Below are 144,179 nucleotides of genomic sequence, written 5' to 3' on the forward strand. Positions count from 1 at the left end.
ACACTCTACCACTAGGCCAAACTCCTGATCTCATGGCCTCATATCTAAAATATATCAACAGCTCAAGAAAGTGAATCACTCCAAAACTAATCTCCAAAGTAACAACCATCCCATTAAAAATGGGCCAAAGATTTAAAGAGAGTCTTCTCTGAAGAAGAAACAAAAATGGCCTATAGACACATGAAGAAATGCTCAACATCTCAGGTCAGAAAAGTCATGCAAATTAAAACAACACTAAGATTCCACCTCACTCCAGTTAGAATGGCCAGGATCAGGAAAACTAATAACAACAGATGCTGGAAGGGGATGTGGCCAGGAGGGATTCCTACTACACTGTTGGTGGGAGTGCAAACTCATTCAACCACTATGGAAAGCAGTACGGCAGTGCCTCAAAAGGCTAAACATAGAGCTTCTTATGACTCAGCAATTCCACTACTTGGCATTTACCCAACCATCCAGAAACTAGGGCATACTAAATCCACCTATTTCACTTAAAAAAAAATGTGTTCTTTCAATAATACTCTGGAACCAAGAGATGACACACAATTTCTATAGCACGAGCAAAGGTAAAAGGCCCAGAGGACAGTGAGGTTTTGCATTTCTTTCTATTGGTCTTATACAGGAACTCCCAACTGCAAATACATTCTGAAGTCAGTTTGACAGGAAAAGCACTGTGAGTTTGACATTTTAAGTACAAAGCTTTTCTATTCTACCTTTATTTAGTGTCCATAGTCTCTCATTAATTTTTTTCTAATGTACTAGAAATACTACAAATAGTCAAATGAACATACTGGGTTATATATATAATCATTTTTTTTTCTTGTCCTATTGTGTAGCAGTAGCTTAACTTTTCCTTGATAGGAGAACTATCATTTCAATTATTCTAGCTTTGCTTTTTTTGTTGTTTTTCTTTAGATTGTTGGACAACAGTCTGGTGGAGTCTAAATATCATCCTTGATCTTCAATTAAGTGTAGACCTGAAACCTTGAAAAGAACTTTCTTCTTTGATAATTAAGAACTAAGAGGGAGCAGATTATAAAGATGAGAATTCTGAAGGCCTCGGTATAAAGCCAGTGCTACTTCTGATACTTGTTTGTGATGACTGGGAAAAACTGTACCTTGTATTAGATGATGAGTAAAAACAAGTATCACATCCAATAGGATGTAGGTCAAATTTCACAGAATACTGTTTTTTCTAACTGGAATTGCAATGTAGGATCAATAAATCCCATAGTCTTAAGATATTTGCTACATATACTTAGTGAAAGCAATACTTAGGTAGTGCACTATCATAGAAAATTCATTCCATAAGTCTATGAATGGTGACACTGGCAAAGATAAGAAAGAGGCAAAAGGCAAATTCATATCCAGAATAGATGTCATTCCTAGAAGGACATGTTCCTTTTCCCCAGGAAAAGAAATTTCTGAAGTTAGTTAATATCTGGTGAGCTCCCTTAGGAAACAATGTCTTTCAAGGTGAGGGTATTGACCTCCGCTTTGGGCAAAGTTGCACACCCAACAGCCGTAGAATACAAATCAGTGATGTTATGGAGTACACATTGCTGCACCCCTCCTTGTAGCTCTTCTAGAGCAGTGCAATTCTATATATGGCCCATTGAATAAACACCTGGATGACCACCTGGAGAAGGAGTCCAACTGACATTTATAGGATGTCTTCTTATTGAGTGTCTACTCAGCAGTGAGTAGTGTTTATTGAGTAAATGTCCATGAATAGGCATTACTAAAGTTTGACCATCTCTATTTGCAAGTAAAAAGACCATTTAGATTTATGGCTCAAAATCTACTTATCCATGTGTTTCTTTCCACTCTTCTTTCTCAATTATCCTTGAAATGAGGTATTGGCATATCTGTTAAGTTATAGGGAAAGGACATTTGTAAACAAAACAAAATTTCCTTGATTAGTCCGAGAAAAAGCTCATTAAAAAATCAACATGGGTTGAAGAGTAGAAGGACTATTATAGGAAAACACATTACAGGAGTCTAAGCCACCTTTTATGCTGATTACTCATACTTTTTAGAATGACCATTCATATGAGCTATTACCTTTCTACTTTTTTGGACTGTGGCTACACAAGAATAGATTTGTAGATCAATGAATCAAATAATTCCCAGTTCAATTTGACCAAAACAGTTTTTGTCACTCTTGGAGGTCTATGGACAAGTACTAGGTCTTTATGAGGATTCAGTATCAATCTAGAAGCTATTTTTTCAGAAGGACATCTGATACCAACAAACCAGGGTACAATTTTGTTTTAAAAGAGTGGTGTACTGTGAGTTTAAAGGCTCTGGACTTGTATAAAATGTCCTTCTTCAGAAAATATTGGAACAGCAGAAGTGACTATGAGAAATCCTGGCTCAAAGTTCAGAGAGAATTACAAAAGTATTGAGGTGAGTTTTGGATATTCCAAGCGTATGATTTTATAAGCTCTATAGCAAGCAAGCTGCCATGGCTTGAGCCTATAACCTTAACTATTTTGGAGGCAGAGATTGAGACTCTATATTAGGGAAAAGCTGAGTACAGTGGCATGCATCTGTGTTCCGAATGATATAGGTAGGTGCAAGTAGGAAGAAGCCTAGGCCAATGTATTGATGCTGAAAGCACAGTTCAAATAGTCATGTGCCTGGTTAGAAAGTCCAAAGCTCAGAGTTCAATCCCAGTAACACAGAACATCTACAACAATAACAACAACACAAAATGAACTCCAGACCACCAGCATTTTAGAAACTTACCTTGTGACAAAGTTCTACATCATTTTGAGGTTAACACCTATGATTTGATTTACATATATTTCACTAAAGCAATCTGTATGTTTGCTATTTCCAGCCGAAAAGGTCTAGTCAATAAGTGTGTAAATGTGAAATCATTGATTTTTCTTTGAAGGAATCAAATGATCTATTCTCTGAAAACTGTATTATGACAGAAGATAGGAGTTTACTTATCTCTGAAATCAGATTGTGAATTGGATGCTTGTCCTCTGGTGAAAGCAAACTGCTTCAGTTTCTCTCTTAATGAATGGTTTAAAAATGTCAATATCTATATACATCGGTCTCTCCTTACAGGTGGCTGATACATACCAATACTTCAGTGGGTGCCAGAAACCACAGATAGTACTAAATCTTACACAAATTGTTTTCTCCCATGCACACATATTTGCAATTGTGTTTAACTTATTAATTAGGCCCTGTAAGGGATTGCTAGCAATAATAAGAAGATAAGAGAACTTTTTAAATACTGTTTGAAAGCTACCTAACACTTAATAATTGATTATTTCTGAAAATTTCCATCTAGTATTGATGGCCCCAAACTGACACCAGGCAATCGAAATTGCAGGGAGTGGATGAGATGGGCTAGTGTACCCTGTTAATTGAGGAACCCATGAAACTTAACTGTGTAACAATCCTCCATCTCCAACAATGATTATCTATTAACTCATATGACAGTAGCTTGTTGTGCTCAATCTGAATATTAATTCTGCTTGTAGAAATCAAGCAGAGTGGTCTATCTTTCTTTCCTCATAAGCTCTAAAGATTGAATATAATTTTCTTATTAGTTATTTTGATAAATTAGAGATCCCCTCCAAATACTGCATTTGATATTTCTTTTAATGTGCAGAATGGTGTCAGTGTTGGATTCAGAAACATTATTTCCAATGGGGTGGAGAGGAGACTTTTCTATAACAACAAAAGAACCCCTTACTCCTGTGTGTTCAGGAAATCATGGATTTATTTTCTTTTATTTCATTATCCATTTTCACTCAGGGTAAAATTACAAAGGTCAGCAAGGAATGGTTAATGTCCAGAAAAGCTGCAAACTAAGGGAATCTAGAAAGTGTGAAAATGTACATTTTTATCTTTTGGTTCTGGGAAATTCATATCCTATTAGGTATTATATTTTAAAACTATCAAAGTTGTGTAAAAAGCTCAATTTCCCCAAAATGTGAAATATGAAATATAAAGTTGACTTTTACCCAGCACCTTTTAGAGGTATATTAAAAAAACAAACAAACATGTAATTCACAGGAATCAGCTGACCCTATAGGGCTGGATGATAGAGAGTTTTGAATATAAAAAGTTCAATTTCCTCAAGTGAAATTTCAACAAACTTCCCTTGGGGATAGTTTCTGTCATAGAGCATTTATTACCTTGAATAATGTGAAAGGGAAAATGGTACAAAGGAAATAATTTCTGCTAAATGAAAGTAATCATCAACTCTCACATGATAAACTATCCATATTTTAAAAAGAATACAGTGTAGTAGAAAATCCTGGTGCTTTCATGACAGTTTGGAGAAGGAGGTTTTATTTGCAGGGCAACGCAAGTACACATACTCAGTTTTACAGCTCTTATATCCACAGATAGACGTCTGAAAATTGTCAAAATCTACAAAATGGTTTACTTTGTGCTCTGTCCAAACAAGCAGGAAGGCCAAGCTCCCTAAGCACAGGTTCTCAGCACAAGGCAGCAACAGTAAATAAGAGAGAGGCTCTTAGAGAAACCAAGTCAGAGATGAAAGTTCAGTGTGGCCCAGGGGACCAGTGGAAGCTGTCACGACTCACTGAGCTTTGCTGGAAGAGGAAATATAAATCACTACCATGGAGCTTCCAGGAAAATTGGCTAATGACCTGTTTCTTGGAAGGAGACATTGCTTTTACCCTAAGCAGCAAATCTCTAAGTAGCTGAAGATTGCAATTCCATAAGGAAAAAGTACATAATAAAGAAGAACTATACTGATTAAAAAGTTAAAAGATGAAAGAAAAATGTCTTGTTGAAATGTCTTCTTTTTCTAAGGCTCAGTCAGTTTTTCTCTTTATGAAAACTTGAAGTGTTTTCTCTGGTCTGAAATAAATTTACTAGATTTGTTTCTTAAGGATATTTGTTTGATTTAGAGGGAAGGTAAAGAGCCAATGTAGGTACAAAATAAAATTAAAAGAAGTGCTTTTTTTTTGTTTGATTGAAACTTCAAAACCACCTTCTCATGTCCCCCTCTACTTTTTTTTAGTGCCCTGAAGTCACTTTAAAGGTATTAAAATATTTTCTACTAGGAGGCAAACTTTTTATTGTTAAATTATAAAATATTTTCTATGGGGAAGCAAACTTTTTTATTAAGTTATATTATTCTTTGGAAAAAAAACCTGTGGTTTATTTTTACTATCAAGTTTTTCAAGTATACCAGGCAGCAAGAGAACTATGGCTTTGTGATGCAGAATCTTTGGCTGATTTTCAAGATATACAGCCTTGATTGTAAAATCTGTCTTAAACAGGCTGACTTTCTGCTATGCACCTGTCGTTCCTTTTATGACTTCTTAGTGTGTTATATTGCTTGTAGGAATGGATTGTTCAGAGACAAGGGGAGATAATGTATTAGAAGCCATGTAAATCAGCATTTATGAATCAATTTCCAGTGCAATTTCAGCACTGCTGCAGAATCCTACACAATATCTCATAATAGAGACCTATGGAAGTCAACACCCAAATAATAAATAATTCAAGAATGCTAAACATTACTATGCACTTAGACAAATAACCAGTAAAATTCCTGACATTAGAGAAAGCAACAATAATCAATGTTGCTTTTGACATCATCTCCCTCATGGAAATGTTCACTATCCCTTTCTTCATTGAATAAACTCTTGGGGTTTTTGGCTTCATTAACATATGTTGTCATAAGATTCCTTATCTCTACCTAAATTGGAAAAATGAAAATGTTCATATTAAACTCATATTTAACATATGAAACTTCCAGAAAACATTCCCTTGACAGTGAATATAATTGAAATATATTATATCTACTTACAGAAAATAGAGCTTCCTGTTATTTGGCCCAGGCAATAGGAAATGAATCATTTTATTTTGGCCTAGCAAGCAATTAAAATTTAAACTTCTATTTTCTTGGTTTCTTAAGTAAAATGAAATTTTATTTATCAGTCAAGAGACTCAAGAATTGTATCTTCCCCAAAAGCTTTATTTTATTGAGAAAAATTTATTAGATAGAGGCCAAAGAAAACTCCATGATGTAGTACATATTTTTCTGTTCTTTCAGTATTCCTACCTATTTTGAGATACACAATCATACTGTAGCTCTGTGAGTTTCAAGCCTCATCTGAGTTAGGTAAGTCATGGGAAACTAGTTATACATTGGCTAGAATCATACGATTAAGCTCAAATCATCTTCTTATTTTGATTCCAGACATTAAAGAAACTATTTGGGGGAAAATATGAAGGGAAATTCTTATTCATCTAGAGTTATCAGAATTTTCTTAGCTCAATCAGTGAACATTCTATCATCTTCAGATTCCTATGAAATTACAATTAGACAAAGAAGCTATGAGCAAAAATCACAAATGTTGAGTGGCTAGGATAATGTCTCTATAAAAGTCTTCTTTCTACTTATACTTTATATTACTTTTATTTACAGATCACAGAAAATTCTTTTTTAAAATTTTATTGTTGGGGTAATCTATAGAGTGTTTACAGTTACATTCATCAAGTAGTGGGTGCATTACTTCTTGCACACTGATACTCCTTCTCATGATTTGTCCCCATTTCCCTCCCCCAAACCCTTCCCAATCATCTTGTTTCCCCCTTCCCTTAACTAGTTCAAATAAACAAACAAATATATATACAATATACCAGGTAAGAAAATCAGATACAGTAATTACATGAGATTAACCATAAGGGGAATAAAGAGAAAAGAAATAACAGTACATTAAGAACAATAATCACAAAGATAAACCTCTTGGTTCCATATCCTGGAGGTCATTTCATTTAGTCTCATCCTATGTGCACAGCTTTTGAGCTATTGTGATCCTTTGCTAGGAGAGTCCTAGATTTGTACTAATTATGTCAAATGAGGGAAACCGTTGAGCCTTTGTTCCTTTAGGTCTGGCTTACTTGACTTAGTATGATTTTTTCCAAGTCTTTCCATTTCCTTACCAGTGGAGCGATGCCATTCTTTCTGATGGGAGCATAGAATTCCATTTGTGTATAAGTATCACATTTTGATCCAATCATCTACTTAGGGGCATCTGGGTTGGTTCCATATCTTTGCTATGGTAAATAGAGCTGCAATGAAAATCATTGTAGTAGTAAGTTTAATGTGCCCTTGTTTCTGGACATTTGGGTAAATACCAACGGATGGAATTGCTGGGTCATAGGGGAACTCTATGTTTAGTCTTTTGAGGAACTGCCATACTGCTTTTCAGAGTGGTTGAACAAGTTTATACTCCTATCAACAGTGTAGTAGTGATCCCTCCTGGCCACATCCCCACCAGCATCTGTTGTCATTAGATCATCTTGATCATGGCCATTCTTACTAGAGTGAGGTGGAATCTCAAAGTTGTTTTGATTCACATTTCTTTTATGGCCAGAGATAGGGAGTATTTCTTCATGTGTCTGTAGGCCATTCTTATTTCCTCTTCAGAGAAGTCTCTCTTTAAGTCTTTAGCCCACCTTTTAATAGGCTGGTTGTTTTACTGAGGATTTGTTTTTGAGAGGTTCATTTTTATTAGCTGGAGGTATATTTTATATATGAGGCCCTTATCAGTTGTTTGGTTAGTGAAGACCTTCTCCCACTCCGTGGGCTTTCTATTTAACTTGCTAGCTATGTCCTTTGTCATATAGAAGCTCTGCAATTTAATGCAATCCCATTTATCCAGACTTTCTCTGATTTGTTGTGTTTCTTGGTCCTTATTAAGAAAGTTTCGACCTGTGCCAAAGAGACCTACTGTATCTCCTACTCCTTCTTGTAAAGTTTTCAGTGTATCTGCTTTTACCTCGAAGCCTTTGGTCCATTTGGAATTAATCCTGGTGCAAGGTGACATAGAAGGATCCAACCTTAGTTTTCTACATGTGCTTAACCAGTTCTACCAGCACCATTTGTGCTCCGGCAAGTGACGCCCAAACAGGGACTTGAATCCTGGACCCTCAGATGTTGGGGACTGACTGTGGGGTCAGTGACCATGATTGTGGGGTCAGTGACCTTGGACCCATACAATTGTGTATGCAAGGTAGTAGCTCTTATCATGATTTTGGGCTGTGTCAATCACTTCTCATTTAACCTGTTGGGGACTTGATAGATTCTCATTTAACCTATCTGGGACTTGATTGCTTCTCATTTAACCTATTTGAGACTTGATACTGTTTGTACAAATGTAGCTCCTGGCAGTTCCCTAGTTTAAAGAAGTGTATTTAAGGTCAGAACTTGAAATAAACTGGGCTACAGTCTTGGGCTACAGGCTTGGGCTACAGGCTTCTTTAGCTGTGGCTGCTGATTCAGGCTGTAGCCCTCCTGAACCCCATCTGTTTGTCTCTCTTCTATTTTTTTCCTAGTCCCTGCTCCCTATTTCAGGAATCCCAATTTGCTGCCGGCTGGCTCAGGAACTACATGTGCTTAACCAGTTCTACCAGCACCATTTGTTGAAGAGGCTGTCTTTCTTCCATACTATATTTTGGCTCCCTAATTGAAGATTAGGTGTCCATAGATTGTGGGTTGATTTCCGGATCTTCAGGCCTGCTCTTGTGCCAGTACCAGAAAATTCTTAATAGTATCATGATGCTGTCAAGTTAGTAGCCATTTTCATCAGTCCCATTTTTGTGAAAAAGTTTCAGTGAGATGAATTAATTTCTTTGTATCAGCTATTCTAACTGAATGCTGTTTGTTTATTTATTTATGGCAGTATTTCAGTTTGAACTCAGAATCCTGCTATTTGCTCAGCAGTTGAATTATCCTGTTGGACCCCCCCCCACACCCATACCCAATTATTTTATGCTTGTTATATTTTTCAATATGATCTCACTTTTTATCCACAAGGCTGGCCCTGACTACAGTACTCTTAGTTATGCTTTTTACATAGTTGAAATGACATGTCATAGAGAAGTTTTGTTGTTGTTGTTTACTTTTGCTTACCAGTCCTGGCACTTGAACTCAGGGCCTGAGCTCTGCCCTTGGGCTTTCTCAAGGCTACAGCTCTACCACTTGAACTGCAATACCATTTCTGGCTTTTTCTATGTGTGTGACACTGAGGAATTGAACCCAGGTCTTTGTGTATGCTAGGGGAAATGGGGACAAAAACATGACAAGGGGTATCAATGTGTGAGAAGTAAAGCACATACTATCTAGTGAATGAAACTGTAACCCCTCTAATCATTACCCAGACAATAAATAAATTAAAAAAGAAAGAAATGAGATGTCACAGAAATACATGCCACCTTACCCAAATTTATCTTACGGGATCTTGTGAACTTCCCAATCTCTGCCTGTTCAACAGTTATGTATTGCACTTGTGAGCCACCACTACATCTTGTTTCAATTTCTCTATGTGCAGACAATGAGGAGCAGTTGCCAAGAAAATAACTTTGATCTTTAGTTTGTTAAATAATGATATCAGTCATAGTTGTTAGGACAGGAAAAGATCACCAATGGAAGCCAAATCATCAACAACTATCTAAACCAGCTAAGGACAATAGTAATGCTCTGGTCTTTACCGCCCTATCTTGACCTTTGTAAATGAGCAGAGAGTATGCCCTCACAAAGATTAATCCTTAAAAATATACATGAACATAAACCCCAAATAATAAAGTCAGTAATTGTTTTGTTTTAGGGAAGCTATTAGTAAGTATTAAATATTTAACAGCTCCATCTTCTTCAGACTCTCCCTTAATGTTTCTATAGTGGCAGTGGTGACATCACAAGCACTTTGGTGATGAAGCCACTCAGGGATCCATTAGATAAGAATGGGGTGTCGATGGAGGTGGTTAGGGAGAAACATTAGCTTTTTTCTTTTACAAGGAGAAGACCAGGGGAGGAAGATGTTAGCTTATTTTTTAGGGGAAATGTTGCAGCAATTTTAAAAGGAAATAGCTCTTGAAGAATGTAAGTATGTTAAGTAAACACATTTTGTATGTTTTTCTGAAATCAATGGCCTTTATAAGATAAAATACCTCTAGCCAAATACATCAGTTGTGATCATATAAAACTCCAATTATATATTCAACTATGTGTCATTTAGCCATCGTGATAACAGAGTGAGAAAACATGGAAAATGTCTTCTCGATGAAGCTCATTTCTGTAAAAATAAACACAAATGTTTTCCTAAAATAATGGCCATGACAACTAAGTATACAGTGATTTTTAATGTTTTTAAAGCATTTGGGTAAAAATACAGAGGTAATTATGAAGCCATCACAGTATAGAGTCACACAAAATACAGGATGTCTGCTATCTACTGACTTTTTTTCTGATAGTAGAATCAATATATGCAGGGTCTGAGAAAAATGTTATGTTAGTTTTCTTTGCTATTCAAGGAGAAAAGGAAATGTATCATTTTTCTGCCAAATGATGAAATTGGGAATGTTACTTTTATTCTCTAAGAAAAATATTTTTATGTTTTGTGTGCTTTCTTTAGAGATACATCAAAATATTAGCATAACACAATTTTAAAGCTTTTTCTGAATACACTACAGTGGCAGTTTTAATTCAGATTCATGGCTTCCTTAGAGTACTGTGATGACATAAGGTTAAAGACATTCAGTTTGTGTGGGTTATTTCACTAATGTACACTTTCCTTGGGAAAGATCTAGGCAAGATGCCTAATTCATATATATTCATTTGCATAATGTTGTCTTTTTGAATCCTAAGATGTGTAATTGATCATCAAAAGCAAGCTCAGTCAAAATTGCAGCAGATGGAAACTTTATTAATTCAAACCATAGTAGTAGGTTGGTGACCTTAACAAGCTTTAACCCCTCTTACAGTCCCTTGAGACAAAAAGTAATTGTTTGTGGAATTTGAGATGCTATTGATTGAAAGCTCAATGGCATCTCCTAGGTCCACTAAGACAGAAAAGGCAAATAGAGAATGAGCTAAGGCTATATCTATTTGCTTTGCAAAGTGGCTTAGAAAGCTTATGGTGGAGAAAATATTGTGTTCCCAGGATAGTAAATATTTTTCATCTTCAGAATTTTACTTTTAGACTACTTCTGAATGAGGATTAAAATATTTCAAACTCTAAAAAAGAAAAAAATGAGGTTATTTTATTATGATATTTAATCAGAAGCAAGTACTTTAACTCAACTGGTAGTTCAAGGACATATACTATTATGAATTTTCTTTGATTAAAAAATCTTGCTCACCCCCAAGCAAGGGGCTAGACTAATCAGACTAATCATTAGATTGAGCTCTTTGATGTTGCAAGAATGTTATTTCAAATGAAGGTAGAAAAAATTCTGAGGATAGCCATAGTCTTAAATATAAAATGTAGACACATATAGAGACTTTATATCCTTCCTCATAAGTTTTATGACAAAGTCAAGTTATGCTTTTAACAATAAATTTTTATAAGTGAAACAATTTATTTTAATTAATTTATATTACAAATCCACATATACAATTTTAACATGATTAGTGAGCATGGAAAAACAGTTCAGAAAAAGGAAATTTGTAAAGTAGTAAGAAGGCAGGCCTTCATTTTCATATTTGGGGGTAATATGGTCTTGAACTCAGGATTTGCTAGACAGGTGCTTGTCACTTGAGCCAAGACCTCAGTCCCTGGGTAGGTACATAGCTATAAAGATATACTTCATGTTCCTTAAAATATAATTTTCATGCTGCTTTAGGAACTAAACAGAGGGCTTTGAATATGCTGGACAACTCATACTGAGCAAGTACTTTGCCATTTGACTGAAGCACCCAGATTTTCAGGTTTTAGCTTTTGTTAGTTCTATTTTTGTAAGAGAAGATCTCATTTTTTTTGTCCCAGGCTCATATGTCACTTTGTAGACAAAGCTGTCTGAGTTTTATTGTCATACCAAGTCAGCCTAATTGAAATAGGGAAGGGAAAAGGGAAAACAAGATGACCGGGAGGTGGAGGGAGGAGGGAAAGTGGGAGAAAAAACATGAGAAGGGGTATCAATGTGCAAGAAGTAATGACCTACTACCTGAAGAATGTAACTCTAACTCCTTGATTCATTGCACCAAAAATAAAATTTTAAAAAGTAAAAAAGTAATGAAACCACTACCTGAGGAATGTAACCCGTCTGTACATCAGTCTGACAATAAATTACAATTTTTAAAAAAGGTCAGCTCCAATGTTTTCTTTCTTTTTATTTTTAATTAATAAAGGGGTTACAGTTATATTTGCCAGATCGTAGGTATATTACTTCACATACATGGATACCCATTCTCATGTTTTTGCCTCATTTCTCTCCTCCACCCCCTATTTCAAATAAACATATATACAATATACCAAATAACAAGGTAAGATACTATAACAATATGAGAATAATTAACGGTCAACAAAAGAGATGAGAAATAACAGTACATTAAGAACAACAATGACACATTATATGGCTCTTATTTCCATATCCTGGAGGTCCTTTCATTTAGCCGCATCCTATATGGTCTTTTGTATCTTGGTTTTGGCTATTGTAATCCTCTGCTAGGAGAGTCCAAGGTTTGTACTAATTATTACACATGTGGGAAACCATTGAGCCTATGTTCCTTTGAGTCTGGCTTATTTCACTTAATATGACTTGTACCAACTCTTTCCATTTCCTTACAAATGGGGTAATGGCAGCATAGAATTTCATTGTGTGTAAATATCACATCTTGTTGATCCAATCACCTACTGAGGGGCATCTGGGTTGGTTCCATATCTTTGCTATGGTAAATAGTGCTGCAACGAACATCGTGTTGTGCTAGTGGGTTTAGTATGTCCTTGTTTCTGGATGATTGGGTAAATGCCATGTAGTGAAATTGCTTCCTCCAATGTTTTCTTAATAAGATTTTTATCTGTTACTTCCTCAGTACCTGGGATTTCAGGTATGTACCACCACATCCAATTAAAAAGAACAGAATATTCTAGGCATCAGCTTAGACATGTAGTCAAACTATTTTAAGTTTGCTTTTCCTTAGGAATATTTAAAAATCTGTAAGAAATATGAGTAGATAGCAAACTCTTTGACATGTAAAATTAGCACGTGGATAAACTTTGCTGATAAAAAGATGCTTTCTAACAAAAGTAAGCCTTATAAAATCTACTGACCAATTTTATATCTACAGATAGGCCTCCCTGAATAAGATGCACATGAGATGTTTGCATCAATGAAGTACAATTTAATACTCTCAAAATGTGAATGAGAATTTCAAAGTATTTAAATGGAAGATCTTTGTTAACTTGTCGAAGTGTAACTAAGGAAGTAGAAGCAGCAATCCCATTTGTATGTTTAAGAATCAAAGTGATTGATTCCTTTATTTTATTTTATTTTATTTTATTTTTGCCAGCCTAGGGCTTGAGTTCAGGGCCTGAGCTTTCTCAAGGCTAGGCCGTACCACTTGAGCCACAGCACCACTTCCAGCTTTTTCTATGTATGTGATACTGAAGAATAAAACCTGGGTCTTCATGCATGCTAGACAAGTATTCTACCAGGCCAAACTCCCAGCAAAAGCGACTTATTTTTTCACACAGGATGAAAACACTGTTGTTTCCTTAGCCTCTGTGAATCTCCAAAGCAACAGAATCAGAACCTGTGGATCTCCAATCTCAATATATAATTTAGAAGTCTTGATATGGCTGCTTTGATAAAGTGCTGGGAAGGTAATAAGTGTAAATGAAGGCTGCTCCATTTCCCAGCTTCCCAGCAAGTTTATCTTGGGTGTGTGCTCACAAATCAATGATTTTCTCATCGAAATGTAATGCTTTTTGGTAATGCTGGAAAAGTTGGAAGCTGCAGGTGGTAAAGAAAAGCTATAGCAGTTGTGAGAACAACAATTATTCCTAGGCAAACTTGGTTTGATAGAAGGAGTAACTGGCTTGCTGAGTTTGAATTACTTTTCTATTTGATAATTACAAGAAAGTATGGAGAGAAACCATAGTTGGAAAAGGGGTTCTCTGGGATCAACTTTCCTTGACAATAAATCATCCAAGACAAAAATCACCAGGAAATATTTGATATGTGCATATGTGGCTATTTGAAATCAGATAGGGAAGGGAGGGAAATGACCAAGACATGAGAAAGGGTATCAATGTATGTGAAGTAACACACCCTCTATCTGGTGAATATAATGTAACCCTTCTATTAATTACAATAAAATATATGGAAAAGAAAAAAAGAATCATCAGGAAGTTTTGTCTATCACGTGCCAAGTAAGCAATTTCAAGGCTATATAAAGCCAGAATATATTCAATGGATATTTAATATAAGCCTAGTTTTAATCATAAGCCAGTTTGAGAAATAATAATTTAGTTAAAAATTATGTATTTTAGGAACCATAAAAAGTCTTCATGAAGTTATTCTGTTTTCTGTTAATACCTGCAAATTTCCCCTTCCCTTACTTAAATCTGGCTATATCGGTTCTTTTGATTCAGTATAAATGAAAGCAGTGAAAAGGTAGAGCTGGCATTCTTACATCTTTCAATGCAGCCTGGTCTTCCCGACCCACTTGTACTAACAGAATTTAGGACAATGAATGTGTGTGTTATCCATGGTCAAAAAGCAAAATGCATTGATAGCTTTTTCTTCAGCTTATTCTTGAATCATCTCCTGTGAGTGCCAGGTTACAAAAATGTGCAAGCATCTCTACAGAGGCATATTTATGCCAAGGAACTGAGTCTCAATAAAAAAAAAAACATTCGCACGGAATTGATGCATTGTGTAATTGGCCATAGAGTAAAATATATTGGAAGTGATCTTGTCTCAGTCAGTATTTCAGAAAACTGCAGCTCTTGAGTAAGACTCTATGAAAGACACCAAGCCATAAGCTTGCATCCTGACTAAACTTTTCTTGGGTTTTATACCTGTCATTCTTGTGATATATAAAGGTTTAATTTTTAACTGTAAATTATATGTTGACAGTCCTAGGGCTTGAACTCAGGGCCTAGGCATGTTCTTGAGCTTTCTCAAGGCTAGAGTTTAACCACTTCAGCCACACACCACTTGCGGCTTTTTCTGTGTATGTGGTACTGAGGAGTTGAACCCCAGTCTTTTTGAGTGTTAGGCAAGCACTGTACCACTAGGCCAAACTCCCAGCCCATTAACTGGTAAATTTGAGGGTAATTTAAAAAAAAAAACTACCAGAGGAGCTATAAAACTACAGTTTCTGGAATTTTACATTTCATACTGATCTTTCAGAGTAGCAGATTCTCTCGGTAAAAAGGTTGTTGGGTTTCGTTTCTTACTACTTCCCGTCTATAGACACATGGAAGGAGGTATTTATCCTACTGTACTCTTGTCCTGTTGGTTTGAGCTTCAATTGTTCCAGTCCTGCTTTGCATGAAACAGAGGCACTGAACAGGTCCTGGAAAATTTCCATTGCAAGGGGTAAATTTTGATAAGTGAAGCTACAAAATCTAGGTACAGTCTAGAAAGGGATATGTTTGTGCATCTTTGTACAAAATTGTTTCAAATCTAAGCAAAGTTAATCTCTTCATCAGCATCTGGTTTGGGGAAATTCAGCCAGAAGCCTGGCTAGAGTTCCCAGAAACAAGGGGCTTCACTATGGTACACAGGAATTATTTGATATGAAATCCTTAATGGATCCCTATGAAGATACCAATTACCCTTAGTATAAAGTCCTGGCCTTTTTCTCTCTAAGCTCCTCTTTCTTGTCTACTGTAACTTAATGGTGCTTCTACATCATGCTATATTATACAGCATGCACTTGTGATTCCTCAGATAACCATACTGGTTTTATTCATTTGTACCTTTGAAAATGCCCTTCCAATTTGCAGGAATACTCTTTACTTCTCTTAGTTAGCTTCCATCACTAATCACCGCTGAAGCTTCAGTGATCCATTCATATCTCTTTCCTAGTATGCAGAAGCTTTCTTTCAGCATACATTGCATTTCTAGACTACTATCACACAAGAGTATAACCACACAATACACAAAAATAGCATAAAGGGGAGAGTCTGTGTCTGTTTTTTATTCTTCTTCATATCCTGAGAAAATGTGTAGTCTGTGAAATAATTATACAGAAGAATTTAGATTGTTAGAAGTCAGGAGGAATGCTTGCATTTTGTGTGTGTGGGGAGAGAAATGATAGGTTATTAAAAGTAAAAATGCAACAAAAACAGTCATCGCACTGGCAATGTAAAATACAACCAAAGCAGTCATGGCACTGGTCTTATTAGTATACTATGGTGTTTTTAAAATGAACATCATTTAGGTATACTAGAGATACTATAAACTGTGATGTGGCAATTACTCTCTGGACTACAATATATGGTATAAATCATTGGTGGCATTAAATCTTGTCTATATGACCATAACATAAACTAAAGCTCCCTGTGCAGCACATATTTTTTTTAGTTGATTTCACTATCCTTGACTTGTAGTTTGTGAGTAGTCATGTAAGGACAGGAAAATTAAGGGTTATTTTATTTCAGTATTGAAAAAAATAAGTTCTCTAGGAAGGCTTATAGTTTAGAATTAAACACCCAGTAACTTATACATATATTTGCAATGTAAAGGAAGATCTCCTGGGATAATAATCCAGAAGAACAGAACTATCTGGCACTTTTGCTTGGGATGGACTCATACCTAGATCCTTCTGCCTGTATAGTACAGAGACTGTCCTCACCTTGTTTTGTGATAGGTCTGTCTAAACTTTCACAAGTTGTAATCATTGTATCTCAACTTCCAAAGCTGATTGGATGACAAGTGTTAACCACTATTGCTGACTCTGTTATAGTGGGTTCTGTCATTTTACCAATCTATTCCCTATTCCCCAGTGATGTTTCCAGTGGACCATTTAGTGTGCTTATTTTGCAGGAGAAAAAGAGGTGGTACATGTGCTGGTTGCACTCAAGGTCCTTCCGTGACAAAACTGCACTGGAGGCTAGAAAACATGCTTTGATAGTTTCGGAACTATTGAAAAGTAGATTTAAATACACATTTCTCAAATATATCAGTCTTATATAAGCAGTCTCCTTTTTCAATCAACATTGTCTGAATTCAAAGTAGTTAGATTTGCTTAGGTCACCAATAACTTCTGTTGATAAATATACACTTACTAAATGCTTTATGTATATATAGTATATAGTCTTCACTTGACCTTTCAGTTTTGTTGTTTTTCTACACTTCCATTTGCCTTATAAAAAGAATCAAGGAAGGGAAGGGGAATAACAAAATGATGAGACAAAGGATCAAGTGCAAATGAATGCAACAGTGGTACTCACAGACATGTTGTTGGAAACAAACTTTAAAATATGTGGAGGGAGGGAGAAAAAGAGGAATTGAATAACACTGTTAACAAGAAATTTATGCATTACATTATTTATGTCACTGTAACCCTCTGTACATCACCTTTACAGTAAATCAAAATATTAATTAATTAGGAGGCTGAGATCTGAGGATTATGGTTCTAAGCACTAGAAAGTCCATGAGTCTCTTATCTCCAATTAACCACCAGAAAACCAGAAGTAGTATTGTGCCTCAAAGGGAAGGGCAGTAGCCTTGAGCTGAAGAGTTCAGGAAAAGCACCCAGGCCAAGAGTTCAAGTTCCATGACCACCACCACCAACAGAAACAACAAAAAGAATTGTTAACTGTTAAGCCATTTGAATTTATTTAGATATACTATACTAGTCTTTTTTAAATTTTTTTTATTTTTTTTATTGTAATTAGTAAAAGGGTTACATGATATTTGCCAGATAGAAGGTGCATTAATTCACATACATTGATACCCTTTCACATGTCTTGGTACCCATTTCCCCCCCCCCCAAATCCCCCACCCGTCTTGGTTTTCCCCCCTTCCCTATCAAATTTCAAATATCCAAATACAAATAAATTCAATATATCAGATAACAAAGTGAGATACTATACCAATATGAGATAACCAAGGGACAGCAAAGGAGATGAGAGACAACATAGTACATTAAGGACAACAATCACTCATTATATGGCTTTTGTTTCACTATCCTGGAGGTCCTTTCAATTAGCTTCACATTATATGGCCTTATGTATCAAGATTTTGCTCTATTGCAATTCTCTGCTAGTAGAGCCCAAGGTTTCTACTGATTATGACGAATGAGGGAAACCATTGAGCCTAAGTTCCTTTGAGTCTGGCTTACTTCACTTAATATGATTTTTTCTAAGTCTTTCCATTTCCTAACAAATGGGGCTATGTCATTCTTTCTGACAGCAGCATAGAATTCCATTGTGTACAAATGCCACAACTTGTTGATTCACTCATCAACTGAGGGACATCTAGGTTGGTTCCATATCTTTGCTATGGTGAATAGTGCTGCAATGAACATGGTTGTGCTAGTGGGTTTAGTATGTCCTTGTTTCTGGGTGGTTGGGTAAATGCCAAGTAGTGGAATTGCTGGGTCATAGGGGAGTTCTATGTTTAGCCTTTTGAGGCACTGCCACACTGCTTTCCATAGTGGTTGAACGAGTTTGCACTCCCACCAACAGTGTAGTAGTGATCCCTTCTGGCCACATCCCCTCCAGCATCTGTTGTCATTCGTTTTCCTGATCCTGGCCACTCTAACTGGAGTGAGGTGGAATCTTAGAGTTGTTTTGATTTGCATTTCTTTTATGACCAGAGATGTTGAGCATTTCTTCATGTGTCTATAGGCTATTTTTGTTTCTTCTTCAAAGAAGACTCTCTTTAAGTCTTTGGCCCATTTTTCAATGGGATGGTTGTTACTTTGGAGGTCAGTTTTGGAATGATTCACTTTTTTGAGTTGTTGATATATTTTAGATATGAGGCCTTTGTCCGTTGTTTGGTTGGTGAAGATCTTCTCCCACTCTGTAGGCTTCCTGATTAGTTTACTAGCTATGTCCTTTGCCATACAAAAGCTCTGCAGTTTAATGCAGTCCCACTTATCCAGCCTTTCTCTGATTTGTTGTGATTCTTGGTCCTTATTAAGAAAGTTTCTACCTGTGCCAAGGAGGCCTAGTGTATCTCCTATTCCTTCCTGTAAAGTTTTCAGTGTGTCAGCTTTTACCTCCAGGTCTTTGATCCATTTGGAGTTAATTCTAGTGCAAGGTGACAAAGAAGGATCCAGCTTTAGTTTTCTGCAGGTGCTTAACCAGTTCTGCCAGCACAACTTGTTGAAGAGGCTGTCTTTCTTCCATTCTATTTTTTTGGCTCCCTTGTCAAAGATTAGGTGGCCATAAGTCTGTGGTTTAATATCTGGGTCCTCAGTTCTATTCCATTGGTCTTCAGGCCTGTTCCTGTGCCAGTACCAAGCTGTTTTGAGAATTATAACTCTGTAATAGAGTCTAAAGTTTGGAATTGAGATTCCTCCAGCGCTGTTCTTTCTGCTAAGAAGTGTTTTTGCTATACGGGGTCTTTTATTATTCCATATGAAATTTTGGATTGCCTCTTCTATTTCTTTAAAGAATGACATTGGGATGTTGATGGGTATTGCATTGACTTTGTAGATAGCTCTTGGCAAGATTCTCATTTTCACAATGTTGATTCTTCCAATCCAGGAGCATGGGAGATTTCCATTTCCTCATTTCTGCTTTAATTTCCTTTTTCAGGGTTTTAAAGTTTTCATCAAAAAGGTCCTTTACATTCTTAGTTAAGCTAATTCCTAGGTACTTTATTTTCTTTGAGGCTATTGTGAAAGGAGTTTCTTTCCTGATTATACTAGTCTTTTTTATTTTTCAGTATTGGGGCTTGAACTTAGGGTCTGGGCATTTACCTTGGACACTTTTTCCTCAGGGTTATCACTCTGCCTCTTGAGCCACAGAGCCACTTCTTTCTTTTTCTGTGTATGTGATACCAAGGAGTCGAACCCAGGGTTTGGTGTATGCTAGGTGAGTACTCTACCACTAGGCCAAATTCTTGGTCCTAGATATACTATTCTTGTTAGTATTAATTGACAATTTTTTCCAGTACCATATTTTATTATTATAGGATCTTCTCCCCTAAACATATTGTATTTAAAATATAGTTTAAATTTTATTTTTTTTAATTTAGCTTTCTTGTCAAAGTGATGCACGGAACGTTTACAGCTACATATGTAAGATAATGAGTACCTTCTCTTGTTTTTTTCTCCCACTTTTCAACCCAATCCCCATCTCCAACCTGTAAAGTTCATTTCCAATATATTGTCTTGTCAGTATCGCTGTTGCATCGGTTCACCTTTCACCTTTGTCTCACCATTTTGTTATTCCTTTTCCCTTCCCCAGTTCAGAAAAAATATACACAGGTTACCAAAATGGAGTCCAAAATATGGAAGCAAGAGTTTTTTCTTTGTTGTTGTTTTTAATGTACTGTGTGATGTTATTTCTTGTTTTTGCCTCTGGCTTATCCCCGGTTGTCACTGTAACTTAAATTTTATTAAGCCATTTCAAAGGAAATTCAATGGACAATGACTTTCACTTATTTGAATACCAGAATAATGAGGATTTCCAATTTCACTAAAACATTCATGCCACAGAATTCCAGTTGTGGCCGAAAGAAAAGTTCATACTCTCACTAAACACCTGGGAGTCGGGGGGTAGGTGGAATAGTGCAATACAGTGATGTGACTGATTTAGTTCCTGTGGCTTCCATATGCTCATATCTTTTTTTTTGCCAGTCCTGGGCTTGTGCTCAAGGTCTGAGCACTGTACTTGGATTTTTCTCAAGGCTAGGGCTCTACCACTTGAGCCACAACACCACTTCTGGCTTTTTGCTACATATGTGGTACTGAGGAATTGAACCCGGGTCTTCGTGCATGCTAGGCAAGCACTCTACCACTAGGCCAAACTCCCGGCCCCATATGCTCATATCTTATATGAATGTTTTAAATCCATCTCCTTAATATAATATGAAGAATTCTGAAATAATGCTTTAATGATTCTTGCATCCTAAAAAGAGAAGAAAATTTCTTAAGACAGAACAAACAGTCTTGGTGTTATTGTTCTTTGTGGTAGAATAAATCACACTCTTGATGCTCTCAGCATTCCACCAATAAATAATCAATGTAAGTCACACTCTCCCTGGGATATAACTAAAAGCCTGCTTCCAGCAGACAAGGTCATTATAGGTAGACATATAGGAATATATATTCTCCAAGGAATACGTGGTATTCTTTCCTTGTCTAAGAGAGTCCTGATCTATTTTAAGTGCACTGTTATATTTGCTGTGAGAAGTGACATTTTAATGCATAATAAACTGAAGGGTTTTCTGATTTTGGATTGAACAGTTGCCATTAAACTATGATCATTTCAATTATTTTGCCCCTAATGCATGCATTTAGCTGCAATATCAGTGTAATGCAGAGGAGGAAAATCGCAGTTTCTTGAAATCTCCATTGTGTTCAGGTGACTGGTATGGGTTCATTAGGAAAATTAGAAAAACCAGATGACCTATTTCCTAGACCATATTTTACCTCTTTTGAGGTAAGTTGAGTGCCCTTCTTTTTTCCTGCCATTTCACTGAACTAGTGAAGATAATTTTACATGATGTAGCAGAGTTTCCTTTCAAGATGACAGGGTGGGAAATGGCTAGGGAGACCTGAACAGCTAAAGCCCTCAAGACTTCTTCTGCATGTTCAATAAAAGCACAGATCAGTGATCCATGAGGTAATACACAGCAGTCTCCAGGATAAACAAACTGGTGTGGATTTCATGGTAGAGTTTTCAGAGGACAGTACTGCAATAAGCAATCCAAACATTTTTTGGCCTGTATCTCAGATCATACTCAAAAAGAAAATTGGAAAATATTTAGTAGTTATCTATAGAATGTCTAGTCAGGCTTTGATTTAATTGCCTTTTGGAAATCATTGAATTTTCTTAACCTTTTTTTTCTTCCTATGAAATAATGCTAAGATAAAAATTTAAAATGGAGGAATAGCCATCAATAGATGCTGGATTCCTTCCCAGGAAGAGAAATTGTTCCTTCTTTTTTTCATATATTTTATTGTAATTAATAGAAGGATTACATTATATTTGCCAGATAGGTGCATTAATTCACGTACATTGATACCCTTTCTCATGTCTTGGTCCCCATTTCCCTCCCCCCACCATTTGGTTATTTGAAATTGAATAGGGAAGGGGGAAAACAAAAATTGTTCCTTCTTACCTGTCTTTTCCTCTCCTCAACTTCCTATCTTTAAGTTACATAGGGAACATGAGTTTGATAATTTGGGGTGGGGGGAAGTTGAACTTGGTCTTCAAATGTTGCAATAACTGGTTCACTTCACTTTTGCCACAAGTAGTAACAATGCTCAAGAAGTAATATACTTACTACCTTATGAATGTAACTCTACTCTATACATCTCCCTGAAAATAAAATTTAAAAAGATACCAAGATCTTTTTATTACAAAAGGTATTTATTATTCATTTACTTCCAACTCCCTGGGGAAACTGAGACCCCAAGAGAAAGGACATTTCCAGTTCACATACCTGGCAGAATCCCTATCTGTACTACACAAAGTTGTCTCTTCATCTTAGCTTAGCTCAGCTTCATATTTTTAAAATGATTGTTGATCTAACTGTTGACTACTTAAAATAATGTGCAGGGAATGGCAAGAAATGATTCATGTAATGACATTGCCCCAGGGTAAACAGAACTGCCTAAGAAAGCAGGGGTAAAACAATACTCCCAGCGAGATCTGTTGCTTCTTCATGAAGAAGGACTCTCATAGGGAATCCCTGACAGCTGAATAGGTATTTTGAGTAAGTGAAGTTTTAGAGGAAAATGAAGAAAAATGGGATTGTTTCTCATAGGAAAACATGTGTTACTTAGGATTAAAGTGACATTATTAAACATATCTCAATTAAGGAAGGAAATTCTGGCCATCACTTAGTTTGAAATACCCATGATACTAATAAGGTCATACTCTCCCTGCAGGCAACAGACCAAAAATAAAATGCCAATGACTGTAATCCAGTGGTTTTCCGCTAGTTATGGAGTCATGGTTAAGTCAGATAAATGATCCAAATATCTGCTCTTTCGGTTTCATTTCCATGAAATGCAAATGATAGCACCTCTTTAGTACTTACTGTGTGTATGTGGTGTTGGGTTGAGTAGTTCATGAAGATTATCTCAGGGAGTATTTATGAGTAGCATAGGCAGAGAACATGATTTCTTTGAACTTGCTTGGTAGAAGGGGAAGCAAGGCTTAGGAAGGTTGTTTGCCTCTGGATCTCTCATCCTACCTTCCCTTCCTCTTCCAGATCCTACCTTACTTCCAGTTGCTCTGCATATCTCTAGTCCTCTGAGCACCACAGCACACTCCCACTTCCATGGCTTTGCCCCTATTTGAGTTTTGCAGTGAATGACTTTCTCCTGGATATTCTGTTCTTCATTGTAGTTCTAACTACAAAATCAGTATTCCATTCAAAGTTCATTCATTCATTCCTCAACTTTTGAGGGAATCCCTACCCAACATTTCTATATATCAAAGGTACTTATTTTTTAATACGTGTATTTACATCCAACAAAAGATATAATTGACTTACATGTCATTTTGTTATTGGTCTCTCTGGGAGGAGAATAAACTCCAGGAGGGTTTTTAATATGTTTCATATAATACTCCATGTCCAGTAGGCACTGTGAGTGCTCCATGCATATTTATTAAGTGAATGAATGAAACCACTGCCCAAAGGAATGGCTAGAGTGGGAAAAGTATGCAGTCCATTAAATGTCATCTGCCCTCTTTAAGCACTGGAGAGGACTGGAATCACTGGCTTTGCTACCATGACCCTCCTTAGGCTATGAACCTTGCATTAATGACTCATTTACCAACTAATTAGCACATTTTTTTTCTTTATCACTTCAGTTTTCTCATATATACTGAGGATCAACCATTAAAGGCATTGCTCTGCGGAAAGTTCATTCATGAGAAGTTAATTTGATAAAGGCAAGTGACACTAAAAGGGAAATAATTTAGAAGAAATTTGCATATGAAATTCCAAAAAATGGGATTTTAAAATTAAGTTTATTTCATTGCACATTTAACAAAACATCTCAGTTGCTGCTCTGTTCTGAATTTTTAAAGAATTAAAAGAATGAATCAAGCTGTGTTTTTGGTAAAAATAAATATATTGGGGCCAGGAGTTTGTCCTAGTAGTACAGTGCTCACCTATCATACACAAAGCCCTGGGTTTGATTCCTCAGTATCACATAACAGAAAAATCTGCAAGTGGTGCTGAAGCTCAAGTGGCAGAGGGCTAGCCTTGAGCAAAAATTGTTCAGGGACAGTACCCAGGCCCTGACTGCAAGTCCCAAGACTGGCAAAACAAATTATATATGTATATATATGGCAAGTAGCAAGTATATATAGAGGGCATCTAAGCTGAGAATAAGAAGAATTTAATTATGAGGGCTGTGAGTTTGGACTAGTGGTAAGTAAGAGTGCTTGCCTACTATGCATGAAAACCTTGGTTTGATTCCTCAGTACCACATACACAGAAAAAAAAAATCTGGAAGTGGTGCTGTGGCTCAAGTGGTAAAGTTCTAGCCTTGAGAAAGTCCAAGGACACTGCGACAGTGCTCAGGCCCTGAGCTCAAGCCCGGGACTGGCAAAAAAAAAGAAAAAAAATTTCATTGTGAGGGTTTGAAGCTCAGAAGGACAGTGCATGTAAAACTGGTGTGGCAAGCACCTCTAAATCTTTATGTGATAAGTTTAGGAAAAAAAATACATCTTAACCTGCAAATGAAAATCTTCTTGATAGTAAAGTTTTCTAGCACCATCACTGGGAAAAAAAGATTGCCCGATTATTTGGCAATCTGAAGAATATTAAAAACTAGAAATAATAACTTGAATTGTTTACACAGTTTTCCTCAAGAAGCAACAGATAATTGCAAACCTTATGTGCCTTAAAAACTAAGAGTATTTACTATATTACCTAAAAAGATGTAAGAAGGTAGGCAGAAGATACCAAGGCTCTTTTCCCAGTATCTCACATTGTTTCTGCCTCCTCTCTCCCAGGTCCCATGCTGGGACTTGTAAGAGATTTTTAGGTTCCCCAGTATTCATACTTGGTCAAAAACCTCAGGCAGGCATGTACTGGCCTCAGAGACTTCGCTCTTACTATCATTCATAGCACTATCTTTCCTCCACAATGAATTAACTCATTCATTGGATTAGTATTTGTTCTCCTTTATAATCTTGCCTAAATTCAGTTAAATATTTAAACTAGATTTACAAATTTAGCAATTTTTAGTTTACTTCCAAGAAATGTTTGCTTAGCTTAACTAACAAACATTTCTTAAAGTGGTTATAGTTCGTATTTTAAGGTTTATATATTAAGTAAGTTAGAGAGTTAGTTAATTACTCTGGTGGGCCAAATGTTCCTGCAATAATTGTAAAATCAAATGCATAAATTTCTTATATAAATTATTAATCACAATGATTTTATTTTATGGCTCTAAATAGTGCTAAGATAAATTGTAAAGCTACTAAAATCTTAAATCTGACTTTGCATTAAGGAATCAGTTATAGCTGGCTGCAAAGTATTCAGGAATACCCTTTTAAGTATTTTTTGGTGTTGTTCAGTTTGGACACTTGAAATGATTAAAATTTAATAAAGCCTGCTCTTATCTATACTTCATGGGATAAAAGAAATTGTGGTCACAAGGAGATTCCATGAGTTTTGAGCTGTAGTGATGCTATTAGTTTTTAAAATGAAATTATTATATATATTCCTTACAAATGTTAATATCAGTATCACCTTATTAGTTTTATTTTTCTTTGCCACTGAGATATGCATATGTTTTTGCTGTGAATGCAACACCATTTTTATATATGCTTTTCTCAGGGTCACATAATAATCCCAGTTGTTTTACTCTCCTACTATATTCGCATTTTTTTCCTCTGACTTTTTTTTTGTCAGTTGTGGGGCTTGAACTCTGGGCCTGAGCACTGTCCCTGAGCTGTTCATCTCAAGGCTACCCCCCTATCTCTGGAGCCACAGTGCCACTTATAGTTTTCTAGTGGTTAATTGGAGTTAAGAGTCTCATGGACTTCACTGCCCGGGCTGACTTTGAACCCCGATCCTCAGATCTCAGCCTCCTGAGTAGCCCAGCTTTCCTCTGACTTTTAGACCACAATTTCACTTGACATGAAGTGCTTTAGTGAACAGATTTATCAAATAGAGTACCCTTCTCCCCATATTATCACTTTAGCTGGCTTTATTTTTCCTCACTGTACTTTTCATTCTCTAATGGGTTATTTACCAATTTATTTATGTTTATTTGTTTTATTCTCTCTCAAATATAACTTGCAGTGATTTTTATTGTCTCCTGAAACACCGAAGACTTCAAGAGTACATGGTATGTAGCAGACATTTCAACATGTTTGAAAAAAATAAATGAACAGATAAGAGAATGTGACCAATGCAAATGACACATTTATTCATAAAGTTAGATATTGGTAGAGGGAATAACATTGCCTTGACTTGGACTACTGAGAGATCCTGTGAATGGTGGAGATAATTCTACTTCCTCAGTTATGGATACGGATGGATGGATGACCAAATACAATCATGGTTGCAGAGATTTAAACACACACACAAACACACACACAAACACATACACACTTAACCATATGACTACTTAAACTATTTTAATGGCCACATTAAGGAGAAACCAAAACTCTGCAGAGAATGTTGTTTTGATAAAAACAAAAAATTCAGGTTGGTGAAAATGACCTTACTCCTGCTAAAGATTTTGCCATATCCCTTTTGGTCTCATCATTATTTGATTTTACCACATCCTCTGCAGGCAGGAATGTGGTGAAATGCCTCTTAGCCTAACCTTACAATCACATTAAGAAGATTCAAAAAAGAAAATTGAAATATTAATTTTTTCAAAAAATTGAGATATATATGAAAACCATTTTTATTTCTTGTACTGGTCTTTCATGAGGATTTTTTCTTTTTTTAATATATTTTTTATTGTAATTAATAAAAGGGTTACATGATATTTGCCAGATAGAAGGTGCATTAATTCACTTACATTGATACCCTTTCACATGTCTTGGTACCCATTACCCTCCCCCACCCCCCATCCCCCCCACCCCCATCTTGGTTTTCCCCCCTTCCCTATCAAATTTCAAATAACCAAATACAAATAAATCCAATGTATCAGATAACAAAGTGAGATACTGTAACAATATGAGATACTCAAGGGACAGCAAAAGAGATGAGAGCTAACATAATATAGATTAAGGACAACAATCCTTCATTATGTGGCTTTTGTTTCAATATCCTGGAGGTCCTTTCAATTAGCTTCATACTATATGGCCTTATGTATCAAGATTTTGCTCTATTGCAGATCTCTTCTAGGAGAGCCCAAGGTTTCTACTGATTATGACAAATGAGGGAAACCATTGAGCCTAAGTTCCTTTGAGTCTGGCTTACTTCACCTAATAGGATTTTTTCTAAGTCTTTCCATTTCCTAACAAATGGGTCAATGTCATTTTTTCTGACAGAAGCATAGAATTCCATTGTGTACAAATACCACAACTTGTTGATCCACTCATCAACTGAGGGACATCTAGGTTGGTTCCATATCTTTGCTATGGTGAATAATGCTGCAATGAACATTGCTGTGCTAGTGGATTTAGTATGCCCTAGATTCTGGATGTTTGGGTAAATGCCAAGTAGTGGGATTGCTGGATCATAGAGGGGTTCTATGTTTAGTCTTTTGAGGCACTGCCATATTGCTTTCCATAGTGGTTGAATGAGTTTGCACTCCCACCAACAGTGTAGTAGTGATCCCTCCTGGCCACATCCCCTCCAGCATCTGTTATTATTTGTTTTCCTGATCCTTGCCATTCTAACTGGAGTGAGGTTCTAACTGGAGTGAGGTGGAATCTTAGAGTTGTTTTGATTTGCATTGCTTTTATGACCAGAGATGTTGAGCATTTCTTCATGTGTCTGTAGGCCATTTTTCTTTCTTCTTCAGAGAAGACTCTCTTTAAGTCTTTGGCCCATCTTTTAATGGGATGGTTGTTATTTTGGAGATTAGTTTTGGAGTGATTCAATTTTTTGAGTTGTTGATATATTTTAGATATGAGGCCTTTGTCCGTTGTTTAGTTGGTGAAGATCTTCTCCCACTCTGAAGGCTTCCTAATTAATTTACTAGCTATGTCCTTTGCCATACAAAAGCTCCGCAGTTTAGTGCAGTCCCACTTATCCAGCCTTTCTCATGCGGATTTTTTCTTAGCTAAACAATAAGGTATGGAATTTTCTATTGGTAACTTCTGTTTAATAGACATTTTACTATCTTAAATGCAATCATATGTAAAGTAGTCCCTCTCAATTGAGAAGATGGTGGTAATTCTATACTGAATAAAATGTTGTAATCTGCTGGCTAATAGAGAACTCTAATGGCATAAAAATTCTCCGCTAAATTTAGAAGCTATATCAAAACACAATATCCATGTCACAGTGTTCCAGAGTGAGATCTTCACCATAGAACAGAACCTGGCTTGAGTGGCTTTACCTTTCCTGATGAACTGGCATCATGGAAATGTCTAAAGCCCAGCAGGTATAATGCTATTCACTCACATAGACATTAATTCTCAGGAATCACAACTTTAATACAATTACCTTTAATCATGCAGTCAGGAATATGCTGAAAAGTCTTGATTAGAAATTAGCAGAAAATGATCATTACAGAAAAGGGTTTTGTACAAAACTCAATTAAATGAATGCACTTGTCTGAAAATGGTCTTTAGAAAACATTTTATATAGCTAGGAACAGGGGGCTCATATGGCTAATCCTAACTACTGTGGAATCTGTAGTTTGAAGCCAGTCTGTGCAGAAAAGTCCTTGAGCCTCTTATCTCCAATTAACCACCAAAAGACTGAAAGTGGAGCTGTGGATTAAATGGCAGAGTTCCAGCCTTTTGTGAAAATGCTAAGGGATACACCCTGGCTCTGGCTTCATGCCCTGGTATTGGCATTAATAAAATGAGTTGTATATAAAAATAGACTTAAGCTTATGATAAGAAATGAAAAAATAAAACATTTTTGGATATAAAATGGAAGCTTACAGAATTAAATAATCGCTTTTATTTTTTTACTTTGATTTTATTGTCAGGGTGATGTACAGAGTAGTTACAGTTATATACATTAAGTAGTAAGCACATTTCTTGTTGGGGATTGTTACCCCCTCCCATGTTTTCCTCTATTTTCCCTCCTCCCAATCTCCCCCCAAGGTGTAGAGTTACTTCCCAACATATTGTCTTATGTGTATCACTATCATTTTTATCCTGTTGATAATTCATAAAATTAATGAATTAATTTAAGAGACTTTTATATAATGGTATGATTAAGGGCTTCAACTGGAAAAATTGTACCTCACAGTCTGGTGCTCTTTCCTTCCTGATAACACTTGGAAGAAATACATTGCAAAATTAAAATTGTACTTAAAATAGGCATATAGATGCATATCTAGTCCAGGGAAGAAAACTTCATTCAATTTGTGTAAGTATAAATTATATTAATTTATTAAATATTAATACTTGCCATGTCTTGAGCTTTGCATTACCCTAAGCCACAGAAAATAAACTAGTGAATGGGAAGGTAAGTGTATCTCTCTCTGATTTTCTTACATGAACATTTTTGTCTCTCTTCTCTCCCAACACATACACCTATACAGTTAATCCTTTTTACAAAGTAGAATGCACTGAAATGTGGTAACCATGAGAAAGGTATGTAGTAAAAAAAAATTCTATTATTAAGGAAACTATTACCAAGCCACAATTAGATGCTTGTGATTTACATGACTATAGAACAGATTTTAAAGAAATTTTTATTATTTTTTAACAAGTGATGAGCCTCTTGGATTAGGTAGCCATTTCACATATATAAACACAGGCAATTAAAGACAAGATTAATTTTATGACCTTTTCAGAGTGAAAGAACTATAGTGAGTAAGAGATCTCATTTATTCAGCTTCACTGAGAAGTGGGAGTTTTGTAGATGTGAATTTCCTAGATAACAGAGCCATTCATTCATTAATTTGACAAATATTTGTGGAGCTCTTTCTATTTGTCAAGTCTTATTCTTTAGACAGAGATAAAGAGAATACAAGACGGTCTTGCTCTGTTTGTATGCAATTAACAGGTGAACAAATACATAGTTGTGATCAGACAAGTGCCAGAAAGAATATGAAGGGAAATTGTGTTTCAAAGAGATTTAGAAAGAAGTAATTTTGATTAATTTGTTCACACAATGATTGTTCTCAGCACCAAGATTATTACTGTGAATGTTTTACAAATATAAGAAATTAGAAAAGGTTTTTATAAGGGTTGGGGCAATAGGAATGGTTAAAAACCCCAGGTACCATTAATAGTATTTAGTAAACAGAAAATAGAAAAATTAATGCCATCACGTAAATTGTTATATGGCTAAAATAAGATTCATTAGTTGGAAACAAAAATTTTCATCAGAAGAGAAATATCCCTAACTCACCCCTAACTCAAGAACATACTGCTAAAATCTTAGCAATATTTCCTAGTATACCTGAATTTTAACATACATAAGTCAAAATACATTCCCTGGTTGAGTCCTTGACTCAAGTCCCATTTTACATCCTTTCCCCCTGTTCGCTTACTACATATGTTCACTATTTGGCATACATGATACAGATTGTTCACTTATGAGAGAAACGAATTATGCAGTGTATATGCTGCCATAAAAATGATAGAAATAAATGTAAGATTACTGTGAGAGGTCTTAATGAGAGAAATTGATCAGGCTAGGAAAGGCATGAGCAGGTAAACAGATATAGAATATAAACCCAGGAAGAAAGGGAAGGTCATATATTCATAAATATAAATATTTATAAATATATGTATAAATATATATGCACACACATACACACACGGGAGAGAGAGACAGACAGACAGAGACGGAGACAAGGACAGCGAGAGAGAGACAGGGAGGTGGTCTAGGTAAAGGAGGATAGGACATCTGTTGTAAAGGCCAACAGAGAAGACTGTTCAAGTACAGATAATAGAAAACTGGAGGGTTGTACGTGCAAGAATATTCATGTTTCGCCTATGCAGAAAACAGGCTGATTTTGCTTAGTTATCATAATGCTAGTGATTGGTGTGATGGTGGGACTTGTGAAGTTTAGGATCTGAAACACTCCCTAGGTCTTGATAAAGACTTAAGAAAGTATATAGTCACAGTGCTGTGGGGGAACCATGGAACTGTTTCAAGCAGAGCAATGTGATGATTGGATTCAAATTTTAACAAGATTTCCCTGGCTGCTGCCTAGAGAATGGCTTTCCAGGGATGAGGGTAGACTGCCAAGGATCCCGCTGGCAGGGTATTGTAAGAGTCCAGCTGAGAGACAGTGTAGACTTGAGACAGCACACAGTGGCAAATCGACAGAATTTGTGTCAGCACAAAAGCTTGTGACCCGTTCTCCAAGTCCCTTTCATCTGAGCCCCCAAACAGATATTGATTGAAAAGGGGAACTACAAAGGGAAAGTCCTTCTTTTCATCTATGACAGTTACACTGCCATACATTTTTGCCTATTTGCACCTGTGTGTCGTGTCAAAAAGGAAATCTATGTTTTAAACATCTCTAACAAGGAATCAGTAATTCCAGTCCACAAGAGCACATGCATATAAGCATGCACAAATATCCAGAGGTACTTTTGTTCATAGTAACATTCTGAATAGTTTGAATAGACTATGGACTGTTTTGTGGAGTAGGTATTGGGAACTAGCAACTGATGTTTTCTCATTATCCAAAGTGGAATGACTTTAGATTTATATGGAAAAAAGAAAATGGTAAACCCTGCAGTGCGTTGCTTGAATCTCTTTTTGGAGTGTGATAGTCTTCTGTGAGGCTTCAGGAAGTGTTACCTACCAGATACTCCAGCAGGGAAAAAAGAATTACCTTAGATCAACTTATGCACCCATGGCCAAAGTTTGCTAGCCTTTTAGGATCATGAGAAAATACATAATTAGAAAATAATTATTGGTAAAGAATTTGTAATAATATTTTGGATATCATTACCGATTTCTTGTTTGTTTGGAAATTATTCAAATATACTGTACCACTCCCAGTCCCATTAAAATTTTCTGTAATGTGGGCCTGGCTTTGGTTAATAAAATCAGTGATGGCAATTTATCACAGGAAAAAAAAAGCTTCCATCTAAAGAGCTCTTTGGGGGTCACACACTCAATACTTTCTCCTTAGTTTAGAGTTTCATTCATCACTGATCTTCATATTTCATTGGTTTGTAACACTAACATGAAAAACAAAACATTCAAATTACTTCCCAAAGGTCACAAAAGAAAACTAATAGTCTTCACAAGGTAAACTTTAATAAGACTTTTCAAAAAATAATTCTTGCTTTACAGCCAAGAATTTATGGTGTAGGATTTTAGAACAATAAAGTTTCATCCTTAAGCTGAGCATTTTCTTCTTTCCCTGTGCATTGTAGATGTGTGTGGCTCAGAAGAGAGTAAAGGTACAGAGACTGAATGCTATCATTGCAAATCATATCTAGAACAGCTGAAAATAGAATCTGGGGAATAATATTTGCGGTGGTGGGGGAAGACAGGGCAAGTCAAGGTAATTTAATTTACCTAACTGAAATCAAAATTTCAATACTCATTCATGAAAGAAGTGGACATATATCTCTTTCTCATTCTTGGTTTTCAAGCTGGCTCAAGTGCTCGTCTCCTACCCAAGGCAATACTAAATGCCAGCATATAGTCTGAAAATTGTTAAATGATTTAATAGATGCCATATGGACTCCCCATACATTTTTGAAATATTACACAATATTTTTAATATATTATAGGAAAATCCTTAGGAAATCAATTGTATAATCTAGCATGCAAGATTAGGTTGTGTTACCTTGCATTGTTTGAGATGTACCACTACAACTTCACATGTTTCTATATTTGGAACGAATAATAAGCTTCATTTCTCAAAGGCAATGCACTAGAAAATGCACGTTAAATCTTATCTGCCGATTAACCTAAAAAGATAATAAAAGAATATGAGTATCATAAAATTTTTAAAAGTGTAAATGAGTAGGTAATATAAGAAGTAGGATTTACAAATCTAAAAGGAGAGAGAAAGCTTTTTGTAATCCACCTTTTAAGGCATTGCATCACACATAAAACACAGTATTCCTTAAACCGAAACAATGAAATTGTCTGCATTCATCTTTGTGTACTTTTGGTTTCTTTTTAATCTCAAGAGGCAAAAATATAAAAATAGCTTAATGTCTGGAGAAATATTAGGAACTCTTACTTATTTTGAATTTAAAGGTAATTTTTACTAATGCTATTGAGCATTAGGTGTAATTAGAATGATGTTAGCAAGGCTGGTCTTTGAATAATTAAAGAAATCAGATTAATTTGAAGAGAACCATTGTTATTTAAAACAAAATGTTAAACTACTTCGGAAAGACAAGGACAGGGATGGAAAAGGGTCAGAGCTTCATCTCCGAGGTAATTAGCTTTATTTATATCGCAAATTGTCTGGAATGAATACAAAGTCCACTCGAGCTGCGGATAGACTTCAAAGTTCCATCATCTCTCAACAATGTTTCCATGTAGAAAATAATATTCGAATAATGTCTTTAATTCTCATATATTTTAGTTCACAGTTTTTCAAATGATTGTCTTTTAAGGCATTTCTGAATAAAAAGCACGGCGGCGAGGGGTGGGGGAGGAAGGGAAAGAAGCCACCACGAGTGGAGCCTGTGCTCAAGTGGTACAGTGCCTGGGACAGACAGCACCTAATCACAGAGTTCAAGTCCCAGGACTGGTGCGGGGGGCGGGGGGGGGGGGGGTGAGATGCTGAAATGAACATTTGTATTCCTTTGAACACAATAGTGAAATGATTCCTGCAACTTTCACTTCCGGTAAAACCAAAGAAAACAAAACAAAAATAAATGATTGCACACAAATGACTGCAACCATCTAGACAGCTCTTACCAATTTGTACTTCCCACAATCAACATGTGTGGGAGCTGATTTTGTGAAACACAGGTCAAATCAGTGTTTTACAATGCTTTAGTTTAGCTAATATGCAAAGGAAAACAATGGAATATAGACAGCTCAGTCTGCACCCATGTCTTTTGTGTGGCTGAGATAGTTTTGTATTCATTTATGTTTAAACAACAGAACACTATCTCTCTTCCAAAAGCTGTGTGTTCACATCTGAAACTGACTGTAAAAATCCTAAACCAAAAAACACTTTAGATTTTTGCATCTTCAAAATTGGGTGAATTATTTACAAGCATCAATTTTCTCACCAGGTCTGCAACTGTATTGCTTCCCCTATGTTGGGCAAATGGCAATGTCATCTTCTGAAGCAAAAAGAATAAAGTCAGTTTGACTTTAGAAAGATGAATTATAAAAAAACACAAATAAGTTTGGATATTATTTTGTTCCAAAGTTGGAGAGAAAGATATTTCAATAGCAATTAAGTAATTGTTTAACACAATACAACATAGAACTATCCTTCTAAATGACAAAGAATTTTTGTACTTCTGAAATAGAATGCCATAAATACAATATTGCATTTGAATTTCTGAAAACGCTGCTTTCTATAAATACCTGAATTTGATCATCATCAGTGTAGCTATTGTGTGTCTTTGTTTAGAACTCATGGAGGCTATTAAATGTAATTACGTTCCCCTGAGGCTTTCATGGTAAAGGTGCACACAAAGGTGGGGCTTCTAAATTAGAACAGATTCTCATGAATACGGATGCCATTTATTTATTACAATTTGGAAAGAGCAGCAGGACTGAGGGCTGCCTACTTCAGTTTCTGGACAAGAATAATGGTATGGGAGAAAAAGCGTATCTAATTTTGAATAATATGCCTGAGGAAATTTTCAGCAGAATCTATTCACCATTTCTTTGATATATTTCCTGAGCTTTATTTTGGACAAATTTTCCAAAGAAAGAAGGGCTGAGGGTTTAAATCTCAAAATACATCTGTGGCTTTTCTCTATTTACTATGTTAGGCTCAGCATTTCCAAATTAATTTTGTACACTTGTACACATTGAAAAGAAGGCAATACGCCATGTCCTGTGATAGTCATTTTTATTGTCATATTAGAATATCTCTATTAAAATTCTTTTTGTATTTCTCATTTATATTTTACAAAGCACATGACTAATTGTTAGAAGTTTTGGAGGTTTTTTTTTGCCAGTCCTGGGGATTGAACTCAGGGCCTGGGCACTGTCCTTGGACACTTTTGCTCAAGGCTAGTCCTCTGCCACTTGAGCATAAGTGCTACTTGCAGGTTTTTTTCTGAGTATGTGATACCAGGGAATCAAACTTAGGGTTTCATGCACGCTAGGCGAGCACTCTACCATTAGGCTATGCTGCGGGACCCTAAAAATATTCTTGTTACAGTTATTTAATTTCTAACAAAGCCTTAAATATTACTAAGCCATATTTCTTCCCTTGAAGAATATGTCCCAAAACATAATTTGTTAAAAAGTTTGATGATTTGGTGCATTAGAGAAATCTACATGTAATATTTTGTTTATTCTAGGTAGAAGTCAACTATGACCACAGAAATGTAAAACAAATCTGGTTGGATTATCTGTTCATATACATAGTCTCTCAAATATGTAATGAAGATTTGTGTGAGAGAGAAAAGTGAACTATTACACAAGAACTTAACCCTTGCACATGAGAGCAACTGTTGCAAAGATCTATAACATTGGGTAATGAAGCCTCTTTGGTTATTTTGGAATTGTTAGCAATTTTTAAATGAAAGATTATAAAAAATAATTCTGCAATATACTTTTATTTTCAAAGGCTTATAATGAGATTAAAGTAGATATTTAAACATTCAGTAAGTAAATTAACACAAAAGATACACAGATCTTGTCTTCATGTCTCAATGGCCAAACCATCAACTAGATGGTTTGCCAGATAGACAAATAGAAGATCCCATGGTAAGACTGTCTCATGCAGGAGGAGAACCTCTTATCATATCACACAGCTATCATATTGCATATAAAACTGATGCTAATAAAAATAAATTAATGAAAAGACTGACAGTAGAATAAGGACTAACGAATTGAAGCAAAGGAAAGAACCTGTATCAGAGTTGAGCCACATCTTCCTTTTGGACAGATGTAGGCCTATCTCAAGGCTGGAGCTCTACCACTTGAGCCACAGCACCATTTCTGACTTTTTCTATGTACGTGGTACCGAGGAATCAAACCCAAGTTTTTGTGCGTACTTGGCAATCATTTTACCCCTAGGCTAAACTCCTGGTGCCACATCTTCCTTTTACATTTGCTGGTTCATTGGTGATAAGATTTACCCAGGATGTGTTTGAACTTTGCTCCTCAGGTATCATTTTTCTGAGTAGCAATTACTATGGTCATGAATACAGGGATTGGCCTGTGTATTACTTTTTATATTAAGCTCTAAGAATTAGAGGTTAATAGGAGGAAGATTTAGTAGAAATAAAGAAGATATTTAAAGTAACCACAACATTCTGATATATTTTATATTTTAAAAATTGATTTTTATACTTCATTTGGGCCAACTTTCCCCAAAAAGTGTCAGAAAAGTAGTTGGGTTTTAACATGAACTATGGTCCTATTATCACAATGCAGGTAATGCATTCCATGAAAGCAACCATGTTTTGTGCACAAAGAATGTTTGTTACTATTTTCTAGTAAAGCTATCTATAAATGCAGGTTGTGACTTGTATTTGGCCTAAAGGCTGTAACACGCTATCCTGTCCCAACACTACTTTCCTATTATGAAATGATAATGAGGGCAATGAAAGAACAGGACTTGATAGAATGGAGTTGAATTCAAATGTTTGTAGAGAGCATATAAATGTGCATAAGGGTCTGCTATTTGCTATGGGAAGGAAATTTATGTCTATGGAGTATTCTCCATGTGGCAAGCAATCTGTTAGGTACTTTATAGATATAATTGCTTTTAATTTTTATAGGTTGGCATTTTGTAGATAAGAATCTAGAGACACAGGTTAAATGAAGAATCCAAGTAATCTCAGATATAGGAGGAGAAACCGGTCATATCTGAATTCACCTTCCAGACACTTTTCATGTTTTTGTAACTGGTAAGTAAAATAAGCAAGACTGAAAAGTATGAATGTAATGACATTTTGCTCCACATAATTGCTTCTAGGAACCTAATCTGTAGAGTCATTATTTCCCTCTCATGTAATAAAATTTGGGCAGATAGCCCAGGTAGATTTTATGTGTTCATTCCAAGATAATAACATATTTTTAAAATACTCTGTCCATTTTAGTCCCTCAAATAGTCTCTGTTCAGTAATTAATACGATCATTCCAGTGTAAGAAGAGCTTCATTCAAAGGGAAATATTTGTCTCAATTTTAGTTCAGTGCTGATCCAGGTAAGGAATGTTCACCTGCAAAATAGAGAAGCAGTGTGTAGACAGTTCCATTTCTTTCTCTTATAGCTATCATTTTCCTTATTATTTCTGATTCCTATCTATATCTTCTGACCTGTCCTGTTTCGAGCTGGAGATGGGAAGAAGAGAGCAATGAGACAACCAGTCTTACATACTTGACTCTGAAAATTGATCCCAGGTAAAATTATTGCTTCAAATGTTATAAGCCACTGGGTGGGGTGAAGGGAAGATGGGTGTAGTTCTGTCCTCTGAGGTTTCCTTTTTCAATAGTAAATGAGCCATCCTTTTATGCCCTTTTCTTTTTCAAGTTTCTCTTGCCCAAGTCTGATCTCTTTCCAGGGTTCTTCTTGGGCAGGATCTAAAATAACAGAATGTATTTCTCTGAAACATTATTTATGTAGTGTACTAGGCCATTCTAACTTCTAGGCATCTTTTTTTTTCTGCCAGTCCTGGGCCTTGAGATAAAGCCTTGAGCACTGTTCTTGGACTTTCTCTAGGCTAGGGCTCTACCACTTGTGCCACAGCACCACTTCCAGCTTTTATTCTACGTAAGTGGTGCCGATGAACCAAACCCTGGTCTTCATGCATGCTAGGCAAGCACTCTACCACAAGGTCAAACCCCTGGCCTAGGCATCTCTTTAGATTACTTCTTTGAGGTAGTAGTGTCCTACTCTGCATAACTTTCTCTAGTCTCCAATTCTTAGCTGTTTCAATTTCTGAAGTTTTTGAAAGCTACGTTCAACTGCTGCAACAGGGATCTCTATTTAGGTGGTCAAATAACTCCCAATGAAATGTAGGAAGTTAGGGTCAGTTACCCTATATCATTTGTGGAAACTTTTAATCAGCATTATATAACACATAAAATACTCCATTTCCTTTAGACACTTTTGCTTGCTTGTGAACACAAAAGTAATACTCTAGAAATGTTTACAAGGTTCTTATAGATCAAGGACTTAGAGATCAATAAATTAATTCCCTAACTGAATTGGTGATATTTACTCTTTGCCCAGGGTTTGTAAAATGCTGGGCTCATGCTTAAAGTAAATGCAAATAAACTTCAGTCTCTAATATCACTGGTTTGGAAGTATTTACTGCTTTTTAAAAGTCTTTTTGTCATTTTTTCCCCTAAGTCGTTTTAGACTAATTTATGACAAATGAGGGAAACCATTGAGCCTAAGTTCCTTTGAGTTTGGCTTACTTCACTTAATATGATTTTTTCTAAGTCTTTCCATTTCCTAACAAATGGGTCGATGTTGTTTTTTCTGACAGCAGCATAGAATTCCATTGTGTACAAATACCACATCTGTTGATCCACTCATCAACTGTAATAGTAGTTACTTCTGGCTTCTGGAAGGATAAAGAGTAACTGCATGTCAACCCCTAAAGAAGTACCTGTCTCACATAAGTGTTCTGAACTATCATCTGGTCATTCATAGGTATCTTGGCAACAGCAGTTGTTATAACAAACCAAAACTAATTGTTAGAGGCTAACTATTAAAATAGTTATAATGTAATCATTCCACAATTCAATTTCTGTAACATGCCTTTCTTTGTATGTGTATATGTATTTGACTCTTTTAAGAATTTTAAGTATGGCAAATAGAAAAATATGCAAAAAAATAAACTAATTTGTTTGACTTGTAAACCAGGATAAATATTGAAAGAATGGAGCAGAATTAGAGAAATCCAGTCTTGAAAAGGAAACTCACATTCTCTTTCATCATTTCTTTCTTAGGCATTCCATCATTAGCTCTCTAATAGTTCTCCTTAAGACACATGCAGGTGCATAATGGTATTCTAATAGCATGTAATGACAGATGGTAGGGCTCAGTTATAGGAACTACTCGACTACTGTGGATGAGCAGATCCACTCTGCATTTTTGGGGCTTAGGCAGACAATGCACCATCTCAGCTGCTGACCTGGTTTTGTTTCATATGACCTGTTCCATCCAGTTCCTTATTGTAAGCTCCTCTGGCTTTAATCAACATGGCCTCTATCAGTATGAAGCATACTAAATGGGCTGGTCTTCTTTGAATAAATACATATCAGTATTTTAGAAAATGAGAGACATCGACAAGACAGGATATTAGAAAGTAGAACATAATATAGTGAACTAAACTGGTGATCATCTATCATGAAAATATTCCCTACTAAAGTAGTGTTGGAGAAATACAAATATAAACAAGTGGCTTTGCCCAAAGCAAAACCTGAGGAAAAAAACCAACACATTAACTCTAGCAATAGCAAATTCAGTTGGTAATGTGTAGGAACACACACTCTCTACTTCTAATGGGAGCTTCAATCGGCAAGGCCAGTTTAGAGAACAATTTGACAATATCTAGTGAAAGCAAAAATGGACTGACCCTGGAGTTCTTCAATTTTTCTCTAGAATGTATACCGTAAAGTCTTGTTCAGATGTGCATACAAAGAGAACTACAACATGGTACCTTGGCAGTGTTCTTTCCTGAAAAAATTAAAAAAGAATATTAAGCTTCAGGAAAGAAAAAAATATAAAAGGTGTGTATTTTATTATATGTTAGTATAAACAAGTCTGTCATTTGGTTGCTAATGGATCACATCCTGTATTATTCTATATTCAGGATGCTGAGAACCAAGGACTGTTGTGTGAAACCAGATTGGGCAGAAAAAGTAGATGAGAACCTTGTCTCCAAATAAACAGAAACACAACAAAACAAAACCAAGAAGTGCGTGTATGGCTAGAGTGGTAGAGAATTGACAATGAATGAAAAAAAAAAAAAAAGAGTGTAAGGCACTGCATTCAAGCTCCAGGCCTGGTACCATTGCTGTTTTTAACTGAATAATGAATACATGTTGTTTTGTTACTTATAGAATTGTTAATATTTGAAACAACATATTTTCAAATAAAATCTTTGCTTTCAAAAACATTGCTTCTGCTAAAAGAAGGACAATAAAATTTATAATGTTATGATTAACTTAATGATAATGAATTATTAGCTAGTCAGCACTGACTTTTAAATTACTATTGAATTAAATTTATTGATTTGAGCTAAATATTGAGTTACTATTTAATGACTTTTTGATCTGTAATTTTATTATAAAATCTCCTTAGGTCTGGAAAATGTAGAAGTAAATTATTAGAGATATGAAAATGAGGAAAATAACAATAGATCAACATTCAGAAATATTTTACCCTGCTGATATAATCTTCACTGTTCCTGATATTCTTGATGTTGATGCATTTCTTAAATATCTTTTTTAGTATCAAACAGATTGCATAAGACATTATGCCCTCATGACACTGCTTTTTATCTCCATATGCACCTGATGGTCATACATATGAATATTCTATTCATGTAAATGTAATCTGATTTTGTTAAAAACATTAATATATTTTAGCTGAAAACAAAATAAATTACAAATTGCTCATATTTATCCCTCCTTTCAGAGTTTGATTTTGGCAGGTTAATGTTTTTCAAATTGTTGGTTTCCTTCTTTGTAAAATAAATATATGACCAGGTAAAAAGAGTATTGTGAGAATTACATCAAATCAAAGCATTAATATTTGGTTTTAATAGATATAGTTGCCTGTAAAAATGACTACACATTGTCAACTATTTCATTTTATTGATAAAAATAAGAATATAGAAACCGGGCTGGGAGTTTGGCATAGCATGCCTAGCATGCATGAAGACTGGGGTTTGATTCCTTGGTACCACATACATACAAAAAAGCCGGAATTGGTGCCGAGGCTCAAGTGGTAGAGCTGTAGCCTTGAGAAAGTCCAAGGACAGTGCTCAGGCCCTGAGCTCAAGCCCAGGACTGGCAACAAAAAAATCTAAGAAACTTAAAAAAAAAAGAATATAGATACCTACTTTTGTTATGTTTCTCTGAAGATCACAAGATCATTATTTCACTTGTTTAAATGAGTCTTTAAATGAACAGTAGAATGTGTATCAAGATATATCCTATATATTTAAATATTTTACAAAGAAAATTATGAGCTAATTAAAAATTACTTCCCAAAACTAGTTTCGGAGTGAAGACATGAAAAATTTAAAACATTTAACTTTATTTAATAGTTACACATAATTGCATTTCAAAGCTCACATTTTGTAGGCTATGTATATATGTTGTTAATGGCATGTATAGTTTTTCACACAGTAATAAAAATAAATTAACCTATTTATTAATAGATAATAAACACATCCATAAAAACTTGTTTGTATACATTGTCACCAAAGATATATGAATGCCAAATGTTATAACAAAACTGAAATTCAGAGAGAGACTCCTACCTGAGAATGTTCAAAATGTTGTCTTTTTAAGCCATAATTCCCTTTACAATTATTTTAGGTACAATTTATAAGGTCCAGTCTTTCATGAAATAAGGCAAATACCAATATATCTCAGTGGCTAGTTAATGAGATTAGGATCACAAAAGGTAGAAGAAAGAAACCTAGGCTTACCCGTGAAGCTTTCATTTATAAATATTTCATAGCAACTCATTAAGAAACAAAATGCAAAAAAATTTTCTTGGTTTTCTCTTTGTGTAAGAGCTAATACTCACACATTATATCCAATCTATACATATGGAAAATATGTGTCAGAATGAAGCAAAGTCTTTGGGTGTTTTTACTGTGGGGCATCATAGATTAAGGGGAACTAAACAAGTAATCACCTGCTGAGAGGATGTTTTAACCCCATGGCTTAGGACGCATTTCCCCTGTCTTGGCAAACAGGTAACATGCTATTTTTGTTCTTGGCATATAGTCAGTTTGTGCTCTTGAAATCCAGTCATACACTGTATGTGCTGACCCCCTGCCATAATGAATTCCACAGGCAGGAACTCCATGCTATGAAAAGTGGAATTCAACTAGAGGGGTTCAGCAAAAAAAGTGGAAGTTTCTCACATTAATTCCTCAGAATGCCTTAAGCTCCAACCATGCCCCTACTTCCATGTTCTTTCAGCTACTTCAGATTTCTGGGCTAGGTGAACCTGGATGAGTTGAAGGCCTTCCCCCATGGCAATATTTCCTTTTCAAAGGACAGTTGCCATGGTACGATAATTTTGTGCAGGGAGTGGGAGCTTTTGTGATTGACCAAGCTGTGCTGAAAGATAACAAGTATAAAACCTAAAGTTTAAACTCGGACAAACTTTGTCAAGCTCTCAGTGGAAAGTTGGAAGAAAGCATTCTTTCCACATAGAAAATGTCATGCGTTGAAAAATATTATGTCAGGATGTAGGATTAATGCTTTGCCTCATGTTCATTTTTTTCTTGAATTTATTTTACTTTATTATTTTTATTGTAATGTATAGAGGGGTTACAGATATATTTGCCAGATAGAGGGTACATTAATTCTCACACATTAATACCCCTTCTCAGGTTTTTATCCACATTTCCCTCTCCATTCCCTCCCAGTCATCTTGTTTCCACCCCTTTCCTTTCCTATTTCACATAAACAAATAAAACATATATACAATATACCAGGTAACGAAGTCAGATACTGCAAAAAATATGAGATTAACCGAAGGGCAACAAAAGAGAAGAGAAATAACATAGTACATTAAGAAACAACAATCACACAATATAGAGATCTTGTTTCCATATCCTGGAGATACTTTCATTTAGTCTCATCTTATATGGGCTTATGTATCTAGGTTTTGAGCTATTGTAATCCTCTCCTAGAAGAGTCCAAGGTTTGTACTAATTATTGTGAATGAGGAAAACCATTGAGCGTATGTTCCCTTGGGTCTGGCATACTTGACTTAATATGATTTTTTTCCAATGGGGCAATGACATTCTTTCTGATGGCAGTATAGAACTCCATTGTGTATAAATGCTACATCTTTTTGACCCAATCATCTACTGAGGGGCATCTGGATTGGTTTCATATCTTCACTACAGTAAATAGTGCTGCAATGAACATTGTTTTGCTAATGGGTTTAGCAAGGACATGCTATGTCCTTGTTTCTGGACCATTATGGGTAAATGCCAAGTGGTGGAATTGCTGGGTCATAGGGGAACTCTATGTTTAGTCTTTGGAGGAACTACCATACTGCTTTCCATAGTGGTTGAATGAGTTTACACTCCCAACAACAGTGTAGTAGTGATCCCTCGTGGACACATCACTGCCAGCATCTGTTATTAGGTTTCTTGATCATGGCCATTCTAACTGGAGTGAGGTAGAATCTCAGAGTTGTTTTGATTTGCATGGCCAGAGATATGAAGCATTTCTTCATGTGTCTATACACCATTCTTATTTCCTCTTCAGAGAAGTCTCTCTTTAAATCTTTAGCCTACCTTTTAATGGGATGATTGTTTCTTTGAAGATTTCTTTTGGAGGGATTCATTATTTTTAGCTGTAGATATATTTTAGATATAAGGCCTTTGTCTCTTGTATGGTTAGTGAAGATCTTCTCCCACTGTGGGCTTTCTATTTAACTTGCAAGCAAAGTCCTTTGATATACAGAAACTCTGCAATTTAATGAAGTCCCATTTGTCCAAACCTTCTATAATTTGTTGTATTTCTAGGTCTTTATTAAGAAAGTTTCCACCTGTGCCTAGGAGACCTGGTGTATCTCCTATTCCTTCTTGTAAAGTTTTCAGGGTATCTGCTTTTACTTCAAGGTCTTTGATCCATTTGTAATTAATCCTGATGCAGGGTGACATAGAAAGATCCAACTTTAGTTTTCTGCAGGTTGCTTAACCACTTCTGTTTGGCTCATGTTCTATCACACTTTGGAAACATAACTTAGAGCCTTCTTGATGCTTCCTTTTATTGTTTTCATGAATCCTCTCGTTATTGCTGATTGACTAACAAATCCAAAGTTTTTCTCACTAAAATATGTCTAAAATTTACAGTCAGTTATATGTAGTCCTGACCAATGAAATGTAAGTGAAAGCCAAACAAGGAAAGGTGTGTGTGTGTGTGTGTGTGTGTGTGTGTGTGTGTGTAGTAATTCATTCTCAGAAATGAGAGACAGTCATGGAAAGATGAAGTTTTGCCTTTTGTCTTCAGACATGAGAACTCATTTTCCTTCTTAACAAATACCAATATAGAGATGAAATCACCCCCCACTTCAAGGAAACAATACAATCAGGTCAGTAAACAAGACAAATGAAACTCAAGTATTGATCCAAATATTTAAGAGCGTTCTACTTTCAATGTTTGTCAAAGAAAACATAGACTCCTGTTGGCTTAAGTCATTTTTGTCAAACTTTCTCTTTGTTAGAGTAATCATACATTACTCTTCATACTGACTGCAAACTACACAATAATACCCCACAGCTAAAAAGCAGAAAAGGAATTGAGATTTCAAGCTCTCTTTGTAACTTTAAGTCACGTTATGCTTTTTCTCAGTTCCCAGCAGACTTATGTAGCTAAAGCCAAGATTTTTCACCACTGGTTGAATTCATCTTTGAAGTATTCATAGTGTTAGTGAAGTATTCATAAGTGTTAGTAGAGCCATGAAAAATAGGATATCAAAATCTGAAATTCAAGTAATCTAGGATGAAAATATAAATATATTTACCATTGGTATATACATATTATTTTAAACCAAACTACTTGATAAATTGCTAAGGAAAAAAGAAATATATTTATATTATATATGATGTATTGATATATGATACATATCCAGAAAAACAAGTCATCAACCATATGATTTAAGGTGTCAAAAACTGATTATTTGTGAAGCAGTCTAGCAATTTACCAACCTTTCAATTGGTCACATAAAGAAATCTGATAGAAATTCAACCTAGTGCACCTTGAAGTACTTTTAGTATATATTTGTTGTCTAAATGTGATTAATAAAATTCCTGCTTTTATTAAGTGTTATAGTTTAGATGACAAATTATTTGATCATGTTAGTTGCCAAAGAATAATTTCAGTAGAATTCTGTGAGCAAAAGCTGAATTCAACTGTAAGTTAAAAGAAAGAGAAAAGAGAAAGAAATGGTAAAGAAGAAAGGAGGTGGGGAAAACAGCATTTGCCATACTGTATACTGAGAAATGGAGTGAATGCTTAGGTGAGGACAAAACAATGCAATTATGTACCAGAGGGATTCAGTAGATAGCGAAAAATGATGGATATAAGAGAGAAAAAGAAAAGGTCTTAAAGTAATTGAGAAGGAATTGGATTTGTGTTTAGTGAAGGGATTGGTGTCAGATAGATCAAATTAGGACAGCATTCTCCAAGGGGTTATTTCATTTCTGTATGTTTTGAGTGAAGTACTGATTGTCCTGTGCTCATAACTGCAATCGAAGAATATTTGTGTAGTGAGGGATAGCGACTTCACAATACAGTACAAGCTGCCTGATAGCCATGAAAAACTGCTGCAGTGTCTTTCTCTGAAAGAAAATAGGGACATGTGTGCAGCCTTTCATGAACATTTACTCAGGGATTCTCTTCCATGATGTAGCCCATTGTGTGTTGAAAACTTATGTGCACTCTTCATGTTGCCTGTGTGAATTGGAACTTGGAAAACTGAAGTTTCAATTCTTATTCTTGGAAAATGCTAAATAATAAGCTCTTCCATATTTTGCATATTTTGGGACAAAATATCCACCATTAGTGGATTTTGTGGGATGACTGTCTTTGTTTAGGAAAGGAACCTTTTATAGAAATTAATAATAAGATCTTAGGTAAATAGAACTGATCAATGATATAAATTTAGTTTAGCCTTTTTATTACACATTGATAGTATCATAATTTATATTTGTGGGTTTCTTGGCTTGTTATACAATGGTTTATGCATTATCTTAAAGACAATATACAATGTTCTTTTATTTTCATATAGTTAATTGTCCATTATATTTTTAAGATTATATCTTGAATATACATTAACTATGTTGTTTTTTTAATATGTTCCCCTCAAGTAGGCTTAATTATCTTAAAACCATTTTAAGCTCATCCTTACCCAATTTTTGAAAATATTCTTTATAAATAACATATTAAATCCTTAGTATGGAGATTTTTTGCCAGTCTGGAGCTTGAACTCAGGGCCTGAGCACTGTCCTTGGCCTTTCTCAGGGCTAGAGGTCTACCTCTTGATCCACAGCCCCACTTTCAGTTTTATTTCTATGTATGTGGTACCGAGGAGTCAATCCCTTGACTTCATGCAGCCTAGGTAAGCACTCTACCACTAGGCTACACTCCCAGCCCTACTATGGAATTTTTCTGTGCTATGGGTTTTATGCATTCATTTATGTGTATATGATTACATATGTAAATAAATTTAATTTATTATTTCATGTTAATATATTTCATGTTGTAATGGTTAGCAAAGGGGGCAGATTTGGTTGTCATGCAAAATTACAGCTTCACTGAGAGATTAACTACTGGAAAAGTATATGTATATGTATTTATATATAATGCTTAAAGAATCATCAAGTCAATACAATGAGATCTTGGCAGAATGTTGAGCTAGTAGGTAGACTTTTATAAATATAGCTCTTTTCTACAGTGATCATGTTATTTTGTTCTATATCCAGACTCTTATGCATGATAAGGTGTGGGTGGAAATCTCCTGAGCTGATGAGACATACTCATAGGTAGAAGTTATTTTAGAAGTCGTGCAATGACTTTTGGTCATCAAACTACACTGTCTACCATATAGGTGGGGTTTGACATTATTATTAACTGGACTCAAACCAACCGGTACACTGAATATCTCTGTGATCAAAAATTACATATTAAACTTAATATCAAATCATTGTATGCATGGCAGTTGTTATTTTGTATAACTTTCCATTATCTTTAATTTGAAGTAGTCAACATTTTTATTTTGGAATTGGTCTTAATGAAGAATTTAAATCTAAAGAACAAAATGTAGAGAGAATTCCTCTAGGCAACTTTTTGTAAAAATATAAATATTTCAATTTCCAAGAATCATAAAATTAGAAGGGCTCTTTGAGCTTAGAAATATAAACGTAACATCTGAACTCTTGCAAATACTTTCGCTAGCATGAGTATGAGACTTTATGTGGAAATAAAAAATGGTGATAATTGCTGAATAGCAGAAAGGTCATAGCTCTAGTATATTACATCTTGAACATTTGAACTTTTGAGCTACTTTTTTAAATTCAGTAGTACATTTTCTTTTATTTAAATCATTTAAGATTTTTCTGCTTTCATACTGAATAGCTTATAGTACTTATTCCATTTTTTCCCATTGTTCTATTTAAAAATTTAATTCATGTCTGATGCTTGAAAGTAGATTGAGAATTTTCAGAGAAAACTGGGAGGTAGCTTCAAATATTCTTCCTCTCTTGGCTTCAAGATTGCATGTCCATGTGAATTTTCTTAAAAATATTTGGAAGAAAGGCCAGAAGTTTGGCCTAGTGGTAGAATGCTTGGCTACCATGCACGAAGGCCCAGGTTCGATTCCTCGGTACCACATACATAGAAGAAAGTTGGAAGTGGTGCTGTTGCTCAAGTGGTAGAGCTCTGGCCTTGAGAAAAGTCCAAGGACAGTGCGGACAGTGCTCAGGCCCTGAGTTCAAGCCCCATGACTTGCAAAAATAATTGTTTGGTAGGAAATATGGAATTTCCAATAGCCTTTACGAGTATGTGTGACTGTTTAATTGAATCTTATATAACTTTTAAAGAAATTTTATCAAAATAGTATTGGGCCTTAAACCAGTAAAGCCTCGTTTCTTCATTCTCACTTCCATAAGCCTCAGAAATAAAGTAAATCTGATGAATTTTCTCTATAGAACTTAGGCTTACTATGGAGGGTGGTGTCACACTAAGCGATAGAAAATTGCAGAATTTGTTTGCTGTGCTTCTGCACAGTTCCTACAGACCCCAAGATCTATCTTTTCTTATGCTTATTGCTGGTGGAAATCCATGGTGTTTGCATTGCCATCGTTAACTGTGTGGCCACACACATGTTCTAATACTGCTATGCTGTGATTTTTATTAGACCTGACACTGAGCCTTTCTTTCTGGACTGCTTACCAGGAAAAGTATATTACCTTCTTTATCATGTGCCCTTTCTTTGGGGGTTCTTTTCCTTTCCTGTATAATGATGGGTCCTAGCAGGAATACCTGTTGTTAAAATACACATTCTACAGTGTTTTGATATTTTTATACTCAAAAATCTACTGCTGAGATAATTCCTATCCATTATTTTCCTGCAGTCCTAAAAATGGCTTACTAACATACTGAAATCTTTTAATATGAAAGTCAGAATTACAATTGAATTGCACCCAAATATATTAATTTAGTTCATAAATCAGTTTAATTCATTTCCACATTCTTTCAGAAGAGAAATTAAAATCTTCCTCTTTCCAATTTTTCCAGTACTGGGTAAAAAAAGCTACTTGCTCCAACAGATTGTTTTCTAGAAACAAGTTATTGATGATCATTTAAAAATCACTAGCATATATAGAATGTGCTTAACATCGCACTTTTGTAAGCATAGATGCAAAATGAGGTAGTTATTAGGTGACCTGAAAGAAAATGTTTTGTGTGATATCAAAAGTCTTCAAGGCAAAATAACATGGTATAACAGGAAAATACAAAGCACAGAAATTATTAATTTATGACTTGAATTTAGTGTTCCCAGAATAAAAAATAGTTAAAATACAACTTAATTATCCTCTCCAGATATTAAGTAGTAGGATTGGCTTATGTTTCTCTTATAAGTGTTGTACACATCTCTTCTAAGAGCCTCTTGGGAAGACTCCCTCAAAGAATCTATTGCACACCATTTAATTGTCTGTCTTCTCTTTCTATATGTTTATTAGCCCTTTGTGATTTTTTTCACTTGAATTTGCCATTAACACACTCCATTCATTTTAATGAGTTGTTGATCATAACATCTTTCTTAAAGTATCACTAGTGATTATTTCATGCTTACTCATTTCCACAAACATTAAAATCATTCATTCGACTGTTAAGAGTTTAAAAAGCAATGGAACTTTCCAGAAAAATGGTACTCTAGATCACTTGGAATAATCCTCCAACTAAAATTACCAAAAGAATTAGACACAGTATTCTGAAACATTTCAAACCACAGAGATTGAACCAGAAAGGAAATGGAGCAATGGAATGAGGAATGTAAAGAAGTAAATATACTCCTGAAACCATTTTGGTTTCAAAGCCAAAAATATATATGTAAAATGGCTTCTAGTGACATGAGAAGCAGAAGGTAAAGTCTTGGGTTTTGTAAAGAACAGACTCCAATAGAACCTATAATATCTTACATTATTTCTAAAAGTTAGACCTTCACAGGGAAGGGATAACAACCACTGTCATCAGAAATTATCATGGAAAGCAGCCCAGAGCTTGACAGAGTAAAAGGAAAAAAAAAACATGGACAGTGAAAATAGAAAATTGTCCCATTATGTATTTGTAACTGCAACCAGACTTATAAATATGTAAAGCATTGTTAGTTGATAGGATGAAATTGCAGATCACTGGAGGAAGTTCAGTTCCAGCTGGAGTGGGATAAGGAAGCATTGACATAAGACTTGAGAAAATGAACTGAAGAGTTAGCCACGTTCATTTATATTCAAGGTGTGGGCACAATATATAAACTGCTGTGTACTTATTTTATTTTCTGTTCATTTGTTCATTATTCAGCAGAAATCAGATAGGTTGGGCCAGACTGTGTTCTTCAGAGAGCCATGCTGATTCATTTCCCACTCCTGTTATGTGTGCTTTGTAAATATGATCTCTTTGTAAATAAGTTCTTTGTAATCAAACATAAAACCAGGTCAAAATAGATTAGGGTGAATTTTTATTCAAGTTAAATTGGTGACTTCATAAGAAAAGATAAAAAGCAGACCTGCATAAAAGAAGTTCACATGAAGACAGAGGCAAAAGTGAGGGTGATTCAAATATAAATACAAAAGAGCCTATGGAAAACAAGAAAATATTTCTGTCCTAAATTCCTCTCAGAGATCATGACCCTGTGGACATCTTAATTTATATTTCTAGCATCTAGAACTGTTAGATAATAAAATTCTGTTGCCTTAAACTATCTGGATTGGAACCCTAACAGAGGTACTGCACCAGGCTTCTCTCTCAGCTTCTCCCATTCCTGAAATAGGACTTCTTGTTGGTTAAAAATTTTTGTGTGCCTTAGTAGGAATAATATATACACTATTGGCACCAAAGACAATTCTTAATTTTAGGCAACTTATACAAATGTTCAGAGTTTGTAAGTTCTGGAAGTAGCTTTTCCTCATTGAGTCATTCTAATTCCAATGTTTGTCATAAAAATCTTATTCTGTATTCTGGGTTGCCTCTTTGGTGGTTTACTTACTAGTTTTGTTGCTTGGAATTATATAACATAATGGGAGATTTCAGAGACTTCTCTCCAATCTTATGAGAAGATGTCTATAAATGCATACATAAAAAAATTCAAAACAGAGTGTGAAGCTAATGATGCAGTGATGGTTAAGCATGCTGTGGAAGGAGCTGATTTGTGTGATTAAAACCCACTAGGGTTATGTTTTGTGACTTAATGTGAGCAACCTTGTCAGCTGTCCAAAGTTCTGAATGCGGGAGGACAAATGTGTTACTGGACTAAAAATACAATCCTGTATTCATTTAAGTTTCCATATTTGGTTCTGAAAAAAATAAGTAAGTAGTCATAAGTCAGACTTTGGGAAAACGTTACAGCCTCTTTCTTTTTTTTTCTTTTAAATAAAAGACAGCCACCTGTGGCGGCTCATGCCTGTACTTCTAGCTACTCAGGAAGCTTGAGGACTAGGGTCAAACCAAATTATTCTTTAAAGTGTTAATCTAAAAATAACCTTTCTTATCCTATTAGGTGTGTCTTAGCAAATATTTGGATTTGTTGGTCTTAACTAAAGGGCTGGGAAATTACTACTTGGCCTTTCTATTTAATTTTGACTTAAGTGTGTCACATTAATGTAATAAATGTACCATTAGATTCTATTTCAAGACAAGAGTTAAAGAGAAGTATCACTATCATCCTTTTGCATTAAGTGAATAAAAGAATGATCAAATTTAAAGGAAGAAACAAACCCATACTCAACACTTGAGCAGAGGTTGTAAGGAGGTCCCAAACATTAGAAAACTAACATTGAAAAGATAAATCTTGGCTAGCCTTACATGCAGGAAATAACCACTGGGACTGGTGCCGAAAGCAAGGCAAAGCCAGATAGAGAAGACACCCTGAAGTGATTATTTCTTTCCCCACAGCTACTTTCTGCTCTACTTATCTGATGTAACGTTAGGAGTGCTTCAGTATTTAACAATGGGATATTTGTCTCAGCAGAGCACCAATACAAATAGAAAACAACAATGTCTTTTAAAGATAGATCTATTCAGAAAAGTTGACTTAATTTGAGAGGACACTCAGAAACATGCTGATAATGTTCAAATCATGGTTAATTATCATATGTAATAACTGGAAAATTTGATTAAGTAATTGATATAAATATAAGATTTTGAAAACTCATCTATTTTTATACTTGCAAATAATTCTTTGTTTTATACCTAAGACAAAGATTAGTTAAGATCTATTACAATACAACATAGAGACTGTATGATTATGGATTCAAGATTCAATTCTCAGAAAATTTTATGCAATCATTTCTACCACCCAGCCTTTTAAAGACAGTAAGGGATGAACTAATACACCAATCTTTATACTCTTAACATGAAACTGAGCTAGGATTTGAATTTAAGTAGTTTGGGCAAACTTGATTCATTATTTTTACCTTTTTCACACTCAAAGGAAGACAACACACATACATCTAGAGTGACACAGGATCAAAGTGACAAAAGAAAAGATGACTTTAAATGTAACTATGAGAAAAAATAAAATACAAATCAAGAAACTAAGCTTACCAGTCCATAGATAATAGTGAAGGAACAATGAAATAAATGTCTAAACAGCAAAGAAATTTATATGTTTAAACACAGATATTAATAAAATAGAAAACAAGGTTATAAAACGTAGAATTAACCAGTAAAAGGAAAAGCCATCTCTTTAAAAAGATTATTAAGGTAGGCAAAATTTGTCAAACATGATGAATAGCTAAATACAGAGAGAAAGCATACAGGAGAAAAAAATCAGTCAAAATTCAAATAAAAGAGGAGATCCTGACTGTAGATCTAGAAAAGATTAGAATGCCATTTCTTCAAGAACACTATATAAAATTTCATGCCAAGAAAAAAATTAAACCCAGACAATATTGAAAACAACAATTAAAATGCCCAAATACCCAGAATAAAGAGAAAATAAACCTGCCCCCAAACAATTACTTTATAAAAATTAACATAATGGTTAACAATTTACCCCTATACAAAGGGCATATGTTCCAAAATATTTTTTGGAAAAATTTAAACAATTTTTGAAGTGATGGAAAATTTCAGTCTGAAAGAATTTGAGGACAAAGAAAAATAGAAGTGAAACGTTAGGTTTTGTATCATTCACATAGTGCCTAATGAGAAAACTGGAGGAAAATATCAGAAAGGATAAAATGAACAACTAATATTATACCTAAGCATCAGGAACTAGTAAATCAAAATATTCCTGTTTTTTGTTTTTGCTCTTTCTTCTCCTCACTCTGTCTTTCCTTTTTCTCATTTCTCTTTCTTATTGTATGTGTTTTTGCAATTGTGTGTTTGTGTGTTTGTGAGACTGCATGTGTATGTGAAATGTAGAACAATAGGATATACATCTCTAAGCAACGCTTAGGTGTTTGTTTCCCATGATGAATATTATTTATCATAAAGAGAACTGCTATCTATCTTAGAGAGATCTGAAATCATCATTCCTACAAGCGCTGGAAACAACTGATCTTCCATTGATTTGAGTACTGATTTTGATCTTTAAAACTAGTAAGAATTTGTATTGAAATTAGTATTGTATGTCTTTGTTATTGGTAACTGCTGCCATGCATCTTTTCTGTGTGCTCTTTAAGAAATTGATCCAATTTTTCCTGTTATTGATATCATTTCTTTATTTTTTTAATCACAACTATTTCTCAGATTCTTTGTGAATTTTTGGATTTACTTTTTACTCTAGACAACTTAAAAATCTGTATTAATTATTTTAGTGCCTCCCCATGTTTAATTTTATGTTTATGATATTTTTGTATATTTTATAAGCATGATGAACATAACTACATATTTGTAAAACGATGTGTCGTTAATAAAGTTCAGGTAACGTTTAAGGAAAATGAAACTAGTTGGGCTGGGAGTTTGGCCTAGTGGTTAAAGTGCTTGCCTAGCATGCATGAAGACCCGGGTTCGATTCCTCGGCACCACATACATAGAAAAAAGCCGGAAGTGGTGCTGAGGCTCAAGTGGTAGAGCTCTAGCCTTGAGAAAGTCCAAGGACAGTGCTCAGGCCCTGAGCTCAAGCCCAGGACTGGCAAAAAAAAAAAAAAAGAAAATGAAACTAGTTGCAGCAAATGTCACATCTGGATATAAAATTTTTAAGTGTATAGACATATATGTAACAAAATAGGGCTAAAATAACAAGAAAAATTTAAAGAATAACACTTATTGTTTAATTTTAAAAGATTTTCATAAAGCCAAAATTGTAGGAAGCTGGAGCTCAGTAGCAAAGCATGACTCTGGACTTAAACAAATAAAGAAAGAAAGAAGGTATATCACATATTATGCTATATATCATTTATAATATATGTAAGTACATTTGTACATACATACACACATTTATTATATGTATGCATATATATATACATACAATATACATTAAAATAGATAGATGGTCTTTGTAGACCAAGACAACCTCAAACCCTTAATTCTCCTTCCTCAATCTCCCATTGCTTGGTCATAATATGTTTAATCAATGCTACTTCAATGTATATATATTTAGTGCATGCAGTCCATAATATGTTTTGCCAAACATGTTTTATACAGCTAATGATTTACTACTGGCATAGTTTATTTATAAAGCTAAACCTTAAGTGGCAAGAAAAAATGCATAGTCCAACCCATTGATCTATTCTTAATTATATTTTACTTAGATGACTTATATCTAGATGAATCTATGTATGTGAAATTGCTAAGCACATAGTATATTTTCTTCACTCATCTCCAAATAACTTCATATCTTAACAAAAACCATGCTTGATTTTGGTTATTAGAGCTCACAATATAAAATTATAAATAAGTGATTAGATACATTTTAATTAACATTTAAGCATAGTTTCCACACATAGAAGCTGCATTAATTTATTCATGGAAACTGAAATGCCTTCTAATCCACATGAATTTTAGAAGTGTATAGCATTCACAAAGGTAAAAGCTGAATAGAAACGAGGCTGTTAAACCAGGCATGGCGGTTCAATCCTGTAATCCTAGCTACTTGTGATGCAGATATGATTTCAAGGACAGTAGGTCAAAAGGAATCTCATAAGGCAAACATCTCAATCAATGGGTGGAGGAAGGGATAGGAATGTTATCTCAGCCACAAGGGGAGCAACTTGACTGCTCAAAAAGCTTATGCCTGTCATCTCCAGTAACATGAGGAAATACAGTGGTAGGATTGCAGTTCACCATGGAAATAACCAGTGAAGAAGAATCTGAAATTTTGACTGAGGGATAGAGCCTCTACCATATAACAAAGCGTTACTCAGGAACCCATTTAGACTCTCTTAAAGGCTCATTGTGGAGGATTTCAATGTGCAACTAACAGTCACTCTGTCAAAATCTATATGAACTTTAAAATGTCAGTATTTGTATTTGTGACTAGTACTCGAATAGTCTGTCTTTTTGAATAACTTTTTTGCTTTTTTTACCTTCCATTTTTTCTTCCTTCTCTCCCTTTCTTACCTTTTGTCTCCATTTATTTTCAGGAACATCTATAGGCTTGTCTCCAACACACTTCCTCTTAGTTCACTGTAACATAGCAAGGTTCTGGCAGGTATAGCCCATTTCACATTGCTCTTCTTGTTCATTTCTCTTAAGATCTTGATAAATAAGCAAACATTTCTTAAATGTATAAAAGTGATTTTTATACATCTCCAGTAAAATAATTGGCTGTATCTAATGTGATAGCCACATAATTATCAATGTATATCTTCTGAAAACCATCATACAACTTCTGAGAACTAAGTCAAGAGGCCTTTGTCTCCTAATCTCAATTATATCCTAAACTCTCTTATTGATAGCTACATAGTTTTGTCTCTTTTTTTTTACTAGTCCTGGGCTTGAGCTCAGAGCCTGAGCACTGTCCTTGGACTTTCTCAAGGCTAGAGCTCTACCACTTAGCCTCAGCACCAATTCCGGCTTTTTTCTGTATAAGTGGTACTAAGGAATTGAACCTGGGTCTTTGTGCATGCTAGGCAAGCACTCTACCACTAGGCCAAAATCCCGGCCCCAGCTACATACTTTTGACAGATGACTTTTATATAGCTAAGTTTTAAATAATATAGACTCTCATATTCTGAAAAATTGTTTAAAATGTTAAACAATTTTAAGTGTACTACATGTTTTAAACAGTAACTAAGACTTAATGTTTATTGCAGCATTTTAATCATTTTATATGAATTTAAATGGACATACCATAGAATGGACATACCATGCTACTGTTCTAGATTGTAGAACTGTTTCTGTCATCATTCTAATTTTCAGATTCTGTCTCTGCAGACCCCTTCTTCAGAGGGGTCTCCATTTGTATGAGATCTGTTTGAAGTTGAAAGAAACAACATCTGTTATTAGAGATGATTTCTGTTTTGAACATAGTCTTGAGATAGCAAAATATTTTCTAGAGGAGTAAACCTGCCTTGAATAATGAGCGGTTTTTGAAAGCATGGTTTTGTTTTCTGGATCTTTTTCCCTTGTTAAAAGTCAAGTCAATGTTTTGTACTCCCAAATTCCTCTTCCAAGTAAGTGAGAAATTTTTCTTTTTCCTTTTTTTTGGACTATTTTCAAAACAATTCACTTTTGCTATAGGTTTATGATAGAAATTGTTATGTGCTTGGTTTTTCTTAATACAAATCATCAGATTTTAGGCCATTGTATCTTTTTTTTAATATTTTTATTGTATTTAATTTGCCCGATAGAAGGTGCATTAATTCACATACATTGATACCCTTCCACATGTCTTGGTCCCCATTACCCTCCTCCCCACCCCCCTCTTGGTTTTCCCCCCTTCCCTGTCCAATTTCAAGTAACCAAATACAAATGTATCCAATATATCAGATAACAAAGTGAAATACTGTAACAATATGAGATAACCAAGGGACAGCAAAAGAGATGAGAGATAACATAGCACCTTAAGGACAGCAATCATTCATTGTATGGCCATTGTATCTTAGATGTCCTGAGTTGTGCCTGTTCATGCAAAGACTCTCATGATAGCACCTAAATCTGATATGTTCTAGGATTCCCCAAAGGATTCCTTCAGCCTCAGACAGTATTGATTTCAACATGATGTTTAAGTGTGTGTGTGTGTGTGTGTGTGTGTGTGTACTCATTCCTATTTTACTACAAAAAATGTACATTCTGAGATTATAGCTAAGTGCAAAACCAAGAATAAATGTAACGGTAGTTTGCAATAAACTTTATGAAAATTTGACTGTGTGTCTAAAAGGAAGCAATACAGATGGTAGTAGTAGTAGACTCAGGTCATGTTAGTAACTGAAAGCAGAAGGAAGCCACTCATCAAGGAAAGTATGATATTTTAATTCCACATAAAGGGACACACTTCATTTGATCTCGTATTAACCTGTTATATCTTTAGATAAATAGCTGCAATTTCTTTATAGTTGTATTTAGAAGTTGAGTATTTACATCACTCTTCTGGGAAAATTAAGACGTTTTTTATTTGAATTCTCTCGGTAACTGTTTCCAGTGTCTAATAAATAGTTCTAATAGATGACTTCAGAAAGCAATTTTCTGTTTAGGTCAATTGGCATCTCTTATATAAAGATGCTGTTTACAAAGACATTAAATGGGATCAGTGATGTACACCATATAAAATGATTAAGTTAAATCTCAGATGTGTTTTTGTTTTAACTCCATACGTTATCATCATTCTCAAGAATATAACTAAGCATGCTGGTCAGTTGCTTTTGGTTATGGGCTCTGTCAGTTTCTTCAAGTTGATAGTCTGATAACTACACATTCCCCACATTTAGATATTGGTCACCAGAAATAGCTACTAGTCTCTGTCCCTTGATAAATATAGGTGTACACCTCCTCCATCAAATGGAGAGAATGGGCATGTGCCTTTCTGAATCCCTGTAGTACGAAGTATCCAACCAAAATAAATCTGAATCCATGTAGAGAGATGTTAGCTATGCCTTTCATAATATTCATGTAAGTTTCCAGAGATCTTTTGCTTTTTTATTTCTCCTCAAAAATATCTGCACCAACATAAGGAAATAGAAATCATTTTGCTGAACGTTACAGAAATCAGAGTTTCCTCTATGCATTCATAACCTGATTTCAATGGGTTTCTTCGCTATGCCTATGCATCATATGTTTCATTTTCTTTCTTTCTTTCTTTCTTTCTTTCTTTCTTTCTTTCTCTCTCTCTCTCTCTCTCTCTCTCTCTCTCTCTTTCTTTCTTTCTTTCTTTCTTTCTTTCTTTCTTTCTTTCTTTCTTTCTTTCTTTCTTTCTTTCTTTCTTTCTTTCTTTCTTTGTTGGTTATGGGCCTTGGTTTCTGGACCTGGGCACTGTCATTGATCTCTTCAGCTCAAGGCTACCACCGTACCACTTGAGCCACAGCACCACCTCCAATTTTCTGATGGTTAACTGGAGATAAAAGTCTCACAGTCTTCAGTGCTCAGACTGGCTTTGAACTGTGATCTTCAGATCTCAGCCTCCTGAGTAGCTAGGATTACAGGCGTGAACCACCACACCCGGCTTGCATCATATGAGCTTCTAAACCTTATCTTCTCTTCCTTTTCAGAGTATCTGGGGCGAGAGAGAGGAGAGAGAGAGAGAGAGAGAGAGAGAGAGAGAGAGAGAGAGAGAGAGAGAGAGAGAGAGACAGAGAGACAGAGAGAGAGAGAGAGACAGAGAGACAGAGAGAGAGAGAGACAGAGAGAGAGACAGAGAGAGAGAGACAGAGAGAGAGAGACAGAGAGAGAGAGAGAGAGAGAGAGAGAGAGAGAGAGAGAGAGAGAGGAGAGAGAGAGAAACAGAAGGAGAAGAGACCGAGAGAGAAAAGAGAATGACCTAGTAAACCAAATGACGTTTTAAGAATTTTTGTAGACTTTTTATCTTTTTCTTCAGTTACAATTAACCCTCAATGCTACAATACCAGCTTCAAGATTTCGGGTAAGTAGTTTCTATCTTCTTTCTTCATAAAGCATTAAGGATAATATGGTAGATGGTACATATAGAAAGGAGCAGAGAATCTTTCCTCCAAACCCTCGAGATTGCTGTCTTGTAGCTTCATGCTCTAAAATATAAGCTTGGACAAAGCCTCTCCTTACCAAATACTGTCCACAAAATTGTTGAAACCATATGAAATAAAGAGCACTGAAGATATAAAACATGGACCTCTTTATCTCCCAGAGTTGCCTGTCCTTTACCTAAATGTACTCATGATTCTACTCTTTGCTTCTGTTTCTTTCACCTTCCTCTCCAGTGATCACATCAGAGATATTCTATTCTGAAGTTCAATCGTAAATCTCCTGTGTTTTCAAGGGCAGATTACATTCATAGGATTTAAATTGTATTCTTATGTTATAGTTATTTCCTTTAAAAATTACCAATTTTTGACTGGCTAGATATGCTGGCAGTCAATTAAAAGAGTCTCATCCATCCCCTGTATCTCTATAGGTACTATTGAATCCTCTATGATTTTTTTTAGTAGCATGCAAAGAGAAAGTAAGCAAGTTTGTTATATTTTTATTGTTTATTAGATTTTTTTAACCTGGGAAAAGAAAAAAAATCAATTCTTATACACTATTGCTCTAGCAAGCAGTACAACCCAAAGTTTCCTTAGTTCAATTTGGAGCAGTTTGAAATGCTTGTACCAACAGACAGGGCACAGATGACTGTAACTCCTATTGCTCCCTTGACTTCCAGTATTTCTAGCCTTTCTATTGCTGAGCTCAGGTTATAATGACCACTGGCTGGTTATTTCTGCCTTTGGCCATGTTTCTATTGGGAAGTGTACCCAGAGGAATGTGAAAAAGAAGTTTGTAACAAACTAACTGCCCTAGATAGCTACCTTTGAACATAGCTACATAGACACTATATTATGAAATACCTGCTTTTTTTTTCAGAAGCAGAATTCAGTAGGGTGTGGAGTTAATTCAGTAACATCTCCATTCTTTGTGTCCTGAGGTTTCATGACAATCCATAACATAATCACACTCCTTGAAACTCCTCCAGGATCTCAGTGAACTTGACAAGTCTGAGAATTTAAAATTTCATCACCATGCTTCATATTTTCAGGCATTCTTTACCTATAACATGCGTTTTATAACAGTTATGGAAGACTCGTAGGTAATTTAGCAAATCGTATTGCTTATCTTGAAGCATTGTATAGTGAGAAAATGCCTGTCTGTGGTGGCATTTACTTGATTGGAAGAATGTGGTTTTCTAGAATCTGACTATGTGTCAATACAAGCTAGGAATTTCCTACCTCCTGACTAGCTCATCATGTGTTCTTAACACTGTGAATTGCTTTCACTGGCCACCCATTGACAGAGCTTGTCACAATAGCCAACCTCAGCCTCTTTCACATGTATTAGACAATTGTAAACACATGACCTGGTCATTTTTTTGTGGAAGATCTTAATTAAATCAAGCATTTATAAAGCAGGAGGGTGTAGATAATAAATTGATGTGGAACTTTTCATGTAATGTTCTAGGTAGGAATGCTCAGATGCTGTGAAATTTGCCTTTTTCGACTTCTCAGCAGATTCAAAAATATACATATACACACATGTATATATACACACATGCATATATGTAGATGTTTATACATGAATGTACATGCATACATGCAGTGCATATGTATCGGTTTCCAAGGGAAAGTAATTTTAAACATTTATTGCATGGGTACTGAAATGCTAGGTGTATGTATTTAGGCAAAATATATTTTAGAATTCAGGGATTTGTCTAAATACTTTTTAAACCTTCTTTAAATATGTATTAATTCATTCAACAAAATATTTTGTGCCCTACAAAGGGAATTTTTTTCTAAAGAGAATTTAATTTTAGAATGATTCAAAAACTACTACAGGCAATATTTGAAAATATGGATCTCATCCAGAGGTTTTAATTCTAAGTTAAATTACTTACATGGGCATCTTCTTCCTCTAGTGAGGCAAAGCATACAAATTCACCCTTGTTAAATTTCTGTGACATTTGGATCAACTCAGGTTACTTTGTAATAAGTTACAACGTAAATTCATAATTAAATTATAGCATCCTTTTTCTGAATTCAACTTCAAATGTCTGAAGCAGAGTTTTCACTTTATCCTTTTTTTTTTCTTGTGCTTCTTCACCTCAGACTCAGATTGTATGGCAGCAGATTGCCTAGGTTAGGAGCATTTCAGGTCAGCCTTGACCTGCCCACAGAGTTCTGGCTTATTTTTGAGGAGAAATCTTCCAGTTCATTGTAAGTGAACGTCTGTGCATTTACTGTTTAAAGTGCAAGACTTTTAAGTGTGGAATGAAAGAAATTATAATCCCCAACCTTTTAATAATTATGATCTTGGTAGGCTTAGCAAGTGGTATGTCAATGTATAGAAGAATTTAAATTGGAAATAATGGCTTCAGAACTATACTAAAATATCTAGCTCCAAGATGGAAATAAAGAAGCAAGTCTATTATCATTTTATTAATGACATTTGTTGTAGACCAAAGATAAAAGTCTAAGTCCTGATAAATGCTTTTCAGGGTTTTCTATATATCACTCAAATAATGTTATGGTAAATTCATTCAAATAAGAAGTTTCCTCTTTGATCTATGCAGCTTTTGCCACGGAAAAAAATAACTCATATGGAAAAATATATATTGACAGATGCTTTACAATTCTTGTATTTGGAATTCCTAAAGCTATTTTGTCAACTAGGAGGTATTTTAATAGATAGAAAGTTTATAAGCCTGTCAAATTGGTTTCCCACATCTGAGAAATCTGTATGTATTCTAATAGAAAGTTACTATATTAACACATTCCAATTTGTTCTTTCCAGGAAGTTGGATTAAAGGAGGAAAGAATATATTATTTTTTAATATATCAGGTAAGTCAGAAATTAAGCCTTTGATGTTACAGGAAAATATTATAAAGTTATATGCCAGAAAGAGAACCTGCATATGAAAACATATAATATTTCAGAATTTATTTCACCAATGGACTCATTGTGCAGAAAATCTCCATATTGGCTTATGTATTATGTATAAAGCATGCTTTGATATTTTTTAAAGAAAGATAATATTGAAAAAGAAAGTATAAAAATTTTCAGCATTTATATTAGGCTCTTGCTGATATGTGTTAATAAAGTCCTAAGCACTATCTTTTCAAAAATATAGTAGAAGGTATATTTAAAAGTTTTGAATAGCCAACATTGTACTTAATACACATTGTTTAGAGGTGTTTCTTTTGCTCAAAATGTTTACAAAGCCTTTTGGAAACTTTTTTCTGCGGAAGATTTTCAGGTTAAAAAAAAGATGGCCAAGGTCTTATTTAAGTTGCTATTGTATCTACTCTAACATGTGAAATACTTGGCCAGAGAATACTCAAACAGTACACCACAAATTCTTAAGTGTTCTATTCACATTCTGAGCAAGGATATTATGGAAGAATTTCTCTTCTGATTTAACAATTCGTAACCTGAACTTGTGAAAGATTTTAGAGATCATTTGCTAAATATCATTTGTTTTACTATATATTTGAATCACACAGCAGGCTTGATTTTGTTACTGCAATTTTGATTAATTAGGTTGAATTATTTTGATTTTGCTCATGTTTCAAATACATATCACAGATACAGTGAAGCCTGCCTTAGGTTTCTAAAACTCAGTTGCTCTGTCCACAAACTTATGTCTCAGCCAACATTCTTGTCTTCCAATCAATTACCTACCAGTTCTTTATATTTTTTGCCAATTCTATCTTTATCATGTAGTAGAAAATATTAACATATGTAATATACTCTCCAGGCATTTAATTTAGTTCTTTCCCATTCACTTGAGAAAGAAAGCTTGAGTATTACATTAAAAGCAACAGAATATACACAGAATGCCTAACACTTGTCTGACCCGTGTTGGTTCATAGTTGAGAACAGCAGAATTAGGAAAGAGCAGTTCATTATATTAACACATAACTCAGATGAACTAAATATCTAAGGAATCTATTTTATGCCATCATGGAGAGATGGAGACTTTTAGTTGAAGCCTAATTTGAGTCACAGAATCATTGATATATCCCCTTGGTGTTTCTTTATTTTTTTTTAGAACTACATTTATTCTGGCCTTTGCTGCAACACACAATTCTCTTCTCTATAATAATGTAATTTTTCTTTTGAACATTACCATGTACATTTTGACTTTGGCCCTTTTTCTTTATTGTCATTTTTTCCATATATTTTTATTGTAATTAATAGAAGGGTTACATTATATTCACCAGATAGAAGGTGCATTACTTCACAAACATTGGTAGCCTTTCCGATGTCTTGGTCCTCCTTTCCCTTCTCCTACTTCCACCCCTCATCTTGTTTTCCCCCCTTCCCTATCTTATTTCAAATAACCAAATACACCTATATACAATATATCAGATAACAAGGTAAAATACTTGTACCATTCTGATACATAGTTTCACCGGAACTATATTCACCAAAGTCTTTTGAGTGGAAGAAGAGATAGCAAATATTTGTATTTTCGTTGTCGCTGCCATTCAACAAAGTGACTTATGAATACAATGCATCTTGATCAATGTCACCCCTTTCATTATTCTTGCCAGCCCTCCTAACCTCATATTTCTTAATTTTTAGGCTATGTATTCAAGTTTTTTGCCACTTGACATTGTATGTATACGATGTACCTTGTTATGTGTCATCCTTTCAACATCTTTCTCCCCCTTCTACTAACCCTTCCCTTATTTTTCTCCTTTGTGGTATATACCATGAATTCTTCCCTGTACTTTCCCAGCTCCTTCATTTCTTTCTTCAACCCCTCTCCCTCTGGCCTGTTCTCCACTCCAGCAAGTACTCATTTCCTGGTACTTACTTTGCTGGGCTTTGACTTAGTATGTCCAAAGAATTATACTATTTGAGGAGTGAAGGGTTGAACTCAGCAATGGGGATGTTGAATGAAGGGCAGGCCTCCCACTCCTATCATGGACCAGGGACAGAAGGCCTCTGATTTCTGAATTCTTCCCTAACTTAAACTCATAACTCTAAGTGAAGCTTGGGCTCCCAGCACCAAGCCCTCCACCACACATACAAAGTATCACAATGGGAATCATTTTTTAAGAGAAGATAAAGAGCAGGAGAATCCGGCAGACACAGAATGAGAAGAAAAGATAGATCACACTTTGAATAGGAGATAAGATTTAAATTTAACCTGGAAATTGAAGCTTACCAATGAAAAGACAGAACAAAGAAATCTATAGGGAAGGAAGGGGATCTTGGAAGAGAGAAAAGATTAGAAAAGATAAAATAATTACATATGTATGTCTCAGTTGGACTGAAGCTTGTCATTAACCCACATCCATGTTGAAAGTTATGATTGACACAAGTGATGATGAAACAAAATCAATCACAGAAACAGGAATGAAAATAGAGACAAAAAAAGGAATACTCCATGAATCAAATGTATGGTAACATAAAAAGGTATGATAGAAAAAAAATTAAAAACCAAAATAACACAAAAGATGCCTGGATTTGTCTGTCAGTTGTGATTTATTTTCTTACATTGAACAAGTTTGGACTGTGCTCAAGGAATCTCAAGCGCAAAATAATATCTGATTCAGTGAATCCTTTGGGTGCAGCATGATTGAGAATGTGTAGATTTAATGAGCTCCCAGGTGATGAGGATGCATTTGGGTTGTGGATGACACTGAGTAAGTGACACTAGAATTGAGGAAATACAGCCCTGCTGGTACCACTGGGTACATGCTTTTATTTTGTTTGTTTGTTTCCTTGCTTATTTGCTGTTATAGTTCAATCTGATTTTTGCTGATGATAATCTCTATGGTTCGTGTTATTGTAATGACATCGATGATATCAATGGCCTATTTGGGAGGGGTTGAGCATCAAAATTAGCTCACCTTATCACTAGAGTCAGTTCACTACAGACTTGTATGAAGCCCTCTGGCTCCATCTGTGGGCCAAGCTCCCTATGGCACAGCATGGAAGCCATCCTGTGTGGGCAGCCTGAGCTCCATCTCATTTCTCAGTATCTTCTTCCTTCGGGAGGAGTCATCGATCAGATGAGGATTTTCACTAGTCCATGGTTTCTGAGAGAGCATCAAAAGCTCCAACAGGAGAATTTTCCCATACTCTTCTTAAAGATATTCTTCAATTTTTCTTGCTCATGTAGTGTTCTGAATTTCCATTTATATTTGTAAAATTAAGTTATACTTTCTGGGTATTATGAGGTTCAAGTGTGTTATCACTGAAGCACTGAGATGTTACTCTACAAGACTGTAACCTTCCATATTTGTTGTCATTGCAAGTTATGATTTATGATTTTAGACTATAGGAAATACTAATATCTGTAGGTCTGGGAAGGATTTCAGAGAAAAATTAACTCTGACATACTTCAGTATAATTTGTGTAACTTCATTAATGTCAGATCATTTTCCTATGTGTTTTCCATTGAAAACTGATCTACCTCAATGATAATTAAGCATCTATGTTATACTGAAAAATGCATAGTACTCACAATTTTGGCATATGCATATGAATACACTCAAGGGTTTTCTGTAATTCATTCTTATAAGAAAAATAATAAAAATTCTAATGTGTAATATTGACTGATTCCATGTTGTAATGATGCCTGTCACAGCCAAATTAAAGTGCAAATATAAGGAAACTAAACACAAGAGCAGAGTTGAAACTCTTTTTTCCAACAGATATATATGTGTTTATTATTATATATACTTACATATATAATATAAAAATTTTACATAGTTGAAACTTTTAAACTAATACAAGCCACTATAAAAACCCCATGTTCATTCTACCCATATGTTTTTAATACCTTTGTTCTGGAAAAAAATTCAGGTGGCTCATAAAATATGAATAAGAAAAGATACAATAGAATCAAGAGGCACTAAAATGATATCTAATATGTTGGTAAAGAGGTTCAGATAAGGCTGTGAGGCTAGTGTGAGATTCAAACCTTAACGGCGTAAAATTTTCTAGTTTTATAATTGAAGGTAGCTGTATTTTTTTGTTTCAAGTCAGAGGGCCTTTCCAGTAAAAATGAACTTGTTGGTTATGGTACAGTCTTTTGTTAGGAGGCATAAAAACAAAAGACACTGCATAGTGTGTAAGGCTTTATTCTGAGCTATGATGCTGTATACCACACAATAAAGTTTGTGGGAAATGCTACTGTCTTTCACATAGCTGCTAATGAAGATGGAGGTGGGGAGGATGCAAGATCATACAATCCAGTTATAACATTTCATAGTGAGCAGAATTAATTCCATATTCTTGCCTATGACTGAAGGGATGACATATTTTCCAGGAATATCAACTGCACTGAGTTTAAGATTAGTCTCCCTGAGAAGAGCATGTAGATAATATAGGTAAAAATAGTGCTGTGTGCTTTAATAATGAGTTGAACTTGGAGCTAAGATTGTCATGTTCACATGAAAATTGAGGTTCCTAGGAAGAGTACACTGTCTCAATTAAAAACCTTCATTTCTAATGAGAGGTGTGCTGAACTCATCCTTATTTTAAACTCAGATTGGCTTCACTGTTAACCTTTCTGGCTGTCTTTTTGTTGCATAATTTGTCACTGCTATTTCACCGGGGAAGCTTTTCTCAGGTTATACCCAGTAAATGTAGTTTGTACTTTTAGCGTAATTCAAGGTTATTATGTGCTACTACTTTGGGGATAGGTACAAGTTACAAGCCTATGGATTAGGTTCAGTGTTGATTTCAACTTCAGTATTGGATAAATGGTGCATATTAACATATTTTGGAGTGCATAATTTCTCATTAGATAATTTTTGTTCTTATATTCAGATCAGACATTTCTTTTCTCCTAATCTTGACCTATCCTCCTACTGCTCATGCAGAGAAAGTATTAATCAATAGTATTAATTACCATTTAATTAAATATATGCAGATACACATACACAAACACAGAGATATATATACATATATATGTATATATATATATATGAGATGGAGGGAATTAAATACCCATAAGATAAATTCTAAACAATAAAAAATAGTTATTACATATATTGAACTTATTGTTTTCAAAGATATTTAATTAGGTACTGTATAAAGGTTGATTGTATAATTTGTTTTACTTCATTTCTTTCTTTTTTCTTTTTTTTTGCTAGTTGTGGGCCTGAGCACTGTCCTTGGACTTTCTCAAGGCTAGAGCTCTACCACTTGAGCTACAGCACCACTTCCAGCTTTTTTCTATGTATATGGTGCTGAGGAATTGAACCTGGATCTTCATTGCATGCTAGGCAAGCACTCTACCACTAGGCCAAATTCCCGGCTCCTATGTCATTTCTTCTGTGGTTGCATTTTCTTCTATGCTGTACTTGTTCACTATTACTAGATATAATAAATTATGTTTTACATTTTCATTCATTTCTCACTAGTAACCATGTAAATTGTACCATTTATTGTTATTCTAATGTTTTTGTTTCCTCGATATCACAAGTAAAAGGTGAAGCAATGATAACATTTTGACTTGCTCCTTTCTAATGTAAGTGTTTTTATTCTTATATACCAGTAAGTACAAAATAATAATGTAAAAAAAGCATTTTTGTCTTAAATCTGATTTGATGAGGCAATTTTTAAGTGTCTTTACACTAAATAGTAGGATTTAAAATATCCCTTTATTTAAAGACTAAGAGTGACACTGCAGAATATGAATGACACTGCAGAATATTAACATGGTATAGAAAGATAAATTCTTAAGACTTTCATCTTAGGAAGATTGGAAAACAAGACAAGAAAGGTATTGACTAAATAGTACATATATAAAGAGAACACTGTTCTCAATTCCATACCTAGAGTATTATAAGTCAATTTCATAAGTAACAGGATACATTTTATGTTTCTAAAAGACAAGTCATTGAAAAAGCAGACAAACCATCGAACAAGATATCAGTGATATAAAGGAGATGAACATGAGCTTTGAGAGATTCAAATAGTCCTTAGAAAGGCAAAGGTGAAGTTCAACAAAAGTAAGTTGGGCGTGGTCGCTCACACCTGTAATCCTAGCTACTCAGGAGGCTGAGATCTGAGGATCAGGGTTCAAAGCCAACCCGGACACAAAAGGTCTGGAAACTCATCTCCAATTAACCCCTAGAAAACATGAAGTGGGGCTTGGCTTACGGGGAGGATGGTAGCCTTGAGATGAAGAGCTCAGGAACAGTGCCCAGGCTGAGTTCAAGCCCCATGATCCACAAAAAATAATATAGGAAGCAAGTACTTGAAAGTGGTGAGATGATGACAAAGAGAAAGTGATGAATGAACGAAGATTAGAGGAGAAGGGTGAGAATGTAGTCCATAAGTCAAGATATAACTTACCAAATTACTAAGATTCAGGGAAGGGATGTGGAGAAGAGAGATGGGTGAAAAGATTGAATGGTGACATTAATCAAGATACACTGCAATCATAAACTGCTTTATTAAGCAGAACACCTTGTATAAGTACTTAAAATAATAAAAGATAAATGATTTGTTAAAAGGTATAGTCATAAGTCTAAAAGTAGGAGTGGAAAAAGTCTCAACTGACACTGATTCCATACAGTTGCTCATTGTTCCAGAGTACTTCATGTTTCTATACTGTGATTAAATCATTCAAAGACCAAGAGAATCATCTTTCTGTCTCCATTACTAATCTGTTTCAGTTGAGTCTTCAAGATGATCTCAAAGTGTTCATAGCCTCTATTTCTAAAGTTGAACCCAAACGTTCAAATGAAAATAATGACATGTGTGCATTTTACTATTTTTGAAGACTAAATAATGAGGCTTCTAGCTTTTGCTTGGGATATAAAAATATGCAGACATTAATTCCATGCTTCAAAGAACAAGCGTCTGGCCAAACTAAAAATTTACAACTTCTCTAAGAATCATCAGGAAATTAAAGTTTATGGGAAATTAGTGCACCTGAATTCTAAGAAAAAACAAGTTCTTTCAAAGAGCCTGCTCAATTCCTGGAGTAGGTTGGCTAGAAGAAAATTTTAACTGTCACTGAACTAGCAAAGTCCTACTGAAGCCCACTATTGATTACAGATAGGATACAATTCCACCTACATTCAAGCTACAGAAAACAGCCTGCAGGACACACGAAGCAAATAGCCCTGCCAGAACAATTAGCCTGGGAGGCCAGTCACAAAGACCCCAAGTCCATAAGGCAGAACTTTTGTGCCCCCTCAAACAAACTGATTGGCAAAACCAACTAAGCCAAAGGAAAACCAATCATCACAAGGAAATCAGAGACTCCATCAAGAGACTTATTCCTGAACACAGAGGAGGCACAAGCTTCTTCAAATAAACTGAAGAATTTTTTTTCTGGTCTTGGGGCTTGAACTCAAATCCTGAGCACTGTCCTTGGACTTTTTCAAGGCTAGAGCTCTAGCACTTGAGCAATAGCACAACTTCTGGCTTTTTCTGTGTATGTGATACCAAGGAATTGAATCCAGGTCTTCATGCATGCTAGGCAAGCACTTTTCCCATGAGGCCAAACTCCTGGCCAAGAAATTTTTTTCTATTTATAATTTTTTAAACTCTATTATTTTTTTCTTTATTTTCATTTTTTGCCTATTTTTTCACCATTTTCCCCTGCTTTCCCTTCGTTATGGTTCTGTTCTTTCCTAGAAACATCAATCCCCTATTTTTCAATCTTAGTGTCTTTTTTTTTGTCAGTCTTGGGGCTTGGATTCTTTGTCACAGCGCTATCCTTGAGCTCTTCAGCTCAAGGATACAGCTCTATCTTTGGGCCTGGGCATTGTCGCTGAGCTTATCAGCTCAAGGCTACCGACCTACCCCTTAAGGCATGGCTCCATTTCCGGTCTTCTAGTGGTAAATTGGAAATAGAGGCTCAAGGACTTTAGTACCTGGGCTGCTTTGAACTGTCATCTCTGCCTCTGAGTAGATAGAAATATAGTAGGAGCTATGGCCCCCGGCTAATCTTAGTGTTTTTAATTTTAGTATTAATTCTTTAAATTTGCAGAATTTTAAAGTATTTCCATTATTGATCTCATATATATATATATATATTTCACTTTTTAAAATTATCTGTTTTGTTCTTTTTTACTTTTCATTCATTCTTTTCTTCCCTTTCTCTGACTTTGGATCTTAGTTATCTTCACTCTATTCCTTTTCTTCCCTACATCACTCTTCTCTTATTTCCTCCTGTCTTTCATTATACCTTTCTATTTCTGGCCCATTGCTCCTTCTTTAAGTTCCATATTTTGTGGATCTGCAGTTGATTGTTGTTGACACAGAATGTATCTGTATTTGTCAAATTACACAGTAGGTACAGACTGATTTAATACTCATAAATCTTGGGTTGGTTTTTGGCTTAAAACTCTGTTCGATGATGATGCACAAAAGGAAAGAGGGAGTAAAAATACCTGTCCAAGATTGTGAAGCTCTATAGTCTGTGCAGCTGTAGAGCACTTGGTTGGTTCTTTATTTTATTTTTTTAATTGTTGAGATAATTTATAGAAGGGTTACAGTTATATTCATCAGGTGCATTACTTCTTATACATTATACCCCTTCTCACATTTTTTGTACCTGTTTCCCTCTTCCCCACCCCCTCCCAATTATCTTAGGTTGGTTGTTATCTTAAAATTATTTCCTTTCACTTCTTTTTCCCTTATGGTTAATCTCAAGTGGTTACTGCATTTGACTTTGTTACCTGGTATATTGTATATACGATTATTTGCTTTTTTGAAATAAGGGAGAGAGGGTATGGGGGGAGGTAAAGGGGGACAAAAACATGAGAAGGGTTATCAAGGTTCAAAAGGTAATGCGCCCAGTACCTGAAGAATGTAACTGTAACCCCTCTATACATTATCCCCAAAATAAAATACAATAAAAAAGAAGCAAATAGAGAACTATATTTAGAAAAAATAAATTCCAATGAATACCTAAAAAACAATTGTAATTTTGTGTGATATCAGTCTTACTTTCATTTTCAAATGGGCAGAACAAGAAACTCAAGAAAAAATGGTGAGTCAAGGAATTTCATCTCCTGCTCAAAATAAATATGGCCCTATAGAATGAGGCAAAGCAAAGTGAACTCCAGGATATGGAAACAAGAGGTTTATTTTTGTGATTCTTCTTCTTAATGTCCTATGTGAAGTTATTTCTTTTCCTTTTTTTTCCCCTTATGGTTTATTTCATGTTGTTAGTGTATCTGACTTTGGTACCTGGTGCATTGTATATACATTAATTTGTTTATTTAGTAAAGGGAAGGGGGAAAACAAGACGATTGAGAGGGAGATGGGGGAGGGAAATTTGGAGAAGTATCAATGTGCAAGAAGTAATGTACCCACTTCCTGACAAATGTAACTGTGGTAACCCCTCAGTACGTCACCCCAACAATAAAATATAAAAAGAAAAAAATACAATTCTAACTAATGAGGGAGAACAGTTATTGTATAGAGCTTCCATTATAATTTTGCCCAAACTGAAGTCAATATTTCCATAGTCTCCACTAATAAGACAAGTGTGATCTTCACCCTCCCTAAGCTGAAAGCAAGACCTAGTCTCAGAAATGACCAGAACACAATGATTGAATCTGTTACCCAAGTAGCAAAGCATGTTATGCAACAATAATTCCATGAATTCAATCCCAAGTACCAAAGAGGGAAAAAGAAATTTTAAACACAAGAGGATGATGGTTTCTACTATAGTAATGACTAGTGGAGCCACAGACACATCTCCCCACAGCTATCAGCCTTTAACACTGATCTCCAAGAGCCATAGACCAACTGCAGCTGTGGGAGATAGGCCTAGAACATCAATGGAAAAGAATCTGACTGAGGCCTTGGGGAACGAAGCACATACCAATTGTATGCAGAATTGGAACATGGGTTCATGCGAAATTACTCTGGAATCTATTTTTTGTTGTTGTTTTGTTTTGTTATACAAAGGGATTATCTATTCTGGGCCTCTTCTATCTTTTTCAAGTTTTCATATTTCACATGTCTAGAGATGGAAAGGAATAATCCACATCATGCTTTGAGATTCAGCTACAAGTTTTTCTTGTGTGTATGCTGGTTCTGGGGCTTTAATGATCAAAGCTAATGTACTACCATTTGTACTACCGTTCCACTTCCTGTTTTCTTTTCTTTTTTTTTTTTTTTTGCCAGTCCTAGGCTTGAGCTCAGGGCCTGAGCACTGTCCTTGGGTTTTCTTTAGGGTAGAGCTCTACCAGTTAAGCCATAGCACCACTTCTGGCTTTTTTCTATCTGTGTGGTACCAAGGTCTTTGTGCATGCTAGGCAAGCACTCTACCACTAGGCCAAACTCCTGGCTTCCTCCTGTTTTCTTTTTTTTATTGGTTAAATGGAGATAAGCGTTTCAAGGACCTTCTCACCTGGGCTGGCCTCAAATCTAAATCCTCAGATCTCAGCCTCCTCCTGAGTATCTAGTTTCAGCCATAAGCCACAGGCGCTTGGGTCAACTTTAGCTTCAGCTTTGCTAAATTCATCATTTTAGGTGTTTTTTTTTAATTAATATATGGAGAGGTCTCACTTCCTGTTGCTTTCCTGGCATGGAGTGATATATTTAAAATCATAGCCAGATGCTGCTCTCTTGATCATTGATCATCTACAAACCAGTTAAGTTTACTTTATTTTAAGTTATTCAATATGTAGTATTTTATATCATGAAAAACAAATAAGATATTATAAAATATCAACTTTTATTTCAAAATACCAGCAAAATCTTCAGACATTTTGAAGGAAAAAAGAAACTACCATCTATAATACTTCTTTTAATGAATAAAATATTTAAATTTAAATTCAACTGAAAGTTCATAGCTCTATGTAATATTTTATAGAGATATATAAAAATAAATTTAACAAAATGCCTGCATGATATATGTGAATATTTAATATATATAAATTGATGAACAGTTCATAAAAGAAGATAGAGAATTGCTGCTAAAGAGGGTTACTATTCTCATACATTAGAGATTTGATGTGAAGGAAACCTAATCAAAATCACAGTATGACTTTGTTGTTCATATTGACAGAATGATTCTAAAATCTATACAGGAAAGCAAAGAAAACAGAATAGCCAGATAATTTGGCATATAAGTTGAATGACTGACACTTTCTGATTTAAAAACTTACAACGTAGTGATCAAAATATTGTGAGATTGATGGAAGTAGATTAATGAAACAGAATGGTACTTGCAAAAATTGACTCAAACAAATATAGTCTACAGTTTGGTTTCACAGAAATGAAGAATCAAATTAATGGAAAGAGAAGAATATTTTTATATCAAACTGTGAGGAAAAATTGGGTAACTATGTGCAATGAAATGTGAAACACACATATTTTGCACCTTGTACAAAGGTAAGCATAGACTTAACTGTTAAAAGTATAACTACAAAACTTAACTGAATAAAAAGGATGTACTTTTTGTTATATTGTTTTAGACATAAGAGTTTCTGGTTCTAATGCGTAATTCTAATATATAGAAAGTATAGCAGTCAAACAAAGCCATAAGTAATAAATTGAGATTATCAGAATTTAAAAGTTTTCTCCAGAGAATTACATGTGAAGGAAGCAAGAGTCACGATGCAAATCATTTGAAGACAAGAACTGCACCTAACATTTTGGACAAAGCCCATGTATTAGAATAGAGAAGAAAATTTAAACAATAAAATAACAAACCAAATGAATGTCAATTTGTAGAAGTGGGCCAAAACATTGGATGGGGAGTCTATTGTGAATGTATATAGATGGTAAGGACATATGAGACAATGCACAATATTATTAGTTACTGGGAAAATAAAAATTAACCCTGTTGGCCAAGATACATTGTAATTATATATTGATGTGTTGCATTGAAACCCCTTTGCTCAATTATTTAAAAAAACTGTTTAAAGGTAAATAGATAAATTAAGAATAAATGACACTGCAGGGCTTGTAGGAATGTGCAAGAATTTTTGGAAGTGCTAAGAAGTTTTACATATTAGTAATTAAAAGTTTTACCAGTTGTAAATATACTTGTTTGTAAGGATAACTTAAACTTAAGAATAACTTGGTTAAATATAACTTTCTTTACATAGTTAAGGCATGACTGATTGCTAGGTATGCATCTCAAAACACTTGGGGACAAAATGTCCCCTCCCTTGATGAATGAAGAGAATAATGATCAGCCATATAAAGGAACAAACTATTGACATATATAAGCTCCTTATGATTTTAAAACATTTTCTTTATTGTTGTTATCCTCTAACAGTTGTACAAAAGGGCTTCTACTTAATAGATCCATTCATGTATATTATGAATCTTGGTTAATCTCACCCCTATTGCTCTCTTTCCTTTTCCCAATTACTCCATCCTCATCCTCACCTTCCTCCTCAATTAAGTGTATTTATTTTAATGAGTGAAAGCAGAATCAAGACGTTTTGGGGAAAATACAAAGGTATAGTTGATTGTTAGTGTGTGAACATGCACACACACACGTGTTTGCATGCACGAGCACACACACACACACACACACACACACACACACACACACACACAAATAGAGAAAAATCCAGATCAACAAATACCTATCAGGTTTGAAGAGGCTAATGGTAAATGCAGAGGCACAAAATATGAAGGAATTTGGAAGGAGGACATGGACTTGATCTCTATTATTATCTGTCAAAGATTATATCACAAAGAGTGCTATATAGGCTGGGCCCGGTGGCTCATGCCCGTAATGCTAGCTACTCATGAGGCCGAGATCTGAGGATCTTGGTGCAAAGCACAAAAGAACCTGAGAATCTTATCTCCAAGTAACCTCTAGAAAATGGGAAGTGGCACTATGGCTCAAGGGGTAAGGTGGTAGCCTTGATCTGAAGAGCTTAGGGATAGGTCACAGGCAGAGTTCAAGCCCCAAGATCCACAAAAAGACAAAAAAGTGCAATATAGCTTGAAAAGTTAATTTTACTGTATGCAAATTAATTATATATCTTAAATATATTCATAAAAACATTACTATTTTTAGAATAATTTGTAGAATCCACTTTTAGTTACTCTAGCACAATTAAAATATTCAGTATTGTCATCAACTTGGTAAATAAAATATTGCAAAATGATCCTCAGATAATTTACATTTCCTTTATTTTCCAATGATTTTTAGAAACTATTTTTTAAAATACCATTAGCCTTGGGTCTTTCTATAAACTAAAAAATATAATGTAGAATGCTTTATTATTGGTTCTTAAAAAGCAGGAGTTAACAATGAATGTAAATTTATATAAATTAAGCAGTCAGTTCTGTTATCTTAGAGATCATTGCCTAAGCATATTATAATATACAAGTATGTGACTTATTAAATTAGTTCAGTTTATACCATGTTTTGATCCAGTAAGATTTCTGAATTTCTTTATTGACATTCATCAAAAAAATCAGTACATGTCCTTGGATTCTTTTGACCTGCAATATCAAGATTTTTTTAATGAACTTAATGCTAATGATCTGTTGTTCACAAGTTCTAAGACTAACACATGTTTCTTCACTTTTTAAAAAATGGATTATATGTATAATTGAAATATATAAATCAACTTTGATAGCTGTAATTCTTATTATAGATCAGGTCTGTCTGAGTTAAATATATCCCTAGAAGGAAATGAGATAAGTTTCTCTCATTAGTAATTTGGTTTTTACTTGAAGTCATAGCAGCAATACCTGGTTGATGATATGTATCGATTTAGTCTTTTTTGACCACTTTCCCAGTTGAAACTCCAAACCAACATCCGCAAGTAAGCAGAAAGTCCTTTGAAGAAAATACTAGAAAGAGCCCATTGAAAATATTAATTTCAAGCAGGGATGGGTAATAAATACATATTACCCATAGATAAATAAATATATAAATGTATAATCTTCACATTCTGTAAAAAAAGGTGCAGGTAATGCCAAGAGTACATCCAATATTCAGTGGTCAATTGAGCAACAGAAAAACACAAATCTTATACTAAGCTCTCTTTCAAATGTCTCATATTCTGATCCTATGAGTAAATTATATTGAACTTTAACTATCATTTTAATCTGTTCCTCGTCTACCTCCCCTTATGGCATCAAGCAATCACTTATGTAATAGTGTTGAGTGGATATGGTTATAGTATTTATATTATTTATCCTTCCAATACTGTAACAAATACTGAAGATGAATTTATATAAAATGATAATGTTTATTTTGGCTTACGGCTTGTCAAATAGGACAGAAGCATGCATAAACCATCCAATCATTTCATCATTAGAAATAAACGAGAAAGAGTGGAGGAGGCTGAGGCTCCATTCTCCTATTATTTTTCCTTCAGAGACTTGAACTTGGTAGCTGATGGTAGGTGGAACTCTTAACACTTGAGTAATCTCCAATCCCTAAGAGTTAGCGATTTCTCCTTTTTCCCTATTATTTTCTTAAAAGCAGTATTTCCAGAAAATTAACAACTCCCTGGAGACTCCACCTCCAAAAGATTCTCCCACTTGTCAGTAATAACATAGATGGAAATGAAACCTTCAAATAGTGGTCCATTATCTATACCATAACACCATGCTATAAAAGACTAGACAGATGTAATGTCCCAAAATTATATTTATGAAGAAAATGGTTGTATGAAATATCTAAGAAAGTGTTTCCTTTATGCCATTTTACACAAACACTCTTTCAAGAATGTTTGAAAAGCTTAAAACTAAAAGACATTTGGCAGTGCTTCTTGGAACCTGGTTGACAGGAGACTTGTAATTCAAGATTAATTGCTGGATTGCTTCTTGTGTTTGTTTTTCCTTATTCAGTGTTAACATGAATATATGTGTATAATAGGAGTGTTTCCATACATAGGGAAGTTGGAGAAAATACAGCACTTCTACTGTATTCTCAAATCTCTTTTTCCTCTTCTTTTTTTGTTCAAGTAGCATTTTTTAAAAAATTCACTACGCTGTAAGTATATAAACATTCTTCCATCCATTTGTCATTCCTTAATTCCATCTCCCCATCCCTTGCCAGTGCTCCCTCCAGATGCTCCCACTTCATGTTTGCATCTCATCACTTTTGCTACAATAGCAATTGTCTTCATTGTCATCATTATAATCACCAAGATCATTTTATGTCTTTCATCCTCAAATGCGTGGGGACATGAAATATTTGACTTTTGGAAGGTGATAACTACCTCCATATGACGATATTCTCGCCTATCATTTTTTTACCTAAAATGATGAAAGTTCATTTTTATTCATATATTAGTATTATTTTCACATGAATTGCACATTGCCATCACATTTCCCTCTGTCCTCTGAATCATATGAGAACAATGTGAATTTGGTAGCTAGAAGCTATAGGTGCTGGGCATGTGCAACTGAGCCAAGCATGCTGAGCTAAGGAAACCTCAATCCTGTGAAAGGATTGACCAAAAGCCTGCTCAGTACATCTCATGTATACTCCACAGAAATGTAATAAAGATTGGGCAAAAGGTCAAAACCTTTTGAGTATTTATTTGCATACGTGGACACTGTTCTAAAGTTTTTCTTGTAAAAAACTGTGCCATCTTATTTTACTCTATGGAAGATATTTTCATTTCTTTGACCTCATATGCCACACTTATTTTAGTTTGTCCAAGAATTCCCACTGAAACTAACCATAAATGATCCTGACAGTATCTGTGCTTAACTGCTAGTTTTCTTTGCTTCTATGTAACTCTTGTTTGTTGCCTTTACATTTCTCACTTCGAAACAATGCAGATCATAATCTGGAGGGTCCAGATCCTTCTAGTTTATGTTATTTATGAAAGAAAAATTATTTCTCTAGGCCAATTACTCCAAATTAACCCAATCATTCTGACAGTTCAGAACACCTTTGAGGAAAGGATATATATAACTGGTCCTATTCTCCAACAGCGAGACCATCAACATTTAACATGGCTAAGAGGGATTCAATAGAGAGCCTTGAATTAGCAATTTTGACTCTTCCTTCTGCTTATCTTTTGCGGCACTGGGAACCAATGTGCTTAAATTTTGACAACTTTTCAAATGCTAAATTCTCTGGCTCAAGTGGTTTGTACAATCAGCCATTTCTAGCTTTGATTTATCTAAAGCATATGGGTTTAGTCAACATATTGTCAAGAGCATTTAACCAAAAATCTAATTACACGGCAAGGTTAATGGAGGCTTAGTAGAAGAATTGATCCTATATCTCACAATGGCGAACTTATTCTGATTACTTTTATTCTTCTATGTAGTCATCTTGGATACAGCTGTAGTGATTCAAAACACTGACAAAACTGTAGAGCAACCTTTCATTTTTTCTGTAGCTGATATAATCATTCTGTTTTGTTTTGACAGAGTTTCCTATGGAAGCATGTGCTAGATATTTAATCCCCAGTGCAAAAGTCCTAGGAAATGGGGCTTAAATAGAAGTAATTCATTTCATTATTGAGGGAGATGGCTAATTATAGCAGAAGTGAAGAAACCCCACAATCTCTGTCTCCTCTTCTCTCATACTCCTGTATTTCTGTATTTGTTATGCCATGACCCAACAAGAAGGACATAATGGGAGCTCCATCATCTAGGGCCTGTCAGTTTCCAGAAATATCAGAAATAAGTTACAGGAATTATGAATATTTAGTATGCTGGTATTTCATAAGATGATAGACTAAGATTTCCAATAAACTGTAAATGAGAAAACTCGCAACTAGTTTTGGATAGGCATGTTGAAAATACCACGGAAATTATCTACCATCATTTCCCATCCTTCCAACTTTATATTTTTATAGCTAGAACAATATTTTATTATTAATAAAATGAATTCAATTTTTACATAGTTTCTATATTTTAAAAGTCTACTGATTTGTTATTGACTTAGGAAGATTTACACAATTATACATTCCCAGAGTCTATTCTATATATCTTAGATCTTCAGCTATTGGAATAATTGAGGAAATTAGAAACCCATCCACCCTTTCTCTGTACTGCAGATAACTATCAGCAATAAGGATTTACAGCCAGATGGACCAAGTACATTATGATTTATAGGCTATTTCTACAGACACATTTGCCGCAAATAGTATGTCTTTTAGCTACAGCATCTCCATGAAATGTTCATACCAACTATTTGGTAGTGCATCTACCACCAAAAGTAATGTAAGAGCAATTGAAATAGAGCTGTTTGAAAATATTTCTGAATTATAATAACTTATGAATACAGGAACTGCCAAGGACATGCTTAAAATTCATTTAACAGTCTATGGTTATCGTTAATGTGCTGTGAGACCCAGGTTAACAGCAAACACTTTCTCAGGGTTAGTACTTTAGGATGCTCTGCTTTATGCTGAACTTGAAGTATTAGTGAAAAAGCAGAAAATGATAAACCTCAGTTATATTCCAGTATAAACAGCAAGGTATTTATAATTCTTTTTTCTTGTATAACTCCCAGTTAATTTAGATTCAGGACATGAAATCTTCCTGGTGTTAGATACAAAACACGAAATCTTCCTGGTGTTAGATGCAATAAGACTGTCAGAACAATTTGAAGGAACTTTCTCAAATGGAATGGCAGAATAGTTTATCTACATTGCGGGGTTTTTTTCCTTCTACCTTTTAATTGTGGATCATTCTTAAGGTGTTTTATTATAATTGTTCACAGCTTGCACTGCTTTATTGATTAAGCTACTGTGAAACTCTCGGTGAAACTACAGCATAAACCATGTAATATGCGCCTTTTAAGGTTATTGTTATGCTCCTAGTCAGATGGCTGCAGTTGTGATATCTGTGAATGAAAAACAAATGAAATGTTTTTGGGAAACTGTAATCACATTTGTCTTGACATTTCCCTACTTCCCCCTGGGTAACTAATAGATTCTTTCCATTTCCAAAAGGAAACTTCTAATTAAATATTACTTCTGTTTGTTTCTTCCCCCTAGGAAAGAATTCTAAGTCTATAAAGACCTTAGACATTGTTTGAAGTTCCATGTCTTTCTTCATATTACAGTTCCTACTGTGCATATTCCTAAAGTGTTTGTATGCATGTATTTCAAGAGGTTTAGGTGTATTTACCTATGGTAAGACAAAAGGAAAACTTGTTTATAAAAGCTTATAATTAGATTTTGTGAGCAAACAAAATTAGAACCTGAAACTTAGAATTAATCTGTTATCTGTGATAATCATGAGTTTACAAATTTTGCTGAGCATAAGAATCCAAGGAAAGCCTCTGTGTTCCTTCACCTTGAAAACAATGTGTGATCCCACACATTTGACATATGAGTGCAGTAAAACCTTCTGTTGTCTTGAGTATCTAATTGTAAGAAGTGGAATCCAGGCACATTACTTTCATGATCTTGGCCAATTTTTTTTTTAAAATCTTAAGTCTCAGTTTCCTCACCTATAAAAGTAGAGCAATAGTAGCCCCTCAGTAATATGATTGATCCCTAATTGTAAGCTTTATTAAACTCATCATGCATAAACCTATAACTATTGGCATACCCCCATAGAAAAAAGAGATAGTGTCTGTCTATTAGAGTACCAGGTATCCATTTGAAACATGGCATAGTCTTGAAGGTAAACTTGTTAGGATTAAACCACTGATATTATTTCCTGAGTAGAAAAAAATATCACTGAAATTATTACTAAGTCAATAGGTGGTAAGTGTGTTGCATATGAATTGCATTTGTGTTTAATACTAATACTGATTAAAGCTATGGCTGGTCAGTACTTGTTTTTTGAGAATTGATGTTATCAGTTGCTTAGTATTCAGAGACTATGTGTAAGAGGTACTGCACTACTTTTTTTGTATCTCATTACCTGTACAAGTGCATACACACAGTCAAATAAAAAAGAAACATTTAATTTTCTCTGATAGGCAGTCTCAGGATATACCCATTATGGATGAAGCTGACTGGCATTAATTATTTGGGCATTGTAACATCAATATTCAATTTGCCAATGTTAGGACCCTTCTCAGGAGTGAAATAGCCATGATTTATCTCTCTAAATGAAACAGGTTGAATGGGATTATCTCATATACATAATTCATTTTAATTAAAGGCATATTCTCAAATAGCTTCTTAATGGTTATCCAATGCCTCGTTAATCTTAAATGTAACAACCTGAGATCCTTTGAGGGGTCATGTGACAACTCAAACTTCACAAACAATGTGTTATGCGTATGCATATCATGTGTTAGGAATCTTTACATTTGAAATATTACTAAGATGATAAAGACTTAAATTTGAAAAGTTTAGTTTCTTACCAGTGCCATTTTCAAAATTCTCTCCCAAGTAATAATGAGATACTCATTATTATCTTCAAGTAAAAGAGTTTATAGTAATTTGGACTATACTAAGTTAAACCAAATCAATTGTATTTATAATGTATGTATGTGTGTTTGTGTCTGTATGTATGCATGTGTGTGTGTGTGTGTGTTTGTTTGTGTAGGATGCTCCAGTCCACATTAGCCTATTACCTTTCAAGAGCAGAAATGTGTTTTTATTTCTATTTTCAAAAATCTAGAAAAATTCTTCCAAGTGAAATTTCCTTCACTAAAAATTGCCTGGGTGAATAAATAGTCTTTGAACACTCTAGTGCACTGTGACTATTCAGATTGCACAAATAATCACAGTCCTTTTTGTATTCATCTTTTGCATCTTCTAATGGAAGTAGCATGGGTAACATTTCTTTTTCTAACCAATAGTGTTTCTTCCATGCTATCCCTGGTAGAATGCATGTGAACATAAAGTTAAAGCAATGTGATGGATTATCCAGCACAAAACCATGTCTGTTACAATAGGAAAATGGTTGTGAGCCACTAAAACCAAACAAGTCAAACAGAATTGCAATACTCATTATTGAATAATTGAACACTAAAGAAATATACATCTGTACTTACTTTTGGGGAAAAAAAACATCTATTTGCCTTCCATATGTAAAGTCACGGTATATTGGCAATATGTTGTGTGTGTGTGTGTGTGTGTGTGTGTGTGTGTGTGTGTGTGTGTGTTCAGGCATGGGTCTTGAACTCAAGGCATTATGCTTTCCCTCAATTTCTTCCAACTCCAACTCACAGCTGGCACTTTGCCACTTGAGCAACACTTCCATTCCAGCTTTGATTTTGCCAGTTTGAAGTCTGGGTCTGGAGGATAACTCTAAGCTCTTCAATTCAAGGCTACTTACTACTCTACCACTTGACGCCACAGAGACACTTCCAGTTTTCTCGTGGTTAATTGGAGATCAGAGTGTCACAGACTTTCCTGCTTAGAACTGTAATCCTCAGATCTCAGCTCTTGAGTAGATAGAATCACAGGCATGAGCAACTTGGCTCCCAGCCAGTGCAGTAGTTTTGCTGGCTGTTGGAGTCAGAGTCTTACAGACATTTCTGCTCAGGCTACCTTTTAACCATGATCTTCCAATCTCAACCTCCTGAATAAACAGGGATATAAGTATGAGCCATCACTATAACCCATTCATAGTTAACTTTTTCCTTTAAGTTCTGAGGCTTGAACTCGGGATCTGGGAAATGTCCTTGGGCTTTCTCAAGGTTAGCAGTCTACCACTTGATCCACAGCAACACTTCCGGCTTTTGTGTATGTTGTACCGAGGGATTGAACCCAGCGCTTTGTGCATGCTATGCGAGCACTCTCCTACTAGGCTACACTCCCGGCCCCTATAGTTAACTTTGGATAACAATATATTTTCCTTTGCAAAGTAGACACTTCTCAAAGTAAAATCAAAGGGTTTTGATTCCCCCTCTCTAGCACATCAATTAATTTGAGAGAAAGAATGCCTGAAACAAAAATAGTACAAACATACACAGGTTTTTAGGATAGCCTGCGAGGTTCCAGAGGAGTGACATTAGCTTTTCACTGATTATTCTTACAAAACTCGAGAAACAGAGAAGACATTTAGCTTTTAAAGCATTGTTACTTCATTAATTAGGCAATGTCTACAACAGTTTAATGAGTTGAGTTGGAAGTATGGCTCAATTTTACAATAATAAAACCTGGCCCCAGAAGTAGGAATAATTTCTTCAAGGTCACATGAGAAACAAATTACAGGGATATAGAATTATAGTCTCTAAATATGTACACTACTATGAGTATGAATAAATCAGAGAAGAGAATGGTGGAAGGGAAGGAATAGGGCAGAAAGTAGAGATTTATATGGAAACTTGGTATGTCAAATTTCATAGATTCTTAAGAAAATTCCACAGAGGAGCTCATTAAAAACAGGATCCTATAGCCATTACACACAAACCATGTAAAAATAAGACTTATAAGTGAAGCTATTCAAATCAACATTTTAATTAGAAAATATCATTCATTTTTTCCAAATAAAATAGTATTAATAATCTTTGCATGTGTGCCAGGCAGTTTTCATTCTGTGTGTATCAATATATTTTATCTTCCCAACACTATTAAGATATTCCTAGCCGCACTTTGTAGACTAAAAAGTTAAAGGGAAAAAGATTGAATTGAGACCGGGAGTTTGGCCTAGTGGTAGAGTGCTTGCCTAGCATGCATGAAGACCCAGGTTTTATTCCTATGTACCACATACATAGAAAAAGCCAGAAATGGTGAGTGACTCAAGTGGTAGAGCTCTAGCCTTGAGAGTGCTCAGGCCTGAGTTCAAGCCCCAGGATTAACAAAAAAAAATAGACTGAATATACTTAATCATGTCACAAAGCTGAAATTTGTACCTGGAGCCTATGGTTCCACCTGAGACCATGTCACTATTACTAACTACTACTACTACTACTACTACTGAGCTCCTAAATAACTGAATGGCTTTCTTCTATAAATATCCCTGGATGAAAAATGAAATTGAGGTGGAAAAACACAGTACCACAGGAGTTAAATTCTCACAGGAATTAATTGCCTAGAAAATGACCCTTTGATTTCTAGTATTTGCTCTAAAACCTGTTCGCTGTGTGGTTTTGGAAAATGTATTGAATTTCTCCAAGACAGATTTCTGTTGGATAGGAATAAAAATGGTAAATGTGAACTAACTGGAAAAAACTAAGTGAGAAGAAAAATACAAAAATATTTAACCAGGTAACATCTTTTTTTTCTTTTTAACATATATTTTTTATTGTAATTAATAGAAGGGTTACATTATATTAACCAGATAGAAGGTGCATTACTTCACAAACCTTGATACCCTTTCTCATGACATGGTCCCCATTTCCCCAGGTAACATCTTGTAAAGAGCTATTTAAAACTTTTATTATCAACTGAAGTAATCGATCAGTGGGAGGTCACAAAGTTTTAATCATGTGGAGAAAAGAGGAGGAAAAAATTACCTATCATCTTTTGCCTTGTTATTAGCTTGCTTTACACAGAACATAGAGATATTAAAATGTCATTTTCAAATGTTTGTGTAGAAAATGTTTTATCCAAAACATATTCAGATTGCTGAGACCCAAGGGTAGAGACAATCCTGATTGCACTAAAGATATTTTAAAGCCACATTTATTGGAATTTGAAGGAATGAGTTGACTAACAAGAAGTGACACTTCTAAAACAAAAATATCATAACTAAAGTTTGGTGAGTTTGAGAGGATGAATACAAGAGTCGTGGGGCTCTGTGAACCTAAGTATAATTTTCACTCAATGCTTTAGAACTTTTTTTTTTGCATAGAGAAACACGAATCATTCTTATTTATTTTAGAAGCATATGCTACAGCCAAAACAGTGTTAGACCTTATCTTTCACCTTGGTGAGATTGAAAGCTTTAAATGGGCTACATCACTACTATCTGCATTGAGTCACAGCACACAGTCCCTTTTCCAGAAAATACCCCAAGGAGCATTTCAGTTCTATCTCAACCCAACCACTCTCTTCCAACCTGGCACTCATTGCCTGATTTCTTCCTTGGACTTCACACACAATATATGCCACACTTTGTTCAAAAGTCCTCCAGTATGGGTTTCTTTCTTTGTATATGGTCCACAATTCCTGAATTTGTGGTAGATCTATGAGAAAAATTGGTAGGTAAGTAGAATCTTTAGTATTTCCGTTAACAGTGCTTATACTCTAACTAATGCTGGAAGTCTTTTAGTGGGGGAGGCTTCTAATCAACTTCATCAACTTCATCAAAATTTATCTATAAAATTTTGACAGGGGTTGGGATTTGGCCTTGTGGTAGAGTGCTTGCCTCGCATGCACAAAGACCCAGGTTCGATTCCTTGGTAATACATACATAGAAAAAAGCCGGAAGTGGTGCTGAGGTTCAAGTTGTACAGCTCCAGCCTTGAGAAAGTCAAGGACAGTGCTCAGGCCCTGAGCTTAAGCCTAGGACTGGCAAAAGAAATTTTTTTGACAAAAATTATATAGTATTTTCTTTTTGCAGTCATTAGTGCTGCACCAGGAAAAGAGAGATAACATATCCTCTTATAATAAAAGATAGATATCTTGCTCCAACATTAGTTCATTTACATTACATTCTTAACTGTCTTGAAAATGATAAGATGCAGATAATTTTACTTATTAGTGATCTATTGTTAACATATACTAATGATAGGATTAATAGTATTTTATTAATGTCTGAATATAAATTATATATATTTAATAGTTGCATGAATGTGTAGCATCATATGACATAATTCTATATGGTATGTATGTTTTCAGAAGTCTAGGAATATCTAATATATATTTATTTAAATACAAAAATATATACTTTGGCTAGCTTGTTCAGTTTATTTCTTCATGTATGGTATTTGCCTTTTATGATTGCTTCCACACTGCTATTTTGAAATCTAATTGCATGTATAAAATTCTTTATTCTTCAAAATATTATTACCTATTAGGCATGTGCAATTCACAAATAAACCCACATCTTCTGTTGCTCCACATTTATACAGAATAACTATAATTACAACACAGATGATAACCCAGGCTTATTTTACATATTCAAGTCAGCCATTACTGAGGTCACACCCAGAGGTTCCTCTCAGGTCATGCAAGTTGTTCAACTTCCCTAGTCAAGGATTCTGCTTATGTCCATTGTCCCCACTGGGTCAATTAGAGGCCCCAAGAAATCTGGTGTCATCAGACTCAGGGAGAAAGATTTGATACACAAGGGAGAAGGGAAAGCATCAGGGCCTGCAGGAATGTGGACAGGAATAAAGGCAGTATCTGATCAGCAATCTATTCAGAATTTCTAAGTGCACTTCTCCTCATCTGGTGACCACCACCCAGTGAGAGAAAGCGGGAAATGACAGCTTCTAATAATGAACCATCTCCCGTCTTAAAAATTCACAGCATGACTATGACCATTCAACACAGCTTAGGGAACTACTGATTTGATAATTATGAATGCTGTTTTTATACTTATGCCCTTCATATCCTTTTACTTTTAATGCTTAGGGACTCCTCTCTTTGTCCTAGTTTCTCACAGAAAGAGTGTGAGTATGTATGCTTTGGAAGGAGATTGCTGACATGTTATAAATAAACCATTGTAGGACAGCTTTAAAAAATAATTATAATAGTATTATGGGCTTATTTCCTCTGCTCCAATCCCAATTATACCTGGTATTAACATCCTATATTCTTGTATTCATCAGACTGAGAAGCGTTTCATGAGCTTCACATTTATTCAGATGTTTACATGGTGTATTTATTGTGAAAATAACATGTATTTGTAGGCTTTCCTGGCTGTAATAATTTTTCAGAATTTCCTTATTTTGATGGTCTTAATGGCTGGAGAAATATTAGTCAGGTATGTTCCAGAATTCCTGCTATTAGTATATGTCTGACTTTTCCTAAATGAGGTAGTATGCAAGACAGAGGAAGATGTCCGAAGCAAAGAACTCATCTATCCCTCCTCTCTTTATACGAAGGGTACATACAATCAATCTGACCTTAACCCTGATGTTGACTTTATCACTAGAAGTACATGTGAGCTTCTCTGCATTGAAGTTACTGTTCTCATTTCTCACTTTAAACACTTTACTCTATTGAAGAAAGTTTCTGTGTGCAGCTCCCTGTTAAGGAATCATAAAGTATATTTCTCTTATTGGGATTTTCTTTCCTTTATATGTGTTTACTTCTTCAATTATTTATGTCAGATATTTCCTTTTACTCCTTATTCTGTCTGCTTTGGACTATCATTACATGACATTATGGATTATCCCAGCCTCATCCTCTATATTTTAAATCAATTATGTTTCTTAATTGGAAATATAGGGCTTATATTTTGTAGTTTTCTCTGCTGCAAAGTGAAGTGTGTGTGTGTGTTTCGCAATTAATTAAAAAATGGTGCCAGCCTGGGCTTGAACCCAGGGCCTGTGTACTGTTCCTGAGCTATTTTTCTCAACACTACACTCTGACACTTGAGCCACAGCTCCACATATAGTTTTCTTGGTGATTAGTTGGGGTAAGAGTCTCAGGGACTTTTCAGTGCCCATGCTGACACTGATGCAGGATTCTCAGATTTCTGCATCTTAAGTGGTTTGCCCACTGTGCCTAGCTGGAACTGAGGTTTTAAACAATTGAAATAAAACAAAGAGTGAAAGTACCTGAAAGAATGGTATACATAAGAATTTATGGAGTTTCAAGCAACTCATGTTATTTCAGGGGATATCTAACATTCTTAATTTTTTCTGTATTATAAATGAATTTCAAAAAATCCCCCTAAATAGAAAACCATAATCAAGTCAATCATCCTGAACTGTACTGTTGGGGTTAGTTTGGTTGGCTAAAATATGTAAACATACATTTCTATGCCATGCATCTCATAAAAGTAAACAGGTTGAGATATGCTTTCCATTCAGTTGTAATTTCATGATTTTGAGGGTCAATATGCAGGATGAGAATTTTATTACTGAACGTGGGATTTCAGGGAACATAAAGGGAAATGCATAAACTTGCTGGTTATAAGCATGGCCTACTTTTTTCTTGCCCTAAGCAGTCTCTGCTCCAATAACCTCAGATAGTATAAAGGACCTGTAGGAATAAAAGGCTTGCTCTATCTTCATAGCCTATTGTGTGATGATGAGATCTTTTATTTTCATAGGTATAAAAGTACTATGGAGAGTTCCTTGGTATTAAAATGTCCTACAGGTTTACAGAAGAATGCAAGAGTGATACAATGCATGAACTCAAATCTTCTCTAGCAATGGACATATAGGAATGAGCATGCATGCAGTGTCAAGCTCTTCATGGAAGACATTTGCATGTTAAATCTCGTAAAGCATGTTGTAGACAAAGAATCAAGAATCTCCTTAAGCAATTTATCACTGTGAATTTCTATTGGAAATACAATTTTAGTTATAGTTTACAATATTTGCACAAATTAAGTCTGAACATATGTGTACATAGGTTTTCAGTTTAGTTTTTAGGAAACAAAATTGTAACTCATTTTAAAAAGCTGTTTTAAATATAAATTAAAATGTATTAAATGCTCAAATACAGGAGTAAATTGGTTCTATTGGTGTATTTTTCTGCAATTCTGCTGTTTATTTAATAGCTTTGGGTAACTGAAATTTCTATTTTGATCTTTCTGAATTTCGTTACATAAATAACTCTAAATATGACCGATGTAAAACATTTTTATTATTCATAGAATGTGAAGAAATGTCAAATATAAATGAATGGGTTTGTATAGCTTAAAAGATGAAAATATTTTCATTTATGGAAGAACTATCAACTTATCTTTCATCAAGTTTTTTTTGAAGGTGGCTAAATTGATCTACTAACATTGGTTCAAAATAAAAAGAAACATTATTTTAAATTAGAAAAGTGAGAAAAATTGGTTAAATATTTAATTAGATATGTAATTAAAAGGTAAGAGTATGCTAAGAGTCACATCAATCTGAATTTGAAGACTGAGGTGTCAGTATCTTTTTTTAAGTACTGGTGGCTAACACACATGAAATAAATGTAGGAAGCACTGACAACTTAAAACCTAGTTATTATTAAATTTCTAAATATGTTAAAAAGTTCTTGACTGAAAAGTGAATTTCCTTTTTTGGCATAAAGTCTATATATATATATGTATATATATATATAGTAATTAATAGAAGGGTTACATTACATTCAGCAGATAGAAGGTGCACTACTTAACAATCATTCCTATCCTTTCTCTTGTTTATGTCCCCATTTCTCTCCCCCTCCCCTCCCATCATCTTGTTTTCCCCTTCCCTATCCTATTTCAAATAAATAAATATATATATATACAATATATCAGATAATAAGATAAGATGCTACAACAATATGAGATAACCAAGGGACAACACAAGAGATGAGAAATAACACAATACATTAAGAACAACAATCATACATTATATGGCTCTTGTTCCTATATCCTGGAGGTCCTTTCATTTAGCCTCATCCTATATGACCTTATGTAGCTAGGTTTTGTTCACAATGGAAAGTGAATTTCAATAATTAAATATGTTCTTAAGAATTAAAAAAAATCATTGAGATTTCCAGAATGAAATTTTCCTTTCGATCTTTGGTTTTAATATTACATCATCTTAGCTATTCTTGTTGGATATGTGTATTTTTAAATTAAAACTGACCTGTTTATTGACCTCATTTCTTTCAATGTCCATCCTTGTCATAGGCTATTTCAGTGTAGCATCAAGTTTTTTTCTTCCTACTACTATCTTTATGACCTCTATTAGCAAGGATCTTAGTAAGAAGGTCTAGTGCAGGACATTTTATACAGTGCACAATACATACATTTGGAAACATAGAGTAGTTGAATAAAATTTACAGAAGCTGGCACAAATAAAAAAATGTTGACATATAAAATTGAAAGGAATTTCTTTAATGTATTTTTCTAGTATTCCTTTTGTGATACAGAGTCCATTTGTCCAATCTTGTTTAGTAAGTTGATATGGAAGAGGGGATGAAATAGTAATAGAATTTTCTTAAATGAGGGAAGGGAGAAACTTTGAAAAGAACAATGAGGAAATCTATGTGACGGAGCTAAGATATGTGGCTCCCTGTATAGTCTGTAATTTTATTTTTCTACCATTCATACTGAAGCACTGTGATTAATTCCACATCACATATCATAACATTAAAGGAGAATCACACAAAATTGCCTATTGGAAACAAAAATAATTTTACCTAGCTTATATTTTAGGGCTAATAATAGATGAGGGCAGTAATTGTAGGTTTTGAAAACAATGCACCTAATATATACACACCCTCTCCCAACTTTCCCAGACAATGGAGAAGGCTTCAAAAGAAAGAGTAGAGAACATTCTTTATAAAATCTGCAAGATAGAGTGGTATAAATTGTACTTTCAAAGCAGCAAAAGAAAAAGTTGTAATTTCATATCTCTTTTTCAAGCTTCTCAAAGACACATATGTTTATTTACTGTAAACAGAAAGCTACATATCATATGTTTTTTACAAAATAAAATAGTTCCTTTATTCTGGAGCTACAATTATAAAAATTGACATGAAAATATTTGCATTTTGATGCTTTGTGTTGATATGATTCCTATGACATAAATTTCCAAGTCAATGATTTGTTCGTAATTGGTCATCCAATAATATTCAACCATAGACTGGTAATAACTGGTCAAATTATTCATGAATGTTTTCATTTTATGGCTCATATAATCATTCAATATCTGAGCTCAGTCCTTATTGATCTCTATGGTGTGAGGTATAATTTTCACAATCTGAAGAATGTTCATAGGCCATTTCTCTTGTGTCTTAGGATTTGAAGGATCCCCATATCCACTATAAATTATATTTGCATCCTTCATTAATATTGTTAGCATTTATATTACATTTTATAGTGTGTGTGTGTGTGTGTGTGTGTGTGTGTGTGTGTGTGTGCGGGTATGCTTGAACTCAGGGCCTGATTCTGGTTCCTGAGTTTTTTTGGCTCAAGACTAGGCCTCCACCACTTGAACTTCAGACTTACTTCCAGCTTTGTTGGTAGTTAATTGGAGGTAAGTGTCACATGTTCTTTCCTTCCTGGGCTTTTAAACTGTGATCTTCATATCTCAACCTCTTGGGTAGCTAGGATTACAGGTGTGTCCCATCACATCTAGCTATAGTATTTTTATAGTATTATTTTTATAGTATGTCATATTTTATAGTATGAAATTTTATGGTGTATGTATAGATGTATATGGTGTATATTTAATGAGTCTCAGTTTTGAGAAATGCACATTTTTTCTAGAAGTCCGTGTTAAGATAGATAACTGGGGTTTTGTTCACAATTTCATACTGCAAAGCAGAACTATAGTATCACTTCACAATTAACATTATAGGAATTTGTGAGGCAAATGCTGTTATGGCTTCCAGCAGGATGATGGTGAGTTCTATCACCCTGGCAAATGAAGGCCCCAAGATTCCAGACAACGTGGGAGATTGTCTTCGGGGCAACTACAGCTTTGCCAAGGATCGAATGACTTCCCAAGAACTTGATCTTAATTTGGGATTCTTTGCTGGGGGAGTTTGGCTGGCCAGGAACTTGAGTGCACCTCAGACAGGAGTATAACCAGACAACCGGAATTCCTGTGCTGGATGACCACCACAAGATAATGCTTGATGGAAGCTGAAGTTTCTCCTTCCTTTTCTAATACAGAAATGTTGGTTCTGTAAAAGATATGTACATAGTTGTGTTGTTTCTGCAGGGAGTGATCTTTGCTCATGTCCTACAGGATTTTGAATGGTGATATAACAAATATTTGAAATAAAGACTATACACAGACAAAAAAAAGAATTTGTGTCTAGGTTATCTTTCTAAATATGAATGGCAGCAGTGTATTTTACGAGTTTATTATTCATAATTTTTAGAATATTGTCTCAAAAGTTGCAACAAAGTATATGTTCTCCTATATAGTTGTTTAATTGTAATGGTAAATATACCTTGAAATGTATTGTATCTTAAATCCATTTTCCATTCTTTTTTGTTGGTCATGGGACTTGAACTCTGGCCCTAGGTGCTATCCCCAAGCTCTTCAGCTCAAGGCCAGCACTCGACCCCTATGGGCCACTGTGCCACTTGGTTTTCTAGTGGTTAACTGGAGGTAAGAGTCTCATGGACTTTCATGCTTGGGCTGGCTTTGAACCACAATCCTCAGATGTCAGCCTCCTGAGTAACTAGGATTACAGACATGAGCCACTGGTGGCCCGATTGAATTCCATATTTTAAAATTACTTTCAAGCAAAATTTTATTTAATTGATAATTTAATTTAATATTAATAATTATTACTGTACATAGATATTACCTTTACTTTATGAATACTAAAATAGAGAATTGCAGAAATTAAAGTACTTGACAAACTTACTGGTAAGTAGGATTTGAACTTGGATTTTTTTCTTGCCAGGTTCAGTCCTAATTTTTAAGTTGCATTGCAGCTTCCCTGTACTGTTTTTTATTTTGCACTTTTCACTTATGTTATCTTCTTCTGATATCTTTGGTAGCAGCATTGTAGCCATATTTCCATTAGACATTTTTTAAGAAATTTACTTTTGTTCCTGGTGAATTTTGGCTGAATTTTTAGCTGCAATGAACTGATCATATTATGAGACAAATATACATTAATCATATCTTATATTAGAGAGTATGTTTAGAAAAGCAGTCAAATTCTTGAATAATGCACTGAAGTATAATATAGACATTAAAAGAAAAAAATCAGATTTTTGTCTAAAGGAAATGGCATGACAATAAATTATCTTGATATATGTATTTTGAAACACTTCATAGACCAGCAATAAGGCTGTGTCTTTTGATTCAAATGCTGTGATTAGCAGAATTCTATTTGAGCTAAAGAATTAGTCAAAGACTTTTAGGGGCATACATATTAGAATTTTGTGGAACTACAGAGTTGTAATTTTTTCTTCTCCAAACATAATGAAAGATGGTCTTTGTTCCATTTATGAAGACAGCAGCAGCAAATGGAATCTGTGCTTTCTGCAAGTTATATTTAATGTGCATTTGACTATACTATGCATCAGTCAATATTATAAAATAGGCACCATGTTCATATATGCAAGTGTGAACTTTTAATTCAGTCATACTTGAAGTAACTTGAAAGTCAGCATCTTTAGGTTAATCAACTCCATACTAAATCCTTCCTTCCTTCCTTCCTTCCTTCCTTCCTTCCTTCCTTCCTTCCTTCCTTCCTTCCTTCCTTCCTTCTTTCCTTCCTTCCCTCCTTCCTTCCCTTTCTTTCTTTAGCTCTCTCAGTCTCTCTGTCTCTGTCTCTGTCTTTGCCTCTGTGTCTGTTTGCCTTTCCCTCTTTCTTTGCTCTTTGGTGCTGGAGCTTGAACACAGGGCCTGGGCCTTGTTTCTGAGCTTTTTGTTGTTGTTGTTGTTTAAAGTTAATTCTGCTCTACCTGAGACGCAGATCCACTTTTATTTATTTGCTTATTTAGGTTTTTTTGTTTAATTTTTGAGGGAGTAGTTAATTGGAGATAAGAGTCTCACAGGGTTTCTTGCCCTATTTCTCTTTAGAGTGCAATCCTCAGATCTCAGTTTGATTGAAGGCATGACTACCAGCCTAGCACTAATCTAATTTCTTAACTTGTTGAGCCTGTTTCTGATCATAAGTTAAGGGTGATTGTATCATTTGAAGTGATTCCTGTGAGAAATTGAAGCAATGGAAGTAACATAAATTTTTAAAAATAACAAGCTACACACTTATTCTTCATCATGAGAAACAAACCAGTATAATCTAAAGTGAATTTCCTGGTTAAAGCATTTAGTTTTTAGGTTTAAACAGAGGTTTCAATTTGTTACCTCTGTCTGTGTGTCTCCCTACTTGTCTGTAAATCTCATCACCTATCCATCAACTAAATATCATTACATTTTAGACATTAATATGCCTATTATATGTCTACATAATTTTTGTAAAATTTGGAACAGATTTCAAATAAAAGTTTAATGTTATGATGCAAGCCAAAGTTAATTTCTGACAAGTATGGGAAGAAATTGTCAAGCGCAGTTAGAAAACTACGGGCTAAGTAAGTTTCATCAACTATGGGGCATTTTAATACAGTAGAGCTTTTCATATGTACTTCTTACACTTTATCTAATTATACGTTCTCATAATGACCCAGACTTTGTCTTGATTATTCTACTTTTTTTTGCCAGTTGTGAGGCTTGACTCATGGCCTGAAAACTGTCCTTGAGCTTTTCTCAAGGCTAGAGATCTACCCTTGAGCCACAGCACCATTTCCAACTTTTTTCTATTGATATGGTGCTGAGGAGTCGAACCGGGTCTTGGTGAATGACTACCACTAGGCCAAACTCCCAGCCCTATTCTAATTTTTAATGAAGGATTTTGATATTCAGCTCAATTTAATGCTGTCACTTTTAGTAATAATGTATACACTAGGTTTTTAGAATTGTAAATCAATATTATTCCAGTTCAAATCATGTTTTCATGCTCTTAGGTATTTGTCCTCTGCATGTTTTTGTTAAAACAGAAATATTTAAGGATTCAAGAGGGGACAACTTAATAATGTCTTGGTAAAACATGTCTTGGTAAAACATGTCTTGGCTTTGCAAAAACCATGTTTACATGTGAATATAAATATGCAGAGATATATTAGGTCTAGTGTCCAATCTTCATGAAGAGGTACTTGGGAGACTGCAAACCTTCAAGGGAAAACTTCCACTCATCACCACTCCTTGTTCCCATGGCAGGGAATCAGAATAAGATCAATATCTATGGGTGGATTTAGGTGGATATTTCTGGCACCTAGAGTCCTCGATCCCTCACATGTCAATAACATAGTTCACCATTGTCATTGCCTGCTGGTATTTTGAAAGAAGTCCACTTGTTAAAAAAAGTTTAGTTTAGGAGATGTTTAATATATTTTACATTACTGTAAGGGACTGTCTGAAGCTAGATAAAACTCTGTATAGAAAAGAGGTTAATTTAGCTCACAGTTATGGAGTGGCAAAAGCCTAATGTCAGCAACAGCTCAGATCTCATGAGAAAAGAACCTGTGCAAGAAAGACAAATCACATCACCAACAAGGAAGCCAGTATCAGGAACTTATTCCAGAGGACCAGCATGCCATTTCAAGAACAGAGCACTCAGTGACCTAAGGAAATCATGCTAGATCTCACTTCTGAAAGATCCCTCTTTTCCTCTATTACCAAACTACAGAGAAACATTCTTCTGTATGGAACCTTGAGGGACTAACTATATACAAACAATAACAGACCAGAATGCTAGGGAGGGAGGGGACTTATCAATGAATAAAATAGCAGAGTTCATGTATATAAAACCAAATGTCAACACACACACACACACACACACACACACACACACACACACACACACACACACACAATCCTGTGAGCAAAGCTACATGCCAAATAATGGAGCACAGCAGTCAATAGAGTCTATAGTCCTGAATGAAACACTTCACCTGAAGGTCATGTTGGAAAGTCATCCCTTTCCTGATTTGGAGATTCAGAAAACTCTAAAGAGTGGTTATTAGAGGTCAGAGTTTGGGGCTGAAATGACTATTTTTCTCGCAGATAACTGGACTTACAAATGGACTGCGACTTCAATTGTTTTGACAAATCATTTGACCATGTCAAGTATTCTTGAACAGAACAGAGTTCACTGCATGCTTAAGGCAGCCAGGGTATAAAATGCGAACTTCTACTTCAAGAATTAGAAATAGATGCACTTAAAAAATACTTGAGACAAAATATATTCATGTTTATTACCTTGAATTCAAGAAAGCACATTCTTATCCTATTTACTTGTCTCACACCATGTCACCTGTCATCTATTGCCATTGCTCAACAAGAAGCCACAGTCAGCAAATGGCGCCACCACCCCCGCCCCCGTCCCAGCACTGACAGTCCACAGTAGAATAGATATTGGAAATTTCTTTTGCTTGTGTATATTTAGACAAGGAAACTCAGTGGAGAACTTGCTTCTGCACGAGTTCACAGAATGTACCAAGCATACTTTTGTACAGTGTCTGAGCCATACCCCTCTTACTGTGTCCTAAGACTCAGGCAAGAATCCATATAGCCACAAAAAGGACCTGGAATTCATCTAAAAGACTGCTATTATTTAAAGATCCTATAAACTTTTATCATCTGAAAATGGAATCCAGTTGGAAGTAAGTAAAGACAACAAAGTTTGCTTTCTGCTTGGTTTGTTTTGTTTTTCCTTTCTGCACTGCTGTTTGGAGCTATCTAAGTGCATGATAACTTCATGCCCATATATAAAAGACATCTTGGTATATGAGACTAGCCCTAGATATGGAATTGGAAAAACCATATTTTCCCATGCCCTTCTGAATATCAATACTATGGAATATGAAAGAAATCAAATGCTCTGAGGTCTAGTGTTTTTAAACAAAGTGGGAGTGATTATGATGTCCTGTATTTAATATTTAGATGAGAATAAGATGATCAAAAAGACATGAAAACCTTTTTAAAAGATTGTTCATTTTGGGGTTTCAACTCAGGGCCTGAATACTGTCCCTGAGCTCTCTTTCTGTAACTCAACTCTACTTCTGGTTTTCTAGTGGCTAATTAGAGATAAGAGTCTCATGGACTTTGCTTCCCAGACTGGCTTTGAACCCAAATCCTCATACCTCAGCCTCCTGAAGAGTTAGAATTATAGGTGTGAGCCACCAGTGTTCAGCTTATACTTTTAATGATGGATACATTTATAAAATCTGTTGTTACATGCTAAATTAACTGTCTATGTAATCGGTAATCCCTACCAATGCAAACAAATGCCCTGAGCTGGAGGATTGGAGGAGTTTACTATCATTAATTAACCCTGGAAAATGGTCACCTTTTACTGCAATTCATATTTAATTCACTTGCATAACATAGTTGATCTTTTTCTTATATTCCTTATATTTTTCTTTCCACTTAATCTTCGGTAAATATTTCCACAGTAATTCAGAACAAAGAAAATATCTTTATTATGGCTTGAGACAGAAAATTATTCTAAATATGTTTTCTCTGTAATTTGAACACTCATAAGCAATGGAACTAGTGGAATCCAACTAAACATTATGATACCTTTTAAGAAGTAATACTGCAGTATTGTGGTGAGTCTTAGTTCTGCTTGAAATGTTACATTTGCATGTTTGTTTCTTTTTACTGGAATGGAGTATATTTGTATTACACTTTCATGCACATTATAAAACAGTACATTTTGGTGATTTTCTTTTCCGTCAAATCCCATCTCTGCAGCAGAGAGACCCTACTGATTTGAGAAATGTAACCCACAATTCACTGCATTAAATCAACTTCATCAACATTGTTCTACACTTTAAAGACATCACTCTAAAATTTTCTTGCACTGTGTCTTTCCAGCCGTGTTTATCGGTAAAGAAAAGGGTTTTAGCATAAATCATTAAGTTCTCCATGCTTTCCAAAAAAGGAAGACATTGTGTCTGCAAACTAATCATTCAGGTCGACATCACATCAAGTTTTGAAATTACTAGAATAGATCAATTTATTCCTAACCATAGGTGGAAAACACAGGTGTATATTCATAAATCTTGTTTTCCTTACATTTAAAGATTGTAAGAAGTGACGCTGGCATTTCTTCCTATATATTTCACCTCCTTTTTCTTCCTTTTTTATTGACCTGTCATTTTTTCTTAAACTACAGTTGGTATAGCCAACAAAAATATGACACATGTATTATGCTTTTTCTAATTGTATCTTTCAGGAACCATGAGCATTTCTGCTCACTATCTTGAAATATGAATTAGTTATGCTTTGATGCTGAAGAGTGACTGGCTTTGTGAAGCAGAGCTTCATTTTCCTACCTAGACCTTGCTAATCTAGGCATTTCCCAGATGACATATGAGCAGATTGCAGATGTAGAAATAAGGTAAACCCAAGATCAGAAGAACTGTAAAGCCAACCTGGAGACCCATGAACCGTATAAATAATTACTACAGTAAACCACTGAGTTGGCGGGAGGGGTGTTTATTAGGTAGCAATAGAAAATGGTTACAAAAGGCTGCTATGTGATCTAGGAAGAGTTATTTTTCTCACTGTGTCTGAAATGTCATTTTCTTTCACATAGGTATTATGCCTTTAAAGATTTGAAACATTCAAGTAGGTAAACATGGTGATAATAATAATTTATGTATTTGTCTGATATGTATTTGTCAATATCAAAATGGGGAATGAACTGATTTCTTTCAGTTCTTGAAAAGATCATAAAACTGTAAGGGGAAAAAGAACATTATATTTAAAAAAAAGTTGACTCCATTGTTCTCTGAATAATAAACAAGAAGATATGATGCTGCTCTTACCAAGGATTTCCTACTGGAAGTGTATGAAGTCCAATTAAATGTTTGGACTCGTTGGTTTTGACTAGAATAGAAATGCTACATCTTGTTTATCACACACACACACACACACACACACACACACACACACACACACACACACACACACACACTGACTTCCATAGCCAAATTTACATGCCCCTCTTCTTCTATGGCACAGGGCCTTGTGTGAACTTAGCACTGGTGTCCTATTATGGGGACGGGGGTATGATTGTATCCACACCTACTGTTGTATACTTTTCTCACGTTGCACAATATATTTGGCTTCAGGAATGACTCTATATAGAAGCTTCTCTTTCAGTGGGCAGTATGAATTCTGACAGTGCCTGATTTCCCAACTTGGTGCTGCATTGCTAGAAGCTGTACTTTGAGGACAAGTTATCCTTTCAGATAGCTCCTCTAAACTGGGTTCCACGCCAATCAAACTTTGTCTAGTGTGTGTCATGATGGGATTAATGAGGGAACTATGATGTATATCTTTCTTTAAATGGGGGAATCTTTCTGGTTATGAGGCATGGATTGTAGTTGCTAGTATTCTTTGCTCCTCTCTTTCTCTACTACAGTCTGCATTCACTTTTCTTCTTTCCCTTGGTGATTTCCATTGTTGTCCCTCAGCTATTTATTTACCTTGAAATTCAGATACTCATCTGTTGTTTGTGTTCTTCTTTGTGGAGGAGGAGGCAAGTCATTGAACCTCTGCAGAACCTACTTGTAATTACCTTGCATTAATTTTAATGTGAATATTTGCATTAAATTACATGAAATAGATTCTCATGTTCATGGTGCATTGCAAATATTTAATAATAAGTTCTTATTGAGCTAATTGTCACACCTTTTGCTTTCCACATATGCAATTTGCAAATTATGATCCAGTAAGTTATTATTTTATTTTTAAAAGGAATTTAAACTCCTAATTTATTTTCTTAGAGCTGCCTAGGAGCGGGAAGGGTAAAAGCTATGAAAGAAAACAAGCATGTAAGCATTTGAGTCAAAGTGTATGACGAGCTCTCAGGAGACAGGATAAATCCTGAAGATGATGAACTAAACTGCTTTCTTCTTGCTAGAGATGGGTAAAACCTCACATTTTAAATGCTTTCCAGTGAGAAAAACAAAAGCAGAAGCAGTAAATACAGTTCTTAAAGCTTATCTTCAAGGTCAACACAAAGATTTCCTTTATAAAATTTCTGCCTACTACAGAGAAATATTTACAGGCAAACCTGGATGAGTAAAAAAATGTTTATAAACATTCTTAAAGATACCAGGATCATCATCTTCTATACAACCTTCTAAATACTAAGATGTCAAGATACATTTTTAAAAATGAGTTGGTATCCTTTATAGTTATTGGATTGTTTAGTAAAATTTCTGGTATGATAGTTATGTATTACATTATTGTATGAATTTTCCTATAATTTATGTATGTTTCCTATGATTTCCCACAAACATAAAAAGCATTATTTTTATTATTTAAATTATTTTAGTTTGGTTTTCCAAATATTTTTTTTTATAAAATAGCTATCTGGTTTTCTCTTTGTACTTTAGAATAGAACTTTTCCAGTGAAAAGTTTGTGGTAAAAAATATAGTACTCAATTTCTAGGAACACCTTATGATGAAAAGAATGAAATGGGATTTGCCAAACATTAAAAATAAAAAAAACCAAAAATCTTAAAAGTTATAATCATTTAAATCCCTGAGCTGTGTAGTGTGGCTTGGCAAACTGCCTGGAGAGCTGGTTATGTTGATTTAGAGAAATGGGTACTTGAAAGGGGTGGGGTGGGGTCATTGTAAAAAGGGTTAGACAGATGAGGAAAAGAGGGAAGAATGTGGTCAGAAATCAAATTAATATCCTACAGGTAAAAAGGGTGAAGGAAAGGATAGGTAATGGAAGGATGGTTGTGAATGTTGAAAAGGTGGCATTAATTAAAATATGTTATATGCATAAACTGCTTTGTATAGTTATTTAAGGATGATAAAATAATATAAGTAAATCAATAATTAAAAAATAAATAAATTTAACAAATGATATCTCATATCTAATGAAAATTTCAATTTCATCAGCAGTTCCTATATGAATTATATATAATTATTTAGAAATACATCATAATAGAATTGATTTTCACATTGGCTGATATAATATCAGCTGTACAGTTACATTGACAAATTAAAAATAAGTAACAATGATGTTCATGCTTCTTTCATTACATCTAATACATATGATTATTCTACAAACCACAGTAAATTTGATTCTCTGCTTGTGAAAGAGATGAATTTGTGATCCAATGTCCAGTTCTGTTGTCACTTTCATGTAGGAATGTGTATGCTCACAAAAAATGCATTGCCACCGCTGGACTAACACACATATTACTGTTGATATAAATTAAGGGAGAAGGTAAATTTAGTTCAACAGAATGATGACAATTTTCTCAGAATTGGTAAGCTCCCGTTTCTCATTGTGACATTCAAGCAAATACATGATGTTCAAAAGTCAGTAATGATATGTGACTAAATATGGAGCTCTGAATTTTAAATGATTTGATTATGCAGCCGATGGAATATTGTGCTCACTTAAACAGCTAGTATCTTGATATATAAGCTCATGATTAAGAAACCATATGAAGATATATTCTACAAGGGGAAAAAATACTAAGAAATTTCTAACTGTTCTTTCTGTTTTTCCAGAAATGTCCTCACAAACCAGTGTGAGTGTTCAGAAGTGGGTCCATTCTGGCAGGAGTGAAAATACAAAGGAAAATCGCTTAACAACCTATTTTAGAAATAATAAAGGCTTAGGGCTTGAATGCATCTCAAAAAAATGTGGGCCAGGATCAGCAAGGGTTTTCATTTTGTCTAAAATAGGTTCCTTAAAACTTGGGTATTTGAAACGTGTCAAAGATTCCCTTCCTTTCAAAGTATCTTCTTATTTAATAAAATGTCTAAAAGCCAAGAGAGGTACTGGAGAGTGTGACATGTTCACTCTGAAGGACTCAAATTAAATTCTTGTTCTATGATATATATTGATGAAACTTGATAAATTCTCCTTTTGACAAGAAACAGTGAGCTAAGAAAATTTTTTATCTTTTGAATTTTGTTATCTCTTTTGGGAGATAGTAGGTAAAACACAAACACATAAAAACTGAAACAGAGTTTAATAAACCCCACAGAGTTTGCTCTAGGAATTAGACAAGAAGAAACATTTTTTTTTGCCAATGATATTTTCTTTCTTGTAAGAAGATCAAAAATAAATGTGTCTGTATTTAAGAACTTATGTTCTCAGGGTAAACATGTATTTTTTCTGCCACAGTTAAAATAAAATTTGAAAAAAAATGATAGCCATAAGATGAACTTGAGACCCTGATAGTTTATTAGAAATGGTGACCAACACTGAAGGTGGAAAAAGCTATCTTTAGCAGTGACTTTTGTTTCACCTGCATCCTGGCCAGAGGTCAATGTACATCTTTTCAACTGAAGCTAACTCAATTTGGGTGTTCTTCCTTGTTTGTTAGAAAATCAGATGGGGGCTAGTAACCGCATCAGCTATCTGATAGCTGGAAACTCACCAACATTTTCTTTGATGCCATTGGAGGAAAACATCTCTGAAAGGCACTGTTAGAAATGAAAGAGTAAAAGGAATGGAAGTAAAAAGATGAAATGAGAAAAGGTTGGTAGAAAGTTTAGAAGTTACCTCCTCGCAGAGGATGACAATAGCTCAAAAGCTATGCACATACGGTCATATAGGATAAGACTAAATGAAATGAGCCAGTTTAAAAGGAATCGGGAAACCAAAAGTGGCATTGTGGCTCAAAATATAGAATGCTAGCCTTGAGCTCAAGAACTCAGGCATAGTGCCCAGGCCCTTAGTCCAAGCCCCACTACTGATAATAAGAGAGAAAGACACACACACACACACACACACACACACACACACACACACACACACATATACAGGGAGACAGACAGACAGACAGACACAGAGAGAGGTTTGTAATAATTGAGGGATTTTTCTTTGTGAACGAGTTTAAGGATTTCATAAAAAAGAATTTACATGATGGTAAGCTCTTTGGCCTTTCCATCTTCCAGTCTGTAAGGACTCAGCCTTTCTCCCACATTGAAGATATAGCTATGAGTACTATCTTCAGAGCAGAAAATAGTGCTCATTGGTAAGCATGTGTAAAACTTGATCTTGAACTTGATCAAAACTTCCAGGACCATGAAAAAATAACTATCTCTATAAAGTACCCATTCCATGATATTCTGCTATAGCAATACAAATGAATGAAGAATTGCCATACCAATTCATAAAACTATAGCAGACAATATCTACACACACTATAACAAATTTGAATAGTTTACAGGAGCCACATAGCTTTTTCAACCATATAACAGGCATAAATCTAGATTATAGCTGTTTCCTGCTGAAGCAATTCAGATACATGGAAGTGTAGCACTATCTGAGCAACACAATACCTATTTCATTGAAGATATTTTTGGTAGATTATTTTAGACAAAAATAACAAGTTAGGCCATAATTTGCTCAGATTGTTACCTCTAATTCTGTAACTGATTTTAAATGTCATAGTTTCAGAATTCCTTTTAAAGGGATGTTGAGATTGATAGCTCTCTCACATAAATGTGGTAAATAGCATTCAGAATGGTGGCATTAAAAATGGTTGAGTCTATGTTTAGACATTACCTTCTACACTTATGATAACAGACCATAATTCCATAGTGTGGCACTGGTCTGTAGCTGCTCATTGGCTTATTTTTGGATTATCTGTGTAAAGGCAATCTAAATGTGTCAGCTATGAAATATGCAAGTTGTTAATACATTTTTGGCAATTGCTTTTTTCATGTGGTTCTAGTCCCTGCTCTGTTTATAATTTAAAGAAAAATGGGGGACTGGATAATGAATGCTGTTATCCCATACAACAACATCATCAACAAAAAACACAGGAGAGCTCGGTGAAATGTCATACTGTATTTGGGATGTGTCATACTAAATTATCTCAACTAGCATGCAAATGGCTTCAAAGAAGAATAATTATTAACAAAATCCCAAGGGTTTCTTTTCTCTTCTTTCATGTTTCTCTAAGCATGAGTTTTCAAATGACCATTAACCCTAGCTATCCCAGAAGCTGCGATTGGAAACATCAACATTCACTGTCAGCCTAGGGAAAAAGTTCTAGAGACCTCCCTCTTTACAGAAAAAGTTGGATATCTGGTAGGAAGCATATTTCATCCTAGTTAAGTAAACAGCTAGGCAAAAAGTTGTACAGTGTCTCAAAGCAAAAATGGCGAAATTCTTGGTTCAAGTGTAGTAGTCTCTCCCTGTCTAGTAAGTGCAAGTAAACCCAAACCTCACTGGTATCAAAGAAAGCATTTAATGCATGAAGTTTTCAGACCATAAAGGTTAAGATTCCATCACCCTCATAATTATCCATGTCTCAAGAGAATGTGTGACAATGTACATATTCTTGTTGTACTGCATATTGTTTTGAGCTTACATGGGGCAGTAACAGGACCTCCCTTTAAACTAAAATAAACTAGTGCTCACTGAACACCTATTTTTGTGTTTATTCCTTTTATATATATTATTTTTATTTCAATTTCTAAAACATAGTGAAGTTAGAGTTAGACAAGAATTTCTGACCATTATAAGTATGTGTTTTTTTCATTATAAAATACCATCTTTATGTATTCAAAGACCTAGCAGAAATTTTCTGTTATCATGAAAGAATGACAGAGTTTTCAGGAGACAATTGCTATTTACCTCTTTTATCATGACCAGAAATATTACATTAGGTTAGAAAGGTACTTTTCTTAAGCTGTGCCATAATGTATCCTAATGTCACTCCATCTAATTCAAGGCTAGCATGCTACCACTTTGAGCCCTAGCACCACTTCCAGTTTTTGAGTGGTAAACTGGAAATATGTGCCTCATGGGGACTGTCTGGTTTTGAAACATGATCCTTGGATCTCAGCTTCCTGGGTGGCTAGGATTCTAGGCTAGACCTAGAATCCTGGTTTGCACCTGGTTTGCATTCTTTCTTAATGCTATTTTTTTCTATCCTGAGCATCTGTAAAAATCAGAAACTTTGGGGGGGTTTACCTAGGTCAGAAATGGAAGTTCAATTCTCTGTTGAATATGATGACTCCATTTCACCTATAATAATATTCATGATACATTTTTATCTTTAGTTCATCCTCAATGTTTTTCTGTGATATGATTGTGGGTTGTAACTGATCAGTATAAATAAGATTCCAAAGCAAAAATCAAGAATTTTAAATACCAAACAGGATCTTTCTCACTATATGTGTTGCCATTGTATAGTCCTAGTTCTTCAACTTCACTACCATTTTGAGCCACAGGGGCAGTTCTATTTTTTTCTGGTAGTTAATTGAAGATAAGGACCTCTGGGACTTTCATGCCTAGGCTGGCTTTAAATGGCAATCCTTGGATCTCAGCCACATGAGTAGCTAGGATTACAGGTGTCTGGCAAATCTTCACATTCTTGAACTCTCATCTTCATTACACTTACCACATATTATGATCTGGATAGTAAATATACCCCAAAGCTCAAGTCCTGAAGACTTGATCTTCAAATTAATGATGTTCAGAGATGTTGAATAGGATTAAAGAATGCTGATTTCATGAGTAGACAAATCATTGAGTTCATAATTTAAAAAGCCCACCAGCTTTGTTATAAAATGAACACTCTCCTTTTGCTCCCTAGCTGATTTGAGGTGAGCTGTCTGTACTCTCATGGAATCAAACAAACATGGATTTAAACCTCTGAAAATAATGCTAAAGTACATCTTTCCCTGCTAGAAATTGTTTTATTTCAGGTATTTTGTCACACATAGCTGATCAAGATACCGTGATAAAAATCTTAAAAAAAGAAAAAAGAAAAGCATTTCTGTCTCCAAAATTTTGTGGAGTTTAACAGCATAATTTCACAAGCATCAAACAGTAAACAAGTGGCCTAATTACAGTGGGTAACTCCCCACTTACTGTCTTCTATTATAAAATTTTCCATTATTTCTTTTCATTTATTAAAAACCCTGCCTTTGTGTTTCAGTGAAGATGACTTCATGGTCTTTTCTCTATTGAAATAATCTCTAGGAGTGAGCTTCATGTCTATTTGAACCTATTCCATGTAAATTTCCTTTGTTGTTGCTCAATAACTACATTCTCTTTGCAAACAAATATTCTTTCCATGCATCAAGCTACCCATTCATTAATTCTATATGAGCATGTTGCATGAGAGAGTCAATCATTCAAGAGAGAAAATAATTAAAATGTTAACCTGGAAAAATCATTTTAGGGAGAAACAGTTACATTAAAGGGCAAGAGCCAAACTGAGTTAAAATAATGATTGAACTTGGAAAAGTAAAAGAAAAAAAAGTATGCAGTTGAAACAAGCTGGTTACTGAATTCCTTCAAATATTTCTAGGTGTGCCCATTAATGAAAATTTGCAAATAAATTCTTTCTTTTCATGTCATCATGTCTCTAAATAAAAGAGAAATATATTCCAGCATCTTTAGATCAAAGTGAAATGCAAATATTATAGGAAATTATTGGTATAAACACATTTCCAAGAAAATGAGATGATAAAATAAATGTGGACACTGCTTAAAGTCTTTGTCTCTGTCATGCCTACATCACTGTATGCTATTTATGATGATGGTTGTGTAACCACTAGTATAAAGCTACTTAATTATTATTGTTATGTAAATTTTATGTAAATCACGATGATTATTATGAAAATCAAAGGTAAATTTCACTTGTATTCTGTTAGCAATACTTTAGGTGTGAATGTAAGTTACTTATGAGAGAATTATTTGGGCTTTATATATTGAACGGGAAGAATTTGTTTTTTTCTGAAATCTCAGAAAACATGCATATAAATAGTAGTATATAAATAATGAATAATCTTTAGACATTTTATTTCATATTTTTGGTGACATAATGGATTGATCAAGATTTTAACCCCTAGAAAATTCAAATGTAAGAAATAAAAATTTTAATGAAATTTTAGTGTCTTATTTTTATCCCTTTATTATGTGTGGATAAGCCAGGGTACAGGTGCCTCACACCTCTAATCCTAGATAATCAGGAGACTTGAGACTTGAGGATCACAGTTCCAAACCAGCCAGGACAAGTAAGTCTGTGAGACTCTTATCTCCAATTAACCAACAGAAAACTGAAAACTGGCATTGTGGATCAAAGAGGTAGAGCATTAGACTTCAGTGACAAAGCTCAGAGACAGCACCCAGGGCCTGAGTTCAAGCCCTCCCTACCCCATCAACAAAAAAAAACTGTGCGGATTAGTTTTGACTTTGTTAAAGTATGTACATATATATGCACATATTTATTAAGTGCATTAGCATATCATACACATATATAAGAGTATATAATTAAATAATAAGCTGTATATCAGCAAAACAGGCTGAAATCACAGTTTATTTGACAAGGATCTACTTCTTAATATAATTTTTCACAGGAAAATTTTATATGCATAATCAAAACTATAGCATCATATGGTAGAGCAGATGTTTAATAAAAACACCTGATTTATATGTGCCATCATAATTTACAAGCCACTTCCATTTACATTATTTGATTTAAATGAAATTGGTTGATTAATGATGATCTTCTTTTTAGTACTCTCTCCAAGAAAGGGACCAGTTTCAATGTAGCTCTAAATAAAAACAGAACATTTTGTTTTATTTTTATCATTACAAATATGCACTACAACATTTTAGGATCACACAGATTGCCGTGATTATTTGAACATAAACTTGCTTCACATAATTAACTAATTATTAGTTAATTAGCCATCCCTTTTTCAGACCCTTCTCTTCTCCAGAGAAAAGATTAGAGAATTAAATGGCTTAACTGAAACTCTTCTGCAGATTTAAAAAAAATAATTTTTACATAGAGAAGTTATCAGTTCTCTTGCAAGCGAAGACAAAGGGGAAGACAGGAAACTACAATGTTTAAATGAAATTACAATCTGGCATATAAGAAGAAGAAGGTCATAGAAGGAATTAGTGCATAGTACATAGAGTTATTTATGCCATGAGCACTTTTTGGTACTTTATGTTGGGTAAAATATAAAATGTGTCAATACAACATTGAGCTTCAAATTATCTGAATACCTTCCTCAGCTTCCAAAGGTCCCTGAAAAGGACATTTAGATATGTAGTTCCCATGACATTTGGTTTCCATAGTGTGAGTTAGATCAGTGCATGAATTCACTGGAGATCTGAAGACATTGAGAAGGACTATATGAAAGAGAAGCCACCAGTAAAATAAAAACTGACATATTAAAAAAATTCTTACCTAGTTCCAAGAAGCAATTGTAATTTTTTCATTACTACTTCTACTTTTCATTTTCTAATTATTACAAAGATGAATAACCTATTGGTAACTATAGTAGCAATACTATCCACGTATTCCAAAAAAGTTACTGTGTGTCAAGAATGGTTATGTATGATAATTTTCTTAATTCTGTCTCACTGAGGAAGCCATATCTTAATTTAAAATTTACAGATAATAAACATTGCAGGGTGAATAACTTGCTAATAGGATCATATGTTGCAATGAGGAAAACAGAACATGAAACCCTAGCTTGTCCAATACTATGGTGTAACCAGCAAGTTATTTGGCCACTTAAAGTGACAAAGGTCAGTTTTAGGGAGTTTTGGGTTCTGGAAGGATATTGTGAAAGCCTAGTGAAGGTCAAACAGAGGACCTGTTATCTAAAAGATGAACGATAACATGGGTGGGACGGATTATGGGGAAAAAGGCAACATTGCTGTAAATGTAAGTTAGTATAACCCTATGGAAACTGAAACATAAACTGGAAGTACAATACAAAATTTGTCTGCTGGGCCTTCTAGTTCCTAGTTGCTTTGCTCATGACATGCTTCTTCAATATTAAGCTAGTAACACTGCTTCACCTTTACACTTATCAGTCTGACTTTTACACCCTGAACAAAGCAAAACGAAACTTTTCGTTATATTTGACAATACTGATACTTGCATTGGGACCTTATCCTTGATAGAAAAGACTTCCACTACTTGCCCTCAATGCATTTCACTTTAGTATGTTTTTATAGGGTCTCATGCATTTGCCAAATCTAGCCTATCTTAATGTTCGGAATAACTTGGCTTATATATGTATGCCAGCATGCTTTAGCCCAGTTTTTCAATGATAAAGTCTCATATGAAAACCTCAGATTATCCAGTATAATATCTTTTTGTAATATCTGCATTCCAAAATTACATCTACAAAGTGGTTTCCATATAAATGAATACATTCAGGTTTGGATAGTGAAGTATGGATCATTGCATGGGAAAAATAAGTTGGAAAGGTATGATCTTCCCCTTTCTGAAGCTATGATACCAAATACATGCACAATTTTATTTAAAAGACTGTTAATGAATATGGAAAAATTCACAGAAAATATTCACAGGGATCTAAACCAAAAGCTATAAAGCAACTGTTTCCAAAGACTTTTTTTTTTTGCTTTTTTTTTTGCCAGTCCTGGGCTTGGGCTCAGGGCCTGAGCACTGTCCTTGGACTTTCTCAAGGCTAGCACTCTACCACTTGAGCCTAAGCACCACTTCCAGCTTTTTTTGCTATGTATGTGGTACCGAGGAATCGAACCTGGGTCTTCATGCATGCTAGGCAAGCACTCTCCCACTAGGCCAAACTCCCGGCCCTGTTTCCAAAGACTTCTATGTTCTCTTCTTTGCTGTCTTCTTTATTTATTCTTCCCCCTGATGATACATATTTATGTAACTTTGTTAGTGTTAGTCATTGATTGTGGACATATATATTAATGCCTGTTTATACTCAATTTCATTTTTAGAGTCACATAATGTATTTGCTTCTTAGTATTTTTATTTTGTAAAACTTTTTCTTAATAGGTTAGTTCTTATGATTTCGTACTGCTGCATGGTACTCTATCTGTAGTTAGACATTTTTTACATTAGTCTTTCTTTGACCAGAATTGATTTGCCTCCAACATTGAGCTAGTCCTAATAGTGCTTCAATGATTTATTGAAGCTCTTCTCATGCTGTTAATTTTTTAAAGTATCATCCCCGCCTTTCTTTGGGTTTTTAACAGTTATACCATCTTTGAAGCTTGATCAAAGGTGAGGAAGTACATTGAAATTGGTAAGAAATGCTCAGTTTCCTAGAACTGATTTTTTTCCAGTAATGGGCCTTGAACTCAGGGCCTGAGCACTGATCTTGGGCTTTTGCAAGGCTAGAACTGTACCATTTGAGCCACAGCATCATTTTTTGTTTCTCCTATGTATGAGGTACCGAAGAATTGAACCCGGGTCTTCATGCATGCTAGACAAGTACTCTACCACTAGGATAAACTCCCAACCCTAGAATTGATTTTTAATGCCATTATATTGAAAAAAAGTCCTGTAGACATGGATTAGTGATGAGAATTATCAGACAATTGTGACATAAAAGTGTGCACGTTAGAGATATTAGTTTGTGGGTTGGGCTTCAGGGTATTCAGTTGATTTCTTATATAGATTAGAGCTGGAAATGTCATAATGGCAGAAGAGGACAGTGATGTCCAGAAAATTCTGAGGTACCTCTGATCCTTCTTCATTTGTTTCCTTCTTTTCTGTCAGGATTCGTAAGGAAAGGAATTTGCATTACGCCTGTGTATCTGCATAACAGTTGAACAAATGTAATTGCTGCATTAGTCAAAACAGCATATGTATTTCCAATTTGACAAAGTGAAGAAGAATAATTAGCTTATTGATGCTTTTTTAAGCATCAACATTTTTACCTCTGACATTACACTCTAAAGATGCAATTGGGTTATTATTAATACTGTGCTTAACAAAGATGTGCTAATGATGAGTTCACTGATGCTGTGTCAGAGCCAAAATAGGCACTTTACATCTATCTTTATGCCTTTATGCTGATGATACAGTAGGAAATATGTTTGTTTAAAAGACCATCTGCCATTTTCAGGCATTTACTAGCTACACTGTCGTGACTGCACCATGTATATATACACATATATATTACCTATATAATATATAACCAATATATATCATATATATGGCATACGCTATTAGCTACAGTGAGTGCCCCACCTGCCCCTAGATATTTATTAAAATAATTATTTTTGGTATACTATTTATTGGAAATGGCATTGGTTGCTCTGAGTGGCTTGTTCATTAATATATCAGCTTTCATTGAAATCAATACTTTGGTTTGAGTAAAAAGCATAATAGAAGAATGAAATGTTGACTTATTCTAAAAGCCCAGAAAATGCCTTTTATTTAGTTTAATTTACTTTTCCATGAAATGAAACAGTTTGTCTCAGCATTATGTGGAGACAAATATAACATAAAATGCAAAACAAAACAAAAATTAAAAAGTATAAATCTAAGGCTTGCACTTTCCCAATTGTTTTTCTGATATATATATATGTATATATATATATATATATATCATCAAGAGTAGCACTGAAAGAATTGAAGTACCTAGTTGACTATGTTCCAAATCTGCATTATATCACATTTTAGAAGCATCTTTAAAAATTACTGCACAACTGATTATGATAACTGTTTGTAAATATGCAATTCGTGTCCAATTACAAGTGTAGTTGATCTGTAAAGCCTTTGTGATGGTAAAGTGAAGAATTGGAAAAGTATTCTTGTTCTTTGGGGCTTATTGCTTTTCTGCCAAGGATCATAGCTGGGGATAGAAAATCAACTCTTCACACCCCCTGGTGATACAGTTTCTTTGTATTCCTTCAGCATTCATGTGTGCTTTTCTGTAACATCCTTGCAGAAACAGCTGTACACATAGGTGTTGCCATCCAAACTTACTTGACTAAGGTGGTTGCCCCACCTTTACACATCTCCACACTAAGGTTTCATGGTAAAGTAAGTTGTAAGTTCATGACACAAGAAAACACTTTTCTTTCATATGGGTATGTTTTTTGGTGTACAGTGAAGTTTTGGTTTTGATCTACACACTGCCTTGAAATTTTTAGTTCTTTTACATTTTTCCCTCTGAATCAAAGTTTTATAAATTGTATAAAGCTATTTCAAATATTTTGATATCATGCTAAATATTAATATAAACATATTACACCTTATATAAATTGAACTAACCTTTCTGTAAAAGGTAATCTTTTGTGCAGTTTTGTCTTTTGTTGATTGTGGGGCTTGAACTCAAAGCCCCAGTGCTGTTCCTTAGCTCTTGTATTCAAGGTTAATGCCCTAGCCTTTTAAGGCACAGCTCCACTTCTAGTTTCCTGGTAGTTTATTGGAGTTAAGAGTTTCAGGGTCTTTCTTACACACAGAGGCTGTGCACCATAGTCTTCAGATCTCAAATTCCAGAATAGCTACATTTACAAGCATGAGCCACTGGAATTCCCCTCCCACCTCTAGATAAAAAGGGAATTTTGATTCTAAACTTGATTCTTCTGCCTATATTTTAGTTTTATTAATTTTCTAAAAATAAGCTTTACTTTATAGTAGATTGATGGGTGAATAAAAAAGCCACATTACTAACTTACTGAACTTTTGGCTAAGAGGAGATAACATTTTACTTCAGGGAATAGGAGATACACTAGGTCTCCTTGGCACAGGTAGAAACATTCATAATAAAGACCCAGAGACACAACAAATTAAAGAAAGTTTGGATAAATGGGATTGCATTAAACTGCAGAGCTTCTGTATGGCAAAGGACATAGCTAGCAAATTAAATAGAAAGCCAACAGAGTGGGAGAAGATCAACAGTCAAGGGCCTCATATCTAAAATATATCTACAGCTAAAATAAATGAATCTCTCCAAAACAAATCTTCAAAGAAACAACCATCCCATTAAAAGATGTGCCAAAGACTTAAAGAGAGACTTCTCTGAAGAGGAAATAAGAATGGCCTATAGACACATTAAGAAATGCTATGGACATCTCTGGCCGTAAAAGAAATGCAAATCAAAACAACTCTGAGAGTCCACCTCACACCAGTTAGAATGGCCATAATCAAGAAATCTAATAACAACAGATGCTGGTGTGGATGTGGCCAGCAGGGACTGCTACAACACTGTTGGTGGGAGTGTAAACTCGTTCAACCACTATGGAAAGTAGTATGGCAGTTCCTCAAAAGACTAAACATAGAGTCTATGTTTAGCAATTCCCATATGACTCAGCAATTCCAATCCCTGGCATTTATACAATTGTCCAGAAACAAGAACATACTAAAGCCACTATCACAACAATGTTCATTGCAGCACTATTTTCCATAGCAAAGATATGCCTCTCAGTAGATGATTGGATGAAGAAGATATGGTACTTATATACAATGGAATTTTATGCTGCCATTGGAAAGAATGAAATCACCCCATTCAGAAGGAAATGGAGACTTGGGAAAAAAAACCCATAGTAAGTGAAATAAGCCAGACTCAAAGGAACATAATCTCAATGGTTTCCTTCATTTGTAATAAATAATCAGTACACATATAGTACTCTCCTAGCAGAGGATTACAATAGCTCAAAAGCTAGATATGTAAGGTCATTTAGGATGAGACTAAATGAAATGTACTCTAGGATATGGAAACTAGAGTTTTAGGTTGTGTGATTGTTGTTCTTAATGTGCTATGTTATTTCTTTTTTCTTTTTTTGTCCTTATGCTTACACATATTGTTACTGTTATGATTATTATTGTTCCTCTATCTGACTTGGTTACCTGGTATATTGTATATATATTTATTTGAAATAGGAAAGGGAAGGGGGGAAAACAAGATGGTTGTGATGGAGGATGAAAATGGTGACAAAAACATGAGAAGGGGTATCAGTGTGTGGAAGAAATGCACCTACTACCTGATGAATGTAACTGCAACCCCTCTATACCTTATCCCAACAATAAAAAAAAGAGAAAACAACTTTTTTCTTCTAATCTTATTAAAAATGAGGTAGAGGAAGACATGCTGAAAAAAGGAAATATAGTGAAAGAGCAAGAGAAAACACATTATTTGTTTTAGAAGAAGTTTTATTCTTTCTGTAGATAGCTAAGCATATTTGTGAGTTTCTCCTTTATTAATGTACCTGTGTTTACCAGTCAAGCAATTAAACATAGTAAACACTGTCAGAATGTTTTTAAAAAAACAAGTCTCGACATATTCAAATTAAATAGAAACCAAACTTACTAGAGCTATTAAAATCGTTCTTGAAATTGTTAGCTTATCACATATGAGGTCAGTGAGAAAATATATCATTTGTGCATATGCAGGCTCTTACAGACACAAAAGGGAAAGGGTCAGAGAAAAGAACTGAACTGGAAGGGAAATTAATTGCCTTAATCATATGAAAAAAATCAGTGAAATGGAACATTACTATTTTCTTCAGATTTACTAGAAGAATCTCAACATTAGAAATACGCCTTCTCAATGTCACGGCATGGAGAATTCCTTCTCAATTAGAAAAGAGATTCTTATGAACATGTAAATATCTCTGATATCTTCAGTTTCATTTTCTGCTATGACTTGTATTTCTAGAACGGAATCTGATTAAAAACAGAAATAGAGTAATAAACTCTCATTTAATGGTTGAAGTTTTATAGGAAATCATTAAAGAAGTTGATAGAATATGAGGATTTGGGGGGTGGGGTTGGGACAGAATATAGCAATGAGAAAATTCATTTCAAGTGTGTAGAAGTTAGCCAATTTTCTTGATACTTTCAATGATAATGTTCCTAAGTTCCAAATTTATTTTAATGGAATAATACTGCTACTAGAAATAACATAAATTTGGAATAATGAGTAATTCATATGCATTAGACAAAAAGTCATCTATTTACAAAATTCTTCTTGAGTAACTCACAGGTTTTAAATTATATTGTTTGATTTGATTTAGCTTTGAAGGAGTAAGTAAATTTGTTGATTTTGTTTAGTTTTACCTTTTTGTGTTTGCCCTGGAGTTTGAACACAGGGCCTGAGCACTGACTCTGAGATAATTTTTGCACAAGGCTATCTCTCTGCCACTTGAGCTACAGTTCCACTTGTGCCTTTTTTGGTGTTTAAATGGAGATAAAAGTCTCACAGGCTTTCCTGCCTAAGCTGGCTTTAACCATGCTTCTCATATCTTCCTGAATAGCTAGAATTACAAGCATGAGCCACCGGCACCTGACGAGTTTTACATATAATATATACTAGTTTAACATATATACTAGTTTATCCTATAACATATAATATATGTTAATATGCACATTATATATGTATAATTGGGTTGATTTTTGTTCATAAACTGCCTTGCTAAATGGCAATTTCTTTGTAAAATATTTAGAGAAAATAAAGGATATGTAATTCAGCTGTTATTGAATTTATATGCGATAGCATCCCATTACAACACAGAGATTTAGTGTTAACATTGAGTTATGTATGAATTCAGAGACAGCAAGAGAAATGACAAGATAAGCAATGTGTAACTGCCATGTATAATGTCTCTATGTTCTGGTCTCATCAGCGAATCATAAAAAAGAGAATAAAAAAATATCACAATCTATATTCCCCTCAGAGCTATATTTTACAGAATGCTATAAAAATAATTTGGTGAAAACCTTATGAAGAGAAATAAAAATTTTCATATTGATCAAAAACTAGTCTGCACTGTGCCAAATACAGAGATGCTGCCTAGTCTTAAAACAACTGCTGAGCAGTCAAACAATCCACTTGACCTCTCTGTGAGTTGGTACTGACCAACAAGTTTTAATGGAGATCAAGACAATTCTATTTTGTTTAATAAGAAAATTCAAATCTACTTTTATTTTGAAGACAGGTTATTGGAAGATTCATATGTAAACTTTCTTCACCTTGAGTGTATGGTGATGTATTTTTATGATCTGATTTTTCAGGAAATCTCTACAATTTTTTTCTCTGACATTTTTTGTGCAGATAATTCTGTTTATATTTTGCATTGCTCACAATTTCTATGAGTCCCTCTATCACCACTTTGAAAACGATTCACAAATTGGTATCTCCATTTTGAGTCTGTTCTCCAACTTATATTTACTAATTCATGTATTAAAATTTGGCTTGGACTGGGAGTGTGACCTAGAGGTAGAGCGCTTACCTAGCATGCATGAATCCCTGGGTTTGATTCCTCAGTACCACATACCCAGAAAAAGCTGGAAAACGCACTGTGGTTCATGTGGCAGAACACTAGCCTTGAGCAAAATGTTTCCAAGGACAGTGCCCAGGCCCTGAGTTCAAGTCCAATGATTGACAAAAAAATTGTTCTAAGTGTTGTGATTGTCACTTCCAATACTGTGAAAACATTGAATTTCCTCACCTTCTTCCTCCCAAACCTACCTTTCTCTTCTCATATTACTTCTATTTATAAAGCACCATGAATTCCTTATGTGGTTGAATTTTTTCTCCTTCTCTCTTTTACAGTTAACCATAGATAAGACACATCATTTCTATATTATTTTGTCTTTCCTTGTCTGTAGTATTTCAACTGTAATATGGCTTTTGAGTCTGTAAATTTAAAGCATTACAACACAGGGATAGTAGATGCCTATGAGGTTTTAATTTGGAATCACACACCACCTTCCTCCTTGTTCCTAATCTGCTCCAGCTTGACTCAGAAGTATCCCATATATTGCCATTATCTATTCTCAGATTCTCCATTATCCTATTCTCTTCATTGTTTGGGAGAACTTGGTGATCTCTCTTAACTCTCAAACCCAGCAGCTGTTAGAAGGAGTTGGCTTGTAATCGTGCTCAACTCGTGTCCCTAGGTAATAGATAAACTCAGAAGCTCTGACATTTGTGAAATTCCAGGTTCTCTTTTGTCATGGTAGCAGATCAATATGTGTAACTATATGTTTACATCTGTCAGACAGAGCAAAGAGGCAGCTAACATGATGTCCATTATCTTCCAGAAAATAAAACATCTGCTACCTCACTGTATTTGGCCTTGGGACAGAGTAGCATTGATTATTCAATGGAGGTTCAAAATAAAGTGTCAAATGACTCACACATTACTCTTTTATCTTGTTCTTTCACCAAGCAATAGCTAACCAAGCTAATTTCAGAAATCAGGATAAAATGATACACATGCGATAATTTTCTACAAAATCTTTTAACCCAGAGGTAGCTGTAGAATTTATAAAGTTTGTACTAATTCAAGAACTTGTCAAATTCCTTAAACTTATTAATACCTACTCAATGCCAAGATTCTAGTCATGTAAATCAAACTTAACTTGACTGTATTTTCTGATTGTGGCATTTAACCTATGTCTGTGTAGAATTTACTATATATTGTTCAGTTATCAAAACCAAGTGATGTTTAATTTATTTATTTAGCAAATACTTATTGACCAGACTTTAATATTCACAGCATTGGGTTTAGAATTTTTCAGCTTCTGAGATCTTCTATTTAGAATGATTACTAGTTAAAACAATAATACTGAGGAAAATGGGGACCAAGTCATGAGAAAGGGTATCAATGTTTGTGAAGTAATGCACTTTCTATCTGGTGACTATAATGTAACCCTTGTATTAATTACAATAAAAATATATGAAAAAAACAATAATACTACAATGATATCTAGAGTTTGTTTTGATAGTGCCCATGAAATCCTTGAAGGAAATATTTTCTGGGATTAGGATAAAAATCACACTTCTGACATTATGCTTCCATACTCAAAAAGGGATCATGCTTGTTTTCACGCTTGGCACTTGCGCTCTTAAAATTTGATAGGGAAGGGGGGAAAACCAAGATGGGTGGGAGGTGTGTGGGGGGGAGGGAAATGGGTACCAAGACATGTGAAAGGGTATCAATGTACGTGAATTAATGCACCTTCTATCTGGCAAATATCATGTAACCCTTTTACTAATTACAATAAAAAATGCAAAAAAATAAATAAAATGCTTGATAACTGTTATTGGAGTTCAATGAATTGAACATAGATGAGATAAAATTACACAACTGAGGCTGTAGAGATAAGTTAGAATAATATTAGTACACAAACAATCACCGGTTGTCAGTAGCTTATCCTAATGAAGTTTATTCTTCATTTATCTGAAAGTCCACTATGGCTGTTTGTTACATAGAAAAGATGATGTCTTGTAGTCAATCAATAATTGTATAATTCTTTCAGGTGCAAGAGCAGCAAAGGTGTTGCGTTAGCCACTGGAAGTGAAGGTAACACAAACATGTATTATGGGACAGCACTCCCAGAAGACGGTGAAACATGGTCAAGTAGAGGAGCAGAAGGCTTATAAGAAGGCTTATCAGAGGGGCCATCTCCCCCATGGGAGAAGGAGCAAGAGAACATCTGTCTCCATCCGGGGCATCCTTGTAATACTGGGAAAAGGAGAGGGAATGCTCACCAATCCCAGAGCAACTGGTGGAAGCCCTCGGAGAGTTCTTTGTGTTTGGGTGGGGAACATTCTACTTTTGCAACTGGGGAGAGATACAAGCTGTTCTGGAAAGTGAAGCAGGAGGGACAGAGGACCTGAGATGGAGGGAATGCTAAGATGTACATTAGTCAACTTTCCCCCAGCCATTACATCTCCATAGCTGCTCAATTAAAGTTGTTCTGCATTTGAATACTTGATGCTTATAGAAAGTTAGGATTTCTTCAATAGTACACGGTTGACTAATGTTTCTCTGGTCCTGCCGGACCTGTAGACTTTCTAGTTTTCCATTTTTCTAATTATGCGAACTGTTCCATTTACAGGATATCATCTGAGAATTGTTTATTATACCTGGAAAGTTGCTGGGTCCTTTTAGACTTCCATTCTCCCAGAGATGCTGTGCTGGAGAAAATTAAATAAACAACTCTCTCTCTCTCTCTCTCTCTCTCTCTCTCTCTCTCTCTCTATATATATATATATATATATATATATATCTGTTTATTTGTGTATAGGTCTCTTTGGGAGAAGCTAAGACTCCTGATATAAAGCATAGAAGAAATGCTTTGAAGGGTTGTACTTTCCTATAGACCTGGGGAGAGCCACTTGAGAATACAAAGGCAATGGGAGGCCAGGAGAGGTTGATTGGACTTTGCAAAGCTGGAACCTGATTTTAGAGCTGTCCATGAACTTCCTTAATCCATAAAGGGTAAGGAAGCATGACTGAGCAACAGAAAAGCAAGCTAAAAAAGCAGAGTGTGCCTGCGGTGGTGTGAAGTAGCTGAGCAAGGAAGTCTGCTGATGCTAGAAACTGCAACGTGGTGAATCCACCTGTGAATAATCAATTTTGGACTGATGACTGTATGCGCCTCTGGGTATTCTGGAAATATTCATTCTTACCAGGACAGGGTCTGATAATAATTAGTTGTTCTATAATCTGCTGGATCGCACAAAAGTGATTTTTTTTTATGAAGCAGCATTACCTCTATGCTAAAGCTAGCAATACGAGCTCATGTGATATTTATTTGTAATTCTTTCAGAGATTTTCTTTTTCACTGAGGCAATGCATTAGTTCACTGCAGTCATTTATATTAATAATGATCACCATGGAAAGCTGCAGAGACTTTTGCAAGGCATTAGGATATCAACAGATTTATTCTGGCTCAGATTAAAAGATTTGGCTTATTGGGATTCCTTGCTCTTGGGGATGTGCATCTATGTCCTAAGGGTGAAGTTAAACTTGCCGACATTATTTAAGCAGAAGATTGGACTTCTTTTTGCATCCTTTATGAGTTACTACAGGTCTCATAAACAAGACTTTTGTGTTTTGGTCATGGGGCTTGAACTCTTGGCCTGGGCGCTGTTCCTGAGCAATTCAGCTCAAGGCTTCCTCTCTACCACACTGAGCTACAGTGCCACTTCCAAATATTTTTGTGCATTCAGGGGTGTAAAACAAATATATTTTGTCTGTGCTAGAACTGTATAGCATAATCCTATATAGTTAACAGCAAAGGAACTTATCCAACTCATTTATTTATTTAGTATTTATTCATTCATGTGAAATATTCCCCGCTGTGACTGCTATGAAGGAAAGGGAAAACATTTTGAACTGTCTTAAAAATATCTCACTTTGTTATCTGATATATTGGATATATTTGTATTTGGTTATTTGAAATTGGATAGGGAAGGGGGAAAAACAAGATGAGGGGTGGGGGTGGGGGAGGGAAATGGGGACCAAGACATGAGAAAGGGTATCAATGTATGTGAATTAATGCACCTTCTATCTGGCAAACATAATGTAACCCTTCTATTAATTACAATAAAAAATATATGAAAAAAATTCAAGCCATTAGAATGGTGGTCCTCAAGCAGTTTAAGCTGGTCTATAAAAGTCTGTTACTCATTGCTTTACACAGCTGCATGAATTTTTATTTAGTCCCCATTTCATTTTCATTTAATTGGGGGTACTAAAATAACTGTTTGTAAAATAATGTAGGGGCAATAGATCTTTCATTAAATTGTCTGGGGTAGTGAACAGGTTTTATTTTTATGTAGTATGTGCTATCTTATTTGTATCTAGGGTCCAGGTTTGGATAAAACAAGGCCAAACTTTTCCTGGAATTGACTGAAATGCTGTTAACAGGGGGATAGCCTGGAGAAATAGGAACCTGTGACAAGGAACCTGTGAATATGTGCAAGAGGTTTTGGAGACAGCCCAGTAAAGGCTAAAATATCCAGGCAGCCGCTGAAAGAGCATTTTTAAAGAAGATATGTGTAGGGGAATTCAAATACTAGGAAATTCAAATACTACGAAGTTACTCTGAGTTTATCACCACCAGGGTTATTGAATGAATAGAGGAAAGGTAGTCCCTACACACATGGAATTCTATTAAACCTTCAAAATGCATGAAGTCATGTCATTTGTGACATGAGTAAAGGCAGAGATTGTAATATTGAATGAAATGAGCCAAGTATGTAAAGGCAAGTATCACATGATCTTCCTCATGTGAATCAATATGATCTTACTCAGAATTTAAGAGGGTTTTTCTCATAGATATCCAGAGTAATTGTTGTTACCATTATATTGGAAAGAATAGGAATGGGGGATTGGAAAAAGACTCATGGCAGGATAATATGATGTGGTCAAACAGGTATAAGAATTTATGGTGTTCATTCTATTATATAGTAAAATGAGAGGTATCAAAATATCTGGTGAGCTGCTGTGTGACTATAGATAACAATATTGTATTGTGAATTTCACAAAAAAGAAGGAAAGGAAAAACTTTGAAAGTTACTATTACAAAGAATTGAATAATGTTTGAGAAGGTAGTTAGGCTTAATTTGATTTCAACATTACACAACGTATACAGGAATCAAAAAATTATATTACTCTATATCAAAAATAATGTGTATATTTGTGCTTTTATTGAGAAATTTAAACTGAATTAAAAAGATTAAAGGAAGTGATACTGTGACTCAAGTGGTAGAGTGATAGCCTTAAACTGAGGAGCTTAGGGTCAGAGCCCAGGCCCAGAGTTCAAGCCCCACCACTGACAAAAACAAACAAAAAAAATATTAGAGAAGTTATGAATGATAGTACATTGCTAGAATTCTAGCCCTTAGAGGCTAAAGCTAGAATCTTACAAGATGGAGATCAGCTTAGGATAAACATAGAGATTCTGTGAAGAGAAAAAAAAAGAGAAGAGACACAGGGATAGAGAGAAAGAGAAAGAGAGAGAGAAAGAGAGAAAGGATGAGAAAATTATTTAAACCATGCTTGAACTGCTTATATATTTTAGCTCATGGAACACAAAAATATTTTGTGGTTTCTTTTTCTTGAAAGGGTAGAGAGCAATTATTTCATAATTATCCCATAATTTTGGATGCAATAAAATATCCACATTTTACACTACATAAAAGATATCAATTTTTAAGTTTTCAGTTCACTATATTATCTTTGTGTTTTCTGAATTAAAAAAATATATTAGCTAGGCTATTACATTTCCCAAATTCTTTCTTTGAAACCTGAGGTGTGTCTGTTCTACTTTAATGGTTAAAAATAGCATTGACATCAGTAGGAATACAAAAATGCTGCCTTCATTGCAAACCCACAATGAATCAAGCATTGTGCACCTAATGTCGTGTAATCATGGGAACTACAAAGACAGCTATTATGCTTATCTGAGAGATGGCAAATGAAAAGTTCACAGAGATTTGCTACTTGATATGTTTGGGATTTATAAACCCAGAACATACAACAAACCAATGAAATTCTAAGACACATAATGTGAAAGTATTTATTGATCTACATCCCATCAAAACTATTTAATAGCCAGTAGGTTGTCTGTGTGAAGTAATGTTTAAAAGTATACTCTGTCATCTCTACAAAAACAGGGCAATGTTTTATTATTTTTTTACAGGACAATCACCTGGTGACAGATGACAATGCCAGTTAGGAGAAAATATACAATGTGCTTTGTGTTTTTCAGGCCACTTACAAGTCTTCCAAAGGTCAGAGATTGAACATGGCTATAATCATTCTAAAACAGCTTTGGGGCCATAAAACCACATAAAACTCAGCCATATGAAAACAAGTCTTCAGCCATCAGGGAGACATTTCATTGCTTTTTTGTAAATCCATACACATATCATTCTGTCAAGAAAGAGAACTATTGAGGGTTAGTACCAACACACACCTACATCAGCATCACTGAAAATGTAGAGATTGACTTCCTTCTCACTGTAGCTTATCCAACTCTGCCTACTTCCTGTCAGGTTGCGGAAGTTGTTTTACCCTCTCATTGAGTACTTTAACTTTTGATGTCTCATTGCGATTTTCCATCAATACTTCCCTGGGTTAAGTAGCATTATCTATACTTTTATTTCTGTATTTTAGTATTTCTTAGGACTGGAAAATTGCAATCCCCATCTTCAACTAAGTTCTTCATACAGTGAGGATGCATTTTCTAAAGACCTATTAAGTCCAATGACAAACAATGCTTTGGCTTTTCTCTTTGTTCAGCATTTCGTTTCTTTTCATTTGCTCTTCCAGAAATGGAATTCATGGCTTTGCAAATTTTAAATTCCTATTTCTTGTTGGTTTGAGTGTATGCAATATCATGTTTGCTCTCTTATAATCAAAACACTTACTTTCTATTTCTCATTCATAATGATTCCAGAACACTGTCTTTTTTATTAGAATGGTTTATAAAGTGATTTGTGGAAAGCTTGTATTTGTAAGAGATTTTCCAACTGTCATCCTACCCTGGAGGGATCTTGGAGAAAAATCCCTTTATCCCTAAGAATTATTTCTGGGGATAAGCAAGGCCTGAAGACATTGTTGCTGACTGGAAGATTAGGTATGAGAAAGAAAGAAAACAATACAAGTCTAAAAGAAGGCCAAGGAAAAGATTATAAGGATAAAAAAGGAAAAGATTTTCTGATGTATAAGGATGAGAAAAAGGAAAAATTGTCTATATGGAATACATAAGGGTGTTGTGATTTTTTTTACACCAAATTACTTCCAAAGATAAGCTCTCCAGGAGCTATATTTTGCATTTTTTCAATTATTTCCAAATCATATCATTTTGAAAATTTTGACATTTAGGGTATGTACTTATCACAGATCTTCATTTTCCTTGATCATTTTTCCTGCCCTAACATTACCTTCAGCACCCTTTACATGTGACTGCACTTGACAAAAAATCACCGGGAGCTTCTCAAAACCTTGATTTGTCATTGAGTTCTAGTAGCTGTTCTTTGGATCCATCCACATGTCATGATTTCAGGTACTGAGACTGTTATGTGGGTATTGCTTGTGGCAGTTTTGCTTATGGTAGAAAGACACGAACATTTTCTATCCAGTAACCTTAGCCAGCTGTTCATCTTTTCAGCAATAATTATCAAATACAGCCATATTATATCTTATTGTGGAGAACAGAAATAGGCTAATGCATACTGGGATTATACTTTGAATATAATTTTCATATATTATGGGAAGGATAGTTCTATCGTAGGCATCTAGTTACTTTTCAAAAATATTGTAAGTACTCATCTACTTTATCTGCTGTATTTGGAGAAATTCATCTATATTTCTACCATTGACTAGAAATAAAGTCATATGAATGAAGAATTTCATCTATGTTATATCTCCAAATCTAGAAATTCTAATTTTGTATATCTTTAGAAATTATACTCAGACCTGAAATTTGTTTAGAAGTCAAGTGTCTAAGATTGGTAAGTAGCGCTTGGGATTAATGACCAAAATTTATAATTGTGTATTTTTTTCTTTCAGTCTATCTCCTTTGGATCCTATAACTTATATGCACAATCATGAGTTTCTGTTACCTAAAACCTGTCATTATATCGCTGATAGATTTTGAGAAATTGACCTAGGCATTTCCATTAGTTTAAGGTAGAACATCATATTCATCCTTATTTTAAACTCAGACATCTAAAGTCTTAACCACAATATGTTTGTCGCATCTTAAACAGTCTTTTTTCATATTTCCACATTTGTTTTTACTGATACCAAAGTTTGCATGTCCATAACTGGCACACTACTAGCTGAGGATGCCTCCAGCAGATTGCATTTTGCTGATAATTTTGAGCCTGAAATCTCAGGGCTTTTCTCCTAGGGATTTCTTCAAAACATGATCCTCTAGAGCTCAGCCTACTGAGTAGAATTATAGTTATGCACCATCAGTTCTCAGCTATTCATTATAAGATAGGACCTTTATTATTTTTTCATTCAGCTACATAGGAGCTTAGAGCTCCAAGATTCCACATTTGTAGGTTTTATAATTTCAAAGACTTTATAATTTATCATTAAGTGGCAGAACTATTAGATGTGTAGAAAATGTATTTTTCATCTATATCCAGCACTACTTTTCTTCTCTAAGAGGGTTGCAACTGACCAGCTTGTACTGGTAAATAATTTTAAAATAAAGTTTACATTTCTAGTGAGCAAAAAAATATAGGAAAGCAACAGTTGCTGGTTAGACTTTAATACAGATACCACTTGCATTAGTATGGATGATGTAGGTTTTGTGTCACTGAATAAATGCTTTTGCATTCATAAAAATTCCATATTCTAGAAATTTATAGTGAATCACTGTAGTTTACAATGTAGATTTTAAAAAGATGAGGAACCAACTGAGTAACTAGAAATGTCTTAACTGCCATTCATAATCTAGCTATTTTCCCAAGTTTGAGAAGTTTTGGTAAGCATTTATTAAATTACATCTATATAGTCTGAACACTTGGTTCTTTAGAAAATGGTCAAAGAGAAATACAAAGAAAATAATTTACTGTAAGAGATTATTTTTCTTATTAAAAGCAGTCTTGAGTTGTGCCATGCATTTCATGAGAGTCAACATTAACCAGTAGTAATTTTGTTCTATCTAGATGTTTCTATGTGTGTGCAAGTATGTGTGTGCATGAGTTAAAATTCTGAACACTTGTTTCAACTCTCTTCTTGGAACGGTGGTAGTAATGTACTACTTAGAGAAAAGAAAATATTAAACTACAAAGATCTGGAAGTATTCCTATTCTATTTTGCCAATCTTGGGGTTTGAACTCAGCGCTTGGGCACTGTCCTTGGGCCTCAAGGCTACAGCTCTACCACTTGAGATGAAGCATCACTTCTGGCTTTTTCTGTGCCAAGGTACCAAGGACTCAAACCCAGGGCTTTGTATATGCTAAGCAAGCACTCTACCACTAGGCCATGCAGTCAGCCCCAAATATTCCTATTTTTAAATGTGAAAAATCAGAAAACATTTATTTTTAAATAACTGATCTTAGGAAGTTTCTAGAGAACAATAATAAATAGAACTGTTCATAAGAAAGTTTATTCTTTTAAATAGTAATCCAGACATATTAAAAAAGAGAAATAAACTGATTACTTTTTATTACTCTAACATTAAATTCCCTTCACTGAATTTCATTGAAAAACTTTATTTAATTACATTTTATATGAATATGAAAATTAATACTTGCCTACATGGTGAACCAATAATGAAAAATAATACTACTCCATCAGAGCTACATTATATAAGCCTGTTCTACATGCCTTATGAAAGCACATTGGAATAATAGAGTTTTTATTTAAGAATTGCAGCATACACCTTTAGTAAAATAAAATTCTATGTTTTGAAATACAGCTCTTTTATTTCACTATGGCAATATGCCCTACACACATTTAGATAATACATTCATAATCTTATTCTGCAATTGCTATTACTTTGTAAATAAAGTCAGTGGCATTGATGGGAGCAGAATTCAAAATTTTAGCCTCTGATCCTGATCTAAATTTGAAATCATTTCCTGCAATGCTGTATGTATGGTGAAAGAACATAGCACTGAAATGAGGCTTTCCTAGACATTATACACCTTCACTTTTACAGGAAGTAGGTATTTGCTTTCCATACCAAATAAGTGCTTATTTCTAGTACTTTTTGTCTTTAAATTTTCCTATCAAATCCTAGATCTTTTGGGTTCATTTGTTAAGTTGATGGTTTACCAAACTCTGTCTAAACTATAGTCTCATAGGTTTTACTAAAGGGAATATACTTTTGAAACAGCTACAACTTACCAACATATTTTATTGGAAAAAGATGATGTTCTTCAGGTACTTACATATTACAGCAATAACACGTAGCTTATACACGGTAAATAGTACTCTGAACGGAACATCAGTGACTTCTGGAGCTGGGCTGTTTGTTGGGATTCTTTCATAGCATGTATTCATGGAGCCCTTCACATTTTCTTCCTAGACCAAGAAGCAAACTAGAGCAAAGTGGACTTCCTTGACTTTCTCATGCTTTTTTCCCGTCCCCTTGTTTCAAGTACATAACTTAGGGGACTAAGGAAAGGAGCCATGTTTTATTCTCATATGAATGAACTGTATTAGCTTCAGTGTTTTGCAAAATGTAATGTGTGTTTGAATCACTGGGGAGCTTATTACAAAACAGAGTCAGACCCACGGAATTTGACTCTCAATTTTTCACAGACCCTTGAGGTAAAGAGCAATGTGCCAAGAAGGAACAAGCGCATGTGATTTTAACTGTAGTGAGGATCCTCAATCTTCCTAGAAGAGAGATGACCTGTTCAACATTTCCAAATAGTAGAATACATATGACTATTTCATTAATAAAATTTGGATGTAATCAAGCAGTGGAAACTGAAAAGCAACAAAGCCAAATTGAAGAAATCCTTAGGAAATACTAATCTCTCAATATATGTGAGGAATCTATCGTCAGTCTGATGAAACTGCACAATCATCTAGCTTGGAGAAGAAGCTGGAATGGGAAATGCTATTGAGCAGAAATTATGTTAGAAGATAATTGTGGGAGGGGGAGTTTAATATTGAGGATATATCTTTGAAAGCTGGACAACAGAGATTTTTGAAAATTGTATTTTATTATTGGGGTGATATATAGAAAGGTTCCATTTACATTTGTCAGATAGTGGATATATTACTTGAACATTGCATCCTGTGTTTTTTTCCCAGTTTTCCTCCCCCCACCCCCTCCTAATCATCTTGGTTTCCCCCTTCTCTTCCCTATTTTAAATAAAGAAACATGTGTACAATATTCCAGTTTTTGTTTTGCTTCTACAAACCATTTTGGTCTTTGGTACCTCTTAACAATCAGTTGGATTTGTCAGTAAATGTACTATGTATTTATGTTGGAATAGTTTAGAAAATTTCTTCAAAACTCTATACAAAAATTCTTCACTGTATCTCAAATCAACTAAATCTCTAGTGACTGAATATAAACAATGCAGACACAAGGAGAATTTTTAATGCTTTAACTATTGATAAAGGCTTTATTTTTGGAATTATGAGGAGAGCCCGAAGTACATGTATTCAATTTTCCAGATGAGAATAAAGGCCTTTTAATTAATAAAGCACCTATTTTCCTTCAGTGTTCTTCCTGACATTTTGAAAGTGAGTTTTGTGTTTAAGATTTATAATCATAACTTTTACATTTAGCCATCTTTCATCACTTTATTGATTTGTCTGTTTTTATACTTTATTCCTTTGATCAACTTAGCATTTGGTTTCATTTTATTGATTTCATCCTGTGGTTAATTTGCATTTAAAGTTTGTGTTCAGTTCAACGGAAGAAGATATAATACCGAGTATTAAACGAAGAGTTCAAGAAGACAGTATAAAAGTAGTCTGTGATGAACAAATCAGAGAAAGTCTGGATAAGTGGGACTGCATTAAACTGCAAAGCTTCTGTATGACAAAGGACATAGCTAGCAAATTAACTAGGAAGCCTACAGAGTGGGAGAAGGTCTTCACTAACCATACAACAGACAAAGGCCTCATATCTAAAATATATCAACAGCTCAAAAAATTGAATCACTCCAAAACTAATCTCTAAAGAAACAATCATCCCATTAAAAGATGGGCCAAAGACTTAAAGAGAGTCTTCTCTGAAGAAGAAATAAGAATGGCCTATAGACACATGAAGAAATGCTCAATGTCTCTGGCCATAAAAGAAATGCAAATCAAAACAACTCTGAGATTCCACCTCACTCCAGTTAGAATGGCCAGGATCAAGAAATCTAAAACAACAGATGCTGGAGGGGATGTGGCCAGGAGGGATCACTACTACACGGTTGGTGGGAGTGCAAACTCATTCAACCACTATGGAAAACAGTATGGCAGTTCCTCAAAAAGCTAAACATAGAGCTCCCCTATGACCCAGCAATTCCACTACTTGACATTTACCCATACGTCCAGAAACAAGGACATACTAAATCCACTAGCCCAACGATGTTCATTGCATCATTATTTAATTATTTACCATAGTGAAGATATGGAATCAACCCAGATGTCCCTCAGTTGATAAGTGGATCAACAAGATGTGGCATTTACACACAATGAAATTCTATGCTGCTGTCAGAAAGGATGAAATCACCCCATTTGTAAGGAAATGGAAGGACTTAGAAAAAAAATCATATTAAGTGAAGTAAGCCAGACTCAAAGGAAGATAGGCTCAATGGTTTCCCTCATTTGTCATAATCAGTAGAAACTTTGGACTCTCCTAGCAGAGATTTACAATAGAACAAAACCTAGATACATAAGGCCATATAGAATGATGCTAAATGAAAGCGCCTCAAGGATATAGAAACAAAAGCCATATAATGTGTGATTGTTGTCCTTAATGTACTATGTTATCTCTCATCTCTTTTGCTGTCCCTTGGTTATCTCATATTGTTACAGTATTTCACCTGTTTATCTGATATAGTGTGTATGTGCATATTTGGTTATTTGAAGTTGGATGGGGAAGGGAGGAAAACAAGATGAATGATGGGGTGGTGGGAGGGAAATAGGGACCAAGACATGAAAAAGGATATCAATGTATGTGAAGTAATGCACCTTCTGTCTGGTGAATATAATGTAACCCTTCTATTAATTCAAAAATATATAAAAAAGTAATCTGTGATGATTGCCTAAAGCTAATGCATAGTAGATGAAAAGATTATTCACGTATATAAGTTAAGTACTCAATAATTGTGAAAATAATTTTGTTCAAGTAGATCATTTTTAATACATTTCTTTTTTATGATTTATTTTTTTTAATTTTTATTGTAATTAATAAAAGGGTTACATGATATTTGCCAGATAAAAGGTGCATTAATTCACATACATTGATACCCTTTCACATGTCTTGGTACCCATTACCCTCCGCCCCAGCCCCCCACCCGTCTTGGTTTTTCCCCCTTCCCTATCAAATTTCAAATAACCAAATACAAATGAATTCAATATTTCAGATAACAAAGTGAGATACTGTAACAATATGAGATACAATATGAGGACCTCCAGGATATTGAAACAAAAGCCATATAACGAATGATTGTTGTCCTTAATGTACTATGTTGTCTTTCATCTCCTTTGCTGTCCCTTGGTTATCTCATTTTTAATACATTTCTATCCACAGTTCTGTAGAAAAACTTAAGTGCTTATTATCTATGATGTGGAAGGTAAAAGGCGGGATACCATTTTTTCATGTGTAGTACACTCTTTTATTCCTATTATACATACATTCAGCTGCATTTAAAATCAATTCATACCTTTGGTTTTCTTTTTTTTTTTTCACTCATTGGGCTTGAACTTATGCCTGAGCTTGTTCCTGAGCTTTTACACTAAGGTCTCTGGTGGTCAATTGATCATAGATCTTCACAGAGTTTCCTGCCCTGACTGATTTTGTACCATTACCCTGAGATATATGGCTCCTTTGTAGCTAGGATTATAGATATGAACCTCAGCACCCAGAATTTGTAGTTTTTTAATGTCATCATTTTTTTTCTTTTTTCTACTTGGTCAAAAGTTGTGTCGTTTATTTTGATGATATTTATTCATTGAGTTCAATTGCTTTAGTATTTCATCAGAATGCATATAACATCTACATAATGTGATATGATATGGTATAATATGATATATTTTACCAAGGTAATATTATGTGGATTATGGCAATTTTTTGCAGAATGATTCTTAGGGTCTGAATGTATGTTATCATGGACTTTTACCTTGAATTTTGTTATTTTTGTGCTTTAAGATCAGATTATGTCTCAAAAGGACATGCATCTAGACTTGATCTTTATTCTCTCTCTCTCTCAAAGTAGAGGTAAATCAATGACAAGTCATTTAGGGATGATAAATGTAATGTTTATGAACATGAATTTTGGCAGAGGGGAGACCTAATTAACAAACTTAAACTGCTTCTATTCAGACACTCCAGAAAGATAACAGCAGTCACAAATGTTAAATATCTGTTTTGCTTTACTTTGCTTACTCATGCATTTATTCAACACTTGCTATGGCAGTTTATCTAAAATTAGGTCCAAAGTAATTTAGTCAGCCTTGCCCTGTTTGAGAGATTCTGTAGAAAGCTTTAAATCATAGTGACAGCCTTTAGAACTTGCTTCAAGGAAATGCATTTCTGAATAACTACAAAGGAAACAATAGACAAAAAAGGACTATGCTTATCTCCATAAAGACTCATAAGAAATAACTCAGCATGTACATGTATGCGCTTCAGAAAGAACGAAATCAACATACTGGTTCCTGTGTGTTATGTACACCAATGAAGGAAAATAGAAATATACTTTCTGTGTCAGATACATACTTTAGTATTTAGATGATTTTTATACTATTCAGTTTTAGAGGTTAAATGGACCTCATTTCTGTTCTCATTTTATTGACGAGAGATTAAATGATTTACATAAAGTCACATCGAAGTATAGTAACAGAGATGGGCTGTAAGAGCTAGTATTCTTAACATTTTGGTTGTTTTTACACGAGCCTTATCACTGATTTCTGTCATTTGTCTAGATGTCACAGGTAAGTCAAAATTATTTGGAAATGGTGGTGATGACTTTTAGCATTAGCTATTTTGTAAATGCTTCAATTCAGCAAAAATTTTAGGACAAGAATTTGAACATCAGTTAGTGTTCTAAGTGTTTAAATATACCCGGAAGTGTTAATAATGGCTGTCTGTGTTGCATAAGGAGGTAAAACAACTGAATGATGCTATTTTTGGTCCAAATGATATTGATGAATAGGTATAACATAGAGACATGAAAAATTAATTTGTTTTATTTTATTTTATTGTAATTAGTAAAAGGGTTACATGATATTTGCCAGATAGAAGGTGCATTAATTCACATACATTGATACCCTTTCACATGTCTTGGTACCCATTTCCCTCCTCCCCCCCACATCTCCCACCCGTCTTGGTTTTCCCCCCTTCCCTATCAAATTTCAAATATCCAAATACAAATAAATTCAATATATCAGATAACAAAGTGAGATACTATAACAATATGAGACAACCAAGGGACAACAAAGGAGATGAGAGACAACATAGTACATTAAGGACAATAATCATTCATTATATGGCTTTTGTTTCAATATCCTAGAGGTCCTTTCAATTAGCTTCACATTATATGGCCTTATGTATCAAGATTTTGCTCTATTGCAGATCTCTGCTAGTAGAGCCCAAGGTTTCTACTGATTATGACGAATGAGGGAAACCATTGAGCCTAAGTTCCTTTGAGTCTTGCTTACTTCACTTAATATGATTTTTTCTAAGTCTTTCCATTTCCTAACAAATGGGGCCATGTCATTCTTTCTGACAGCAGCATAGAATTCCATTGTGTACAAATACCACAACTTGTTGATCCACTCATCAACTGAGGGACATGTAGGTTGGTTCCATATCTTTGCTATGGTGAATAGTGCTGCAATGAACATTGTTGTGCTAGTGGATTTAGTATGTCTTTGTTTCTGGATGGTTGGGTAAATGCCAAGTAGTGGAATTGCTGGGTCATAGGGGAGTTCTATGTTCAGCCTTTTGAGGCACTGCCACACTGCTTTCCATAGTGGTTGAACGAGTTTGCACTCCCACCAACAGTGTAGTAGTGATCCCTCCTGGCCACATCCCCTCCAGCATCTGTTGTCATTCGTTTTCCTGATCCTGGCCATTCTAACTGGAGTGAGGTGGAATCTTAGAGTTGTTTTGATTTGCATTTCTTTTTTTTTAATTTTTTATTGTAATTAGTAAAAGGGTTACATGTTATTTGCCAGATAGAAGGTGCATTAATTCACATACATTGAAACCCTTTCACATGTCTTGGTAACCATTTCCCTCCCCCCCACACCCCCCACCCATCTTGGTTTTCCCCTCTTCCCTATCCAATTTCAAATAGCCAAATACAAATAAATTCAATATATCAGATAACAAAGTGAGATACTATACCAATATGAGATAACCAAGGGACAGCAAAGGAGATGAGAGACAACATAGTACATTAAGGATAACAATCATTCATTATATGGCTTTTGTTTCAATATCCTAGAGGTCCTTTCAATTAGCTTCACATTATATGGCCTTATGTATCAAGGTTTTGCTCTATTGCAAATCTTTCCTAGTAGAGCCCAAGGTTTCTACTGATTATGACGAATGAGGGAAACCATTGAGCCTAAGTTCCTTTGAGTCTTGCTTACTTCACTTAATATGATTTTTTCTAAGTCTTTCCATTTCCTAACAAATGGGGCCATGTCATTCTTTCTGACAGCAGCATAGAATTCCATTGTGTACAAATACCACAACTTGTTGATCCACTCATCAACTGAGGGACATGTAGGTTGGTTCCATATCTTTGCTATGGTGAATAGTGCTGCAATGAACATTGTTGTGCTAGTGGGTTTAGTATGTCCTTGTTTCTGGATGGTTGGGTAAATGCCAAGTAGTGGAATTGCTGGGTCATAGGGGAGTTCTATGTTTAGCCTTTTGAGGCACTGCCACACTGCTTTCCATAGTGGTTGAATGAGTTTGCACTCCCACCAACAGTGTAGTAGTGATCCCTCCTGGCCACATCCCCTCCAGCATCTGTTGTCATTCGTTTTCCTGATCCTGGCCATTCTAACTGGAGTGAGGTGGAATCTTAGAGTTGTTTTGATTTGCATTTCTTTTATGACCAGAGATGTTGAGCATTTCTTCATGTGTCTATAGGCCATTTTTGTTTCTTCTTCAGAGAAGACTCTCTTGAAGTCTTTGGCCCATTTTTAAATGGGATGGCTGTTACTTTGGAGGTCAGTTTTGGAGTGATTCAATTTTTTGAGTTGTTGATATATTTTAGATATGAGGCCTTTGTCTGTTGTTTGGTTGGTGAAGATTTTCTCCCACTCTGTAGGCTTCCTAATTAATTTACTAGGTATGTCCTTTGCCATACAAAAGCTCTGCAGTTTAATGCAGTCCCACTTATCCAGCCTTTCTCTGATTTGTTGATTCTTGGTCCTTATTAAGAAAGTTTCTACCTGTGCCAAGGAGTCCTCGTGTATCTCCTATTCCTTCCTGTGAAGTTTTCAGTGTGTCAGCTTTTACCTCCAGGTCTTTGATCCATTTGGAGTTAATTCTAGTGCAAGGTGACAAAGAAGGATCCAACTTTAGTTTTCTGCAGGTGCTTAACCAGTATTGCCAGCACAACTTGTTGAAGAGGCTGTCTTTCTTCCATTCTATTTTTTTGGCTCCCTTGTCAAAGATTAGGTGGCCATAGGTTTGTGGTTTAATATCTGGGTCCTCAGTTCTATTCCATTGGTCTTCAGGCCTGTTCCTGTTCCAGTACCAAGCTGTTTTGATAATTATAGCTCTGTAATAGAGTCTAAAGTTTGGAATTGAAATTCCTCCGGGCTGTTCTTTCTGCTAAGAAGTGTTTTTGCTATACGGGGTCTTTGATTATTCCATATGAAATTTTGGATTGCCTCTTCTATTTCTTTAAAGAATGACATTGGGATATTGATGGGTATTGCATTGAATTTGTAGATAGCTCTTGGCAAGATTGTCATTTTCACAATGTTGATTCTTCCAGTCCAGGAGCATGGGAGGTTTTTCCATTTCCTTAGTTCTGCTTTAATTTCCTTTTTTAGGGTTTTAAAGTTTTTGTCAAAAAGGTCCTTTACATTCTTAGTTAAGCTAATTCCTAGGTACTTTATTTTCTTTGAGGCTATTGTGAAAGGAGTTTCTTTCCTGATTATTGCCTCGTTCCTCTCACTGTTGGCGTAAAGGAAGGCAGCTGATTTTTGAGGGTTGATTTTATAGCCTGCTACTCTCCCAAAGTTTGAATCAGCTCAAGGAGCTTGGGAGTAGAGTCTATAGGATTCTTTAAATACAGAATCATGTCATCTGCAAAGAGGGATAGTTTTATTTCCTCTTTCCCTACTTGGATCCCCTTTATGTGTGCTTCTTGCCTTATTGCACTGGCTAGGAATTCTAGTACTATGTTAAAGAGTAGTGGAGAGAGTGGGCATCCTTGTCTTGTTCCTGATTTTAGAGGGAATGGCTTCAGATTTTCACCCTTAAGTGTAATACTAGCAGTGGGTTTCTCATACACAGCCTTTATTACATTGAGGAATGTTCCATGGATTCCTAGTTTCTCCAGAGCTTTTAACATAAAGGGGTGTTGGATCTTGTCAAATGCCTTTTCCGCGTCTATTGAGACAATCATGTGATTTCTGTCCTTGCTCCTGTTGATGTGTTGAATTATATTAATTGATTTGCGTATGTTGAACCAGCTTTGCCTCCCCGTGATGAATCCAGTTTGATCATAGTGTATTATTTTTTTGATGAGTTGTTGTAGACGGTTGGCCAGTATTTTGTTGAGAAGTTTTGCATTGATGTTCATCAAAGATATAGGTCTATAGTTCTCTTTCTTTGATAAATCTCTGAAAAATTAATTTATAATGCCATATAAACAGTACCAATATTTACCCTAAGAATTCAGGAGCTGGTGTCTATTAGGTTGTATCAGCTTGCAAAATTAAACAAGTCTGAACACTGAAAATATTTATTATAACCATTTCCACAATTACATGTTCTAACCTCTAATGCTAAAAACAATGGGAGAGAAAGCATCATTTTACCAACAATTCAGGAAGTATGCAATATGTAAAACTTAATGAAGTTGCAGGTCACACTATCTAGACTGACAAGAAACATATGAGATTGCTGGAAACAAAATGTTGGGAATCTCGTATGTTTCCAGAAGAAAAACAAATTATGGGACTGCTTTTGTATTTCTAGGCATGTATCCCAAAACCCGATTGAATATCTGAAGTGGTAGTTTATACCAAGCCTTATATAGACTACATATTTTTCTAAACTGTACCTTTATACCAATGAGAGCATTTGGTTAATATATCAGTCATATAAAGAAGTTAATAGTGGTAATTGCTGATAAAATAATTACAAAATTTCCATAATGAATTGCTAAATTCCTAAGGCCATCATTAGGTAAAATAAATGTTACTTGCACACAGCACTTTGATTGTTCAGTATTTTATCTAACAGAGAAAGCTACCAACGGGTGGGTGGAAATTTCCATGTAGACATACTGGACCGAGGGATGATTCTACTCCAGGCAGAAATGAGCCAGGTAAATCAGAAGTACAGGTCATTTAAAACTTACAGCCTACTACTAAATGCATGTTTTAGTACTTTCTTACAATGGCTGAACATGAGTAACTGAGTGTATGAAAAAGGAAATGTGCAGATGGGGATGTTGAAATGCATTGAGATGTGTACATCCAGTAATTTTTATCTAGAGAGCATCATTTTTCTCTTTTTGATGGGGCAGTTGAACAATTAATCACAATTACTAACTGGCAGGGACTTTTGTTGCCATCAGAAGCTTGAGGAGAATGGACTAATATCTTCCACTGAGGAAAAAATGGATGTTGTGAGCATTTTTATTGTACAAAGGGCACAGAAAAATTACTACATCTGGTTGTAAAAATGACTAAATTCTCAAATGCCTTTCTCCATTCAACTTCTGCTCTCGCCTCTGAAAAATAACTACACCTGATACCATAACACAGTTATGTCCTTTGATGGGGCTATGACTTTTTCTGTCCTTAAGGTTTAGCCGGAGGTATTCATGATATATTTGGTGATGAATAATTATAGTAGAAATAATTATTCTCGGAATCACCAAACTTCACATATCCTTACTTAAATCTTTATTGAAAAGATGATGAGCAGGAGGGTTATAGTTACATAAATAAGGTCGTGAGTACATTCGTTTTCACACAGTTACCCTATCCTTTATTTTCTCTAAGTTACCCCTCTCCCTACTCTTCCTCCACAAACTGTAAGGTTCACATCCAACATAGTGTCAAGTGAGTATCAGTGTTGCCATTAGTTCATCCTTTGTGCTGTTCTTTCTGTGATTTCCTTTCCCTTCCACAGATCGAATTATCTTATATATAGGACACAAAGTACAGAAAACTAAGAGAAAAGAAAAAAATAACTACATACAGGATCTATCTTAGAGAGTTCATATTGATTTGCTTCACTTTATATGACCTTATGCACTAAGCAATTAGGTTATTGAGAGTCCCCTGTTAAGAATAACAAAGACATATTCTACATCTTACAAATGAGGGAAATCATGCAACCGACTTTTCTTTGGGTCTGTTTTACTTTGCTTAATATATAGTTTTTTTTCTGGGTCTTTCCATTTCCTTATGACCGGGCAATGGAATTCTTTCTGATGGAAGCATAGGATTCAATTATATATCTATCTACATACAGATATATATATACATAAATATATATATATATTATCTATATATATCACATCTTGATTCATTCATCCTTGGTTCTTTATTTTAGTTATACTAAATAATGATGCAATGAACATGGTTTTGCTGGTAATTTTAGTATGGCCTTATTTGTGGTCATTTGGGTAAATGTCCAGGATAATAGGGAACTCTAGGGTTAGTCTTTTGAGAAACCTCCATACTGCTTCCCAGGGTGATCAGACAAGTTTCCACTCCCATCAATAGTGAAGTAATGTTCCTCTTTGGCCATATCCTTGTCAGCATCTGTTATTAGATTTCTTGATAATGGCCATTCTAACTAAGGTCAGTTGGTATAGCAATGGTGTTTTGATGGACATTTCTTTTGTTTGTTTTTAATGCACGTGTATTATATGGCTTCAAATGTCTAATATATGTACCATATGACAAAGATACTTAGCTTGCTTATAAACTTAATGATATGCTTTCTAGAACTTACTGCAAGGCATTTAAAATATAACCTATAATCACATTTCACAGTTATTTATTTTTACTTAATCTTCTACTTTTTTCTACCATTTATGCATATATACACAAATAAAATGGAGGTTATTCTGAATGGATAATGTTTTGTTATTATATCACAACATAGTTAAATGAATGTATTCATTTCTCACAAAGGATTTCTACAGAGAGTAATTTTAGCACTGCAAATGCCTATCTTAAGTAAGGATTTTATCTTCAGACTTAGAAGGTTAAGTTTTGCATTTTAAATGAAATCAAATTGATATAAGCATGCATAAACCTTAAAACACAGTTTTTTATGATTTCTTTTCAATTTCTTAAGAACAATATTAAGTATATTTTAACTAGTTCATGGACAAAATAATTGTATTTATATAGTGTTATGGAATATTTCTAAATATGTTTATGTTATATAATGCTTAAACCCAGTTTGTTATTTCTTCAAAAACTAAGAATTCTTGATGGTGACAGTTTTCAAGTTGTTAGTCTTTTGAGGAACTCATTCTCTTATTCTAGGTTTCTGAAATGCACAGTATTTTATCATTACCTAGAGTCATTTTAATGCTCAATAGTGCATAGAAATTCTTCCTATCTAATAATAATTTAGTACATATTAATCAATGATTTTTTTTTCAGTTGTAGAACTTGAACTCTGGGCCTGGGTGCTGTTCCTGAGCTCTTCAGCTCAAGGCTACTGCCCTATCCCTTGAGCCACAGTAGGACTTCCAGTTTTCTGGTAATTAATTGCAGATGAGTCTCACAGACTTTTAGTGCCTGGTCTGGCTTTGAACTGTGATCCTCAGATCTCAGCCTCCTGAGTAGCTAGGATTACAGTCATGAGCCACCAGAGCCCTACTTGATCATTGATTTTCTGTCTATTTCTGCCACAAAGCTCCATCAAGCCTTTGATAACCACCACATTCTACTCAACTTCCATGAGGTCAAATTATTTGTATTTCTATTATAATTGCAGTAATGCAGTAATTGTCTTTCAATTTTTGACTTTTAATGATGTTCTGCATCAACTATGCTGTGCCAATGACAATATTTTATTTTGTTTTTATGTTGGAATTGTATTCCCATTGTTCATATTAACCACATTTGACTAACCAGTTAATAGACATTTAATATTTTTTACGTTCTTTGATTGTCGTGAATAGTACTACAGAACACACTAAATCATTATTTATTTGATTCTTTTGTATTGAGATGTTGGTTTTCCTTCTAGATACTTACCTTTGGTTGAGTGTATAGTTTATCAATATTTTTGTGAATCTTGTAGCTTGTCTTTACACTCTAAGGATAGTTCCCCTTGCTGTGTCATTTTAGTTTGACAGCATTTTAGTTTGATTTAGTCACATTTGTCTAATTTTGATTCCTGCCCCCACCCCACATTTGCATGATTTTTAGCCAAAACTCTTTGCCTATTCCAATCTCCTGACTATTTTACTAAAGATGATAGAGCTGGCTATTGCTTATAATCCTAGGGACAGAAGAAGCAGATATCTGGGAATCATGGCTTCCAGGTAGGGCCCTGTATCTCAACAGAAAGAGTTAGCAGTGGTGGTGCTTTGCCTTTCCCATCTGGTGGGAAAAGTAAACTAGAACTGAAGTCCAAGCTGGCCAAGCCAAACTTCAGGACCCTATCTCAAAATAAGCCAGAATGAGAAGGACCGAAGGCATGCCCAAAATTAAAAAATAAAAATTAAATAAAACAAGTCTGTTCTTTTGTCTTCCAATATCTTTGATGCTATCTTTCATCCACACAACCAGTTTTCCCTCTCATATAAGAGTTGCTCATAATGACAAGCTTACATGCTATTATATTCAACAACTTAAAAAACTTGCAATTATTTTATAAATTTCCCCTTCCTATCATTTACCCATTTTATTAGCATTCTAAAAATTCACTGGAAATTCTTGATATATATATATACATGTATACGTTCCTTATATATTCATAAGTTAATCAAAATATGTATATATATGGATCACATATTCTGTTCTTCATGGGAATTTTTAACATTTATTCTACTTTTACATTTATTTTAATAAATGAAATCAATTATTTCTCTTAATTTTTCAAATTCATTAATCAAGTGAACATTAACATTTCCCTCAGTTGTCTAATAACTTTTTTGTGAAACAAGAATGCTAGTTCCTGGGAAATTAAGTTCTAGTTTTTGTTGTTTTGTGTTCTTCATAATAGTAAATTATTAGAAAGTGAAAGTAATCTTTGCATGAAGAATACAAAGAATGAATGAGCAATTAAGCAAAAATCTATCATTTCTTATGTATGTAACTCATAAGAGCAAGGAATGTAAAGCCCATGCATTCTAGAAGCCCCTGAAAAGTTTGATCTGGTCCTGCTAAAACAAGTAGTATATGATACAAATTTTAATAAATATGAGGTTATGTTTCACAGCAGAAATTATATTAAACATGAATAATTTAATGGCTTGTGCAGAACAGATTCCTATTACTGTGAGTATAGGAGGAAATAATCTTGAAATCCCCCACCAAAATCTTGATTGAAAATAAATTTATCTTTATTTTACCACACCACATTAATATTACATTTCAGATAGACAAGTAAAAGTTTTAAAATTCACTAAATTTTCCTCTGAGTACTGCCTTTGCCGTGTCCCAAAGGAGCTGGTATTTTGTATGCTCCTTATTGTTAAATTTCATGAACTGTTGGATTTCTGTTCTGATCTCTTCGATGACCCATTGGTGATTCAACAATGTGTTGTTCAGTCTCCATGAGTTACAGGGTTTTCGTTGGTGGAGATGTGTGTTCAGTTCCAATTTGATGCCTTTGTGGTCTGAGAGTGTGCATGGAATAATTTCAGTGTTTCTGAATCTGTCCAGGTTTGTTTTATGGCCTAAGATGCGGTCTATTTTGGCATATGTTCCATGTGCTGCTGAGAAAAACGCATATTGTGTTGTTGCTGGGTGGAATATTCTGCAGATGTCTGTTAGATCTAGTTGGTCTATATAGTTGTTCAGTTCTAAGGTTTCTCTGTTGAGTTTTTGCCTTGTTGATCTGTCCATAGGTGAGAGTGGTGTGTTTAAGTCACCAAAATCACTGTGTTTCGATCTATGTATGGTTTCAGTGTAAGTAAAGTTTGCTTGATGAAGTTCAGAGCTCCGGGATTGGGTGTGTAGATATTTAGGATCGTTATGTCTTCCTAGAGGGAAGATCCTTTTAGTAGTATGTAGTAACCTTCTTTGTCTTTTCTTACTAATTTTAGTTTGAAGTCTATTTTATCTGATATGAGGATGGCAACTCCAGCCTGTTTATGGGGGCCATTAGCTTGATAGAGTTTATTCCAGCCTCTCACTTTCAAAAGATGTTTGTTTTTTGGGGTAAGATGTGTCTCTTGAAGACAGCAGAATGATGGATCTTGCTTTTTGATCCAACTAGACAGTCTATGCCATTTAATTGGCGAGTTAAGTCCATTGATAATGAGAGTTAGGATTGAGAGATATTTATTAGTTCCTACCATTTTTAAAAGCTTTTATTAGGGCCTGTGTCTTGACAGTTCTTGTGGTCCTTAGATGGTATGATGTTTAGGTACCATTTCTTTTCCTATATTGCATTTATTTTGGTTTTCTATGTGTAGAAATGTTCTGAGAATGTTCTGAAGTGTTGGTTTTGTTGCTACATATTGTTGCAGCTTTTCCCTGGAATGGAATGTTTTTATTGTTCCCTCAGTTATGAATGAGAGCTTAGTTGGGTACAGTATTCTTGGCTGGTAGTTATTTGATTTCAGGGCATGCCATATATGCTCCCAGTCACTTCTTGCTTGCATGGTCTCTGCTGAGAAATCTGGGGTTATTCTTATTGCTTTGCCTTTATAGGTTATTGATCCCTTTTCCTTGGCTGCCTTTAGGATCCTTTCTTTGGTTTCTATTGATCCAGTTTTGATTACAATGTGGTGGTGGGATGTTCTTTTCTGGTCATATCTGTTTGGGGTTCTAAAAGCTTTTTGTATCTGGATGGGTCTGCCCTTCTGGATATTTGGGAAATTCTCTGAGATGATTCCCTGAAGTATATTTCCAATACCATTGACCTCTTTCTCCAGACCCTCCTCAATACCAATTAGCCTTAAATTAGGCTTCCTAATTGTATCTTGGACCTCCTGAAGCGCTCTATCATATTTCCTAGATTTGGATTTGCTCAATGGTTCCCCTCATTTGTCATAATCAGTAGAAACCTTGGGCTCTACTAGCAGAGATCTGCAATAGAGCAAAACCTTGATACATAAGGCCATATAGTATGAAGCTAATTGAAAAGACCTCCAGGATATTGAAACAAAAGCCATACAATGAATGATTGTTGTCCTTAATGTACTATGTTATCTCTCATCTCTTTTGCTGTCCCTTGGTTATCTCATATTGTTACAGTATCTCACTTTGTTATCTGATATATTGGATTTATTTGTATTTGCTTATTTGAAATTGGATAGGGAAGGGAGGAAAACCAAGACGGGGGGAGGGGAGTGGAGAGGAGGGTAATGGGGACCAAGACATGTGAAAGGGTATCAATATATGTGAATTAATGCACCTTCTATCTGGCAAATATCATGTAACCCTTTTATTAATTCCAATAAAAAATAAATAAAATTCAGTAAAAACATTTGGACAGTCTCAATTTTTTGATATCTACTATTTAAATATATGATTTTATTCTTTCAAAATATTCATGCAAACATTCTTCAAAGCTCTTTATGAGTTCCTGATAGAACTACATTGGTGAGTATGATTTTCAATGAATCTAATGTGTTGGAAAGCTTTTTAAATGTAATAAAGATGTAAGAAATAATATATTGAAGTAAATGACTTGAAAGTTGGATTGTGTACTCTATGCAATTTAGTAATTTTAAAATGAGGAGAAAGGTAGAGTGGTCACTAAAGCTTCAGCCATTGATAAAATAGAGATATTTCAAAGTCTATTAGATAATGGAGCCAAATTGCATGCAAGAAGTTATAAAGATGAATGAAATATGATAAAATGATATCCATCATACAAGATACAAATAATATCTGTGGAAAATGTGGTTTAAAATATCATGTTTATATTTTAGACAATTTAGAAATCCACAATATTGAATAATGTTACACACATCTGAGTGCAAAGTTAGATTTGCACATATCTTATAGTATATTATTGAAATCACAGAGCTATCAATTTTACTTGGAATACAATTCTGACCTTTAAGATGGTTAACAAGGCAACAGTAGTCTTCCCAGGGTAAATTACTCCAAATTCTCTGCTCTTTTTTTTTCCATTACAGAATCAAAAATACTTCCCCGGCTTCCTGTGTGATGGGTTAATTTTCTAATCAGATTGAATGGCAGTATCTCTGAATAACAATCACAGAGAGTGGAGCATCAAGCTTAGTTAATTAGACTTGTTATGTTTTTCTCCTGTTAACCAAGAGTTAGCATCCTGGAAAAATGACAGGAGATGGTAGGTAAGCATCAGTAGTAATGATTTACAGCTGTATATCAGTAGGGGAAACAGTGCTTATTCACTTATGACCAGCATGGCTATATCAGTGAAGAGATTGTCTTGCATCCTATCAATTATTGGTTGCTTAGAATAGTTTCATTCTTTACAAGATTGCCATCAGATTTTCCCAAGGAGACATCAAGATATAGATGGTGAGAACTGAGGATCCCAAAGCAGTTCTAATTTTTATCTGACATTGTATTACCTCGCAGGAGTTAACACAATCAGTGTAGATGGAATTGAAAATGTGATTGTCCCTCTCTACCCACAGTTTATGTCCACATTTCAGGTAAATCTTTGAAATCAATGTCAAATCGTTTCATGGAAATTTTTCCCCACTATGCAAGATATAGCTATTAAAAATATTATTCTAAGAAGTTTCTGAGATATGATTATAATTAGTCATTTATCAATTATCCAAATGACTGAACTATTTATTGTACCATTTTTGAATTTGGGGGAAGTTATTCAGTGTGATTAGTATTGTTTGTTCTGCTTACTTGGTTTGGATTTGTATATAACTGTAATAGTTTGTGGGGAGGAATATATGTTTATTTTCAATATTACAATATTGTAACAAGTTTTCCAAAGTGTTCTTCTTCCTTTCCTTCCCTACTGTGCAGTTGAAAAAGGATTACAATTGTTAAATCTGTTTATTGACTCTCTTGTCTCAGACTTATTCTATTTTTTCTTACCAGAAACTAGCCTTCCCCAAAGAAAATGTATTGGGCATAAGAGATCATTATTATTCTGTATTTTAGGTCCAGTATATGACTTATTTCAGAATCTGATTTCTTACCATCTGATTTTAGTTTCCTGACAATATTTATTTTATTAAGGATAAATCCAATAAATAGAATGATATACCAAAGAAAATCTCATGGCATTGACTCTTCTCACATTTTTCAAAACTAAGAATCTTTTAACCCCTCACTGTTTTGTCTTATTTTCCCTCCAAACACTTGAAGGAAAATTCAAGAATTCTTTTGTTAAATAGACAAGGTGATTTAAATTGTTTACTCATTCTGTTCACATTGTAAATGTATTCAGTCATTCCTACCAGTAATGGATCCTGAATATGATTTTCTATAAAAAATTACTGACATACAAATACACAGAATGTTTTTTTTTTACCTTTTAATTCTTATATGGGAGGATAACCTTGCTTAGATTAATTTGGGAGATGGATGTTAACTCAGTTAATCAATCAAGAAAACTTTACTATATTAAATCCTGGTCCCTGATACAATCAATAACTTTTCTTTAATTGTTTTTGTTTTTCAAGCTTAAATTGATTGTTCAAGATAGACATTCAAGCAACTAATATTAATATTTGCAGATTATAGTCCTGACCAAATCTAATCTTAACATTGTAATGCTTAAGTGTAATATTGTAGACCATATTTTTGAAAGGAACTAAGAATTAAAGTGACACTAGTGGTTAGAAATTAACACAATTCATGGAGGAGGAGGGGGGGAGGGAGAGGACCAGCTCCTTCCTGTCTCCTGGTGAAGTTAGAACTGGAAGGTGGCCTGTTGAGTCTCAAGATGAGAGCCCTCATCAGGATCTCTATCTTCTACCATTTTGATCCTGGTTTTCAAGCTGCAAAACAGTCAGCCTCTGTTGTGAAAACAGCTGAGCACTGTCAGTGCTCAGGCAAAGGAAGTAAGCGGGGAATGTAGGACGTGGTGTTGATATGTGTTAGTACAAAATTAGTCTACTAGAGAAGCCTGTAGAGCTTTCAGGACGCTGCTGTAGAAGGCAGGACAAGCTGAGAAGAGTGCTTTGCAATGAAATGGAAGAAAGGAGCTGCAAAGGAATGAGCAAGTGAAAGGAGTGAGGAAAGAGGAAATTAAGATGAGATAGTAAATCTTTGGTGGCATAAACCCTACAGGAAACAGAAAATAGATCCACCAAACAGGAAGCCTTCTAATTCTCACTAATTAACTCAAAAATCAAGCTCTGTAACATGGAAGATGGCTCAAAATGAATAAGATAGGTTGAAATGTTGTCTTCCCTGTGGTATATCTGTGCCACATGCACTCTCTTTGTCCTATATCTCTTCTAATAAACTTATCACCTTTAAAGAAAGAAATTAACATAATTCAATTCTTTACTTTGAAATTATATTTTATTCAGCTGTACTATATATAGGAAATAAATATTAATTTTCCTTCTCCAAGTACTTACTGTTCCCCCAAATGTGTATTTTTTTGTTGATTAAAAAATCAT

General features: G+C 34.8%; 2 long non-coding RNA genes across 4 annotated transcripts; both read left to right on the forward strand.

Moving 5' to 3' along the window:
• The first annotated feature begins 9,753 nt into the window (after positions 1–9,753).
• LOC150067231 (uncharacterized) lies at positions 9,754–40,070 on the forward strand. Of its 2 annotated transcripts, none has more exons than XR_016539524.1 (7): positions 9,754–9,892; positions 23,748–23,828; positions 26,197–26,242; positions 35,469–35,643; positions 36,897–37,025; positions 37,390–37,519; positions 39,943–40,070. It is a non-coding gene; the product is annotated as an uncharacterized LOC150067231 (long non-coding RNA). The 2 variants fall into 2 exon arrangements; XR_016539523.1 differs by having other exon boundaries at positions 37,451–37,519.
• Positions 40,071–58,470: 18,400 nt separating this feature from the next.
• Positions 58,471–100,735, forward strand: LOC150067232 (uncharacterized). Of its 2 annotated transcripts, none has more exons than XR_016539531.1 (4): positions 58,471–58,571; positions 60,763–60,870; positions 61,448–61,495; positions 100,575–100,735. It is a non-coding gene; the product is annotated as an uncharacterized LOC150067232 (long non-coding RNA). The 2 variants fall into 2 exon arrangements; XR_016539532.1 differs by lacking the exon at positions 100,575–100,735 and adding an exon at positions 70,609–70,668.
• The last annotated feature ends 43,444 nt before the right edge of the window (positions 100,736–144,179 follow it).

This window comes from Megascapheus bottae, chromosome 2 (genome assembly GCF_031878675.1).
Source record: "Megascapheus bottae isolate mThoBot1 chromosome 2, mThoBot2.hap1, whole genome shotgun sequence".
NCBI classification, from domain to species: domain Eukaryota; kingdom Metazoa; phylum Chordata; class Mammalia; order Rodentia; family Geomyidae; genus Megascapheus; species Megascapheus bottae.